We start from the raw sequence: 101115 nt of genomic DNA, 5'->3' as shown, positions 1-101115 counted from the left end.
ACATCCTCCGAGAGCAACTTCTCCCAACCATCCAGGAACAGTTTGGTGACGAACAATGCCCTTTCCAGCATGATGGAGCACATTGCCATAAGGCAAAAGTGATAACTAAGTGGCTCGGGGAACAAAACATCGATATTTTGGGTCCATGGCCAGGAAACTCCCCAGACCTTAATCCAATTGAGAACTTGTGGTCAATCCTCAAGAGGTGGGTGGACAAAGGTGGTATCTGATTTTAAGTACCTCGGCATCATACTTGATTCCAACCTCTCTTTTAAAAAGCATGTGAAAAAGTTCATTCAGATAACCAAATTCAACCGAGCTAATTTCCGATTTATACGAAATTGTTTGACTACAGAGGTAGCAAAAACTGTACTTCAAATCTATGGTACTCCCCCACTTAACATACTGCTTGACTAGTTGGGCCCAAGCTTGCTTTACAACATTAAAACCTATTCAGTCTGTCTACAAACAGGCTCTCAAAGTGCTTGATAGGAAGCCCAATAGCCATCATCACTGTTACATCCTCAGAAAGCATGAACTCCTGAGTTGGGAAAATCTTGTGCAATACACCGAGTCATGTCTTCTATTCAAGATCCTAAATGGCCTGGCTCCCCCTCCACTCAGTATTTTTGTTAAACAGAAAACCCAAACATATGGCAGCAGATCCACAAGGTCCGCCATGAGAGGTGACTTTATAGTTCCCTTAAGGAAAAGCAACTTTAGTAAATCTGCTTTCTCTGTGAGAGCTTCCCATATCTGGAATACACTGCCATCAGACACACATAATTGCATCACCTATCACACTTTCACAAAATGTATGAATACATGGCTAAAGGTCAATCAGATTTGTGATCATAATCCCAAACTGTGTATTGTCACTTTCCATGTTGTCTGTCATCTGTAGCACACTTTGTTACTTTTATGAATTTTGACTTGCTGCTTTTTGTTCTATGTTGCTCTGTCTGTATGCTACGTCTTGCTTGTCCTATGTTGCTTTGCGTGTGCTAACTGCTCAATGATTGTCTATATTGTAATTGTTTTGAATAACCTGCCCAGGGACTGCGGTTGAAAATTAGCCGGCTGGCTAAAACCGGCACTTTTACTGAAACGTTGATTAATGTGCACTGTCCCTGTGAAAATAAAATAAACTCAAACAATTGTTTATTTTTGATTAAATGTACTGATGATGGATGTACTGTTGCTTGTATGCGTTGTATGTGTGGGTTTACGGTGTCTGTCTCCCTGATATTAGCTACTAGGTTGCTATCTTCCCACGACCCTTGCGGGACAGTAGTGCTTGTCAAGTGGGAGCGAAGGACACCGGTGTTGTTGCCGTTCATACCCTCCACATTGAGGTGACGGTATGTATCCAAAGAATAACATTTTAAAAAAGGTGACATCCAAATTGGTTTTCAATATAAGTTATTTATTGTGTAGGCTGCTATCCCACTTGAAATACAATTATGTGATGGAATAAATTGCCACGTTAGCTACTGCCTGTGACACCGTGATACAGCTGCCCAGTGGGAAGCACCTCAGGTTGGCAGGCACCTTGATACAACACCTGTGCACTGGTCAACATGTTAGCTACAGCCGGCGACAGACATCCTGATACAGCTGCCCTGTGGGAAGCATCTCAGGTCAGCAAGCAGCTCTATACAACACTGGTGCACTAGTCATTTGCACTGGCAAATGGTGGCAACACATCTGCTGAATTAACTGATTCGCTTTCCATACACCCACTCCCATCAACACACTGACTCGCACATACTCCGGTCGCCAGATTGGGCTGCAGCTACCCATACTTGCACCACAGATAAAACAGTGCCCTCTGTAATTATTGGGACAGTGAAGCAGTTGTTCTTCTCTTGGCTCTACACTCCACAAGTTTGGATTTGAAATTAAACATTTACTTTGAAGTTAAAGTGCATGTCAGTTTTAAGTTAAGGGTATTTTCATCCACATCGGGTAAACCATATAAAAAGTACAAGCACTTTTTGTACATAGTGTCAACATTACAATAACGGGAGGTTAGCATTTGGGGGGGAATATTTTGAGAGGAAGTCCATTGATGGGAAGTGGGAGAAGATAGAGCTCGATGAAACTTGGCCAACATTGTTCTAATGTTGTTATTGATGTAACATTCGATCTCAAAACAGTTTTCCGTTACCAAAACTGTAAAGTTACGAACAGAGTGCACTAATATTTGTAGACTTTACCCTTTCAAAAGTTTACTTTTTTTATTTTTAGAAGGGCAAGGGCAAACTGTTATTGCACACAAGCGCTTCACAGTAGGCGTTCCTAACGGAAATATGCAAATAAATGCAAGAACGCTAGCTCGTGTTAGCCCTGCCCACCTCCTTACTTTTTCTGCCCACTCTGCTTAATTTGCTCCCATTTGAAATGACACCTTGTGGTCTGTCTTGGGTTAGTTATCAAAATCTTTGCTTGCACTGAGTGGAATTTGATTCGAGTTATTGGACTAGTGGTCCACTAGTATATTCAGACTGGGCTACAAATCCGTAAATCGAGTCAAAATAACCAACTTGATTTGCCACTTACCTTGGCTGTTGATTCACCTAGATCGTTTGGTTACGCTTTATTTGACAATACATTAATAACAAATTCCCTACATAACATAGTCACACACAGTACAACAACCGCCCGTTGATATGTCACTTTGTGATGAGATAATTTGGTGCCACTTTTTTTCTGGGACTCCATACAAACACGCCACTTCATTACAAGTGACTTTTCACTAACCCTAACCTTAACCTATAGCTCCTAACCTGCGACGAAAAAGTCGTAACTGTATGGAAGTGGCTTGTTTTTCGGGAATCTCCTTTTTCCTAGGCTTTTTTTTCCAGCCATGGCTGGAAGGGATCCAGCTTTTGACAAATTACGGTCAAAAGTGTATTATTTTTTAGCACTTTTGCTAACCCAAACTCTTTTCCTAGCCTTAACGTAGCAGGTTATGATAATTAGGTTAAAGCTAGAAAAATGGTTAGCTAAAATGCAAGAACAAAACAACAACTTTTGACCTTAATTTGACTAAAACTGGAATCCTTCCAGCCATCACCCTTTCCCCCCCACTACCAAGTTTGAACAGGGAGAGTGGGGTTCATTGCGTTGCTGATCACGAGTGCGCATGTGCTAACTATCAACAGACTCAAGAGTAGCAGCTCTGTGGTAGCAGCCTATGCTGAGCAATATATTCCATGGGCATTTTTGAATAACATGTGAACATCCCAGTTCAAATATAACCCGTTTTTGGGACCATTGTGGATGTAACTTTTTTCTCAGTGATAAGAAATTGCGTTAATTGATTAGGCCTAAGTACTACCGCACTGCGCAGTGACTGTTGGGGGAAGTTCGCGGTTGGACTTGCTGTATTGTCTGCCCCAGACACCGCCGAGTGTCTTCTACACGCGCTGTCCAAGGCTACTTCAGAGCAGACCATCCACATTGGCGTGTTTTCGCATCATTAAAGACCGCAATAATACATTTCTTAGAGCGGTGAAGTCATTGAAAAGTATAAATATTTGTCTTATTTTTTCAAAAATGGCCGCAGCAGTGGAAATGGACGGAAGTATAATGGAGGGTGTGAGTATTTCACACGATTAAAATACACTTTCTACTACATATTTTATAAAAATGGTTTGACAGTAAACTTAGGATATGTATTTACTGTGTACATTGTCATGTTTTGTCCTCTTTCAGGGCGGGCAAATTTTGAGAGTAACCGCCGCACTGAGTTGCATCAACGGCGCATCCATCAGAATACACAAAATCCGCGCAGGTAGAAGTACACCAGGATTAAGGTAATTAATTTAATAAATATTTGCCATACTATTATAGAGAGTATGTATAACAACAAAAGCCACATGTCATTACTAATAAATGAAAGCTTCACTCTAGTCGCAGTCTATAGCCCTGGGGCGATCCCCGGCGACGCCAGACAGAAGTTTAGTGAATCAGAAAACAAAGCAAAGTTGGTCTAAAGGACCTTTCTTTTCAAAGTAGATGTAGCATTAACGTACGTCTCCGACAAACACTTGATAGCGGTTTTACAGCCTTTATTTGTAACTGTCTAATTTGTTTTATATTGAACGGCAGATGCCCTCGTTACATTTTTCATGTGATCCTTTGTTGGTTAATGCGCAAGCACATGGCTGTTCACTTATTCCTATCAACAACTGAACTAGCCTACTCAACTTTCCCTTCATCGCCTATGTTATTCTGCACAGATAATATGAAAGCCGACTTGTTTTTTTATAGTGAAATAAGACGTTTGTTTCTTTCATTGTTAACCCGCCACCCCCCTTCCCCTTTTCACAAGACCACAACATCTGTCAGGGTTGGAGTTGGTGAGAGACATTTGTTGTGGAAATCTAGAGGGTGGCACAGTGGGATCTACTGAAGTCACACTCACCCCTGGGAAAATAAAGGCTGGGAAGCACACCGCAGACCCCCAAACAGCAGGGTAAATCATGTCAGGCTGCTTCTCCGTTCTTCCAAACTACACATTCAAATAGAGTATGGGACAGACAGTTTGTTGTGTTAAAAACCTTGTAGTTACTATCAACCTGACATATTTTATAGTCGTAGAAACACTATCCAAAATAATATCTAGAAGTGTCTATAGAATTCAATACTTTAATTTCACCAAACAAATAAGAAAAAACATACTACATTAGTCTCCATCGAACTTGTACTTCTGTGTCGCTCTGTGCCAGGAGTGTTGGGCTGCTGCTGCAGGTCTCTCTACCCTGTGCCCTGTATGCTGACGGACCCTCGGAGCTATGTCTGAAGGGGGGCACCAACGCAGACATGGCCCCGCAGATTGACTACACCATAAAGGTATGGTTAACCTAACCTGTGTTTGTAGAGGTGCCAGTGGGTGTAATGGCAGCTTGTGTTCCTGGGAAATCATGAATTGGACTTCTCTCAAGTTATATACCCTGTGTCTATAGATAAGCTCGCAGATGACCACTTGGTATATGACTGTCACTCGACATCCTCTTATTTGCCATTCTCCTATTGTTGTTAAATGCCATTGGAAATACTTTACTACATACAAATGTCTTCCAGGTATTCAAGCCCATCGTGGAGAAGTTTGGAGTACATTTTGACTGTGATTTGAGAATGAGGTTTGTATCCCTTCCCATGTTGGAGAATTGTTGGTGGGATAATACTGCCTGGCCCCCCAAAAAATGACTGTTCTTCTGTCTCGAATAGGGGCTACTACCCCAAAGGTGGAGGTGAGGTGGTGGCCAAGGTAAACCCAGTGAGTGAGTTGAGCCCCGTCACCATGACCGAACGAGGGACCATCACCAAGATATATGGCAGGTCCTTTGTTGCTGGGGTGCTACCCTATAAGGTACAGTACAAAGGAATGGCTTTGGGTTAGAATTGCCTAGGAATTTTACATTAAGTTAATGTTTTACCTGTGTAATAATATACTACTCTAGTAATGGAGTTGATTGGTTTTCATCCTTATTCCACTTGTGTACTTACAAACAATGAATTAGATGTTTCTGGACAGGTGAAATTTATGCCACAGAGCAGTTCTTTCCACCGATACATGTGCTATCTTCTCTGCACGTGGGAGAAAAATATGAACTACATTTTGAGTGAGCTCGTACTTGTTTTCCTCCAGCTCGCCAAGGACATGGCAACGACAGCGACAAGAGTTATCAGGAGAGAGATAAAGGACCTATACATAAACATCCAAACGCTGCAGGAGAAGGACATGGCCTGTGGCAGCGGCAACGGCATCATGTGAGCTTATACCTGACGGTTTACCGTTCCGTGAACCCTCCAACTGTAAACACTGTCAAAAGATGCCAATACCCTTATGACCTCAGTAAACCTGTATCAGTCACTATGCCAATGTTTTTGGAGATGATACTTGTCAAACCACTTGCACTAGTAGAGGGTGTATTGATGGTGTCATCTGAAAAATCATTCATACGTAGACTGGTGGCTTGCATAATGTTGTGTCCCTAGTTTGGTGGATAGGTTTTTTTTTTTTTGCCGTCTTAAATGCTTTGCAGTTCTACCTCATTTTTGACATGCTGTCTATCCTCACCAGAATCATCGCAGAGTCTTCCACGGGCTGTATATTTGCAGGGTCAGCTCTTGGGAAGAAAGGTGAGAAATCCACTGTTCTTGTGCTTGCTTGCAGCAAGCAGTGTACAGTACACGATGTACCACTAGTCGGCAACATCCGATAGAGAATGCCTAGCATGTCTATGCTAGGATGTGAAACTGTAAAATCTGATTGGATGGTGAGTGAAGTAGTGCATCCACATTAACATTACTAAGGCCATACAGGGTAAGTTGTCAACGGTGGAGAAATTGGAAAATATTGAGAAAAGGGAAAATCTTGCTCGTTGTATTTTGTTTGGCAGTAGTGGCTACTATTTTTAAATTGCCATCAGCAGATGCATCCGTAGGTCGTTTTTTTTATTTTTTAGATTGTCTGTTTCTACAACACAGTTTGTTCTCTTGGGAGCAGAGTTAGGAGGTGTATGCAGTGCACCTGTTAAGGGAAACAAATGACTCAAACCTCTCTGGAACACACTGATAACCTCTGGGCCAGTATTCATAAAGCTTAGAGTAAAGGCGTTGGCATGCTTTGAGCTCAGCTAGGCGAACCGAACGAGTGTGCTCACATACTCCCTTAGGCAATATTACTGTTTGTCTGTTTTGAGATGCAGTAGCCAGTATACACTTCCTGAAAATAGTCAGAATGAATCTAAGATAACGGGAACGGTTCATTTTTGACGTTTTTGCAGAGGAGATCTTAGTCGTGCAATTTTACAGTAAACTAAGATGTTTGGTGCAGTATTTCACAATGAAAAAATGTGAATGAAAATTAGTTCTCTCGTTGAATGACATGCTTTATTGAATAATCCCTGCTGTGGACTAATCAGACGGAGGAGGGGGGCGTAGTCATCGGCTTGCCTCGAGGGAGAATGTGTGCCCGAACAGACAAAAAACATTACCGAAGTCCAACGCTAACAAAAATGTCACAAAATGTTGTCATAATATATGCGCAATCTCTTCCGAACTATTTTGTCTGGGAAGCATGCAGACGCCGTAAGAGGCCTGCTGATCTGGGATCAGTTTTGCCGTTTAGATTATAATGTAAAAAATTACAGGGGTGGGGGACCTGATCCTAGATCCCACTTCTGCTCTATTAGGCACCAAAAATACGGACCCAGATCTAAAAAATAATTTAAATAAATTGACAACTAATGCTTTTCTCCTATGCCTCAGGTGTGTATGCAGACAAAGTGGGCTTCGAGGCTGCAGAGATGCTGCTCAGGAATATAAGGCACAACGGCTGTGTGGATGAGTTTCTCCAGGACCAGGTTAGCAATGACACACACACAGGTATTTTACAACGCAATGTTAGGTGTCCTCCTGTAAGTGATCTATACTAATTGTAAGTAACGTGAACGTCCAAGTTGAATAGGTGCTTGACCCCTGTCTTTGCATTACTCTCCATCTAACAGCAGCCGCTTGAACTTACTCTATTTAGAGTCATACTGAACTCTTTGTCTTACACTTTCTGGCAGCTAATCCTCTTCATGGCCTTGGCGAATGGCACCTCCAGAATCCGCACTGGCCCAGTCACCCAACACACACAGACTGCCATCCATGTGGCAGAGCAGCTCACCCAGGTGGGTCCCAAAAATGTTTTCATTTATTTCCGAATTTGTTAATTGTCAATGGTTTTTAAACCTTTTTATAAAACCAGTCAACTTTTTAATAGAAAGTGTTGTCCTTATTCCCAGGCTAAGTTTACAGTGACCAAGGCAGAAGATGAGAATGCCAGCAATGACACCTACATCATCGAATGCCAAGGAGTGGGTGTCACCAACCCTCATTTCTAGCCACGCCCATGTGTTGTCTCCCCACCCCTTTTATGTTGACATCTCCATCTGCAGTCGTGGCTAGAAGAGGCACTGGAGAGACTTGAGGACTCATAGCCGATACACTACTGTGACGTCACTGAATAGTCTGACGCTGCTTCTATTTATATTATGATTTATGGCCCTTGTGGCTCGATATTCAAGCAAATTAATTATTGGTTTAGAAACATACAGCCACATGAGTTGGTCATCGTTGTCCTTTTCCCCCTATTGCATTAACTATCATTACCCTCTTAGCTTGTATAACTCAGGGTATTAATGCCTTACACTGTTATAATAAAAACCTTCGATTTCTGTGTGGAAGTGGTGTATGTTTCAGTAGTTTGTTGAAGCGCCTTATAATGCATACTGGTTTTTATGACAAAAATATTTTCATGTTCTTTGTCCCTAGTTTATCATTTTAGTTCCATGCTGCTGTCCTTAGGTCAATTAATTATGTATTTGTTGATGGTCACTAAGGTAATGCAGACTAGACTGCATAGGTTTGTTGGCTACTGTATTAAATACAAATTTGGAGATTTGCCACTTTTTAAAAAAATAAATAAATTCCTTCCCAGAACAGGATATGATTTTGAGAAAAATATTTTTCACACACCTGGATAAATTGAAATATGTAGCTGGAAGTTAGTCATCAGTGATGACTCATAAAAAAAAAAATACCCCTTTTTCTATAAAATTGTGATATCCAATTGTTATTTTGTCTCATCGCTACAACTCCCCAACGGGCTCAGGAGAGGCGGAGGTCGAGTCATGTATCCTCTGAAAAATGACCCACCAAACCGTGCTTCTTGACACTTGCCCGCTTAACCTGGGAAGCCAACCCCACCAATGTGTCAGGAAACACCCGTTCAACTGATGACTGAAGTCAGGCTGCATGCGCCGGGCCTGCCACAAGGACTCTAGCGCAAGATGAGCCAAGTAAAGTACCCCCCCGGCCAAACTCCCCTAAACTGGACAACACCCTGCCAATTGTGCACCACCCTATGGGACTCCCGGTCACGGCTGGTTGTGACATAGCCTGGGATCCAACCCGGGTCTGTATTGACACCTCAAGCACTGCGATGCCGTGTCTTAGACCACTGTGCCACTCGGGAGGTGCGACTCATCACTCTTAGTCTGCAAAATAATGCAAAATATATTTGTGATTCAAACAAATATTTTAAGGACAAGTTGGCAACAATTTAACTCCAGTTAATAACTTGTTCCAAAAATCTTATTAGATGTGCTTGAGAGTAATTACATAGACATCGCATGGAGTTGCCTGTCTGAGATTAATAACTATCTAGCTGACCCAGCTTTATAGCATGGTCTTGTTATACTTGCCACCTAATGATTTAACAGCAAGAAGAACCCTTTGGCACAACACATGTTGAGGTGCTTAGGCTGCGTTTACGCAGGCAGCCCAATTCTGATCTTTCTTTCTCTATTTGAACTTTTGACCAATCACATCAGATTTCTTTTTTTTTATATATCTGATGTGATTGGTCAAAACACCAGTGGGTCTTAGTGGGTAAAATATCAGAATTGGGCTGCCTGTGTAAACACAGTCATATTGATCTTATTCCAGATAACTAGCAGAAATAGTTGCAGGTTTGTCTGACTGGGAAGCATGCAGTCTACACTTCCAGTGAAGTGTAGACCTGTGGAAAACCTTATGTAACTACTCCTGGCAAAGCAGACATTTTTTTCCCTTCCCAGCTGCTGCAACTTGACAGAACCTTTTCAACAAGCTCTGAGTAACGAGAAGGTAAACTATTGTATGTTTTAGCTTTGCTCATTGGTTATGAAAGTAAGTGGTGAATGTGTGAGGCCTTAAGGGTTTACGGCAAGGTTTGTTGCTCAGCTCCTTTTGTGGCCTGTTCTAACCGCTTTGACTCACCACCCCCAGATGCAGGGACAATAGAGGGGAAAGAATGGGTCTAGCCCATGTGAATGACTATGCAGATCTCATTGGTGAGGAGGTTGCGACTACTGAGCGTTACTCAATCTCTAGTTATTCACAACAGTCATGTGCATCTGTTGCTTATAGAAGTCACCAACTCCCTAATTTTACCCTCGTGTTTTAGATTGAAAACCACGCCGTTGTTATTGTAAGCTCACATACTGAGTTGTATACCGATTTACAGTACATCATAAAACACCCTCTCAAGAAAACTCCCTTGGTCTAATACTCCTATGGCTGGGTCTGTCTTTTAGAATATACTGTACAGATTAGAGGAAACTGCATGTACAACCATTCCCTTTTTTGAATTCCTTGTTGAGTAGTGCAGGTAAGCCTTCTCCCTACAGCCACATGTTCACTTGTCCTGTTGTTCCGTGATGTCAGATGGGCAGAGTATCAGGTCTTCTCCACATGACCCCAAATACAAACAAGACTCCTCAATGCATGGTGTGTGAAATAATACACAGCACAGCACAGCACTGCAATTCAATTAAAAATTACCAGCATTTATATAGCAGATCGATATCTATCTACAGAGAGGAAATAACAAATTAGCAGCTGATAAATCTGAGAGAAACTTGAAATTCACACCGTGGCTGCGTTGTAACAGGAACAGGAGCACCATGTGAGGGCCAATCACGTTGCAGTAACCTGAGGCGGTTACCTGACCCCACCATCCCTAGCATTGCGTTCCTTCGGCACACTCAGAGGTACAGTACTCACAAAGCCCCTCTATCATTTGGTAAACATCGACTTGATCATATTCTGAGGTTGGAAGGGGCACAGTGATCCACAGAGTTGTCGCTGAGGCCCTGGGTGGCCCCCAAACCTTCCCTTTTGCTGTACTCCAATGTAGGCATGTCAGACGTCGTGTCCTGGAGGGCCCAAGAGCACAGTGACTGGAGCCAACCTGCAGCCGCAGCAGCAGCACCTCAGCAGGTCTGGATCTCTCTAATAGCAGGTGAGCTGGATCGATGGAAAACATATATCTCATTGCTGACAGATAAACCTTTACTAGCATCAATTAGTACTATACTTCTGGGATTGGGATTTGTTTAATGTGATATCTCTTCTAAGCTCCAATTGATTGGCAATAACCATATTATCAGATTTTTTTCTGTAAGGGGGAAAAGGTACAGTATTTATTGCAGTCTATGATTGAATGAAGTGAAGCAAACAGCTACTATGACAAATGACATTCTATCACAGATACACGTTTTCATGATTGATGGATGCAAGAGAAAAGAAAAGACGTGTGGTCAACAATCAAATTACTTGATTTTTAATGAGCAGGGCAGGTAAAAACTCTGGACATTACTGAGGTAACCTCTTTAAAGGACGGTTCACTAAAAATACAAATGTATATGATTTTGTGCTTACCTAAATAAAGTAAACAAAAAACCCGGAGTACGCACATAGGGTCAATACGATGAATCAACATTGTTTCTTGGTAATTTTAATGAAATTACGATGAACCAACATGGAATAGACGTTGAATTGGGTGTGCCCAGTGGGTGTGCATGATGGCAATAAAATGGGTTTGCTTTTGTAACAGTATAACTTTAGTCCGTCCCCTCGCCCATACCCGGGCTCGAACCAGGGACCCTCTGCATACATCAACAACTGACACCCACGAAGCATCGTTACCCATCGCTCCACAAAAGTCGCGGGCCTTGCAGAGCAAGGGGAACCACTACTTCAAGGTCTCAAAGCGAGTGACGTCACCGATTGTAACGCTATTAGCGTGCACCACCGCTAACTAGCTAGCCATTTCACATCGGTTACACTGTCAGTCCACTCTCACTCACATCCTCTCATTGAGGGGGACCCACATAAACGCTGGTACGAGAGGATGATACCTAATTCTAGTGTCACAGTTTTACTTACAGTACTTGTGTTTTTAAATAAAGATAAATTACATGTTGAGGGTGAGATTAACCGGAGCTCAAGCTTGGTTGTGTATTCCATTGGGTTTATCAGATAAAACAAACACCATCTCACTTCTGAGACCAAGGGAGCGAATTCGGTTCATAGCCCTGACTTGATGATCCCAAGTCCAGTAGACAACATATTAGCCATTACTCCAAGAGGTGCGAACTTGACGAGATTGCAAAGTAGGTGTTTGGCTAAGGTCGCTACAATATTATCTTAAGTTTCAGTTGCTCAACCTATATATTTATGTATTCCTATTTACTGTAGTCCATTGGCCAGAGGGCCAAATTTAACATAATTGTCCACTTTGGGGTGACAAAGTCTAATGATGATTTTCATTTAGGTCCATGTCTGTGGGTTATATTTTGGTATGATAACCACTTATAGGAGGTAGCTAAATATAGTTTCACTGCATTACATGTTATGACCCCTTTCCGGATATTGAGCATATGAAATGAAATGTTGTATTATAAGGGAACAATCTTCTCATACTAAAGCAATTCATATATCATTTACTTCATTATACACAACACAAATTAAGGTATGAAACAATTGGATTGGTAATGACATCTCTATCCTCCTGAGACCCGTGATGATTATTATTATTAAATGTTTGGGGTGGGAAAAAAACATGTTACCAAGAAAGAAATGAGAACAAATATCGTTATTCATCTTTTATTGCAAGTGCAAAATTGTCCTCTGTAGTGGTCATTGGGATCTAAATATGAAAATAAATATAACATTAAAATCAATGGGGACAGAAGGTGAAAAACAGTTGTGGTATCCGGGTGTCCACTACAGAGGACATTTCTTGATAAGTTCTTATTTAATGTGAAAGAAAGTATGACACAGTCCTGACAACTCCCTGAACTATTCCTGAGATATTCACTTACCAGAAAGAATTTGGATGTCAAAATCACAAAAATTATAATTACACACACTTCTTTTCAAATGTCCACCGCATGTGCTAATTTTGACCGCAGCCATTTTTTAAAGAACCAGGAAGATGAAGCTGTCAAGGTCGCACCCCCACACATGATATCATTGAAAAGCCTAGAATGTCCTCTTAAAGGGACAACAGGACTTTTTAAATGTTTTAATTTCACCTTTATTTAACTAGGTAGGCTAGTTGAGAACAAGTTCTCATTTGCAACTGCGACCTGGCCAAGATAAAGCAAAGCAGTGCAACAGAAACAACACAGAGTTACATGGAATAAACAAAACATAGTCATAATACAGTAGAACAAAACGCCTTAATACAGTGACTGTATGGCCTCAGAATTACGGACCAAGAACTGATGTTCACTAGAGAGGACAAAAATGAATTGCTGGGTCTCAAGAGGCTATGGGCCCTTTAAAAAAAGATAAGCTGCACACTCTAGGAGCAATCATTTATTTCCAATGTTTTGACAGCCAAGCTGTTTTCATCAGGGTATAATCTCTATTGGCCCACCTTGGGGGTTCAAAGGCCATACATGGGGGTACATCAAGATAGAATGGGCTGTAGTGGGTGGCGTTCTATAAACACATGGTACCCCAGCTGATAACTACACCAAATGTCATACAGCTACACTGAACAAAAATATAAACACAACAATTTCAATGATTCTACTGAGTTACAGTTCATATAAGGAAAGCAGTTAATTGAAGTAAATGCATTATGCCCTGATCTATGGATTTCATATGACTGGGAATACAGATATGCATCTTTTGGTCACAGATACCTTGAACAAAAAAAAAGGTATGGGCTTGGACATGAAAATCTGTCAGTATCTGGTGTGACCACCATTTGTGCAACACATCTCCTTCGCATAGTGTTGATCAGGCTTTTGATTGTGGACTGTGGAATGTTGTCCCACTCCTCTTCAATTGCTGTGTGAAGTTGCTGGATATTGGCGGGAACTGGAACACTCTGTCGTACATGTCACTCCAGAGCATCCCAAACATGCTCAATTGGTGACATGTCTGGTGAGTATGCAGGCCATGGAAGAACTGGGACATTTTGAACTTCCAGGAATTGTGGACAGATCCTTGTGACATGGGACCGTGCATGTTCATGCTGCAACACGAGGTGATGGTGGCTGAAGTATGACACGTCAATGGATCTCAGGATCCTGTCACGATATCTCTATGCATTCAAATTTCCATCTGCAAAATGCAATTGTGTTCATTGTTCAAAGCACGCAGATGAACTATTCTGAGACGGCTTTTGACAATTTCATCAGCTGTTTGGATGGCTAGGCTCAGACTATCCCGCAGGTGAATAAGTCGGATGTGGAGGTCCTGGGCTGATGTGGTTACACGTGGTATGCAGTTGTGAGGCCAGTTGGACAGCCAAATTCTCTAAAATGACATTGGAGGCAAAACTAATGTTCAATTTTCTACCATAAGAGAAATTGACATGAAATGATCTGGCAACAGCTTTGGTGGACATTCCTGCAGTCAGTATGCCTATTGCATGCTCCCTCAAAACTGTGGCATTCTGTAGTGTGACAAAACTGCACAACTTAGTGGACTTGTATTGTCCCCAGCACAAGGTGTACCTGTGTAATGATCATGTTGTGGAATCATCTTCTTGATATGTCACACCTGTCACGTGGATGTATTATCTTGGCAAAGGAGAAATGCTCACTAACAGGGATGAAATAAGCTTTTTGTGCATATGGAACATTACTTGGATCTTTTATTTCAGCTCATGAAACATGGGACCAACACTTTACATTTTGAGTTTATATTTTTGTTCAGGGCATATAGATTTAGTCTATATTCAGTCCCAGCGGCCCATTTTCAAAATGCCCAAGCATGTCTGTTATATGTGGGTGATTCCTCACGAAACTAGAACAAAACAGGACCATGATTTTGGGGATTTTCACAATTGTATCCATAGAAGGGTCCTTTGGAGGAAGGATTCTTGACATATATTTGACATTTGAATCTTAAAACATAATTGAGAAAGCATTAATTGACATTGGAACATTTGACATTTTGGGCTTACTCAGGCCTCCTTTAATAAGACACCACATAGTTCCATCTGTCGGTGCCACAGAGCAAATATTGGTGTCATGTGAAGCTTTACCACTTGCTCTAATATGAGTAGTGTTTTGATTTCAATAACAATTTATTATATTAATTTATTATTATTGATCAATATCAACATTAATATTGAAAACATGCTGTTTTTGATATGGTAATAGTTTATATACAGTACCAGTCAACAGTTTGGACACACCTACTCCTTCCAGGGTTTTTCTTAATTTTTTAAAAAAACTTAAAAACTTTTAAAAAAATCGAAATTGTAGAATAATAGTGAAGACATCAAAACTATGAAATAACACATGAATTCACGTAGTATCCAAAAAAGTGTTAAACAAATCAAAATATATTTAATATTTGAGATTCTTCAAAGTCGCCATCCTTTGCCTTGATGACAGCTTTGCACACTTTTGTCATATACACTGCATTCTAACAAACTGCCGGTAATGAGGGCATCAACTCATATAGCTAGTGAAGTATTAAAGCTTCAGCCTTTATAGATGATGTCTAGTTCCACTATTTATGGAGAAATTGTATATTTTAGTTTAGGGCTTCTGCAATATGTAATGGTTAGTGGCTGCTGAGGGTTGTCGAGGGCATCAGTAATAGTCCAATTGCTGAAAGGTTGGCTTTTTTTCTTATCACTAATTGCATAACTTCAATTAAATGTGTATTTGAACCACTGAACTAATGGCTACAAAATGATTAGGTAACATATCTCATTAAATAACATGTAAGGTTGAAGGTTACAGAGCATCGTTTTAAGGTGGTCAGGGACAGAAGAGCTTATGAATTAGCAATGTTCCTTTTGTGTTTACCTAAATCTTTGCATTATCACGCTGAGACAACTCAACAGATGGCAGAGCACACCTTTCCATTTGGAAACTTGGTTATTCACCAGCAGTTTTCCTCTCGTTATATGTCACTCACTGACAAGTCACTCAATTAGCCCATGTCAGTTAACATTTTTTAAATTGGTTACTTAGTCTAGCCAGCGATCTTAACTTGTAGTAATCATGGCCGAATTACCGACCGGGCACGTGCCCAGAGGCCCTGATCTCCAGGGAAACCCCAATGAATTTTGTTAGTCACTCTCATTCAGATATCATATTAACATGGCATAAGTTATGGCAAAATGTGTAGAATTGCAGGAAATTGGCTGTAAAACAACAACAAAAAGTTATGTATATAGCATTTTATAAACTGGGTGGTTCGAGCTCTGAATGCTGATTAGCTGAAAACCATGGTATATCAGACCGTATACCATGGGTATGAGTATGACAAAACATGAATTATGTTGGTAACCAGTGGTCTAAAGTACTTAATTAAGTAAAAATACTTTAAAGCATTACTTAAGTAGTTTTTTTGGGTATCTGTATTTTACTATTTCTATTTTTGAATATTTTTACTTTTACTTCACTTCATTCCTAAAGAAAATTCTGTACTTTTTACTCCATACATTTTCCCTGACACCCAAAAGTACTTGTAACATTTTGCATGCTTAGCAGGACAGAAAATGGTCCGATTCCACACTTATCAAGAGAACATCCCTGGTCATCCCTGCTGACCCTGATATGGCTGACTAACTAAACACAAATGCCATGTTTGTAAATGATGTCTGAGTGTTGGAGTGTGACCCTGGCTATCCGTAAATAAATACAAAACCAGATAATTGTGCTGTCTGGTTTGCTTAATATAAGTATTTGTATTATTATTTGTACTTTTACTTTTGATAATTAAGTATATTTTAGCAACTACATTTACTTTTGATACTTAAGTACATTTAAAACCAAATACTTTTAGACTTTTACTCAAGTTGTATTTTACTGGGTGACTTTTTCTAGTAAGGTATCTTTACTTTTACTCAAGTACGAGAATGTAGTACTTTTTCCACCACTATTGGTAACCAGTTTAAAATAGCAATAAGGCACATCGGGGGTTTGTGATATATGGCCAATATACCACTGCTAAGGGCTGTGTTCTAGCACTCCGTCATGCCTTAGCACAGCCCTTAGCCGTGATATATTGGCCATATACCACACCCCCTCGGGCCATGTTGCTTAATTCATCTCTGTTAACTCAGAAGTAAAATATTGTGTAATTTAGTCAGTTGCACACAGAATTTGCTCACGGGAGATTTAATAGCATCTCATTCTCATGATGTTATTTTGCATTTCCTATCAGATATAACTTTGTCAATAATTCACTGGGCCGTGCTGAACAGGCATACAAAGTGTCTTACTCAAATAGGCCTGTTTACACAGTGTTGCTTACACATACTGTTATAGAGTTTTTATTATACTATTTACTGTGCCCTTAACTCTATTGTTGAGTATCGGCACAAGTGATTTTGATCGCTGATTGGTTGAGGTAGATGTGACCTAGCAACGTGCCTTTGTGTGGTGATTGGATGGATACCATGTGACGCCCTATCCGCAATCATGGCAGGGAAAGATTTGTGCGGTGTGGGAAAGAAGTGAAGAGGACGTCTGTTGTTTGTAATGCATTGATATTTTCCTCAGTTGTTAACGCAGCGCGGAATGAAACCAAGAGGCATGCAAATATTTTTTTGCTGCAGGGCTTCACTTTATCCTTGGGCATGGATTTCGAATCGGAATGTCCAAATGACGTGTAATTTATTCTTTCAGCCGAGACAGAGTAGAGCAAAGTGCGTGGTTAGCAACTAGGATAGCTTCTGTCTATCCAGCTAACTTCATTACTGTACTTTAACAAATACATATAGATAGCTAGATAACGGTATCAGACTAACCTTTTCCCAGTTTAGTTGGTATTTGCAACTTGTCTGTGTCGATGCCTCTCGACAGTCTTAAACATTCTGCTATTCTTTCAACTTTGTTTAAAATGGCAGACGACATAGAATTGATAGGTGCTTCTGAATTTATAAAAGGTAAGTGAAAATTAGGTAGTTGTGTGAACTTGCTAACGTTAACTAACAGTTATCAAGTTAGCCAACTCAATAACGTTAGTATTTCGCCAACCTGGCTACTAACTAGTTAGCGCGAGCGACCAATGTACTGGTCAGGCTCCTCTCTGTCTGTGATTGACACATGCGTTCGAGAACTGCTAACTTGATTACTCATATTTAACTATTTTCAAAGTAAATTAAACTAGTGAATTAATCTGCCATTAAGCTTTGTACGGCAAGTCACGCTACTTATTAATGACCGCTTGCGGGAAGCGAGAGAGACAGTCGCATGAGTAAAACAATGTTGCCATAAACGCATTCTTCCTCTTGTAAAGTGTGTGGTGGATGGCGGTTTTTATGGTCCAGCAATGTTTGTTGTTAAATGTATCCATGTTTTTTTTTTTCAGATCGATTATATTTTGCTACCCTAAGAAGTAAACCAAAAAGCACTGCAAACACACACTACTTCTGCACGGATGACGAATTTATCTATGAAAAGTAAGTTTTTTTTTTTGTGTGTGTGTGTTCTCCCTCCCAGAATCTCTTCTCACTTCGGTTCACTTCAGTGCATTTGATTAGCTACACTTTATTGGACAGCGGCAACAAGTCGCTTGGGCTGTTGAGGGAGCTTTCATTGCAATTATGTAACAGCTTTTCATTATACGTTTTCCAACGCAGATTAATAAAACCATTGTGTTCCACTCTGCTTGTGGTTGACCAATGGTTTACACAAGCTTAACCCTCCCCGCTGTGGTTACAATACACACATATTTAATTGATAATACATATAGCAGATGGGGTTAATTACTGAATAGGATAGCTTAGTCATCTCTGTATTAGACATTTCTATTTAGAATATCAATCATTTAAATAAGTAGTCTGACATTAAATGTTAATTATATTTCAGCTTCTATGCAGATTTTGGACCCCTCCACCTAGCCATGCTGTATAGATATTGTTGTAAACTCAACAAAAAGCTGAAGGTAAGTCATGTGCCTCTATCTCAAGCCTTACCTCCCTCAGTAAGAATGTACAGTATGCTTCTGTGACAACAAAACCACTTGTGTAATTCTACCTCCCACACCCTAATTGACAACAACTGCAAGGTTTGTGACATTTGAGAACATGGCAACTCATACAGTAGTGTGGTTTATGGGGTTAGTTATTAGATAATTACAAAACCCACACATTTCTTTCCTCGCCTAGTGTAGTTACTTGCAAGGACAATAATAAATTCATAGGCCCTACCAAACATTTTTCTGTTTGACAGTGCCTCGCATTGTGAAACTTGAAGGGTAAGAATGGAATGAATGGACAAAACAAAAGTCCTCAGACCGTGTAAATTAGGGCTTTGGTGAAGTTATTGGTGTTCTGTTTTTAGCCACCCTACACCTGTCCCAAAACTGCATTGTCACTTTCCCTCGGGCAGAGAGAGTCATTGGAGATGCCAGGATAAGCTGGCCTTCATTGCTCCCCGTTGCTCAGCAGTTTTATTGGGCTGACACAACACCACAATCTAGTCCAATTTGTAGTATAAGCTACAGCTATATTCTTGTCTATTCTGGAGCCTCCCAAAATAATGATTCGATGATACTGTTTGTCATGTTTGGTGCAAGTGAAATCGGGAGTGTTATTACCACTTTTGGTAACAGGAGAGGCATTTTGTTTATAGATCTACCTTTGTTATTATTTGTTGATGTGCATTAGAATTCGAGTTCAATCAGGGCCTGGCTTTTATCCAGGTGTCATTACATTGTTGCGGTTTACGATTTGTAACTCACTTTTATGCCTTGATTTTACATGAAGTTAGTTTTTTAGGCTAACCTGAGTATTTATGACTTCTTGTTGACATTCAGGGTACATAAATTCTCCAGATATGTTGCTTGTTCAGCCATCTATATTATCTTCAAATCTAAATGGGGTCTAGGTGATGTGAAGTTCTATCTAGGTCTACTCAATTTTAGCTTTCAATTGCCCTTTTAAAAGGCCCACCAGGCCAAAACCTTCACAAGACCCTAGTCAAGGGGAGGTCCCATCGCTTTTGTGTAACTCTGTTATTCTCAACTGGATGGGTGCAGGGTGACTGAGTAAAAAAAAAATATATATATATTTTATTTATTTATTTGAAATACTCCAGTCTGACCTTAAATTACATAAACCAGGTAGAAGTTGTGTAGAAATTCTGAATTAAAATGTTTAAATAATGTTACCTCAAGACTTTAAAATTCATCCTTCATTCACAGTATTTTCAATATTTTTGTTGATTTTGTGGTCTCAAACCAGAGTTTAACATTCTTCATCAAGAATATTAGCATCATTTAGTTATTGAAAGAGGTGGGAATGTTGTTCCGTTGACATATAATTGCTACATTTGCTATCAATATAGCATTAAAAATCGTTTTCAGATTGTATTTTGGTGATTATTTTTCGCCACACGAATATTGCGTTACGACTGAAACAATTTGGGTCGCGAGGCAAAGCCAGTTGAGAACCACTTGTCTTACTCATGTCCTTCTACCACCTTGTGAATGTAACTCTCAGTGTCATTAATAGAGGTTCTGCGTCTGTCTTTTTGTCCTGTCAATTTTCCGTCGATGCAGACAATCTGTAGGTCTGTCATATGTAGATGTTGGTCAATGTTGAAGGTAAAGTCTCAAGCAAGCATGATGTTTTTACCACTGCCCCATTTCTCTCCATGCCCCTGCGCTTCGCCCTCCGGTGTTTGTGTTATGAACAGCTTGTTGCCTTAGGGACGGCATTCCTTTGAACCTCACTGGTTTGAATCTGCTGCATGACAAGCTGAGTATCGTCTGGAGAGAAAAGTGGACAACCCTGATTGAGAAATGCTGAAATGAAACAGTTTGGAGGCTGAAATGTCTGTGAAATGAGTCAGGTTGTCCCTTTGACAATTATGCTTTGACCATCCCACACCTGTTGGACTTGAGTTCATTTGATTTGTGTTTTTGCCCCCACTCATCTACCCTGTTTCCACATCCTCTCACCACTCATGCATGTGTCTGGCCTGGCCTCGGTTTCGTTTAACTTAACCTGTTTAGTGATGCATTTCAACTTTTTTTTTTTTTTTTGCCGTGACCTTTACCCAGAGAGGATCAAGGAAGTGTAAATGTCTGTTGTTCACTGTTCACTACATTTCTGAAGTCGAGCAGATTCAATCCATTTCTAAGATAATTTCAGAAACATCACAAAACCATAAATCAAATCCATCCATGTGTATTGCTTCAATATCGTGGAGGTTTAGGCCTACTATTTTTGGTCTAGACTTACATCATCTGGCAAACCTTGTTAGATAGTCTGAATTATTTTGCATATAAAGTGAAAACATTACAGCAGATTAAGTCTGTTTTCCCCAGAATCCAATATAGGCTATGTTTGTGGTTACATTTCTCTAAGATAAAGCAATTTAATTTCTCTATAAACACTAACATATTGGTGCCATAAATGCAACAAGTAGGTCACTTCCCTCGGGCCTAGATGATGGTATTGATTCATGACCAGGCCCAATGTCTTTTGCTATGGTAAAATATTCCTCCCACACCCGTCCAATGGAAGTTGCTGCCTATGTTTTCCTCTCGGAGGAAAAGACTGAGGTCATCCTTACAACCCTGTACAGTTTAATTTCCATACCACACTTCAATTAGTATAGTGACTTGAGCATGCTGCTCCTCACATTTCTGATTAGGCCTTTGTAGCAGCGACTGGATTTGTGTCTTCTAGCTTGCCTTTGCTGCTTCCAAGTGCTTTGGCCCCCTCTGGCAGTGATTCTGAACGAAAACACGGCACACGCTGTCACACACACCTGCAGCCCAGCTGTCCTGCCAACGGTGACGACATCCTGTCTGCATCTGAACATATCAGGGTTTTTCTGAATCAAAAACGTGCTTAGGTGGTGGGCGCGGCAATGGGCGTGTCGGCCCATCTTTTCGGCCCCCATCTTGGCGGTGTAGAGGATTTAGTGAATTAAGCCAATTTCCTGCAATTCTACAAATTTCTCCATGGCGCTGAGAGATTTGTGCAGTTTTAAAGCAAATATCCTGCAATTCTATGCATTTTGCCATGGCTAATGCTGTTCTTTTGCTGAAACATAATCAATACTGCAAAATTAATTGGTTTTTGATTTTTTTTTCCCAATTCTCTCTGACTGTCTAGCTAGTGGTTGTTAAGTTCTCAAAGATTATATTATAATTTAACTATTTTAGTCATTTTAAGTTTACACTGAATGCCTTTTTCCATCGTCAAAAAATATATATCATTTTTTAATTGTTTTCATAGCTTGTCCTGGGCGTCCCGAAAACAGTTAGGCGGCCCGCCCAAGGATTTCAATGGCAGAAAAAAACTTTAATTTGAGTAATATCATATACAAGCCAGAACTAGATGTGCTCTCAGGTCTATTAATTAGCTCAAACTGCCATGTTCTTGCATCTTTCTCTTGAGTAGAAAATAGGAAGCTGACGAGTTCATCCTGGTTGATTTCTATTTTCTGCCACTAACTTTTATATAGGCCTAGCGTATGTTTATACAACATATAAATACATGATCATGCATAGTACTGTACAACCGATGGTCACCTAACCATCGTTTAGACGAGTTTGACTCATCCAGTGTTTGTGGATATCTTGATCAATTGTTCTAATCTAAATACCTTTAATGTGGTGATGTTTTAATGGTTTTTTTTTTTCCCCTTCCGTGTGTTCTCTCCTTTTGTCTGCAGTCCTTCACACTGACCAGAAAGCGAATCGTACACTACACCAGCTTTGACCAGCGGAAAAGGGCCAACGCTGCTGTTCTAATCGGTGCCTATGCTGTGAGTGTCCTCTCTCTCGCTCACTGCAGGGAAAGGAAGTTATGCAAGGGGAATGGTGTATTTTGGGGCATTATGTCATGCTGCACCTCCCTAAGTAATGCAACTCAACTCATTTGACTTTAGTATCAATATACCCAGATGGGCCGATGCACATTTTCCCTATAGCGTATTGTTTTTATTTGGTTTCACCGGTATTGTTGTCAATCAAGGCCTTTTTGAGTGCTTCTTTCAGCCAGTGCTGACTTCCTTCAAGGTGACAACCCCTGCAGTTTTAGCCATGCCAGCCAGATCTCTCTGACTCCCTTGGAGTCAGAATAGAAACGGATGGGAGCTGCTGATTTTATATATAGTCAGCCCTATTGTCCTCAGAGCCATTTTGGCAGGACATTATCTTCCAGCCCTTTTGAATGCCCAGCAGCTCCTGTTGCACTAGGCCCTATTCATTTGGCCCCTTGCTGCCAGCCATCCATGGTTGAAGGCTGTCCTTTCGCTTCCAATCAGATACCAGCCTTAACTGTAATGTGTGACGGCATCCCCTGCCAGCTGGCTGCTCTGTCACGTGGCAGTAAACGAGGGGATTTATGTAGTGCTTCTGTTGCTGTGCTGTGATGATGACATGGCTTATGACAGATGACATGATGATTATCTCCGGAAATGTGGGTCAGTAGTGTTTCACTTAGTGGACTGTGCCCAGTCTTTACCCCAAGGAAACAGACGGTGGGGTCAGCATCGGTCATGACAACCTTTTGTATATAACTTAAGGCCCTTCTCTGAATATTTCCATTGTGATGCTCAGCATCTAGAGGCTTCAATAAACCTGGACTTGACCCTCCTCTAAGGTAAGCATATGTTATATCGGGCTTCATTCTGGTTTTGGCCCTTAATGTCTAAACGCATGGTTGATAAACCACAGTTGTGTATCTCAACCATGTTTACAGTTTCTTAACTAGCTAGCCTATCTAAATCCCCAAGTAATATTGTATTGCTGGCCTGGGTTCGATTGAATAGGGCCTTTTGTCTGTAGCACTCTTTGTCTTGCTAGCAGGCAAGGCAGGCCACATAGCTCTGGGAGGAGATATTAATAAGCAGCGTTGCAGCAGGGGGCATGCAGGATTATAATCTGGATTTGGGTTCCTATCCTGGATAACAGTGGCAGGAGGATGGTTGCATGCCGTAATACCCCCTGGTCCTCCCCAAACAACAGTCACCCCTGAAGTGAACCATGTATAACATACTGTCCTATGCACAGCTGTACTTAAGGTTCCATGCTAGCTTTGTCCTCTCAGCATGTCTAGAGACTAGCCATATTGATGCACTAGCCATATTGACACATGGTCAGATGCTCTTCAATATTTATCCATGTGCGAAAGAATTTGATGTACTGCACTTTCTAACAACAAATAGGAGTTGATCCACTCACCTTAAAGGATAAGTTTACCCAAAATCCACAAACTCCCAAGTGATTCCGTACATTGAAACTAGTTAAGTGGAGTTTGTCCCCCCTCCCCCTTTCTCCATGTAGTGCTGTACTGAAACCACTGCAAAAAAGGTTCACGTGACTCGTGACGTTGCTGGATGCAGGCCTCGCTGTGCTCCGTTGCCAGTGAATTGATGATTCAGAAATTGTGTATTGAAAGCGTATGTCCAAATTAGCTATTTTTGTCAAAAGTATTAGTGGTTTTGAGTAAGGAAATGTGTACTTTTACACCTGAAACAATTTCCCTAATTTATACAATTGTTTTATGTTGGCGACTGCCACAGTAGCTGAGATGGATAACAGCTGTGCATGTGTGCTCTTGGGGGAATCCCTGCTATGTAGCAACTTCACATTATGACCTTATTCCCAGATGTGTTTTTCTTTTCTGAGAAGTGTAGACCGCGTTTACCTTGTATAAACTAATGTGTAACAACAACCTAGAAATCTGTCTGACGACAAAATACTCGCAAGTTGTGAAGAACTCTGGAAAGTCACCGGTGTCGTCGAACCGTATTTATTTGAGCCTGAGTATTTGGATTAAGAATTGAGGCAAATTGAGCTTCAGTTGGCCGTCGCTGCCGCAGCAGAAGCTGCACCACTGACCCAACTCATGCCCAGGATCAACAGACTGGTGGTGCAGTTTTGGCAATTATGCTCCAATACCTCGAATGAGGAATGGTTGTGCTGCAGAGAATTTGAATACGTTACGAAAATTCTTACAGAAATTGAGGAACGTAATGATAAGAAGTTAGTTTGCTTTTGCAATCACAGGGATTTTGATGCCCATAAACCCTGGTGTGTATACAGTTCATTCGGAAAGTAATCATACCCCCTGACCTTTTCCACTTTTTCTTTTCTTTAACGTTAGACTTATTCTAAAATGGATTTAAAAAAAGATATATGCTTATCAATCTACACACAATACCCAATAATGACAAGGCAAAAACAGGTATTTAGATTTTTTTTTTTGCAAATGTATGTTTTTTTATTTACGGAAGTATTCAAACCCTTTACGCAGAACTTTGAAACAACTTTGGCAGCTATGACAGCCTCGAGTCTTGAGTATGAGGCTACAAGCTTGGCACACCTGTATTTAGGGAGTTTATCCCATTTCTTCTCTGCAGATCCTCTCAAGCTCTGTCCGGTTGGATGGGGAGCATCGCTGCACAGCTATTTTCAGGTCTCTCCAGAGATGTTAGATCGGGTTCAAGTCTGAAGAAACTTCAGAAACTTGTCCTGAAGCCACTCCTGCGTTTTTGGCTTTTTTTTTGCTTTCGGTCATTCTGCTGTTGGAAGGTGAACCTTTACCACAGTCTGAGGTCCTGAGTGCTCTGGAGCAGGTTTTCATCAAGGATTTCTTTGTACTTTGCTTCGTTCATCTTTCCCTCAATCCTGACTAGTCCAGGCCGCTGAAAAACATCCCCACAGCATGATGCTGCTACCACCATGCTTCACCGTAGGGATGGTGCCAGGTTTCCTCCAGATGTGACGCATGGCATTCAGGCCAAATGAGTTCAATCTTGGTTTCATCAAACCAGATAATCTTGTTTCTCAAGGTCTGAGTCCTTTAGGTGGATTTTTGCCAAACTCCAAGTGGGCTCTCATGTACCTTTTTACTGAGGACTGGCTTCCGTCTGGCACTCTAGAGCTCTGTCAGTGTGACCATCAGGTTCTTGGTCACCTCCCTGACCAAGGCCCTTATCCCCTGAGTGCTCAGTTTGGCTGGGCGTCCAGCTCTAAGAAGAATCTTGGTAGTTCCAAACATATTCCATTTAAGAATGATGGAGTCCAGTGTGTTCTTCAATGCTATAAAAAATTGGTACCCTTCCCCAGATCTGTGCCTCAACACAATCCTGTCTCAGAGCTCTACGGACAATACCTTTTGACCTCATTGCTTAGTTTTTGCTCTGACATGTACTGTCAACTGTGGGACCTTATATAGACAGGTGTGTGCTTTTCCAAATCATGTCCAATCAATTGAATTTACCACAAGTGGACTCTAATCAAGTTGTAGAAACATCTCAAGGATGATCAATGGTAACAGGATGCACCTGAGCTCAATTTCAAGTCTCATAGCAGAGGGTCTGAATACTTCTGTAAAAAAAACAAGTTTAAAAAGAGATTTTTCACCTGTTTTTGCTTTGTCATTATGGGGTGTTCTGTGTAGATTGCTGAGGTACTTTTTTTATTGAATCCATTTTAGAATAAGGCTGTAGCGTAACAAAATGTGGAAAAAGTCAAGGGGCCTAACTACTTTCAGTGTGCACTGTATGCTAACCTGTAGAGCACACCTAGGCCTTTATGTTTACATTATATGGTGCAATGGTAATAACACAAGAACACCTGCAACTTCAAGAATTAAACTCCACTGAACTTGTTTCGATGTATGAAATCACTTGGGAGTTTCTGGATTTTGGGTAGACATCTTTTTAAAGTGGATATAGCTATTTAAGGGATTTATGAATTAATGATATGTACCCATTGATTCTTGACGAATATAACTTATAAATGCCTCATGAGCTTAGTTTAAATGTTGTACCTTCAGAAGTCAAACTATATAAGCTGTTTTACTCTGTAAACAACTCCGGGGTTGAAACAAATTATTTTTCAGTAGTTTCGTTCTGAATGGAACAATACATTTGTTTCCCTTCCCTTCCACATTTCCAACAAGCAAAAAGTTCTGAACCAGTTCAAACCATAAAGTAACATTTTATATCGTTCCTTTTCAAACCTGTTTTTATATATAGCTCAACATTAATCAATCAGTGCTTATAGAGCACCAATCAGTGACTCGCATCCTTCAGAGCGTTGGCTTAACGTTGGACCAGAGATGGCTAACAAGCTTTGTGTGTGCAGAGCGGCAGCGGAATACATTTCCTGTATTGGCCAATAGGAGACTGGTAACGTTGTTGGAAGAGTATTGCACTGATGGTGTGTCTAATCTGTCACTCGGTGACCCTCATTTTAAGTTGCTATCACTTATTCCTTCCTAGACCGTCTCTCCAGGGTAGATGCACAAAACGAAGCGCTGAGCTAAATTTTGCCTGAACCTTGACCGATGCCCAAGACGATTCATTGACACTGAAATATCACATTCTCTTTCAAAACCAGGCCATATAGTGTCTCCCAGCTGCATGAGTCATTAGCTCTCAAATGCACACTGAGGACATAGCATTCAGAAATCAATATCGTGCCTGATGAACTGCGATTGAACCAATTTAGATGGGATATGGGATGTTTGTCTGCGTTGTTATAACCTCTGTAGCTACATCATGTGGATTGTGTTGACTTTAATAACGAGAGAATGTACTGGGAACACGGCAGGGAGGTCTGCTACTCCCTGTGTTTTCTTTCCAAGTGGGTCTCCATTGATCCGGTCACGTGATTGTGTGGTCTCTGAGGAGCCCTCCTGGCCCTGCTCTCATTACAGAAGTGTGGTGCTGCTCTTTAATACAAATGACCCGCTTTCAACCTGAGAGGATTATATGTGGGACAAACAGCTGGCCCACATTCTGTAGGATGGATCACGTGGGACAACACACTCCCACACCAGCGGAATAGTTTAATCTGGTGCGTGTTTGATGGATCCAATTGTCTGACTGGTGAATATTTCATGAAGCGGGAGCAGGAATGACAAAGCTCTGTTCTACTTGCTGAGAAGACGCCGGCTTCATGCACTGTTTGGCCTCCGTGTCACCAGACCCACTGACACAAAAGCTACATTCACAAGCCCACTCCCCTAGTTGAGACAAATCATCCAGTCAACCTTTGAATATTGGCACTCTAGGCCAGATTTGCTAATTGTTCAAGCCAGGGTCCTGTTACAGCAGTTGGGTGTAAGAAAGTTGGTCTTAAACGCTAGGTCGGTTGGCGTAGCTACTTCCGACTTTGGGATCAGAATTGACACCTGTTGCACCAAACAAAAATAAGACTAGTCGTAACTAAGTCCGGCTTAAGCAATGGGCCTTCATGAGATTTAATGCTTCATAATGATGGTTGCTAGGCAGCGGCCATTACTAGGCTGTTACCATCCCCGTGGCAGTTCTAAACTTTGCGAGGCAAGTCCCATCGCTTCGCAAAGCCAGCGTTATCGAGCTGCTCTGAGACAACCGTGGGGGACTCCTCTTGATAACAGAAATCTGACATTGATGGATTTTTCACAATCTTCGTTTTGAGTATTTTGGTTCCAATTAGGCTGGGAAAATGTTCATGGTGATAATCTAGTTTGCTCGTCTATCAGTTATCAGAACATTTTGCTAGCATGTAATGTAGCCTACGCTAGCCTAGTATAACAGGTGGATCGTTTTGCTCCTCACTCATGTAGTAGCCTGGGCTATATTCCGAGTAAAATCCCTTGTCTGATAATCAATCGACGTGAATCTGTTAAACTGAATCTCCGTCTGTATATTTGGTTATTGGATCAATTAGTTTCTGATTTCTGATCAGACGCATTTAGCGTGCTGTAATGTAGTGTATTTATCAAGTGTGTTACTTTTGCTATTGACTCGCGTATAGGCAACTCGAAAAGCCCACAGAGGTTGTGATATATGAATACGAAACTCACGTCCTTTTGAAAATATAGATGGCTCATTTCTGTGTGTGTCATGAAAGAATGTCCCAGTTGAACGCCCTATGCCTTCTCTCTACTAGACATAGAATGTACGCCCAGGCGTAGCACGTAGATTGGCTAACGCCCAGGTGGTGCAACAGGTATCATTTTTATGTCTGCCCGTAGAACACCTTTTACGTCGGACGTAGAGTTACGACCAACCGGTCCCGGGGCAGTTTTCACTGGTTGTTCACATTGTCTTTATTTACGCTGTTCAGAGTTTTTTCTTTTTCTTTTTGCAAGCCTTTAAAAAAAAAGATTTATTTTTACATGTAATAATTAGCTAAATCTGGTCCTCTACATCCAAATGTTATGAACACACCTTGTACTCTAGCTGATAAATTAACTTATTCAGTGGAAGTGAAATGGCAGACGTGCTGCTCCACTCTGTCGTTGCTACTCCTTGTATGGATGTGGGACGCTGAGGTGTTGAGTTCAGATGTGCTACCTGCTTTGCTGACACGGTTGGGAGAGCAACACGTTCATGAATGGATGACTTAACTAGCGTGTGCTTTTGATGTTCTCCATTTGGAGAGCCTGTGGTGCTGAAACGTGGCCTACTGGCCTCTACGCTGTTGCCTGTGGAATCTCATCTGTGACACATTCTGTGTCCATGTCTCCCGATCATGCTATATTAGTGCTCTGAGAACCAATCTTTTCAAAACCTGAATCAATCGGGAAGCTGGAGGATTACCAAAATCATGGAACGATTTTAGTAAATTCAGTCATGGTTTATGAACTGCTTCCTCGTCTCTCCCTCTCTCAGGTCATCTACCTGAAGAAGACTCCAGAGGAGGCCTACAGGGCTCTGATCTCAGGCTCCAATTCTTCATATCTTCCCTTCAGGTAAGACCAGCCATGTCCACACTATCACACAGCAGCATGGTTTCTTACCACAGAAACCATCATTGGATATTTGCCTTGGAAGCTTATCTTGGCTAATCCCCTTACCTTTGTATCATGGTTGCGCTTAGAGGTGTTTTTGTTTTACATTGTGTCTCTGCAGTCCATATTGCGGGGCTTTAAGCAGCTCGCATACCTTTTCGTGCTGTGCTTGTGCTAGTGCATAGGACTGGTTCATTGGTTTGTTTCCCTGCCTTGTCTGGTTTCCACCTCCCAGAGGAGGCCGACACCAGAGGCTTCCCCAGTTCCCGTTTTGTGTTTGTGTCACCTGAAACGGTTACGCCCTATCTGTCCCTAGGACATCTGATACTCTGTAATAACACAGACATGGGTCACAGCTCCACAGCACAATTAGTCCCCCGTGACGCCTCCCTTTCTGTCATCCTTGTCGTCATTTTCCCTTAATCCTCTTATACACCCTGTTAATGTCTTACAATAGATTGGGCCTGTGTGTATATGTATGACATGTGAGGCTAAAATAACTTCCGGCGTGTCTCGTGGCTTAACAGAACCAGACGAATTGGTGTGTTCTCGGATTGTAATAATACTTCATAGTAAGGTCTTTTGGTAGTCCCAGGCTTGTGGCATTGACAACAAAAAAAATCTAGATTCTACAAGTTTAGCCTCCAATTGTTTTTAGTCAGTTATTATACCTGCCGTACTCCAAAACAGAAGTTGTTTGTTTTACTCTGCATATTCCACCCACTCCATGAACACACACATCCTCTCTCTCCCCAGCATAACATGGAGTTAATCTGCTTTCTCGTGGCATAAGATATCTATGCCTGTTGTCGATCAGTGCACTCACCCTTTAAAAGGATTTGGCTACATTTTTAGTGGGCATGCCAAAAATTGAACAAACAAATCTTTTCCCATCACTCGCCATTGTTAGATGTGTAAAATGGTTTAATCTTTGTTAGCCTGGTTGCTTTCACTTGTCATATAACACAAACAAACAAGAATCTGGAGGGAGTGTACGGTTTAGAATGGATAGCTGGATTAGATTTTGCCTGGCTACCCAGACTCCTTGCTCAGGCCAAACGCTACACCACACCCATGGACATTAGCTTCTTCTTCGTAATAAGTCTGGATCAGAGTACATCCCCGACCCTTCACCGAATACGAACACATTCGGGGCCGTCTGGTTGGCCCAGAACACATGTGGTTTTGAAAATTCATAATTTGCTTTTATACTTTGATTTGTTAGTCAATCCAATCGCTGATGACTGTTTTGTAAAATGCCCCTCTTCACCTTAGTCAGACAGCCTTAATTGAAGTAATTTGAAGTGTGTAGCGAACCCGCAGAGCAGTGGAAGAATTTAGTGTGAGTCGTCAAGCTAGATTACAGCTGCTTTAATTTGGTATTATTTATTTTATTTACCTTTATTTAACTAGGCAAGTAGGTTAAGAACAAATTCTTATTTTCAAAGGCCTAGGAACAGTGGGTTACCTGCCTTGTTCAGGGACAGAAAGGCGGATTTTTACCTTGTCAGCTCAGGGATTCGATCTTGCAACTTTTCGGTTACTAGTCCAACACTAACCACTAGGCTACCTGCCGCCCCACACTGTGTCAGGTGGGACTTCTGTAATCCTAGCTGGTCATTTGGGGTCAGTCGCGTGGTGTAGATGTTGTCACGGTTTGTTGATGGAATTGTCCATGGTTAGATCGTCTATGCATTGAACAGGCCACAGAACAGGAACAAGGGCTATAGTCCTGTGTGTACGTGCTCCATAGCGAATAGCCTTACCTCATCAGCTCCTTCCTACTGAACTGTGGAGGGAGTCACACCCTCATGATCAGTCCCATCTGCATTCCAACTCAATTTCACATGGAGGTGAGGAATTAGTGATGGTGTTGGGGATATATAGATGTGATGTGTGGGAACAGGACAGAGGGTGGGTAAGTAAAGTGAAGGCATGTCAACAAGAGCTGTTGTATCTGTTCTCTGCCCCTACATTGACCTGTGATTGCGTTCTGTACCTGTCTTGTACATGGGTCAGCAGCCAGGCTCTACGGTCGATTTTTGGCATTGTTGGCCCGAGTTATGATGGTGACAGATATCCACCCTTAGGGCTTGCCTTAACCTGCCAGTGTGTTTGGTGAGTTGAAGCTGGATAATATCATGTAGTCCTATGGACTCTCCCTATGTTGGTAGTAAACAGGTGAGAGATTAGGATATCTCACTGAACCCAGTTGTCCTTGCTCACTTCTCTCTCGTCTGTGCTTGGTTACAATTTAGGCCTATCGTCACTACATTCCTATGTTCTCCGACTACTCTTCCACTCCTTTCTTTATTTAGTCACTAACTTACCACGAAGCATTGTGTCTATCCACCAAAAGAAAATACAGATCTGAATACAATGTGTACGACTTTGGAGTCTTCCTGGTCATAGAATAATCATAGGCGCTGCAGTGTTTGCAGTTAGCCCTGTTGTCTCCTCTCTGTGGCGACGCCTCTTGGCACTCTCTGGTTTAATTGGGTCCTTGTGTGGCCCACAAAGATGGCCTTCTTGCCGTGGACACGGGGCTGTGTGAATGGAGAAGAATGCAGCTTTGTCAGTTTACTTGACCAGCTCTAATGGCCCCTAGCTAAAGGGATGGCACTTATGTAACTTGTTGTGTTGGGTGGAGAATGAACGAGTAGAGATTGGCGAAGAGGGGAGACTGTGTTCTCATTCGATCATTAATGCTCTCTTGTCACGCACTTTAAACTGTGGGAGCATTCTCAACTACGCTAGAGCCCTATTTTTACATACTTGTGTAATGAAGGCTGGACCAATCCTCCTCCCACCACTCTGCGTTGCACAATTTAGTTTCCTTTGAACTTGATTTGATGGATATCGCTGGGCTACTTTTAGAAATTCTATTTCTAACTGGGCCTTTGACCTTATTCTTCCCACCTCTCCCCAGTGGCTCCCTCCAGAGGGTCGCGTTGTGTGTGTGTGTGTGTTTAGAGAACAGTGGGACACAGATGCTTCCCCGATCCTCTCTTCCCGTAGTTAGTAGCTGACTTTATTTTAACTGTGCGGACTGGAGCTTGGTTTTGGATGGGGTTGTTACAATGTTATGAGAGGGAAATGGACAGACCTAGACACACCCACAGTAGTACATAGACACACATTACGTCAGGGGTCTCCAACATTTTCTAGCATGAGCTACTTTAAAAAGAAATTAAACAAGTCGCAAGCTACGAATGTCTTTTTCTAGCTTTTAAATAGGTACGTTCTTCTCTTCTCCCCTGCAACACTTCCTTGGGTTCTTAGTGCACTACTTTCTCTTGTACACTTTTCTGTCAAATAAACCTGGTAAAATAATGGTTAAGGGGTATTTTTTTTCTTCTTCTAAATTGTCTTTTCTCAGTTGTATATTTCCTGGTTTTAGAGTTTTTTTGTTTCTCAATTACAATTGTTCGTAAAGGATGTATGTTCTGAGGCCATGTCAATTGTTAAATCACAATCTTTTTTTCAGTGGGCTCTCTGTGTAATCCCTCTTTTTTTCTTAAAAAAACCCATTGCGAATCTAGTGAGTGAGCAATGTGCCTGTCTAGCGACGGTTCTGTACTGCTGCTGCTCATTTCATGTCAGAGTTTGCAAATAATAGATATAAATGATATACTTACTCATGATATACTTCTGCTAGGTAAGCCTACTTTGCAGTTAACATTTAATTTGAAAGGTTTTAGGGAAAGTATTTCTGTCAACCCACGACAGTTACCATATCAACTGACTTCACACTGAGTGATAGACAAATGCACGCACCGTGTGTAGACAGACAGGGTCAATGTTGCTGGAAATGAATTTGCAGATATTGTGTTAACCACTATTAGCTTAAAAAGCTAAACCTAATCAGGGGTGGGATAAAGCCAATATTGTGTTGATTTACATGGTAGCTTGATAGCTGTGATATTTGTTTGACGGTTTGCGATGGAACACAAAAAAAATGTAGTATACTTTTGGAATTGTTTGGCGAGTTACTCTTAGGTGGGCTGCGAAATACTGGTAGCTTGCAATCAACCTGTTGGGAGAACCTTGCATTACGGTTTGTAGGCACACACATTATGGCAGGGGTCTCCAACCTTTTCTAGCATGAGAGCTACTTCGTTTTTAAACACTTTGAAATAAGCACACTCTTCTCTTCTACCCTGCAAATTTCCCCCATGTCCTTGGTGTACAACAGATGTTTTCTGTCGGTATTCAGTGCCTTAAAGTATTCATACCCCTTGACTTTTTCCACATTTTGTTGTTTCAGCCTGAAATCAAAATGGATTAAATATTTTAATGTCTCACCAATACCCCATAATGACAAAGTTAAAACATATCTAATTAACAGAAGTATTCACACCATTTTGGCAGCGATCACGGCTGTGTCTTTCTGGGTATGTCTCTAAGAGCTTTGCACACCTGAATTGTACAATATTTGCCCATTTTAAATAAATAAAATAAAAAAGGTTTGTTCTTTACGCTCTCAGGTTGGTTGTTGATCATTTCTTGACAGGCGTTTTCAAGTTTTGTCATAGATTTTCAAGTAGATTTAAGTCAACTGTTACCCGGGCCACTCAGGAACATTCACTGTCTTGTTAAGCAACTCCAGTGTTGTATTTGGCCTTGTGTTTAAGGTTATTGTCCTGCTCAAAGGTGAATTTGTCTTCCAGTATTGGTTGGAAAGCAGACTGAACCAGGTTTTCCTCCTAGGTTTTTGTCTGTGCTTAGCTCCATTCCGTTTCTTTTTCTAACCTGAATCTCCCGAGTCCTTGCCGATGACAAGCATATCCATAACATGATGCATCCGCCACCATGCTTGAAAATACAGTTTGAAGAGTGGTACTCAATGATGTGTTGGATTTGCCCCAAACAACATTTCTTTGACACATTTATTACAGTCCTACTTTAGTGCCTTGTTGCAAACAGGATGCATGTTTTGTAATATTTGTGTTCTGTACAGGCTTCCTTTTCACTCTGTCAATCAGGTTAGTATTGTGGAGTAACAACAATGTTGTTGATCCATCCTCAGTTTTCTCCTATCACATCCATTAAACTCTAACTGTTTTTAAGTCACCATTGGCCTCGTGGTGAAATTCCTGAGTGGTTTCCTTCCTCTCCGGCAACTGAGTTAGGAAGGACGCCTGTATGTTAGTAGTGACTGTGTGTGATACACCATCCAAAGTGTAATTAATTACTTCACCATGTTCAAAGGGATATTGAATGTATTCATTTTTATTTTTACCTTTACATATCTACCAATAAGTGCTCTTTGCGAAGCATTGGAAAACCTCTTTCTTTGGTTGAATCTGTTTGAAATTCACTTCTCGACTGCGGGACCTTACAATTGTGTAGGGTACAGAGATGAGGTATTCATTCGAAGGTAATGTTGACTATTATTGCACACAGAGCCAGTCCATGCAACTTATTATGTGACTTAAGCAAATGTATTACTCCTGAACTTATTTAGGCTTGCAGTAATAAAGGGGTTGAATACTTATTGACTAAAGACATTTCAGTTTTCATTTTTTTTGTTTTTTTTGTAGAAATGTCTAAAACAAATTCTACTTTAACATTATGGTCTATTGTGTGTAGGACAGTGACACAATCTAAATGTAATCCATTTAAAAATAATTCTGTAACACAATTGCTGATTTATTTTTTTCCCCAGTTAGCTTTCCTCTGTTATGGGATTTTCTTCTCCCTTTTAAATTTTTTTTTAATTTTTTAAAATTTTTTACTCAAGATTTCAATTCTTCATAGAGAACAACAAATTAATGTTTTTTTTTAGGTCTGTTTTAAATTGTTAATCCCCTTTTATTGCTTATCTAGCGAGAGTGGAATGTGTCAGTCTAGCAATGTTTCTGCTGTTAGGCCTACTGCTGCAGCACATGTTATGGCAGAACAAACATGTTATGCAAACAAATCGCCACCCAATTGATACCAATAATCATGATATACAGTACCAGTCAAACCATTTTTTTTTATTTTGACTATTTTCTACATTGTAGAAAAATAGTGAAGACATAAACTATGAATAATACATATGTTGTAACCAATTTTTTTTATATTTTTTATAAATAAAAATATATTTTAGGTTCTTTAAAGTATCCACCCCTTTGCCTCGATGAAAGCTTTGCAAACTCTTGGCATTCTCCCTCGAATGAGTAGGTGTCCAAACTTTTGACTGAAACTGTACTTCTGTCAGGTAAGCCTACTTTGCAGTTAACACTTTTTAATTGAGGAGGTTTTAGGGAATGTTTTTCAACCAACAAGGCTGTTATCATTAGCATCACAAATTGGCTACACACAGAGTGATAGACAAATGTGTGCACCAAACAGACAGACGGGAGCAATATTGCTGGCAGATATTATGTTTAGGTTTTTAAGCCAGTAGGGGCTAACCAGGATAATGTCAATGTGGCTTTGATTGCGTAGTAGCCAGGATCTTGAGGTGTCTAATACTTGTGAGAATTATTCATGACAGTTTGCAATGGAAACCATGAAAAATGCATGTACTTTCAGAATGATTTGGTGAGCTACTCATAGGAGGGCTGCGAGAAACTGGTAGCTCTCCATCTACCTGTTGGAGACCCCTGCATTACGGCATATAATCACACACGCATACACAGTTTCAGCCTTTTGTGTCTGAAACACCTTGTTTTGTCTTGTGAGTGGTGTCACGGTAACTGAACTCCTCGTGTCTCTGACACACCACTTTGTGTAGGTGGCCTCTTGAAGGCTCTTGGTTGAACTTCTGCCATTCCCTTTGATGCCCCTGTCAGTAACAGAATGCTCCCAGCCTGCAGCAACACTCCGACCTAGAGAGAGGAACGAGAACAAACAGCTGAATTTGACCCAGATTCTTCTGCCAGCTACAATATGCCTATGAAATGAGGAATTAAGTACATTGCGTGCATAATGTGCAATTTGAGATTTTGTGCGTGCCAAATTGTGTGTTTGTGAAACAGGGAAGCTGTGTTTATAGATTAATACTTCTTTTTTTTTTCTTCTTGTCAGCATTGGAGAATACCAAATGAGCTGAGGCTGAAATGCATGTGCTTTGATTTTGTGAAAAGCTGTCTCTAGCAAGATATGTCTTCCCACATTCGCTGGTCTCCTCTCTCAGGGCCAATTTCTCTGCACACAACATCTCCTTAAGGACGTGACGAACGTCTTACGTTTTCAGTTTTCTGCCATGAATATATATATACACTTCGATCTCCCTATTGCCCTGTTTCAAGTGTTCTTTCCAAACGTAATATTTTTTTTGGTTCTCCTTTGTCGTTGGCCTATCTAGTATCCCAATTTTGTTCAAGGTCACTGTCTGTCACCTGAGAAGTGGATGGTGACATCACTTGTCCTGGCTCAAGGACTTATTGAATTGGAGCATTCCTCTTGATGCCCATGTCCCACAAAAGATGAGATGTTTGGATTCTATTTTCGGATATGGACCAGTAGTTTCTGATTTGTGTGTGTGCAATGGGGATGCTTGCTGTGTTTTGATAGGGGTGAGTACATGGAGGGCACCTTGTTCTGTAGCTAAAGTTTGGGGTCACTTAGAAATGTCCTTGTTTTTGAAAATAACCCAAATTTATTGTCCATTTAAAATAACATCAAATTGATCAGAAATAGTGTGAATGACTATTGCAGCTGGAAATGGAAGATTTTTTAAAAGGAATGTCTACGTAGGCGTACAGAGGCCCATTGTCATCACTCCTGTGTTCCAATGGCACGTTGTGTTAGCTAATCCAAGTTGATCATTTTAAAAGGCTAATGGATCATTAGAGAACCATTTTGCAATTATGTTAGCACAGCTGAAAACTGTCCTGATTTAAAGAAGCAATAAAATTGGCCTTTAGACTAGTTGAGTATCTGGAGCATCAGCGTTAGTGGGTTTGATTACAGGCTCAAAATGGCCAGAAACAAGTAACTTTCTACTGAACCTCATCAGTCTATTCTTCTGAGAAATGGAGGCTATTCCATGCGAGAGAGTGCCAAGAAACTGAAGATCTCGTACAACGCTGTGTACTACTCCCGTCATACTGGCTCTAACAAGAATAGAAAGAGTGGGAGGCCCAGGGGCACAACTGAGCAAGAGGACCAGTACATTAGTGTCTAGTTTGAGAAAGACGCCTCAAGTCCTCAAATGGCAGCTTAATTAAATAGTACCTGCAAAACACCGAAATCACATACTGAACAAATGTATAAATGCAACAATTTCAAAGATTTTACTGAGTTACAGTTCATAGGAAGTCGGTCAATTTAAATAAATAAATTAGGTCCTAATCTATCGATTTCTCATGACTGTGAATGGGCACAACCATGGGTAGGCCTGGGAGGGCATAGGCCCACCCACTTGGGAGCCAGCCTCCCTCAGACAGTCCTGCATGTGAAAAAGCCAAATGTTGAGGTCCTGGGCTGGCATGATTACAAGTGGTCTGCAGTTGTATGTCCTGCCAAATTCTAAAGAATAATGTTGGAGGCAGCTATGGTAGAGAAATTAACATTAAATTTTCTGGTAACAGCTCTGTTGGACTTGCAGCCAGCATGCCAATTGTACGCTCCCTTAACTTGAGACGTCTGTTGCATTGTACTGTGTGACCAAAACTGTACATTTGTGGCCTTTTAATGTCCTCGGCACAAGGTGTAATGATCTGCTTAATCAGCTTCTTGATATGCCACACCTGTCAATTGGATGGATTATCTTGGCAAAGGAGAAATGCTCACTAACATGGATATGAACTAAATTTGAGAAAAAACCTTGTGCGTATCGAACATTTCTGGGCTCTTCTAGCTCATGAAAATGGGACCTACACTTTACATGTTGCGTTTATATTTTTGTTCCGTGTAGATCCCATGTTTGGGCTTCAGCATATTGTCTTTCCAATCTCTCCAATGTGGTAATTGCGACACTTAACTGATTTTTCAATGAATCTCTCACTCCCTAATTTCTTTGCTTTTCAGAGACGCCTCATTTGGAAACTGCACATACAACCTGACTATTCTCGACTGCTTGCAAGGAATCCGGAAGGTGAGTTTATTTTATTTATGAACTTAGTGAATTTCCAGTAAATCGTACCATTAAATAGAAAGCCATCTTTTACGTAGCTGATCTTTATTCTTTTCCTCCCTCTTTATCACCATTCTACAGACTTTCTTATCCAAGGCCAAGCCAACACTTACTTGCTGAATACACGTTTTCCTCCGTCATAACCAACTACATTAATTTGTGGGCAGGTCCAAACAGACAAGTAACATTTAGCTGGCTAGTTTGTTCTGGGAGATTAACACTCGGTTATTTTACCTGACATGCATATGGTTCCCTTTTTGTGTTTTAGCTGGTTCTTTGTAGAGTTTTGATCCATAGTCATACAAAGTTGTGTGTTTCTCTACTTTGATTATTTAATCCACAGGTAAAAAGGGAAACTTAGTTAGTATCCAATAAGGAGGGGAATTGTGGCGCATCTCAAATAGATCCAAGTTCTATTTTAGCGCTTGTGCGGGTGACAGGATCGAATAACATGTGTGTACATTTTTTTCTTTTGCGACGCTAGCGCACTCGACAATGGTGGATAAGGTTAGCAGTTGTCTGTCTCTCCGTGGCATCCTGACCTAGCATTTAGACGGCAATCCCAGACAGAGGGCAGAGTTTTTTTTTTTTTTTTTGTAGTCCGACAACGGGGGGGGGTGTTTATGTAACCCTGTAGGTGAGCGGTAGGAAGGTAGCACAGTCTCACGTGGCACTGCAGGTACAGTGACAAAGGCCAACTTCCACAATAACCACTCTTTAGGTTATATCAGCCACGCTGGGGACTTAGTGTGCCAGCAGTGTCATTCCGGAAAGACTGGTCAGACAGCCAATGTCTGCGACTCCTTGGCACATTCCAGTATTTTCTGTCAACTTCCACAAAAGGCCCTAGTACACACACACACACACACACACCCCAAAGACCCTGGGAATTTCCCTTCCCATTGTGAGAGGCAGGGAATAACAACAAGAAACCTGAGACAAGAAACCTTAGACTCCAGTCCCATATATTTGCAATAAGTTGCTGTATTGCTGGTTCTTAAACACTAGAAAAACCTGGCCTCTTTGGACCCCCCTTCAGGCCAATGAGGAGCCATTTTGACTCAACATTCTAACAGCATACATGCAATGTATTTATTAGGCTATCTGAAAAATATTTGGTTTCATTTATGGAGGTCTTGAGTAACATTAGAATACAAAAAAAAACATGATTTCGAAGACACAATAGTATTTTTGTTTGGCTAATTTATGTTACTGTATGCTCTCTGTTGTCATGTGGTCACAAGTGGAGTGCATGGAACAGTGGTTATTCTTGTAAAATATTATTTTGCAGAAAGAAATTGTTGCTATTTGGCAATGGTAAGTGTTTTTGAAAGCTCAGAATCTGCTCTTTCTGATACGATATAGAAATCAAAACTTCTTACCTGCATGTGACTCTCTGTAGGAGGATTTTAAAAAGTAGCCTTTTGTCCTCTTAAGTGTTTTTAACACATTTGAAATTCTAACAACATACGTGTGTGAAATACAGCCATATTTAGGAATAGTCCAGGACAGAGTGGGGCATAACTTTAAAAATGTCAGCGCTATTTAAATTGTATAATCATATTGGGTCAAAATGATCCCCTTGGCCATTCTAGTGGTAAGCAGCCATTTCCCCATCTCTTTATGGCCCTGTAATGCTACTAAGTGAGTGAGTCTCAGTAATGTATGGTGTTGGATCAGGTGGCTGCCTACTGTGTTAATTACAAGCTGTTTCTGTTCTAATCACTGTGATCTGTTCCATGATTCACAGTTTGGCTGTCTGCTCTGCTCTAGTAGAGGGACCCGGTGCCCCCGTTAGCATGTCACTGGGCTAATGAATTAATCACTTGACACACACTTATGTGACCGGTGTGCAGGGCGCGCACACACAAAGGTACATAGTGTATTCAGACCCCTCGACTTCCTCCACATTTTGTTACCTGACAGCTTTATTCTAAAATTGATTCAATTAAATGTTTTCCTCATCAATGCACCATAATGACAAAGCGAAAGCAGGTTTAGACATTTTTGCAAATGTGTTAAAAGTAAACACGTTATTTGCATGAGTATTCAGACCCTTTGCTATGAGACTCGAAATTGAGCTCAGGTACATCCTGTTTCCGTTGATCATCCCTGATGTTTCTACAACTTGATTGGAGTCCACCTGTGGTAAATTCAATTGATTGATTTGGAAAGGCACACACCTGTCTAAGGTCTCACAGCTGACAGTGCATGTCAGAGCAAAAACCAAGCCATGAGGTTGAAGGAATTGTCCATAGAGCTCCGAGACAGAATTGTGTCGAAGCACACGTCTGGGGAAGGGTGCCAAAACATTTCTGTGGAATTGAAGGTCCACAGTGGCCTCAGTGGCCTCCAGCATTATTTTATTTAAAAAAAATAAAAATGTTCAACCTCAATTTTGAGGTATCCAATTGGTATTTAGTCTTGTCCCATCACCACAACTCCCATACGGATTCGGGAGAGGTAAAGGTCGAGAGCCGTGCGTCCACTGAAACACAACCTAACCAAGCTGCACTGCTTCTTTACACGATGCCTACTTAACCCGGAAGCCAGCCGCACCAATGTGTCGGAGGAAGCACCGTACACCTGGCACGCCACAGAGACGCGAGATCCCGATGGGACAAGAAGCATGGTGGTGGTATCATACGGTTGAGGATGTTTTTCAGCAGCAGAAACTGGGAGACTAGTCCGTATCAAGCAGGGGAAAATTAAGAGTAAAGTACAGAGCCTTTATGAAAACCTGTTCCAGAGTGCTCAGGACCTCACTGGGGCGACGGTTCACCTTCCAACAGGACAACGGCCTTAAGCAAACAGCCAAGACAATGCAAGAGTGCAGCGATGCTCCCCATCCAACCTGATAGAGCTTGAGATGATGTGCAGAGAAGAATGGGAGAAACTCCCCAAATACAAGTGTGCCAAGCTTCTGGCATCATACCCAAGAAGACTCGAGGCTGTAATCACTGCCAAAGGTTCTTCAACAAAGTACTGAGTAAAGGGTCTGAATACCTATGTAAATGTGATATTTCAGCAAAATATTATATTAGCACAAATTCAACCTTTTTTTGCTTTGTCATTATGGGGTATTGTGTGTAGATTGAGGGGGGGAAACAATTGAATCCTTTTTAGAATAAGGCTGTAACATAACAAAATGTGGAAAATGTCCGTCTGAATACTTTCCGAATGCACTGTAGGTATGTACCCTCAGACAGGTGGGTCGGATGGTCACCACAGTGTAAACGGTTCAAAGGGATTTCCTTCTTTATAAACCACAGCGTGGTACAGAAAGAGGCCATAGTTAATTAACCCTGGTTTGCTGAGAGGTTTGTCTATTAAACCTGCTGCTCAGGAGAACTGAGAAGAGTTGCATAACACAGACCTGGGTGGAGAGCAGCTCAGACAATTGTCAACACTACAGACCTGACCGAGAAGAGGGGCTGGAAAGAGACTGTCAGCGCAGTGTGCGCGTGCAGTGAACATGCCCACTGCACACTCAAGTGTCCAATGTTTGTGTGCATCTCAGTTTCCCTGTCTCAAATGGATAGTCTCCTACCCTCTGCCTTTCCATGGATTTATTTTACTATATAGTGCTTTTAGATGCAGTAGGATACGTTTCTGAGCCAAGGACAGACCCTGAACTTATCCTTGAAAGAGCGTGTACACAATATATTCTACTTGGACAGTATCGTATTATTGTATGCGTTATGTGAGGGGCGTGGAGGTTTGTTTGACAGTAGCTGTTACCTTGATTTACTGTTAATTCACAGGCTGGAGTGCTGGATCGGGTGGTTTCTTTAGAACTCAACTGGTGACATGAAATGTGATTAGTTTTGATTTAAGAATTAAGGCCTGGACAGTAAAGACCAGATCTCTCCCATCTATCTGACCTTTTGTTGAAGTAAAATAGATCAAATTGTTTTTAATATCCCTTTGGCTATCCTTCTGGCTTTAGAATCTGTGACTGGTCTAGACATGGGAATCCAGAACTATGAACTCAGTGGCTGATCAATTAAACCAATTGAGAATTGATTTCTGGTGGATAAAGAACCAGTCAACTCTTCTGGGACACTACCAGGACTGGAGCTGAATAGCCCTTTGGCTCGCTGCCTTGGAGAAGCAAAACTAAAAAAAAAAAAGAAAAACTTGGCTCAGCCGAATTATATCAAATTCACTAAATAATTTAAACTTAATTTTACAATTCACAACCCCCTAATGCTTACCAATGATAGTTCTACAGTGTATGGCTGGTACGGTGTAGTACCGACTTCACACGCTTAATTAGACACTCCCTATTTGACACAACTGCTGCAAATGTCACAGGCCTTAGACACACACGGGTGTGGGGTAGAATACTAGGAAGGAGCACGGTGGTTCCACGTTCTCTACTCACAATGACCCTCAAGGCTTTGGTTGGTTGCTGACTGTTCACTATGCATCTATCCTCACCAAGGCTATAATTGAGTTGGTGGGTTAAAGTGCCTACATATATTATCCTTAGTAATTTAGCCTTGCACCAAGCAAACGCATCACTTTGTCATGCCAGTAACCCTCTTATGTTATTGTTGCTTTATTATCCCTATCCTTGTACGCCCACATTATCATCAACATGGCTTAGTTTGATGTAGCTGATAATGACTGTCTGGGTCACTTTGCCATCCTCCGCTGTAACAGTATCTGTTCTGAGCGACGCAGATTGTAATCGGTCATCATGACCTTGCAAAGGCTTTTGTGCGTCAGGCTTTCCGATGGACCGCAGGCTTGAGGTGAATCTAGTTCTGGGGCTGCCTAGGTCACTTCAGTTTTGCTTGGTCATGAATGAGCTGAGACCCACACAAACACATACATATATTAAACTGTCTCTGTTCTTTTCTTTCCTCTTCAGGCCCTGCAGCATGGATTCTTTGACTTTGAGTCGTTTGATGTGGACGAATACGAGCACTACGAGGTAATGATGACACGTTGACCTTGGACCTGCTCCAATAGTAAGCGTCCGCCCATCAGTTTGAACGGCAGAGCGTCTGTAAATCGCAAACGGCAGCACCCCTACAATGTTCACAATCTCACTCTGTTACACTGCGCTCAACTGATAAGCTGACGTGCACCTTTTTAGTTTAATGAGAACGTCTTGTGAGTGACATCGGTTAGTTTGACCCGACTAGGCAAAATCGGGCAGAATATTGTTGTCTACTGCTAAAGTGTGTGGCACATAGTCACAAAATTACTTTTTTGATAATGTTGATGTTGCAGTCTAGCCTGGTCCCAGAGCTGTTTGTGCCATGGATTAACAATGACAATAGGAGTTGGCAAGGCGGTACAAACAGATCTGGGACCAGGCTAGTGGGAGCCATCAGTTTAGGTTGATACTGAAGATGGCTACTGACTGTCCAGCCTGGAAAGTCTGAATAAAGCATTTAGTGTTGAAGTAGAATTTTCAGTCAGAGCAAAATGTCCATATCCCTTGTCTTCTGGGCCCCTGTTGGATATGTTGAGTCCTCTTCTCTCTTTCTCTGTTATAGCGAGTTGAAAATGGAGACTTCAACTGGATCGTGCCTGGGAAATTTCTGGCCTTCAGTGGACCCCATCCCAAAAGTAAAATAGAAAATGGTGAGACGAGTTTTGGCTTCTCTCCGTGATCTTTTATGGACCCTTTTTTCTTTAAGAATCAACAGCCGTTCCAGAGTAATTTAATAGTTGTCTCGACCAATGAACCTTGACACGGTTCGGCTTTAGATTGGAGATTTAGGTAGACTTTCCCTATGCATCTGTTTTCCCTCGTCTGTTCTCCTCTGTAACAGCAGAGTCATTGGAGTAGTAATAAGTTTGACAACAAACCAAAGATTGTACTTTTTGTCTTCACTGGCAGGTTTAGAATGAGTTGTCCTTACCTAAGTTTTACACAATTTAACTGTCCTTAACCCCCTAAACCAGGCTACCCTCTTCACGCTCCAGAAGCATACTTCCCCTACTTCCGACAGCACAACGTTACCTCGGTCGTCCGGCTCAACAAGAAGATCTACGATGCCCAGCGCTTCACGGATGCCGGCTTCGACCACTACGACCTGTTCTTTGTGGACGGCAGCACGCCAAGCGACATCATCACCCGCCGCTTCCTGCACATCTGCGAGAGCACCGACGGCGCCGTGGCCGTCCACTGCAAAGGTGCATGCGCGCGCGCACACACTGCAGCATATGTTGAGATAGTGGCTTGCCTGGCATATGGGGTCTGCACTATTTGGACTGTCTCCATTGTGTGGCTGGCAAGCTAAATCAAACGCACCTTACGTATTTTATGTCTGTTAAGAGGGATTTTAAAGAGTTCACTCTTCATTGGAATGTTATTTGGCTGCCAAGTTGGCGGATCCAAGTTGATCAGTAATGCAACACTCAACTGTATTTTTTAAAATTATTTGCCACTGAACGCAGGTCTGCAGGTCTTACATTAGGGGGCAGTGTTGTTCAATGTATGCCCCTTGTCAGGTGTATTACTTACCAGTGTTACCATAGTGCTCTAGTATTGCAGTGATACTGTACCTATCTATGTCTTATGTGGTGAAGCCTATGTTCCTAAAAGTCTTATTTATAGAACAAATCTGACATTATAAGGTCATCTGTCTCTTTCTCTCTAAGCTCATCTCTCCTCTCATCTCTTTTTATGTATCACTTTTATCTCTCTCTCGCTCTCTATCAATCAGCTGGCCTTGGGCGTACAGGCACTCTCATAGGCTGTTACCTGATGAAGCACTACCGCTTTACAGCAGCAGAGACCATTGCCTGGATCAGAGTCTGCCGACCAGGCTCCGTCATCGGCCCTCAGCAGCACTTCCTGGACGAGTACGTATTCCTTATGGCTGGTCCCAGATCATTTTCCTCTAGCTACTTGTCATTCCTATACATTATAAGCCTTTGGAAGAGCAATTGTTTGAATTCGAGGTCAACCGATTATGATTTTTCAACGCCGATACCGATTATTGGAGGAACATAAAAGCTGATACCGATTAATCATGCGTTTTTTTACATTTAGAAAAAAATATATATTTTTTAATAATGACAATTACAACAATACTGAATGAACACTTATTTAAACTTAATATAATACATCAATAAAATCAATTTAGCCTCAAGTAAATAATGAATGTTCAATTTGGATTAAATAATGTAAAAACAAAGTGTTGGAGAAGAAAGTAAAAGTGCTATATGTTCCATGTAAAATATGTGCCATGTAAGAAAGCTAACGTTTCAGTTCCTTGCTCAGAACATCAGAACATATGAAAGCTGGTGGTTCCTTTTAACATGAGTCTTCATTATTCCCGGGTAAGAAGTTTTAGGTTGTAGTTATTGGAATTATAGGACTATTTCCCTCTATACCATTTGTATTTCATTAACCTTTGACTATTGGATGTTCTTATAGGCACTTTAGAATTTCCAGTGTAACAGTATAGCTTCCGTTCCTCTCCTCGCTCCTCCCTGGGCTCGAACCAGGAACACATCGACAATTAGCGCGCGCTAACTAGCTAGCCATTTCACTTCGGTTACACGAGCCTCATCTCGGGAGTTGATAGGCTTGATGTCATAAACAGCGCAATGCATGACGCACAACGAAGAGCTGCTGGCAAAACGCACTAAAGTGCTGTTTGAATGAATGTTTACGCGCCTGCTTCTGCCTACCACCGCTCAGTCAGATACTTGTATGCTCAGTCAGATTATATGCAACGCAGGACCCGCTAGGTAATATCACCAACCATGTGTAGTTAACTAGTGATTATGATTGTTTTTTTATAAGATAAGTTTAATGCTAGCCAGCAACTTACCTTGGCTTACTGCATTCGCGTAACTCCTTGTGGAGTGCAACGAGAGAGAGACAGGTCGTTATTGCTTTGGACTAGTTAAGGTTGCAAGAATGGATGCTCTGAGCTGACGAGGTGAAAATCCAAGGCAGTTAACCCATTGTTTCTAGGCCGTCATTGAAAATAAGAATGTGTTAACTGACTGACTTGCCTAGTTAAATAAATATTAAATAAAGGTGTAAAAAAAAACGGCAAATCTGCGCCCAAAAATACTGATTTCCGATTGTTATGAAAACTTGAAATCGGCCCTAATTAATCGGCCATTCCGATTAATCGGTCAACCTCTAGTTATAATCTGCAGTTTCTCAAGCAAGCAACTGTCTTGATATAGTCTTTGTGCCCTTGATTGGCTATTTGTCTTGTTCATTCAGAGTTTGTGAAAAGTTTGTGCTTCAGGTTATGGCCTGATAACATGCTCTGCTGTAGATTTTGTCGGGGGAGAATTTATTTTTCTTAAGTGTTCTTTAATCTTTATACCAGTTCATCCAAATGTGTTGGCTGACCACTTTTTATTTTTTTTATTTTTTTTACTTGCTGACTAAACCAGAAAGTCTGGCACTCGTGTGTGTTGTGAAGGGGGAAAACATACTCCTCCATGGGGGAGAGTCTAACAGGAAATGCAAGGACAGATGAAAGATCTTACACATACCAGTAGGATGCTTTGGACAGCTTTTCAGGCTTGCTCAACTGCTGTTTTGTGGGAAGTGTGTGTGTTTTAAACAGTGCTCGGGACTTGTTCCCAGTCCATCCATCATCTATGAAGCTGAACAGATTCCTGTCCTGGTTATCCACCGCTTGTTGTTGGTCCTAGTCTCTCCAAAGCTGTTTGCCATGTTCTGGGTGAACAAATGGGTAAAGATTAAATGGGGTAAATTGTTGGATAAATCTGTTCCCCCCCATTCATCCCTTCAACAGCAGTTGTAGTATTATCTCTTAGCATCAATTCCATTGTCCTGGGATATAAACTGTCTGTCTCTGGTCAGGCCACAAGAGACATGGTCTTATAGACTTAACCTGTCTGGGAAGCGGAACCCCTCGCCAACCGCCAATGAAATTGCAGTGCGCCAAATACAAATCAACAAATCTCATAAATCAAATTTCTGAAACAAACAAGTATTAGGCACCATTTTAAAGATACAATTCTCCTTAATCCAGCCACAGTCGGATTTTCAAAAATGCTTTTCAGCGAAAGCTCCACAAACGATTGTTAGGTCACCACCAAGTCACAGAAAAACCCAGACATTTTTCCAGCCAAAGAGAGGAGTCACAAAAAAGGCACAAATGGAGATAAAATTAATCACTAACCTTTGCTCTTCATCAGATGGCACTCATAGGACTTCATGTTACACAATACATGTATATTTTGTTCGGTAAAGTTCATATTTATATCAAAAAATCTAATTTTACATTGGCGTGTTATTTTCAGTATTGTCAAAACATGCAGTGATTTTGCAGAGAGCCACACAGATTTACAGACATACTCATAAATGTTGATGAAAATACATGTTTTATACATGGAAATATAGAAACTTCTCCTTAATGAAACCGCTGTGTCAGATTTCAAAAATACTTTACGGAAAAAGCATAATCTGAGTATGGCGCTCATAGCCCAAACCAGCCAAAAGAAATATCCGGCATGTTGCGCAGTCAACATTAGTCAGAAATAGCATTATAAATATTCACTTACCTTTGATCTTCATCAGAATGCACTCCCAGGAATCCCAGTAAGACAAATGTTTGATTTGTTCCATAAAGTCCATCAATTATGTCCAAATAGCTTCTTTTGTTAGGGCATTTGGTAAACAAATTCAAACGCGCATTCAGGTCCAACCGAAAGGTGGACGAAAAGTTCAATAAGTTATATTACAAGTCGTAGAAACTTGTCAAACTAAGTATAGAATCAATCTTTAGGATGCTGTTATCATAAATGTTCAATAATGTTCCAACCTGAGAATTCCATTGTCTGTAGAAAAGCAATGGAACGAGAGCTACCTCATGTGAAATGCTCGTAACTGAGAACGAGGCTGCTGCCAGACCCCTTAGTCAAACCGCTCTCATCCGGCCCCCCTTCACAGTAGAAGCCTGAAACAACATTCTGAAGATGGTTGACATCTAGTGGAAGCCTTAGGAAGTGCAAAATGACCCATATCCCACTGTATTTTATAGGGGCTGAGTTCAAAAACTACAAACCTCAGGTTTTTGCCTGCCATATGAGTTCTGTTATACTCACAGACATCATTCAAACAGTTTTAGAAACTTCAGAGTTTTCTATCCAATACTACTAATAATATGCATAAATTATCATCTGGGACTGAGTAGGAGGCAGTTTACTCTGGGCACACTATTAATCCAAAAGTGAAAATGCTGCCCCCTATCAAAGAATTGAAGCTCACACGGTCGGTGAGTACGTTCTAATGCAACCTCTCTCCCTCCTCAACCCCCCCACACCTTTCCATATTTCTCTCCCTTTTTGTCTTCCGCTCATCGCTCTCGCCAATCTGTTTCTCTGTCAGGAGGCAAGCAGCCATGTGGATGCAAGGAGACGTGCAGCGTTCGCAGCAGAAGCAGCCGAGGGGCGTGTCTCACCTCACCTCCAGCATGGATGACCTCACCTTCAACCCCACCCACACCACCAGCCCTGGTGGCATCCTCAAGTCCCACAGCATCGACCGCCTCCAAGAGGTCAGTGCCACCCCACAACACTTCCCGGGGTCCTGTTTGTTAGGCACTAAAAGGAATAAAAACAAACTGAAACAGGGAGGGAGTATCTGAACTTGTCCAATAAGAAACTCTTTCACCATAATCAATACAACCCTGTATCCACTTAGGAAATTCTGAATTGTTTCAACCCTGTTTTAATCTGTTATTTTCTGTTTGGCGCCTAATAACCCTGATAATGCCCCATTTCCCCGTGGATGTGAAACATTTGAGGCTACAGCTATTCCCCCCACTTTTGACTTAAAACCATTCTAGTGTTCCTTCTAGAATGTTCAGTTATAGGTGGCCTGCTTCCCTTACCCTCACATACCCTTACCCTCTCTTGTTTGGAGGTGTAGCGTGGGGATGACTAAGTATCGTCTACTCTTGTGGAGGCTGACTCGATTTCCCTAGGGTGTATTATTTCGTACCTAATGTAAACTCTGCAAAAACGTCCCATTTTCAGGACCCTGTCTTTCAAAGATAATTCATAAAATTCCAATTAACTTCACAGATCTCTATTCTAAAGGGTTTAAACACTGTTTCCCATGCTTGTTCAAAGAACCATAAACAATTAATGAACATGCACCTGTGGAACGGTCGTTAAGACACTAACAGCTTACAGACGGTAGGTAATTAAGGTCACAGTTATGAAAACTTAGGACACTATAAAGAGAACTTTCTACTGACTCTGAAAAACACCAAAAGAAAGATGCCCAGGGTCCCTGCTCATCTGTGTGAACGTGCCTTAGGCATGCTGCAAAGAGGCATGAGGACTGCACATGTGGCCAGGGCAATAAATTACAATGTTTGTACTGTGAGACGCCTAAGACAGCGCTACAGGGAGAAAGTACAGACAGCTGATCATCCTCGCAGTGGCAGACCACGTGTAACAACACCTGCACAGGATCGGTACACCCGAACATCACACCTGCGGAACAGGTACAGGATGGCAACAACTGCCCGAGTTACACCAGAAATGCACAATCCCTCCATCAGTGCTCAGACTGTCCGCAATAGGCTGAGAGAGGCTGGACTGAGGGCTTGTAGGCCTGATGTCTGGTGAGGACCTGTCTTACATCACCGGCAACAACATCGTCTATGGGCACAAACCCACCGTCGCTTGACCAGACAGGACTGGCAAAAAGTGCTGTTCATTGATGAGTCACGGTTTTGTCTCACTGGGGGTGATGGTCGGATTCAAGTTTATCGTTGAAGGAATGAGCGTTACACCGAGGTCTGTACTCTCGAGCGGGGTCGATTTAAAGGTGGAGGGTCCGTCATGTTCTGGGGCGGTGTGTCACAGCATCATCGGACTGAGCTTGTCGTCATTGCAGGCAATCTCAGCGCTGTGCATTACAGGGAAGACATCCTCCTCCCTCATGTAGTACCCTTCCTGCAGACTCATCCTGAACCTCCAGCATGACAATGCCACCAGCCATACTCCTCGTTCTGTGTGTGATTTCCTGCAAGACAAGAATGTCAATGTTCTGCCATGGCCAGCGAAGAGCCCGGATCTCAATCCCATTGAGCATGTCTTGGACCTGTTGGATCGGAGGGTGAGGGCTAAGACCGTTACCCCCAGAATTGTCCGGGAACTTGCAGGTGCCTTGGAAGAGTGGGGTAATATCTCACAGCAAGAACTGGCAAATCTGGAGCAGTCTATGAGGAGGAGATGCACTGCAGTACTTAATAATGCAGCTGACTTACTTTTGAACTCCCCCTTTGTTCAGGGACACATTATTCAATTTCTATTATTCAATTTCTATTAGTCACATGTCTGTGGATCTTATTCAGTTTGTCTCATTTGCTGAATCTTATGTTCATACAAATACACAAGTTAAGTTTGCTGGGGAAAAACACAGTTGACAGTCAGAATGTTTCTTTTTTTGCTGAGTTTATTTATCAAACCAGCACTAGACATACTATAGGGGTGGGAGAGCTATTTACGTAGACAGCTGTTCTTACACAAAACACGGCCATGTTCTGCTTTGTTTCATCGTGAACTACTGTACATGCTTCGGCGCATATCTTACGGGTTCATGCGTTCTCTCCACAGAACGACTACATTGGAGAGAACGGGCTCTGCATGACCCAAGGAGATAAACTGCGTGCCTTAAAGGGCCGGCGCCAGCCCAGGTCTGCCACAACGGGAGCCCTAAGGTAAGAATTGCCATGGATTCCTCAAACTTCCCCTTTAAGATCCTCCCATCTTATTAGTTGGCAGCTTTTTGAGATCTCAGGTGAGGAATTCAGCCTTTCCTCTCTTAGCAGTATAGCTTTCCACGTGTTGATGAACTCTGTCCTCTGCACTACGGAAAGTAATGCATATTTAAGGTTATAACCCACAGGAAAAAATTCTGGGCAGCATGAAAACCACCTCGCTGGCGGACAGTTGTAAACTGTGGAATGATTTGAATTTATCTGTCTAGTTCCGTCTTCTAGCTCAGTGGTTCCCAACCGAGGAACTCTCAGGTGTGCCGTGAAACTTTTCCTTATCGTGATGATTTCTTACTTTATACCACAGCCTCTTGCTATAGAAAGAAACCACATGGCTTTGTCTGTGGTTTCACCTTTTATAATGAAGAAAACTGCTTGTCTCTAGCATAAACTGTTAAAACTAAAGACTTTTATTTTACCTGACCTAAAACAAAATAAATTCTGGCGAACATTTCAGGACACTCTTGAAGAGGTACATTAACCATTAAGAGTAAGGAACTATGAAAACTATGAAAATATTTCAAATTAACCGTATTAAATCTATAAAAAAAAACAAAATAAATTAATTGGGACATTTTAGGTGTACTGCAGAATTTTATATCGCGTCAAGGTGGGCCACAGTTAAAAAAAGATGTGGGATCACTGTTCTAGCAAGTAAGACAGTCTGTTGATCTGATTCGGGGCTCAGGTTTCCATGGTTATCTAGCTGAAATAACACAGGCCCTGCCAGGCAGAGCAGAATTTTCAGGATAATGGCTCTGTTTCATGCTAGGGTTTCTGTTGAAAAATACTCAATTTGGTTTTCCTCTAGAAAGTCACTTTTAAGCTTTCATTTTAGTCATGTAGCCTAATGGATGCTCTCTTCCAAAATGACTTAGTAATCACTACTTTCCCCATACCCTGTGCTCTAAGTAAATATATACGTGTGCAAGCATGCTGCCTTTGGACGTGTGAACCCTCCATCTTTGTGTCTTTCTTTTTCAGACTTGAAGACATGAAAATGCACACCAGGTCACCGTCCCAACCTTTTAGGTACCATTACAATAGTGTTGATTTTGCTGTTTGTCTGTTTGCCCAGTTTTCACTCACACAGATTGAACTGCTGTCACAAAACACAATTCAGTCTCATCAATATAAGTGGCATTAACATCTCGCTCTCGAGTCATTCAATTCAGTGCAAAGTAAAGCATAACTCAACTCAAGCTGGAACTAGGCTACATCCAGCACAGTGGTAGTCCTTGATGGTATTTTTGGCCTTCCTGTGACTTTGGGTGCTGTAGGTGTCCTGGAGGGCAGGTAGTTTGCGCCTAGTGATGCGTTGTGTGGACCGCACCACCCTCTGGAGGGCACTGCGGTTGTTGGCTGTGCAGTTGCCTTACCAGTGATACAGCCAGACAGGATGCTCTCAATTGTGCATCTGTAAAAGTTTTTCAGGGTTTTAGGTGACAAGTCATATTTCTGTTGTGCCTTCACCACTCTGTGTGGGTGGATCATTTCAGTTTGTCAGTGATGTGTATGCCGAGTAAATTTTTAAGGTGGTGCTGACAGAGGGGGCTGCCTCGCTTCTGGTTCTTAGGAAACTTTGCAGTATTTATTTATTTTCTGTATTATTTCTTACGTTGTTAGCCCAGAAAATGTTATTACATACAGCTGGTAAGAAATGTTGGATATCAGAGCGGCGGTAACTCACCAGCACAACCAGGGATACGACTTTCCTGAAGCAGATCCTTTGTTCGCACCACCCTGGGCAATTGCACTGATTCCAGAGGCCGACCCAAAACAACGCTGGCGGAAAAGGGGTACTAGGCGTGGTCTTCTGGCACGGTGTGCACACCGCTTCCGAAGTATATTACTCGCTAATGTTCAGTCCCTGGATGACTAAGTTGACAAGATCAGGGCAAGAGGTTCTTTCCAGAGAGACATCAGGGGTTGTAACATACTCTGTTTCATGGAAACATGGCTCTCTCGGGATATACTATTTGAGTCGGTCCAGCCATCTGGATTCTCAGTTCATCGCGCCGACAGGAATAAACATCTCTCCGCGAAGAAGGGCGGGGTTGTGCGTTTCACGATTGGTGTAATTGTGATAACATACAGGAACTCAAGTCCTTTTGTTCACCCAACCTAGAATGCCTCATAATCAAATGCCGACGTATTACCGTCCAAGAGAATTTACTTTGATTATAACGGCCGTGTACACCTTCCCTCATGCCGATACCATGACGGCCCTCAAGGAACTTCACTGGACTTTATGCAAACTGGAAACCATATAGCCTGACACTGCATTTGTTGTAGGTGTGGATTTTAACAAAGCAAATTTGAGGAAAAGGCTGCCTAAATTCTATCAGCATATCAACTGTAGTACTCGCGCTGCTAAAACACTCGACCACTGTTACTCCAACTTCCAGGATGCATACAAGGCCCTCCCCCGCCCTCCTTTTGGCAAATCTGACCACAAACCCATTTTGCTCCTCCCTTCCTATAGGCAGAAACTCAAAAGGAAGTACCCGTGCTAAGAACTATTCAACGCTGGTTTGACCAAACAGAATCCACACTTCAAGATGGTTTTGACTGGGATATGTAGCTTCTGATAATAATGTTGACGAATTCACTGGAACGGTAACTGAGTTTATCAGGAAGTGTATAGGAGATGTTGTACCCACTTGGATTATTAAAACCTACCCTAACCAGATCATCAAGGACAACACCCACCCGAGCCACTGCCTGCGAGGTCTGTAAAGGTGCTTCAAAGCTGGGACCGAGAGACTGAAAAACAGGATCTCAAGGCCATCAGACTGTTAAATTAGCCATCACTAGCTCATCACTAGCACAGAGAGGCTACTGTCTAAATACAGACTTCATTGGCCACTTTAATAATGTCGCTTTAATGTTTACATATCTTATATATCACTCATTTTTATTTAACTAGGCAAGTCAGTTAAGAACAAATTCTTATTTTCAATGGCTGCCTAGGAACACTGCCTTTTCAGGGGCAGAACGACAGATTCTGTACCTTGTCAGCTCGTGGATTTGAACTTGCAACCTTCCGGTTACTAGTCCAACGCTCTAACCACTAGGCTACCCTGCCGCCCCTCACCTACTATGTATATGCTGTATTTTACACTATTCTACTGTATCTTAGTCTATGCCGCTCTGACATTGCTCGTCCATATATTTATTTATTCTTAATACCATTCCTTACTTAGATTTGTGTGTATTGGGTATATGTTGTGCAATTGATAGATATTACTTGTTAGATATTGCTGCACTGTCATCTAGACGCACAAACATTTCACATGGGACCAATTTTTGATTTAGAGGAGAGGCGGCTTGGAGTGTGAAAAGAGGGGATGGAAATTGAACTCCTTCTTTTGTGCTCGAGTACGGCCCTTAATAAGTGTTCCTCAAAGAGGAGCGAGTGAAGAGTGCCCTTAGACAGCTCTCTCCTCCCACTATTTTAGCCATCTTCCTTTCATCTACTCAAAGGTGTGTGTCTCCGTGTGTGTGTCACTGAAAGGCAGAGGCTACTCAGGCAAGCACATCTCTAATTGTTGTACTCTCCTGAAATAAGAGAGTCCTTCAGCCCAGTACAGACTGATAGTTCACGGATGACAACGAGCAGCAAAGACCGACTGCTTTTATGAAGGAGCTGGGAGTGATGCCTCGAACCAGCTTTTTTTTCCTTCTGTCTCCTATTATCTCCTTCATTCCCACTCCCTTCACACTTCAAATATATTATACTAATATCGAAGATTCAACTATGGTGCTGTTGAAGTGCCTTACCTAATATAGTCCTTCAGATACCGTTCCTTAATGTTGTCTAGTGTTACTGGGTACATCTTTCACTGGATGTCGTCATTGAAGTCTTGCCCATACGCTGTTTGTTTCTAAAATTGGGATTTGTACTGTAGGTCCTTAATGTCTTTTAGGGATGTACACTATCCAATTTGTGTACCCGACACGATCATGTATTCTACGTGTGTAGTAGTAGACACTATTGTGTATGTTGGCAAAAGTTGTTACTTTTGTTAACTGCTGTTATGTTTGTTACTCCACCTCACAATATGGACGTCCAAATCATCTTTTTCTTTCTCTCTCCCAGCAGGATGAACCTCGGAGTGGGCACTCAGGGCACCATCTCCCCTCTCAAGTCCTCCAAAGTCCCGTCATCCTCTGCTTCGGCCAGCGCCAAGAGAATCGGCAGCAGCTCCTCTTCGGCGTCCAACCTCAAGAGGTGAGCCTACACCCTCTCCCCCCCTAAACACCCCTACCTGGAAACTTCTTACCCTTTACTCCTCTTTTTTTTAAATATTTTTTTTATCTAAAAACTTCTTTCTTTCTTCCCTTTTCATCCTGTGTAGCCTCCCATCCCTCCATTTATCCACTTACCCTTTCTCTTGCCTCCTGTAGATTGGTTTATTCTATAGCCTTTCTCTCTTCCCCCTCTTTCTTGCTCTTTCCTGTCATATCTTTCTTGGCTGTCTCAGTCCCCTGGTTGTGTTTCTGCCTGTCTGTGACTAACCAATGCCCTGAGAACCAGTGGAAGGATATGCAGGGCAGAACAGTGTGTGTGTGGGGGGCTCGCTAGACCGATTCACATAGAGGGTTGATGTGCTGCAGGCAGTGCGCTTTCCCAACAGACTGAATCTAAATCCCCCGCATTTTGCTGTGCAAGAGACCGGCACAGGCAGATACACACAACCGAGAAAATATGCATCATCAACCTCTTCCCCCTTGAGCACTACCTGATCTACTTTGCTCTGTGGAGGATTTGTGAATGTTTCTTTTTCTATTCTACTGCGTGATATAACTGTGAATGTGTAGGTAGGTAGCCATGGCAATGAGAACTCCAGATTCCCCCCCCGGTGAATCTGGCAAAATGCCTGCAGTGCCGAAGGTGTGTGTTACACTAACATGGGGTAGTCAGGCTCCTGTATCAGACTGCACGTTGACAATATAGATTGTCTATGTCTGACTCAATCCCCTATTCCACTGTTAGCTGATTGTATAAACCGGTTGTGTGTTAAACCGGTTGTGTGTTAATCAGTCTCCTATCAGAGCCAATGTACCCAAAGGCAGCTGCCCTGTCCTTAGCCTATGAAAGCAAAGGCAGTGGCTATCCCCTTGTCATTGTGTTTGTTTGGGGTGTGTCCCTGTGTATTTACATGTTCCCACTCCTGCTACCTTTCCCTCCATATATTTGTCCACCACCCCACACATCTCAGCTCCTCCATCAACTCCAGGCTAGCCAGCTCCCTAGGCAACCTGTATGCAGCCAACGGCGGTGAGGACAATAAGAAGCTGCCTTTCGCTCCCACTTCATCACCACCCTCCTCTCCCCCCTCGTCCATCGTCACCATCACTCCATCGGGCCGGACGGCTCCTGGTCCCTGCTACGTGGCAAACGGCACGCGCGGCACCAATTACTACCACCACGAGGCCAACAACAATCAGTATAATTCCTCCCCCGCCGGGATCTTCAGCCACGGTGGCCTCGCGGGGGCCCCACACCACGCTGCAGGCAGGCTGGGGCCCAGGCCTGAGGATTATGGCCCCTACAGATCCCAAAAAGGGGGCTACTCCGGCCTGAGCGGACCCTCTGGCCGCTACCTCAGTCGCTCAATCCCTGTAAGTGTGTGTGCTCACCACCTGAAAAAACAAAACTCAAACAGTAGCATCTTTTTGGTGTTTCCACTGTGACCCTTTTTTGACCTCTTGTGTTTCCCCTCTGCACTTGTCTGTCAAACACGAGTTTCCTTCCTTTTTGTGTGGATGTTGTCTTGTTATGATTGTAGCCAGTCGTCCTCTTCCTGCTGCTGCTGTAGCTTCTCCGCTGTCTGTGTGTTTAACTCTCTGGCGGCTCCACTGAACTCTATTCCTTGTCTGTTTTCTTCATGGTGCTGAATAAGGACCTACAATGGCCTAGTTCCACCCTAAATGCCTACTTCATACATACCAACTACGGCTATTAGGCCATTTCACACCAGCCACCCATCTAGAGTTGAAAGCATTTACTGGAACATTTGGGCAGAACCCTAATTAGTGTTATGAACAATGAAGTTCCTCTTCCATTGTGTATTGGTGGGGAGACACTTAGTTAATTCACTCTGTTCTTTCCTAACCTGTTAAATGGGGATTTTGGCAATGTGGCCCTTTATCTACTTCCCCAGAATTTGGGGATAAAAATTGTATGTCTCTGCCCGCAGTTGATGGAAGTTGCTAAATAACGCTAGCACAATTGCTAACTAGCATTAGCACACCCAAGTTAGCGCTAGTTAGCATTAACATCTAACTTCCTTCATACTGGACACAGACATAAGAAAGGTGTATATGAGTTCATCAGACTCTGGTGAAGTAGATACCAAATCTCAAACTATCCCTTTCTTATTCACCTCTATTGAGTGGATCCTAGCATCACATACCAATTAAAAATAATAAAGCTCTGCAACAGAAAAAACACTAAACTGGAAATGCGCTTTAACGACGAACCAGGTTGAATCTGTGTAAACAAAGGGCCTTTGTGCACTGGCCTCATTGGCTGTGGCAACAGTCATGTGATTCCTCCTCCTAACTTCTAACACGTGCTGCTGTTCGGTAGATGCAAGGGGAGTGCAATTACACTGTGGATCTGTGTGACTGCAAGCTTAGTGTGGCCAAATGTTTTTGTGTCCCCTCGACAGTGTTCCACAGGGATGCTGGCCCATGTTGACTCCAATGCTTCCCGCAGTTGTCAAGTTGGGTGGTGGACCATTCTTGATACACACGGGAAACTTTTGAGTGTGAAAAACACAGCAGCGCTGCAGTTCTTGACACAAGCCGCTGTGCCTGACAGCTGCTACCATAGCCCGTTCAAAGGCACTTAAATCTTCTTTCTTGCCCATTCACCCTCTGAAAGGCACACACAATCCATGTAGCAATTGGTTAAGGGTTTGTGCGTAAGCATTTCACAGTATGGTCTACACCTGTTGTATTCGGCACATGTGACAAATCAAATTTGATTTGTCTCCAGGCTTAAAAATCCTTCTTTAACCAGTCTCCCCTTCATCTGGTTGAAGTGGATTTTAATGGTTGACATCAATAAGGGATCATAGCTTTCACCTGGTCAGTCTGTCATGGAAAGAGACGGTGTTCCTAATGTTTTGTACAACGTGCAAATTCTAAACGATGTTATCCATTTGTAGAAGCTATTATTGGAGTAAATTGCATTCATCCATCCCTCAGAAGGAAGCATCTCTCTAGGGACATCCTAACCTCCCTTCCAAAAAGCAGTTGCTAGTTGTGGTCGAGTGCCAGACTCAGTCATATTGTAGCGCTCACTCATTTCCTGAGAGGCGAGCCCAGTAATCCACCTCCTTGCTTTACCATGAACTCATGGAGGCCTTTCATAGGCCCTGACCACGAGGGACTGACATCTGAGGCTAGTTCCCGGAACTTCCCACACTTGTGCCTGCAACGCCAGTGGCAGAATTCTCACCCAATGCTTCTCAGCAAACCTAGATTGTTGCACCGTTATCATTAATTTAACAGTTTTGGATTGACTGGCTCAACTTGCTACTCTTGCACAGATATCAAGTTAATTCACGTTCAATCCCCATCACCTTGCCTATGCCTACTAAATAAGTAAAGGATATATGAATTAAATAATAATATCTTCCAGTATACTGCCCTCACCCTTCCTAGGTGATGGTAACACACATACCATACTAGCAGCCACAACCACCAGCCCACAAACGGTGTGAAAAGAAGGTAACAAGTGATGTGACAGACAGTGCTTATGACAGTGGTGGAAAAAGTACCCAATTGTCATGCTTGAGTAAAAGTGAAGATGCCTTAATAGAAAATGACTCAAATAAAACTGAGTCACCCAGTAAAATATTACTTGAGTAAAAGTCAGTATTTGGGTTTTAAATATACTTAAGTACAGTGTATTCAGACCTGGTGACTTTTTCCAAATGTTACGTTACAGCATTATTCTAAAATGTATTAAATAAAATAAAAATTAATCTACACACAATACCCCATAGTGACAAAGCAAAAAGTTTGTTTTCATTTTTTCAAATGTATTAAAAATAAATAAAAAACATACCTTATTTACTTAAGTATTCAGACCCTTTGCTAAAAGATTTGAAATTGAGCTTGTGCATCCTACTGCCATTGATCATCCTCGAGATGTTTCTACATCTTGATTGGAGTCCACCTGTGGTAAATTCAATTAATTTGACATGATTTTGATGGGCACACACCTGCCTATATAAGGTCCCACAGTTGACAGTGCATGTCAGAGCAAAAACCAAGCCATGAGGTCGAGGGAATTGTCTGTAGAGCTCCGAGACAGGATTGTGTCGAGGCACAGATCTGGGGAAGGATACCAAAAGATATCTGCAGCATTGAAGCTCCCCAAGAACACAGTGGCCTCAATCATTCTTAAATGGAAGAAGTTTGGAACCACCAAGACTCTTAGAGCTAGCTGGCTGCCCGGCCAAACTGAGCAATTGGGGGAGAAGGGCCTTGGTCAGGGAGGTGACAATGGTCACTTTAACAGAGCTCCAGAGTTCCTCTGTGGAGTTGGGAGAACCTTCCAGAAGGACAACCATCTCTGCAGCCCTCCACCAATCAGGCCTTAATGGTAGAGTGGGCAGACGATGCCACGCCTCAGTAAAAGGCACATGACAGCTCGATTTGGAGTTTGCCGAAAACCACCTAAAGGACTCTTGCCATGAGTAACAAGATTCTGTTGTGGGGATGTTTTTCAGCGCTAGTGACTGGGAGACTAGTCAGGATCTCTGGAAAGCTGAACGGAGTCAAGTACAGAGCGATCCTTGAAGACCTGCTCCAGAGAACTCAGGACCTCCGACTGGGGTGAAGGTTCATCTTCCAACAGGACAATGATCCTAAGCACGCAGCTAAAAATATACTTGAGTATCTAAAGTAAATTATTATTTATTTTTTATTTTTATGTACAGAGCCAGGGTCACACTCCATCACACACAATTTACAAAGAAGCATGTATGTTTAGTGAGTCCACCAGATCAGAGGCAGTAGGGATGACCAGGGATATTCTCTTGATAAGTGCGTGAATTTGACTATTTTCCTGTCCTGCTAAGCATTCAAAATGTAACCAATACTTTTGGGTGTCAGGGAAATGTATGTAAAAACTACACTTTTCTTCAGGAATGAAGTGAATAGTTCTCAAAAATATAAATGAGTAAAGTACAGACCCCAGAAACTACTTAAGTATTTTTACTTAAATACTTTACATCACTGCAGAGGGAGGGGGTGGTTGAGAATGGAGAATATTGTATTAATGTCTCCTTGTTTTGCCAGTCAGTGGAGTTGTTCCTTTGTCAGAATTCCAATACCCTATCAGAATCCCATGTCCTTCTTGCACAATTCATCTCATCCCCATCTGTTTGCCAGTCCTGCTAATTCCTGCTCTCTACCTCCGCAGCTTCCTACTCTTGCCCACACACAGACACCCTGTCTGTCTTGTCCACCATAAATCTATTCATTCGTCCAGGAAAATACATTTGGCATTTAAATTGTCTATTTTAATGGCTTTTCTATACCTTTGTAACCAACCGTTCAAGTGTAACCTGTTAGGAATAGAATATTTCACACAGGCTTGTTAGATAACAACCTTCACCCTTTTTTTTTTTTGTCGTCAACACTTGAACAATTAGATGCAGTGATTTGCTTTTCTATTTGCATCAGAGCCAGAGGCCATGTTATAATCCACTGTGATTCACTGTCATATTTTGTCTCTGTCTCCCCTCTCCATCTCTTGCAGTCCCTTCAATCTGAATATGTTCAATACTAAATCGGTGGTTCTGCGTTGACCAAGCCCGAACAGACACCTTGACACTGGACCTCTGACCTGGATGGGATGGGTCTCCCACCCCCTTTTTTTCTCTCGCAATATCTCCCCCACTCTCTCCCACATACTGAAAGGAAAATTAATAAACCGTGGCATCTGAATGGGTGTGGTCTTTGGAGACGGGCACATCGACAGCCACAAACTCCCATGGGCTCATGGAACTTTGAGTTTTGGGCTTCTTCTGTCAGCCTCAGACGGCCTCGATCCACCCTAACTGCAGTCACTGTTTGGATAATGCTTACAAAGGGTGATTTGTTTACCCAGCTTTCCCCCCCCTTTTTTTCTGGCGAGCTATGATTAGGCTTGGCCAGGCTGTGACCTATGTGAGTGCTCTTTCTTTAAAGCTGAGATCCGGCCATATAGACTTTCCTGTATCACATATCTCTGTTTTCTTTTATATGTTTATGTGCTAATATGGTGTACACATGACTTGTACTGGGGGGGGGAGAAAGAAATAGTTAAAAATAATCATTTTAGATGAGGTTTTTATACATGAAATATGACCATTTTGTTTCCTGGATAAAGACATTTTTATTTAGAAGTGGTTTAAAGAACATGTTTTGGTTTATGACAATTCTATTTTTGTCTCTTGAGTGTAACTACTTCACTAACAATATATCTAGATGAAAATATGTGAGATTAATGGAGAGACGGCTTACGGTATTTTGCGAGCCGTGTTCCTTATCAACAAAGTATTTACAGGACCAGGCTCAGGGTAAAGTGCTCTCCTATTTACAATTGTGTTTTGTGCGTGGGTTGGGGTGTACGTGCATGTAGTAGCATGTACGTACCATAGACTGAGAATATGTACGTATGTGCCCATGTGAGCGAGTGTTTGCGCGTGTACATGAAAGAGATTGAGTGGTGACCGTGTGTAGGGGGTTGTCTAGAGATCATGTTTGCAGTCCTCTGGTGATGGGCTCTAGAGAAGAGATGTGAATGGAAGAGAATTACATATAGGGAAGAAATGAATGCTGTTTCTTCACTATTCTAAAAATATTTTGTTTGTTTGTTTTTGATTAAGTCAATTCAATCGACTGGTGGGTTTTGGTACCCCATTTTCAATTGGAACTAATAAATAACGTTCTCCTCTGTCGCAAGCCTACAGGAGATTTGCATATCAATGGGACAGCTATAGGATAAATACTAAAGTCATACCTGCAACCAGCGTTGTGTAGGCCTTGTGACTGTACTGTATGTTTAGCATGACAAACCAAAAGGATGATTCAAACCGTGGTCATTACTAGAGGAAATTTGAGTTGTGGTGTTGGACCGACTCCACCCACAACACAAGCCTCAGTCCCTACAGTATACTGTTCATGCCAGGCAGCTCAGCAACCCTCTCCACAGACACAGGATCCCACTGCAATCATGCTCTTTTTAATGGGAAAATGTTTGATTTTAATGAGCAGATTGTCAGTGTTATTCGACACTCATTGACTCGCTGTAGATTACGAAACTTGATTTCGTCGCAGCCTTTTTTAAAACGCGCGCACACACACCCCCTACTGTAGAACCAATTATGTTTGTTTTCTAATTCAAGGTGCAGTGGAAGTTCATCGCTATTACTGAAATATTTCCATGTTGTGTGGCGTGTTTGTGTTGAATGTAAAAACAATTCAGAGACTGTTTTTCCTGGCTTGTGTGTATTATAATTAGTTCAGCTTGTAGATGTAGAGAACTTTTCAGCTTTGCAGGTAGAGGTTCCTGAAGAAAAAAAAACTGAAAAGCACAACAGTCCCCCCAAAAAATGCTTTCTTTAGAATGTAATGCTGGATGTCATTGGGTGCACAATGCAGCGGTCATTATCAAAGCTGTTTTTCTACCAATGAGGATGGCCTACGATGGCCCAACTAAGTACATTTTCTGTTGGACCTTTGTAACAATAGATCCATATATTTGGATGCTTATTTTTTTATTTTATGTAGTTGAATATTGAAGTTGATTTGGGGAGAGAGAAATGGATACAGAAGCATCTGTTTATCACTGATTTGATCATTGTTGTTATTCTTTTAGACCTCTGTACATTCCTGGCAGTGGAATTATTTTGTTTCAAAATGGGAGAATCTTAATGCAGGTGTTCTACCTCCATGAAATGTACAATTTTAATAGCAAAATTCTTACTTGCATATATTTTTTCAAGCAGTATGTAAAGAAAATGTTATAACTGTAGATCAGTATTTTTCATACAGTAAGCATACTAAAATGCAAATGTCTCTACTATATGTACACAGAGCAGAAATATAAACGCAACATTTTAAAAGATTTTACTGAGTTCATTTAAGGAAATCGGTCAATTAAAAGAATTGCATTAGGCCCTAATCTATGGATTTCACATGACTGGGGATACAGATATGCATCTGTTGGCCACAGATACTGTACTTTAAAAAATAGGTAGTGCTGTGGACCAGGGGAAAAAAACAGCCCGTATCTGGTGTGACCACCAGTTCCACTCCTCTTCAATGGCTTGGCTGTGTGAAGTTGCTGGATATTGGCAGGAACTGGAACATGCTGTCGTACATATCGATCCAGTGCATCCCAAAAGTGCTCAATGGGTGACATCTGGTGAGTATGCAGGCCTTGGAAGAATTGGGACATTTTCAGCTTCCGGGAATTGTGTACAGAACCTAGCGACATAGGGCCACGCATTGTCATGCGGAAACATGAGGTGATGGCGGCGAATGAATGGCATAACAATGGGCCTCAGTATCTCGTCACAGTATGTCTATGCATTCAAATTGCCATTGATAAAATGTAATTGTGTTCATTGTCCATAGCTTATGCCTGCCCATACCATAATCGCACAACCATCATGTGGCACTCTGCTCACAATGTTGACATCAGCAAACCGCTCACCCACACGATTCCATACACGGTCTGCCATCTGCCCGGTACAGTTGAAACTGCGATTTCAGCATGCCAGTGGCTATTGAAGGTCACCATTTGCCAACTGAAGTCGGTTAAAATGTACTGCAGTCGGGTCAAGACCCTGGTGAGGACGACAAGCATGCAGATAAGCTTCACTGAGACAGTTTGTGCCAAAATTCTTTGGTTGTGCAAACCCACAGTTTCATTAGACGATCCTGCAGGTGAAAAAGCCGGATGTGTAGGTCCTGGGATGGCGTGGTTACACGTGGTCGGCGGTTGGATATACGGCCATATTCTCTAAAATGGGGTTGGAGGTGGCTTATGGTAGAGAAAATGAACATTCAATTCACTAACTGATGGACATTCCTGCGGTCAGCATGCCAATTGGCATACGTTGTGACACAGCAGCATATTTTAGTGTCCCCAGCACAAGGTGCACCTGTGTAATGACCGTGCTGTTTCATCAGCTTCTTGATATACCCCACCTGTCAGGTGGATGGATTATCTTGGCAAAGGAGAATTGCTCACTGAGCGATGTAAACAAATGTGTGCATAAAAGTTGAGCAAAATACGTTTTTGTGCATATAGCACATTTCTGGTATGTTTTTGTTTCAGCTCATTAAAATGGGACCAATACTTAACATATTGCGTTGTATAATTTTTGTTCAGTGTATATATTTTACATTTACAGTTAATGCAGGTTTCTAAAGTAAGTAACAAAATAAAAACACAATTTAAAGATTCTTGTCTCTAAATTATTTATTCTACTTGATTTTTTTTTCTCGTCAGAACTCGCCATCTTGACAGAGGAATACATTTGTATTTTAAGGAAGGAAGGAACACTAGCTCCGACTGATTCTGGTTGTCTTGGTTTCACAGCTGTATATCCTTTCAGCTGTCAAACAGTTGAATAATTTGTTTGAAAACGCTAACCTAACATAGCATCTTTTTTTTTTTTTTAATAGCGCACTTATTTCAAATGACTACCTAGGCACGTCAACTCAGAGCCTTCTATTGCAATAAAGGGCTCTGCATAATCTTTACTTAGGCAGGGTATTTCACCTGAATTTCTTATCTTGAAAGAGATTGGAAACAGCCAGAGACAATTGTTATCTTTCAATGACCAAATACAAAAGTGTAAAATATTACACGAAGAAACTAAGTTTTTGGAAGAAGTGTTTCTAGTCTAACTATATTTTCCATATGTGTACTTGTGGTAATTTTAATTTGATGACTAAATCAAGAGTCAATTAATTAGTTATGGTTCATAAAGACACATTTCAAGATAAGGAAGCAGTGCTTTTTTTAGGTGAAAGTTCCCTTTCTTCATCAGTGACGTGTTTAAAAATAAATAATAGTTTTTGTTTCTGCCTGTCCTTTTACCAATTGGTACTCCTGTGTGTGTCTGTGAGCACAGTCTATATATAAAGGGACAAGTCAGTAATGAATTCTGCATGTGTTTGAATTGCTAATGACATTTATTTTTTCACAGCTTCATAGCTTGGTGCCAAACAGCCCTGTTTTGATTACATAACAAACAAAAACTGTGAAATGGACTTTTCTTGTTATTTCTTGTTTTCTCTCTACTTTTCTCCCTTTAATAAAGTGGGTGTTTTGTTTGTTTTTGTAAAGAGCTATAGTGAGTATTTGTCACAAACACTGAATACAGTGAAATGCTCACTTACAAGCCCCAACAATGCAGTTAAGGGAGAGAAAAGTGTTAAAGTATTTACTCAAATAAACTGAAGTAACATATTTTTTAATAGAAAAATAATTAAGTTGCAACAAAATAACACTAGGGAGGCTATATACAGGGGGTACCTGAATGAAGTACACATAATAGTTAATAATAATAGTTGGTTTTTATTTGATTATTTTTAGAGAACATAAATCAGCCATTGGAGATTGTGTAAGGTGTAACCTATAATCTACACTACAGTATGATTATTTGTGTTTTTATACAAAGTTTTGTGTAAAGTCCTTTGTGAGCTACTGTATGGTTCGAAACCCTTTTGTTGAATCATTTTAAAACGTATCCAAATGCATGGGGGTCTTTCCATTTCAGTTTGTTCCAATCCAGGCCATGTTGATTCTCTTTCATATAAATGTCTTGTTGCTATTGAAATGCTGCAGTCATGGTGGATAATAAGAGGAATGCCATTGACTGGTATTGGTTTTGGTTTTGTATACACCCACCAATGATCTATTAAAACGGTGGTGTTCACATTTCCTGCCTGTTATATAGGCCGCGATTCAATCTGGCAAATGGTGTATTTCAAATGTTTCGCTTTCAAAAGTGTATTAGATTTGCACAGCAGTTAGTCGAGTATGGAGGGAGAGTTAGGTATTTGGGTCTGTCTGATTTTTGTGCACTGAATGAATTCTCAGCCAGGTTTGCCATCAACTGAACAGGTTATACCCATTTCTGAATAGTGTAAACTCCCCTCAGCCTCCTTCCAGGACATCCTGCTGTATCATAATATAATAATAATAATATATGCCATTTAGCTGACGCTTTTATCCAAAGCGACTTACAGTCATGTGTGCATACATTCTACGTATGGGTGGTCCCGGGAATCGAACCCACTACCCTGGCGTTACAAGCGCCATGCTCTACCAACTGAGCCACAGAAGGACCACTATCAAATCAAACACTCTTCAAAACGCTTTTTGGAAATGGCCAATCTGCAATTGATTGAATGGTGTTGGTGCCTTGGTGTTGGTGGAAAGACATGTTACTACTATTGTAGGCCTATTGACAGTTTTCTGTAATCCCTTTTTTATCAATCTCCGTATTATATTTTTAAGAATATATTATTTTTCAACAAATGGATGTTTTGGCTAAATATTCAAAAGGCTTCTCTGACTCCCATCACATTAAATGTCAGGCAGCCATTCTCTGTGGATGCATTGGTTTTGTGACTCTTAACTCCTATAATCACATATTATGGATTTTCCTTTATTCAAGTTTAGTAGGATAGCCTTTGCTATATTCCTTTAGTGTATGATATAGGCCGATTTGCATTTCCATCATAATTATTGGAAATCATTCAATCTTTATTAACACGCCACATGCAGTAGGCTAGATGTTTAGAGTAGGTGTTATCATGAACCTGCTCTCCTCCAATCTTCTCATACGTCTTTGTTGATCTGGTGTCTGCAGCATCACCACAGGCGCTCAATGCAACTGCCTGCTGCCTCAATATGGAAACTAATTTCCACTGAGGGAGAACAGACTAACATCAACAAGATTGCAAAATTACTCTTTATCGTTTTTTCGTATAAAAAACATTGAATTCTTCCAACATGCAAAACGACACGGCGCAACTGGCAGACTGCGATGTGGGACACGATGCCAAAATCAGTCTTGCGGCACTCTATTCTCTCATGTCCCTGTTTGGGACCATTTTAAACCTTTTGGTTGTCTACCTGGTCGTGACATTTAAGAAACTTCGGACGGCTAGCAATGCGTTTATTGTGAACGGCTGTATAGCCGACCTGTTGGTGTGCGCATTTTGGATGCCGCACGAGGCGGTGGGAATTTATTCTGGAAGCCCTTTCCCGGCTGGGTACCAAGCCTTCAAAGATGCGCTCTTATTCCTCGGCATCACTGTCTCTCTTCTCTCCCATTCCCTGATCGCGGTCAACCGATACGTGTTGATTACCAAATCACCAGTGACCTATCTGTCCATCTACCAAAAAAGACGCACAGAATGGATGATAAGCGCTTCGTGGCTTTCGGCGCTGGGATTTATTTTACCCTGGATCACATCTTTACGGTACCCACAGGAAGGATGCTCATATCTCCCGGCTTCCGCAGCATCACTGCTCAAAGGAGGGAAGCCCATTTTCTCTGACCCATTTGCAGCTGGTACCCTGGCGTTGACTATTATTGGTCAGACAATGGTTGTTCTGTATTGCTATTTAAAAATCTTTCGAAGGGTGCAGATCAGTGTGAAGAGGGTCAGCATATTACATTTTCCTATAGTAAATAACCTTCCATATTCCTTCCCCAGAAAGGACAAACGTTTGGGGTTCTACGTGTTGGCAGTGTGTTTCATATTCATACTCACTACACAGCCCCTTTTCTGGGTGTTATCAATAGCGCTTTTTACCACAGTGCCATTGGCACTAAGGACTTGTTCTTGGATGTTTTTCTGCACTCTCTTTGTTACAAACCCATTTCTCTACACTTGGAAGAACGAGGAGTTTAGAAAATCTTTCAGATCCGTGCTCAAGGGAGAATTTTGGAGAGGGTCTACAGTTGGGGTTGAGCCCATCACAATTAATACAATATCTCACCTTCTGCCGAGACAAAACAGTAGAAGGGCATTTTTGGCTGAGATAAATTGAACAGCATCTGAACTGCAATGACATTGGTCCCCTGTAAGGATACATCCCTATAGTGTTTTAGAAAGCTTACCTGGCAACTCAATTCAAAATGAAGCTATTGGTTGCTCAGCATTGTAAAATGTTAGTGATGCTGTTAAGGTATTATTATTATTATTATGTAGTGCCATTATGCAATAAATTGTAGGTCAACCAGAAGAACACTCAGCAAATTAATACATAGTTTGTAAAACATTGTGTATCAAATTCGTTTTTGTTTATATTCATGTATTTTTCTATATCAATTTTTTATGGACCATGGTTGTAATAAGCCTTTATGCAAATTGTAAATCCGCTTATGTGTTAATTTTAATAAAGCTGAAAATTAAAGTGCAAAAAAACATTTTGTCACGTTTGGCTATTACACTTGACTGGGTGCAGTGTCCTTGTGTGTCCAGATGCACCTGAGGTCACCATCAGTGCTTTTTCATCTATGAGCAGCAGCGATGGCCACCCCCCAATTTACCATCGACGGTGGGTGTGTGGCCAAGAACGTGTTGTCCGAGTCAAGGAAGAGATGACACTGGAGGTACAACGTGACTGTACAACTACTTACTACTTTAATCAGTGCAAACATCCAGGGGTGCAACATCGTTAAGCTTCTGCATGCCTCATCTGATGATGGTATTGGAAATAATATCCCTAACGGTCGTTGTTTACGACTGCATCTTTTGAGTCATTTTACAATTTGCATTTTAAAATGATAGCATTTTGACAGGTATATGCTTCCATATCACTTAAATTGTTTTTCACAGCCTGTTTATGCTCTTTGTAGACGGATCAGCGAACACGAGTATTCAAGGCCTACCCGTTGCAAACCATTTCCCACAGGTTCAGCTGAACCTGACCTGCTTGTCGGACATGCACCCCAAAGCCAAGCAGTACACCTCTGTACCAGGATCCCAGATATGATACTACCCAAAAAGGCCACGATTACAAACAGCCACTTAATCATTGAGAACTTCCCAAAACACCACAAAGGCATCTGAGTGTAGAGTGAGTCCCCATGGTGGGAATTACAGAGGGAGCATTTTTTTAATGCCTCTGTACAAGGTACGAAGTAGCCACCAGTATATTTTCATACTGTATTTGCTGCCTTGTAATAATTTCCTCGATTAAAAAATTGATATAAATTCCTTAAAGCACAGCATTTTATACAAATGTATAAGTATTATGATAGCAAATGGCATCAAGGAAATAAGTGGTCAAAGAGTACTGATTTATGAATTGTTAGTCAATTGTAAAAAGGAAACAGGTTTTAACCTGGAAGACGAACCAGTCAGAGCTTAATGCTGTTAATCTTGCCAGTTGTACATCTGTAAACAGTTTAGCAATACAGGTTTGTGCATGTTTTGCACCACAAACTGTGGTGTTCCTCTTTTGTCCCTGCAGCGTAGCCCGAGTCTAAGGTGTCCACTCAGTTGGCAGCTACAATGACTGGCTGTCTGGTCAGCGGAATCACTGGAGGGTCCGTGGCAAGATTCATGCTAGCTAAATGGCTCAACGGGTGTTCCCTTAAATCACCTCACTGTGTGGGATTTATTCTTGAGCCATTCAGTCTCATCCATAGTGCCTACAGTCAAATCAAACTTTGTCACATGCGCCGAATATTTATTCTATTTTATTTATTCGTTATTTTACCAGGTAAGTTGACTGAGAACATGTTCTCATTTACAGCAACGACCTGGGGAATAGTTACAGGGGAGAGGAGGGGGATGAATGAGCCAATTGTAAACTGGGGATTATTAGGTGACCGTGATGGTTTGAGGGCCGGATTGGGAATTTAGCCAGGACACCGGGGTTAACACCGGTGCCAAGTGCCATGGGATCTTTAATGACCTCAGTGTTAGGACACCCATTTACACAGTTTGCAACTGTTGGACTACTGGTTACACCCTAGATACAGGCAAGAGTGTGCAAGGTGGTATTGAATGTAACACGTTCACCTTCATTACTCAAAATTCTCAACATTTGCACCTACGTTGTAAACTTTCGTTCATTGGCTAAGTTGTAGCAACCTCATGATGGGTACATGTAGCCTAAACCTATCTATGAAACATTGAGCTGGGTGAATGGAATATGAATGGCAGTCATCCGATATGCTGTAATAGAAATATGGCCATGCTCATTAAAAAAAATATAATCCTCACTCATCTTAAAAGGCACCGATCGCCACCGATCAGGAAATAACACTGATCAAAGGTTGCCATTCTTTTACAGTGTTCGATTCATCAGCTGTACGATATGATATAAACAAGACATAAGTCTAATCCTAGTTATTTTACTACACAAAAGTATGTGGACACCCGTTTGTCGAAAATCTCATTCCAAAATCATGGGCATTAATATGAAGTTGGCCCCCCTGCTGCTATAACAGTCTCCACTCTTCTGGGAAGACTTTCCACTAGATGTTGGAACATTGCTGCAGGGACTTGCTTCCGTTCAGCCATGAGCATTGGTGAGGTCGGGCACTGATGTTGGGCGATTAGGCCAATCTCAACAAACAATTTCTGTATGGACCTCGCTTTGTGCACGGGGGCATTGTCATGCTGAAACAGGAAAGGGCCTTTCTCAAACTGTTGCCACAAAGTTGGAAGCACAGAATTGTCTAGAATGTCATTTTATGCTGTAGTGTTAAGATTTCCCTGCACTGGAATTAAGGAGCCGAGCCCGAACCATGAAAAAGACCCAGACCATTATTCCTCCACCATTAAACTTTACAGTTGGCACTTTGCATCCGGCCAGGTAGCTGGCATCTACCAAACCCAGATTCGTCCGTTGGACTGCCAGATAGTGAAGCGTGATTCATCACTCCAGAGAACACGTTTCCACTGCTCCAGAGTCCAATGGCGGAGAGCTTTACACCACTCCAGCCGACGCTTGGCGTTGCGCGTGGTGATCTTAGGCTTGTGTGTGGCTGCATGGCCATGGAAACCCATTTCATGAAGCTCCCGACGAACAGTTCTTGCACTGACTTCGCCTCGAGAGGCAATTTGGAACTCGGTGGAGGGTGTTGCAACCGAAGACAGACAAATTTTACGCACTTCAGCACTCGGCGGTACCGTTCTGTGAGCCTGTGTGGCCTACCACTTCGCGACTGAGCCGTTGTTGCTCCTAGATGTTTCCACTTCATAATAGCAGCACTTACAGTTGAACAGGGCAGCAGAAATTTGATGAGCTGACATGTTTGGAAGGTGGCATCCTGTGACGGTGCCACGTTGAAAGACACTGAGCTCTTCAGTACGGTCCATTCTACTGCCAATGTTTATCTTTGAAGATTGCATGGCTGTGTGCTCGATTTTATACACCTGTCAGCAACTGGTGTGGCTGAAATAGCCGAATCCACTAATTTGAAGGGGTGTTCACATACACTTGGCCGTGTAGTGTATATGGTTACCAACCACTGTGGGTGGAAGAGGGAGCCAGGAAGCAATTTGTTTGTTTAGTTGTTCTAAGAAACAATAGATATTGCAATGGTCTGCACGCATGGCGCTTGTAACGCCAGGGTAGTGGGTTCGATCCCCGGGACCACCCATACGTAGAATGTATGCACACATGACTGACTGTAAGTCGCTTTGGATAAAAGCGTCTGCTAAATGGCATATATTATATTATTATTATAAGTTTTTTTCAGATGACCAGCTTCATTAATTAAAGGAAATGTTTTTTTTTTGTCTGTATGGTATTGTCCATATTGATATTAGTGTCTAGTTTAATGATAACAAGCTGTTATGAAATAAATTACATATTTTTCATGAAATTAATGAACTGACTAAATGTAATGGGTATTGCTGCTTGTTTTCAACAGAAGTAATTAAAACTCAGTCTACGACAACTTGCGCATGGGTTTTACTTTAATGCTCGTTCATATCTTTTGCAAGTATGATAGGCCCCCCCCCCACCCACCCAAACACACACTTCTTATATTTGTATATGTTTCAAAGCAAGACTATTATAGGCACATGGGTGTTTTACTGAGTTACAGTTCATATAAACAAATCAGTCAATTGAAATAATACAGATATGCATCTGTTTGTCACAGATATCTTTTTTTTTTTATCGGAAAACCAGTCAGTATCTGGTGTGACCACCATTTGCCTCATGCAGCGTGACACATCTCCTTCTCATAGAGTTGATCAGGCTGTTGATTTTTGCCTGTGGAATGTTGTCCCACTCCTCTTCAAAGGCTGGATATTGGCGGGAACCAGAACACGCTGTCGTACACGTCGATCCAGAGCATCCTAATACTGTGCAGTATTTCGTTTTTTTATGTATTATTTCTTACATTGCTAGCCCAGAAAATTGTATGTGTTATTACATACAGCCGGGAAGAACTATTGGATATCAGAGCGGCGGTAATTCACCAGCACTACCAGTACTACCAGCATTATGACCAGGAATATGACTTTCCCGAAGCGGATCCTTTGTTCGCACCACTCGGGGCAATTGAACTGATTCCAGAGGCCGACCCAGAACAATGTTGGTGAAGGAGAGGTACTCGGAGCAGTATTTTGGTCCGACTTAGGAGGCGCGCACACCACCCACCGCTTCCGAGTATCAGGGATTGTAACATGCTCTGTTTCATGGAAACACTGCTTTCTCAGGATATACTGTTGGAGTCTGTCCAGCCATCTGGATTCTCAGTTCATCACGCCGACAGGGATAAATATCTCTCCGGGAAGAAGAGCGGGGTTGTGCGTTTCACGATTAACGACTCATGGTGTAGTTGTGATAACATACAGGAACTCAAGTCCTTTTATTCACCCAACCTAGAATACCTCACAATCAAATGCCATCTGTATTATCTCCCAAGATAATTTTATTTGGTTATAGTCTCTGCCGTGTATCCTCCCTTAAGCCGATACCACGACGGCCCTCAAGGAACTTTACTGGACTTTATGCAGACTGGAACCCAGATATCCTGAGGCTGCATTTATTGTAGCTGGGGATTTTAACAAAGCATATTTGAGGAAAAGGCTGCCTAAATTCTATCAGCATATCAACTGTAGTACTCGCGCTGCTAAAACACTCGACCACTGTTACTCCAACTTCCAGGATGCATACAAGGCCCTCCCCCGCCCTCCTTTTGGCAAATCTGACAACTCCATTTTGCTCCTCCCTTCCTATTGTTAGAAACTCAAACAGGAAGTACCCGTGCTAAGAACTATTTAACTCTGGTTTGACCAAACGGAATCCACGCTTCAAGATGGTTTTGATCACGTGGATATGTTCCAGGTAGCTTCTGAAAATAGTATTGATGTAAACACTGAGATGGTGAGGGAGTTTATCTGGAAGTGTATAGGAGATGTTGTACCCACAGTGACTTAAAACCTACCCTAACCAGAAACCGTGGATAGATGGCAGCATTTGCGCAAAACTGAATGCGCAAACCATCGCATTTAACCATGGCAAGGTGACTGGGAATATGGCAGAATACAAAAAGAGTAGTAATTCCCTCCGCAAGGCAAACAAACAGGCAAAACGTCAGTATAGAGACAAAGTGGAGTCGCAATTCCATGGCTCAGACATGAGACATATTTTTATTTTATTTATTTATTTTATTTTATTTCACCTTTATTTAACCAGGTAGGCTAGTTGAGAACAAGTCCTCATTTGCAACTGCGACCTGGCCAAGATAAAGCATAGCAGTGTGAACAGACAACATAGAGTTACACACGGAGTAAACAATAAACAAGTCAATAACATAGTAGGGGGAAAAAATAATCTATATACATTGTGTGCAAAAGGCAGAAGGGTCTACAGACAATCACAGACTGCAAAAGGAAAACCAGCCACGCCACGGACACCGACGTCTTGCTTCCGGACAAGCTAAACACGTTCCTTGCCAGGGCATTTGAGGATAGTTACAGTGCCACCAACGTGGCCCACTACCAAGGACAGTGGGCTCTCCTTTTCCATGGCCGACGTGAGTAAGACATTTAAACGTGTCAACCCACGCAAGGCTGCCAGCCCAGATGGTATCCCTAGCCGCGTCCTCAGAGCATGTACAGACCAGCTGGCTGGTGTGTTTACTGACATATTCAATCTCTCCCTATCCCAGTCTGTTCTCCCCACATGTTTCAAGATGGCCACCATTGTTCCTGTACCCAAGAATTCAAAGGTAACTGAATTAAATGACTATCGCCCCGTAGCACTCACTTCTGTCATCATGAAGTGCTTTGAGAGACTAGTAAAGGATCATATTACCTACACCCTACCTGCCACCCTAGACCCACTTCAATTTGCTTACCGCCTCAACAGGTCCACAGACAATGCAATCGCCAGCACACTGTCCTATCCCATCTAGACAAGAGAAATACCTGTGTAAGAATGCTGTTCATTGACGAAAGCTCAGCATTCAACACCATAGTACCCTCCATGCTCATCATTAAGCTTGAGGCCCTGGATCTGAACCCCCACCCTGTGCAATTGGTATTTGGACTTCCTGACGGGCCGCCATCAGGTGGTCAATGTAGGAAACAACACCTCCACTTAGCTGATCCTCAACACTGGGGCCCCACAAGGGTGCATGCTCAGCCCCTTCCTGTACTCCCTGGTCACGCATGAATGCATGCCTCCAACTCATTCATCAAGTTTGCAGACGACACAACAGTTGTAGGCTTGATTATCAACAACAATGAGAAAGCCTACATGGAGGGGGTGAGGAATCTGGGAGTGTAGTGCCAGGAAAACAACCTCTCACTCAACGTCAGCAAAACAAAGGAGATGATCGTGGAATTTAGGAAACAGCAGAAGGTGGAACGTTTTAAGTTCCTCGGCGTACATATCGCTGACAAACTGAAATGGTCCACCCACACAGATGGTGTGGTGAAGGCACAACAGTGCCTCTTCAATCTCAGGAGGCTGAAGGAATTTGGCTTGTCACCTAAAACCCTCAAACTTTTACAGATGCACAATTGAGAGCATCCTGTCAGGCTGTATCACCGCCTGGTACAGCAACTGCACCGCCCACAACCGCAGGGCTCTCCAGAGGGTGGTGCGGTCTGCACAACGCATCACGGGGGCAAACTTCCTGCCCTCCAGGACACCTACAGCACCTAATGTCACAGGAAGGTCAAAGGATCATCAAGGACAACAACCACCCGAGCCACTGCCTATTCACCCCCATTTTCATCCAGAAGGCGAGGTCAATACAGGTGCATCAAATCTGGGACCGAGAGACTGAAAAATAGATTCTCAAGGTCATCAGACTGTTAAATAGCCATCACTAGCACAGAGAGGCTGCTGTCTATATACACAAACTTGAAATAATTGGCCACTTTAAAAAATGGTAAACTAGTCACTTTCATAATGTTTACATATCTTGCATTACTCGTCTCATACGAATATACTGTATTCTATACTATTCTACTGTATCTTAGTCTATGCCACTCTGACATTGCTCGTCCATATTTATATATTAATATATAATAATAATAATATATGCCATTTAGCAGACGCTTTTATCCAAAGCGATATATTCTTTTTGTGTGTATTGGGTATATGTTGAGAAATTGTTAGATATTGCTGCACTGTCGGAACTAGAAGCACAAGAATTTCGCTACACCCACAATAACATCTGCTAAACACGTGTATGTGACCAATAAGATTTGATCTACAGTTGAAACCGGGATTCATCCATGAAGAGCACTCTTCTCCAGTGTTCCAGTGGCCATTGAAGGTGAGCATTTGCCCACTGAAGTCGGTTACGACGCCGAACTGCAGTCAGGTCAAGACCCTGGTGAGGATTACGAGCATGCGGATAAGCTTCACTGAGACGGTTTCTGACAGTTTGTGACAAAATCGTTTGGTTGTGCAATCCCACAGTCTCATCAGACAATCCCGCAGGTGAAAATGCCGGATGTGGAGGTCCTGAGATGGCGTGGTTAAGCGTGGTCTGCGGCTGTGAGGCATGTTGGATGTACTGCCAAATTCTCTAAAATGAGGTTGGAGGCAGCTGATGGTAGAGAAAATTAACATTAAATTCGCAGACAACTCTGGTGGACATTCCTGCAAGTCAGCATGCCAATTGGCATGTGTTGTGTGACATAACTGCACATTTTAGAGTGGCCTTTTACTGTCCCCAGCACAAGATGCACCTGTGTAATGATCATGCTGTTTAATCAGCTACTTGATACGCTACACCTATCAGGTGGATGGATTCTCTTGGCAAAGGAGAAATGCTCATTAACAGGGATATAAATAAATGTGTGCCCAAAATTTGAGAGAAATACGACTTTTGTGTGAATTGCAAATGTATTGTCAACGATCCCCCCGGTACTGCTGCTCATTCTGTTCACCAGTTGCAGAGGTCGACGTCACTGGCCTTCTAGGCTTCACTGGCCTTCTAGGCTGCACTGGCCTTCTAGGCTTCACTGGCCTTCTAGGCTGCACTGAACTGTGTCATTACGCACACCTGGTTCCAATTCCTTACTGATTGTGTAAATGTCCCCTTTGTTTCCCCATTGGGCTGTGGATTATTGTTCCCAAGTCCGTTGGTGGTGTGAGCACCTATGCGTTGTCTTAGCCTGTGCTGCGTGTTTTGTGCTTTGTGTATTACGGGTCTCGTCCCTTGTCGTTCTACAAGGTTTACCCTTGCTCTTTGTTTGGGTACATCCCAGTGTTTTGTATATGTGTTTGTTTTGGGTGTATTAAAAACCCAGATGATGTATTCCTGCGCCTGTCTCCAAATCCTTTATACCAGCGTGAAATTTCTGGGAACTTTTATTTCTGCTCATGAAACATGGGACCAACACTACATGCTGCATTTATATTTTTGTTCAGTATAGTTTTATATAAACTACCCACTGGGCACAGACGGCAGTTGTGTAGTTTTGATTTACATTTGGTTGAGTTGTCAACAACATGAATTCAACATGAAATCAACAAAACATTTCACCATGTCATTGGATTTTGGTTAATAGTTCGGTGAAAAAAAGACTGCCCTCACATTGATGACTTTTTGCAAATCCAATACATTGTCCATGTTGATTCAATGTCCTCACATAGATATGTTCAGTTGCAATTACATGGAAACAACATTGATTCAACCTGTTTTTTCCCCCAGTTGGGATGGTTCTATAACAGCAAAAATCAAGTATTTCTTCAACTATTTTACCTCAGTAATTTAACAGCATTATTTTCATGAAACCCTCTTACTCATCAAAACAACCATTGGTGTGAAATGAGACAGAATCTTGGCAGTATCAGACACTACTGCATCACATTATGACTGTGAGGACAGCTATTTGTTGATAGAACCACAGGGTTCATGTCGCTTGACCCACGGAACACTAATAGTCATTACTCTGATACAATATGCTTGGACTTTCCTCTGATGCTGTCCCGGTTGCATAACTATGCTTTGTCAAAATGAAAGTGCACTTTAGCCTATATTTAGAAATAGGGGGGTTGAGATGAGGAAGTTTAATCAAGTTGGTGAATGGTTCTGTTTTATATCACGTAGATTAACAGTATTTCCAGAACATTTAACTGAACTATGATGGTGCTTGTGTTAAATAGAGTTCCCTCATAATACATTTTCTTTCAACCTAAGCTCTTTTGAGGATAGTTGTAATTGACTAAATATAATGTTTATGCTACATCAGAGTATGATCTTTGAAAAAAATGTACACTATGTACAGTATAAAGTATTCCTTGTTTTGGTATTGTGTGTGTGTGTTATATTACTGTCGGTAACACGTTTGTCCCATTTTGGCTGGTGTGGGTGAGGACAGAGAGAATTTCAATGATTTACACATGATTCAAACTAAATGTGCTCACCATTTCTGATGTGTCTATGCAAGTCTGGATCTGTCTGGATCTTGAGGTCCAACTCTGTTCTATTGAATTTGAAGGCCTCTGGATATCAAATAATAAAATATCAACCACTAATCTTCCCTAATATGCCTTGTTTTATTTGAAACGCACACATCTAGATGTCCAAGGTTGTCCTATTGATTGCTTGTTTCACTGTGACCACATGACCAGCTTCCTTTCCAGGTCACAGTATTTCAGTGGCAGAGTGAAGTGGATTGATCATATGTCATGTTCTCCTGCCTCCTCACGGGACAAGGACTGACCGGTTTCATGTGGTCTCTTCATCACCATGAATGGGTCTGCAATGGAACCTGTTACATGTTCACAATCGAGGCCATGCATATGTGGGAGAGGACTACAGTCTGGAGAGCATGCTGCTCTTATCACATGGGTGTCTTTGTCCTCAAATGCATTGGTTTGGTCATAGAAATACATTCCATTTATATAACTATGGGTGTGGTATACTTTGATGTGTTTAGGCTAATGGAGATTGACTTTAGCAACATTTCTATATACTATATTTAAATTGTTTTTAAATAATGTTTAAATTTATATATTGAAAGGTTTCTAGTTTGCTCAGTTAATTTATTCCATTTGTTTATTGCTCTAAATCGAAATGTTCTTTTGCCCATTTCTTTTTTCTGTCTGGATAACACATAGATGGTGGACAATCTATTCCTAGTATTTACGGAATGTCTGTCTCTTACCAACTGAATACAGTTGTGAATAGAACTTGGCCGTTTTAAATTATGTATATTATAAAATAAGATAAGTGTGTTTTTTTTCAATTATCTTGTCGATTGAGGACCAACCAAGAACACTGTGCATGACTGCAACAGAAGAACCATATCTCCACCTTAAAACAATCCTTACTGCTTTATTCTGTGCATTCTTCAGCCTCCTAACTTCACTAGATGATGCATTTCCCCAGACCACCGACCAATAGTTCACTTGACTCTCAACCAATGCCTGTGTTATTTGCTGAAGGATTTGAAGAGATGAACATACTTTGGTGTGAAAAGTGCAAATCAATCCCAGAACAACAGCAAAGGACGAAAAAGCCAGACTACGGTTTGCAACTGCACATGGCGACAAAGATGGTACTTTTTGGAGAAATGTCCTCTGGTCTGATGAAACAAGAACAGAACTGTTTGGCCATAATGACCATCGTTATGTTTGGAGGAAAAAGTGGGAGGTTTGCAAGCTGAAGAACACCATCCCAACCGTGAAGCATGGGAGTGGCAGCATCATGCTGTGGTGGTGCTTTGCTGCAGGAGGGACTGGTGCACTGGTGCAAAATAGATGGCTTCAGGAGGAAGTAAAATTATGTGGATATATTGAAGCAACATCTCAAGACATCAGTCAGGAAGTTAAAGCTTGGTCACAAATGGGTCTTCCAAATGGACAATGACCACAAGCATACTTCCAAAGTTGTGGCAATGGAGTGGCCATCACAAAGCCCTGACTTCAATCCTATGGAAGATTTGTGGTCAGAACTGAAAAAGCATGTGCGAGCAAGGAGGTCTACAATCCTGACTCAGTTACACCAGCTCTGTCAGGAGGAATGGGCCAAAATTCACCCAACTTATTGTGGGAAGCTTGTGGAAGGCTACCTGAAACATTTGACCCAAGTTAAACAATTTGAAGACAATGCTACCAAATACTAATTGAGTGTATGTAAACTTCTGACCCAATGTGACCTAAGACAGGGAATTTTTACTAGGATTAAATGTCAGGAATTGTGAAAAACCGAGTTTAAATGTATTTGGCTAAGGTGTATGTAAACTTCCGACTTCAACTGTATATATTTCCACATTATGAGGTTGGAATAGCACTAGTAAATTCAGAAAAGGATGATAATGCCCCTTTAAGTGTAAGAGCTGTTTGAAAAGGCAGTCTGAAATTTCAGCCTGTTGTGGTAGAATAGAGGTTTGTCCTTTCACGGTGACGTCACCATGTGGTAAAAAGGTTAACAGACCAATATGAACTAATTAACTAATTAACAAACCTCTCTGCCAATAACAGCTACTTTTCAGTTTTCCCCGCCCACTCAGAACACTCCCAGACAGTCCTAGAATTTGTTTTGAGAAATTGCTCTTTTATAAGAAGCAATATTTGTTTCTATTTGACCATTTTTTTAAAAACTAATCACAGTAAGGCACTTAATTGTTACCCAGAAATGATTCAGATATTGAGATTACAACTGCTGCATTGGACTTTTAAGGAAACCATCTTGAGTTTGATTTAAACCAGCAGAGGGGGTTGTTATTCACACCCACAGGAGAGAGAGACTGACTAAAGGCCATGCAATGAGAGGCCAGGAGTGGGGTACTTCCTCTGTGACATACTTGGAATTGTAAGGGGGTGTGTTACATTTTTTTTTTACCCTGTTGGTATCCCTCCCTATTCCAAATGATAAATCCACAGACTCTGGATTCTGGGCTGACCAGACCCATCATCCCCACACAGCATAGCAGGACTAAGGGAAGTTACAGTCTAGCTCAAATCAGTTCCTTACTTTTTTTTTTTATTCAGCCTATCACAAAAATGTATCTCATTCTGTTATGGGTATTGATACTACCAGTAACAGGTAAGCAGTGATTCTATTTTTATCATTAACACTTCACAATCAATGTGACATGCCTTCAAACTATGTACTGTAGGTAGCCTACTGTGTGGCAGTGTATGGCATTTTAATAGGATTGTGGGTAGCCTTGGGATGGAAACTCATCTGAAAATGTCAGTATTCTACTTAACGATATGTACATATTTAAATGCAGCCGTAGTTGGCGAAATATGATAGTTTACTAATAGGCTTATAACCTAGAATTCAAATTGAATTTAAAAAATAAATAAATGATCATGAAGTTTCCTTACCCTACTTTATAGTTTTGAAATATGTCAGTAATCATGAATATGAATTCTAATTCATTGTTATTTTTTGCATTTCAGCATTTGCATTTCATATGGAGCTGAAACCAAAGAATGCACTTTTGAAAGTCGGTGATAGGCATGAGCTGCAATGCTCGGTGAAGGATTGCAATGAAAAGGTTACCATCTCCTGGGCTTTGCTGGAGGACAAGCCAGTGTTTGCGAAAATACACACCTCCGGGTCGGAATCAGTGGCGGTCTTTGACCCTGTGGCGACAGCACACGATGACACACTTCTCTGCAAAGGCAGTTGCGGAGAATCGACCAAACAACAGCGTGCGGTTGTCAAAGTATACTGTACGTCCAATCAACTTAATTCAGAATAAGTCATCATCAACCATTGTTATAAGCCAATAGAAATGTATAATACATGCTTTTAGGTTCTTTATTCATTGTTATAAATATTCTGAATGCTTATGAATTGTAATGCTTATCATGCTTAAATGCTTATACATGAAATTCTAATTTATTCATAAATCGTTTATTAATGCTTTAATAATCATGCAATGTATTGTAAAGTATTTACTGAATTAAATCAGTCCAATTGAATCAGTTTTAAATGTACATGCTTAAAGTAGGCCTTTGAATTTGAATTTCAAACACGTGCAGCTGCATGCAATAAGATCGCAATTTGATATTCCAGCATTTCCAGAGGCCCCTGTCATATCAGGCCATGACCGACTTCTCTTGGGCCAGACCAACACTCTGACATGTGAGGTGACAGACGCTTATCCTGCAGAGCACCTGAGGCTTGAGTGGCTGCGAGGAGACAGCATGCTCCAGACAGATGCGGAGTCTGTTGTGTCCACCTACACGTTCACGCCCACCCCCGAGGACAAACAGGCGAGCATCACATGCAGAGCCACTCACGATCAGGAGGGTGTGCCTGATGATGAGAAGACCAAGGAAACCTCTGTTTCTCTCACAGTGCTTTGTAAGTTACTACTGCAGCGTAACTGTTAGGCAAAGGGAAGTTGCTAGTGATAGATTGAAGCATGGTTGACGTTATATGATTAATATCAAATTACCCATATAAGCACTAGATCTTAAAGTCAGTGTTGTTTAGGCAGTTATTCTGCAACGACCAAATGTCATCCATAGTTCACAATTGAGGCCTACAACAACAACAACAACATCATTCATATATATTTTTTTTCAGATGCACCACAGATTAAGTCAATATCTGAGCTGACTGTTGTGAGAGTTGGCTCCAGTCCCACATTGACGTGCCATGCTGAAGGGAACCCCAGACCAGAGATACAGTGGAAGGCCATTGGTCCGCACGGACAGGCTGTCATAGTAGGGCAGAGCGAGGAGCTTGTCCTTACAGAGATGACACTGGTGGATTCTGGTCAATATGAGTGTGTGGCAAGCAACACCATTGGAAACAGCACAGCCAGCGTGAATGTCATTGTTGAAGGTAGTATAATAGCTACCTGAATTTCTAAAAATGAAAATGAATTTCTCCTTGGTCTTGTATTTTGGATAAGTTCTGTTTGGTGTCACTCTATGATAGTGTAATAGTAAGGAATCATCTTTATAGCTTTGTCTAAAAAGTCTGTTGGGGGGGGGGGCAATCTCATTAAAACAACCTCTTAATTAGCGAGCTAAACTTCTGTCTTATGTTATGTATCCTTGATGACCTTCCCCTCTGGTAGCTCCCCCAACAAACACCTCCATCAAAGTAAGCCCAGCCAGTAAGGTGAAAGAAGGGGAGAACGTGACGGTGTCCTGCCTGTCAGACGGAGCTCCGGTGGGACGGATGGTGCTGAGGAGACTCTCTGAGGACCAGGATGTAGCTCTTCAGTCCAGCAACGGCTCCTCCACCTCCTTCACCCTCTCCTCTGCCCTGCTAGCAGACTCTGCTCTCTACCAGTGCGAGGCCTTCAATGAGCACGGCAGCCAGAAAGTCAGCACCTTGCTCTCCGTTGAAGGTGAGATTTAAAAGAAAATGTATATTTGGGTAACAGGGTGGATTCTGGCGAAATCATAAGTTGACCTTAGGCTTTGTGCGGTAGTTATTGTAACGACTTTGGTAACCAAATTATAATTACATAATTGTAGCATTGTACATGAAACAATGGCTGGATTCTAATCATGTAAACTGGAAAAATTATGTTTCAAAATAGTTGCCAGTATAGTTAGAGTTTATTACATGTAGGTCTAATTACACCCATGTAGCCGCATAATACATTTAAATGTAAAGTGTAACCTGAAGCTGTACTGTTGTGCTGCAAAAATACTCCTTCAGTTGAACTACAACAATGTTCAGGTAAATCATGTAAGAGACATGTCCTGAAGAAAAGGTGGAAATTTGTCTTAGTTAACGCACTGAAACCCAATTTCCCTGGGGAGAGCAAACTGAGTGTTGAGTCACCAAGCCATTGAGTCACCAAGCCTCTTCTGTGTACAAGAGCCCTATAAAAGTGACACCCCAGATAACAGAAATAGTCAATGTTCTGTTCACATGCATACAGACGTTCGAGGGACTCCAATGTGGATTGCTGTTATTTTTACTCCGTGCATGTGTTTTCCACCTCCGGGTTCAATGACATGAGTGGGTTTGAATACAGGAGATACTCAGAGTAATAATTAAAACCATTACCGGTATGAAGTAGTCGATGATAAAGATTATAATAATGCTCATGATCATGTGGAGTAGAGGGCTCTGGCTAAATGTTCATTGTTTTACCGATTTCTATAATGTTTACCTGCCTTTGTGATGTAGCTTGACTCTTTTTAATATACTCTTATGTTTGCTTTGTTTTTTTCTGTTGTGGATTAAGTTGTGGCTAGATTTGATTTCGCTAAGAAATTTTCTTGCCGGATAGTGAATTGGTTTTAATTGAATTGAATTAACTGAACTTAATTGAACTGAAATGGCGCAGAATCCAATTGAACTTGATTTCTGTGGTGGTTCTTTTCTCTCAGCGTATCCCCTGGAGGTGGAGATGGTATCGGGGGTGATGGCTGAGATGGGATCCAAACTGGTGCTCTCCTGCCTGGCTTCAGGCTGTCCCCAGCCAGCCTTCTCCTGGAGGAGCATGCTGGACATGCCCGTCCACAGCCGCGCACGCAACCAGGACTCCCTCTCCCAGCTCCACCTGGGCCCACTTGGGCTGGCCCACGAGCAAGCCTACACCTGTGAGGCCAAGTGTGGCTCTGTCATCAAGTCCAAGCAAGCAGAGGTCAAGGTCTTCTGTGGGTATACTATACATCTTGAGAAAGATGACTTAGCTTTGTTTAGTTCAATGTATTTACTTTGAGTTTGTATGTTATGAGACGGAAGAAAGAAATGGGCTTAGAAATAAATCAAATAAATGTGCTTGTCATTGGCCACTTTTTACAGAAGTCCAATGCCAGTTTGATATAATTTATTACATTTTGTTTGGAAATGTCCAGATGAAAATAAAGTTAATTGGGATTGTTTTGTAATTTGCCTGACACTTGTTCAGTGGTACCAAGGTGTGGCACAATACATTCTAAAGGTTTATGTAGATATAGCAACTGTTTTGCTCGGTGTGGGGTAATGCATAGGTTCACTTCACTGACTTGGAAAGAGTACAGTGACCCTTTGTAGGAGGTTGGAAGAATAAGCATCCTCTTATGAAACCAAACTTAAGACTTAAAGCCTGAATGATCACTCGAAACCATGCTGCTCTCCCACACAACATGGGCAGAAGTCCAGTTAGTTTTTTTTGCCGGAATGCACTGGTATCAGTAGTCTGGTTCAATGTGGGAGAGAGATTACATAAAGTGAATAATGATAAAAGTACTCCAGGGTCACTGAAGACTTCTCAAATTTCCCGTTGGTGAAATGTCGAGTTTCGCGGAAGTGTTGTCATTGTATTAAAGTGGGGATAAGCGTTAGTGCGTTCTAAGCCCCTGACATGATTCTATGGAAAGGGCTCTTCCACAAATTGTGCTAATTAATGCCTTCCTTACTCGCAGTCTTTTTAAAAATCTGCTATCCAATGGAAATGTGTCAGTTCCCCATATCGGCACGTCACAATCTGAAACACCCTTAATAGCCTCTTTAAACCTCCAAAGTGAAGAGTCTACTCTTTAACATGGCTGACTAACTCGCTCACAGCGCTATCTGGTCTCATGTGCTTTTAGCCCCGTGTTGATATTTTCATCTACCCATTTCTCTCTCCTCCCCCAGCTTTCCCCTTGGACCCTATCATCGAGAACCCGGGACCCTTTCTGGAAGACGGGAAGGCCACCTTATATTGTTCTGTAGCCGATGTCTACCCAGCCAGTCACGTGCAGATTCAATGGCTCGATGGGGAAACGGAGCTGCACTCCGGCGTGGGTCGGTACTCCAGTGAGCTCCAGAATGTGACGTCGACGTTATCTTTTTCGGTGGAACCGGAGGACCAGGGGAGACGGATCACCTGCAGAGTCGGTCTTCAGATGGACGTGGTCCATCAAAGTCGGAGAGAGAGGAAAGCGGTGACTGTACTGGAGCTCCACTGTAAGTGGTTGTACAGAGTCTAGCTCAAATCATGAATTGTTGATGCCCTTGGCCATTGGGTGGATACGTTTCTTGATGGTCCTCGATAGCCACAGGGTGGTGCAGGCCTTTGTTCCACCCCAGCATCATAACACACCTGATCCACTCATTGTTTTCTGAATGGAGGACCATGAACAGTTGATTGCTTAAATCACTTGTATTTACCTTGGGGTGTCCACACACTGCCCTTGGAGCTTTCAATTTAGGGAATCTGTCATGCCGAACTTCAGTCCTTGAGGTGTTAATGGCGGTTGTGTCGTGCGGGTTTCGGAAGCCTTATAACCTATGTGTTTTTATAAACCTAAACTGAGTCTGATGTTTGCTATGCAGATGCCCCCAGGGGAACCACCATCACAGTGAGCCCAGCCAGTGAGGTGAAGGAAGGGGAGAGTGTGACGGTGTCCTGCCTGTCGGACGGCGCTCCAGTGGGATGGATGGTGCTGAGGAGACTCTCTGAGGACCAGGATGTAAAGCTCCAGTCCCACAACGGCTCCTCCACCTCCTTCACCCTCTCCTCTGCCCTGCTAGCAGACTCTGCTCTCTACCAATGTGAGGCCTTCAATGAGCACGGCAGCCAGAAAGCTAGCACACACGTTACAGTTAAAGGTGGGTGCCTGGCTTCCGGCACGCACACACCACATTCTTCTTTTATTTCACTACCATGCATTTGTACTGGCAACAACAAGAAACTTTCCCAAACCCCAGTTTTTTTTTTTTTGTTCTTTAATTAAGGTACTGTTCTCTACGCCGACAGACCTTTTTGTTTTCACTTCCTGTTTAGTATTGTTTGCTCTCGTGGGTTGGAGCGTGGCCTTTTCCTTGTCATGTCACAGCTGTCGGTATCTAAGAACATGATGTTTAAGTTAGCCATCGGCTGTAGTGTTGTCACACCATGCCACAAGACACTCATATGACACTTAACACTGCACAGGAACTCAACAACATGAAATGACATAACGTAATTCTAGATAATGGTTCTATAGAGCTTGTCTCATTGACATTTCACACATTGCTGTCAGTAATTTCACACATTTTGCTCAGCTATCTACTTTATAGCGGACGGTAATGTTATGTTGTGTTGCAAACTGCCAAAAGACTGGATGTCTTACAGTATTTTGCACTATAACTGCACTGCACCATATTCATGTTTGTTTTAAATTTGTTTTCTCAAGGCATTGTCTTCCCTCAGTGTTCAGGTGTGTTCTATTTGACTTTTGTCCAGCACCTCCTAGGAATACAACAGTCTTGGTCTATCCGTCCACTGAGGTTCAGGAGGGCCAAAATGTCACCGTATGCTGTCGCTCTGTTAGCTTCCCCCCACCTGTGGTGGTTTTGAGAAAACTGGACAATGGCACAGAGCTCTACTCCCCGGATGGGAACTTCCTGCTGGTGAACCTTACGCCCAAAGATACAGGCCTATACCAGGTGAATGTGACCAATGACCTGGGCTACGAGACTAAGATCTTCAGCATTAACGTCATGGGTGAGTGAAATGGTTTAGTGTAGAGAGCTCTTTATTTCCCTTCACAGCCCACGTTCAACTGAGAAATTGGAAACAGGGAGAACGGAGATATCGATTTCTCCCCAAAACAAACAACAGTGGAATTTGAGAACAGTGAAGCTTTAAAAAGTCAAGAAAATTCCATCCACCCATAACAAACACCGGTGTCATCTGAGAGGACTCGAAAGCTGTGAAAACATAAAATGCCATTTTTGGCCAATATGCCTCGTCCTCACTATCTCCCTGTTCTTCCCATCTTCCCTTTGCCTACAGAGAAGCATTCCAGTCCTTCACCTGACTGGAACCAGATAGTCATTCCTGCTGTCTGCGTGGGAATGATGGTGACCACCACAGTCCTAGTCCTGGACAATCTTAGGAGAGCCAGGAGGAAGGGCTCCTATGAGCTGGCCAAGTGTAAGCCCGGCACTGCATAGACTAGAGGAGTCTAAAACCTGTGGCCCGGGAGCCAGATTGCAGCCCCCACTTGTGCTACCAACATGAACATGTACTGTCTAAAAATGGTTCTTCAGGCAAAATGACTTTAACACTCCTGATGTAAAGACATACCAAGGGACAGACTCACCTGGAGTGAACTCCTGGCCTGAGAGGGTACAGACGAGAAGCTTGCCCATTGTCCCGTGTCCAGGCCTTTGGTCGTGTCTAGTCTTGACAGTTCATGCAGCTTTAGTATTCTAATCATAGAGTTCTGACCATGGAATTCCGAACGTGTCATGCGTCTGCACCTACATTTAAATGTGTCTACTGTGTCCCCATTGTGTCCACAGATACCCTTTTCCCGCGCTATATTCAAATTCAAGTATGCATTCTACAAACGGTGGAATAGGCTAAATATGACAATACACAATAAGTGATGGCAGTAGCTAACTACTCTAGCTAACTAGCCAGCTAACATCTGTAGCTAGACAGCAAGCTAACAAGCAATGCTAAAGGGATTGCAAATGGGTTACCATATCTCTAGTCAAACAAAAAATAATTTGTCTAAATATTAGGCAGTTGGCTAGGATTTTTGAGGCCAGCAAATATGTTCCTCACACGCTAGGAATGTATTTCATACAACTTTATAATGAAAAGGTGCCTCTCGATCTGAACACAATCAGACCACAAAGCAACTTTTGTGCACCTAGACCCGTCTTTTCAATGCGATCTTTGTATTCTGATAGCAGAAGTCGCATGTAAGTGTCCAGTGTAGACACGGCCTCAGTCAAAGGACAGGGGACAAGGCCTTATGACCTTTGGAAGTTACTAGAACAGGGTAAGAAATAGAGGCGCACCTTTGTGGTTGGATGTTGAGTCTTCTGGATATGTGTGTATGTGTCAACCATTGACTTAGTGTGTATGTTTGTGTTTTACGGTGTATATCCGCTGGGCCTTAGGTTCCCATTTCTATAGAAACCTACGCAAAAAAAATGTCATTGGTGTAATAATCTAACTGCATCTCACTGTAATTTGCTCCTTTATAATTTCTTGGCAGCGTCCATTTAAACCCATTGTTGTCTAAGTGTTTCACAACAGTAGGATGAATGCAATATGTTACGTTTCTTCAAACTAAATCAATACAATGAAATTAGCAGTGATAAGAAATTGAACTTTAAAAAAAGTTAATACAATGTATTGACATTGCATATATGAACTTTGAACTATATCAGTATGATGTGTGTCAGAAACGACACTATGGTTTCCCAAGGAAAGGAATAGACAGTGTTGTGGTAATGTAATACAATATGAAAGCAACACATATTTGCCTCGTTGTTTTGACTGTTATTTAGGTCTCTAATGTGGGCTACCCTTATTAGAAGTGTTTGTGTGGAGAGTGGAGAGATTGCAATGTGTGTGGGGTATTTTTGTTCCCCACCATTTACTTAACTTTTATGGGATATGAGAGCCGGTTTGGTACGTGTTTAAAAAGCTGTTTTAAAAAAAATCAAAGCCTGTATATAACTCAATTTGTTTTGTTTATGACTGTTCGTAATCACTATTGAAGAGGTGAAAAGTTTTTCCCTATTTTCTGTGAATTGTGTTCGAATGTAAGTTTGTTTCATTATTAATAAATATTTATTTCCATAACTAAAAGCTGTTAATTGAAATAGTAGCTTTGGCTTTTGGGATCTCCTGTTGCAGTGGAAAAAGGCAGAATTAATGGGGGCTTTTGTGTGAGTCAGCATGTTCAGCATGAAGTTCACTTTCAGTTCCTGTAAGTAGTACTATGGGTGCTGTGACTTAGTTAGAGCGAAACTCTCTTTCCTCACTTGTGTGATTGTCTCCCCACTTGCAATCCAAGGTGAGGATGGAGAAGGGCAAGTGGATATGAAACATTGAAATTCAAGTTAAAGTTAAATACATCTATAGAAAAAAAATGAAAGAAAAATGTGTAGAATTTTAAACAAAAAAAATGATATCAAAAGCAAACAATTATTTTAACGCGAGAGAAAAACTGATTTGAAAACTAATGGAAAAAAATATTTCTGGAAACTTTCATCATGGGATTAAAATCACAGTGGCCTATTTGGGTGTGACAAGCACTTGGTTTACTAAAAACATGTGGACAAACCGTTAGCTACAACTGGCATTGGCTAGCTACAGGCTTGCAGCCTTGTGATTCATTCCATTTGTCTAGCTAGTCAGACAACAAGATAACCTACTTAAAAATTGTCACGGGTCAATAATGAACGGACATTAGAAGTGTACAGTCTGAAATTATTGACACCCTTGATAAAGCTAAGCATTAATGACTGTATACAATAAATAATAAAAACCTTAGCTATATTGTATGTTCCAAAAATGTTTGAAATTATATTATTATATACTAGTACAATTACTCAGAGATAGAGATTTGGTTTAACAAATAATATTTTGTTTTCTGAAAAAGTCAGGAGTCAAAATGATTGACACCCCTGTTTTCAATATCTTTTATTGGAGGATAACAGCACTGAGACGTTTATGAGTTTAGACCATTCCTCCATACAGAATCCTTCCAGATCCTTGATATCCTTAGTCTGTGCTCATGTACTGCCCTCTTCAATTCAAACCACAGGTGTTCAATGGGGTTCAAGTCCAAAGGCTGAGATGGCCATTGTAAAATGTTGATTTTGCGGCCAATTAACCATTTATTTTGATTTTTGTTTGGGTTTATTATGTTGCTGGAAGATCCACTTGCAGCCAAGTTTCAGCCTCCTGGCAGAGGCAACCAGGTTTTTGACTGAAATGTTCTTGTATTTGGTAAAGTTAATGATTCCGTTGACCTCTACAAGGGCCCCAGGACTAGTGGAAGCAAAATAACCCCATAACATCAAAGATCAACCACCATATTTTACAGTAGGTATGGGGTTGCTGTCAGTGCATTCTCATTTAGACTCTACACCCACCACTGGCGTGTGTGGCCAAAGAGCTCTATTTTCCTGAAATGTACCTGATACCTAGGGCTCTATTCAATCCATATCACGGCAGTTCAGCTTTACAGCACGATTGAAATGTGCTGAAAACGTAAAGGCAATGTTCCCGCGTTATAGCGGAGACTGCATTCAGGGTAAATGCTGCACATGTTGGCTGAATTGGAAATGACATTTACATTTACATTTCTATCACGCAATCTGTAACACTTTAGTGATACAGATTGAATAGAGCCCCTAGTAGGCTGGGGATGTGTCACACAAAACTAAACTGGTGAATCATTGAGTTCCAACATCATTAGTGTCCATGAGCTTCCATGTTCTGTCCTTAAAGATGACCATTGACGTCTTGAATCAAGCGCATATTGAGCCCCCATAGACACTGATAGTCGTTCTCAATGCGCTTAATAGGGCAAACAAACGAGGGCGGATTAATGAGGGCCAAGCGTTACTGCTATAACAAGCCTGTATCATGTTCCCAGCTTCTTTCTTCAGCACATTGTCTATTGATTCTCTTTTCCCTTTCCTCCATAATGGCTAGTCACCATGGAAACAGTCCCAAAGCCTGGCTCCAGAAGGAAAGAGGGGTGTCAGGGTTGTTAATACCCAGAGGACAAAGATGTGTGAGAGAGTAGGGGAGGTGCAAATGGAACATTGAGGTCTGTCTTAGAGAGGTGGCAAAGTAAGAGACAAGATTTCTCCAGGCCACTGCTGTATTCCAAATGTAGAGAGACCCATTGGAGCGGAGCACCATTTTAGGTGTGAAGAGGAGCTCCTTGGCTGTAGGCCTATTTTGGGATCCAAAGAGTATGGGATAGTAATGCAGTGCTGTTGCTGAATGTGAAAATAACCAGCAAAGTCCTTCTGTGGAAGGAGTTCGCGTTTGCAAGCGGCTCCATTGAGATACATTTTCTGTTGACATTCATGGGGTAGAAAACACTGCTCTTGATTTATACTGTACAAACATATACATGTATCATGTAAAGTGTTCCCATGTTTCATGAGCTGAAATAAAAGATCCCAAAATGTTTTCCATACGCACAAAAAGCTTATTTCTCTCAAATGTGCACACATTTGTTTGCATCCCTGTTAGTGAGCATTTCTCCTTTGCTGAGACAATCCATCCACCTGACAGGTGTGGCATATCAAGAAGCTGATTAAACAGCATGGTCATTACACAGGTGCACCTTGGGCTGGGGACAATAAAAGGCCACTCTAAAATGTGCAGCTTTGTCACACAACACAATGCCACGGATGTCTCAGGTTTTGACGTACCATGCAATTGGCATGCTGACTGTAGGAATGCCCGCCAGAGCTGTTGCTAGAGAACTGAATGTTCATTTATTTTTGCAAATGTAGTAAAAATAAAAACAGAAATACCTTATTTCCATACGTATTCAGATCCTTTGCTATGAGACTTGAAATTGAGCTCAGGAGCATCCTGTTTCCTTTGATCTTCCTTGAGATGTTTATACAACTTGATTGGAGTCCAACTGTGGTAAATTCAATTATTGGACATGATTTGGAAAGGCATACACCTGTCTATATAAGGCCCCACAGTTAGCAGTGCATGTCAGAGCAAAAACCAAGCCATGAGGTCGAAGGAATTGTCGAGGCACAGATCTTGGCACGGGTACCAAAAAATGTCTGCAGCATTGAAGATTCCCAATAACACAGTGACCTCCATCATTCTTAAATGGAAGAAGTTTGGAACCACCAAGACTCTTCCTAGAGCTGTCTGCCCAGCCAAACTGAGCAATCGGGGGAGAAGGGCCTTGGTCAGAGAGGTTACCAAGAACCTGATGATGACTCTGACAGAGCTCCAGATGTCCTCTGTGGAGATGGGAGAATCCTCCAGAAGGACAACCATCTCTGCAGCCCTCCACCAATCAGGTCATAATGGAATAGTGGCCAGACGGAAGTCACTCATCAGTAATAGGCACATGACAAATCTTGTATTAAATAATGTGGAGATTGAGCAAATTGAGATTACTAAACTGCTTGGAGTAACTCTAGATTGTAAACTGGCAAAACATATTGATGCAGTAGTAGCTAAGATGGGGAGAAGTCTGTATATAATAAAGTGATGCTCTGCCTTCTTAACAACAATATCAACAAGGCAGGTCCTACAGGCCCTAGTTTTGTCGCACCTTGACTACTGTTCATTCGTGTGGTCAGGTGCCACAAGAAAGGACTCAGGAAAATTGCAATTGGCTCAGAACAGGGCAGCACGGCTGGCTCATGGATGTACACAGAGAGCTAATATTAATAATATGCATGTCAATCTCTCCTGGCTGAAAGTGGAGGAGAGATTGACTTCATCGCTACTTTTTTTTATGAGAGGTTGAATGCACCGAGCTGTCTGTCTAAACTACTGGCACACAGCTCGGACACCTTATGCATAACCCACAAGACATGCCACAAGAGGTCTCTTCACAGTCCAGAACAGAAACAGATTATGGGAGGCACTCAGTACTACATAGAGCCATGACTACATGGAACTCTATTCCACATCAAGTAACTGATGCAAGCAGTAAAATTAGATTTAAAAAACAGATAAAAAAAACACCTTATGGAACAGCGGGGACTGTGAAGCAACACAAACATTGGTGCACACACACACACACACACACACACACACACACACACACACACACACACACACACACACACACATACATGATAACATACGCACTATACATACACATGGACTTACTACTGTAGATATGTGGTAGTGGTGGAGTAGGGGCCCGAGGGCACACAGTCTGTTGTGAATGTATTGTATTGTTTTTAAAATTGTATAAACTGCCTTCATTTTGCTGGACTCCAGGAAGAGCAGCTGCTGCTTTGGGGATCCATAATGGGGATCCATAATAAATACAAATACAGCCCGCTTGGTGTTCGTCAAAAGGCACCTAACGGACTCAGACCATGAGAAACAAGATTCTCTGGTCTGATGAAATCAAGATTGAACTCTTTGGCTTGAATTCCAAGTGTCAAGTTTGGAGGAAACCTGGCACCATACCTACGGTGAAGTATGGTGGGGGAAGCATCATGCTTTGGGCATGTTTTTCAGTGACAGGGACTGGGAGACTAATCAGGATCGAGGGAAAGATGAACAGAGCAAAGTACAGAGAGATCCGTTATAAAAACCTCAGACTGGGGCGAAGGTTCACCTTCCAACAGGACAACGACCCTAAGCACACAGCCAAAACATTGCAGGAGTGGCTTCGGGACAAGACTTTGAATGTTCTAGAGTGTCCCAGCCAGAGCCTGGACTTGAACCTGATCTAACATCTCTGGAGAGACCTGAAAACAGCTGTGCAGCAACCCTCTCCATCCAACCTGACAGGGCTTGAGAGGATTTGCAGAAAAGAATGCGAGAATACCCAAGAAGACTCAAGGCTGTAATCGCTGCCAAAGGTGCTTCAGCAAAATACTGAGTAAAGGGTCTGAATGCTTATGTAAATGTGACATTTACGTTTCTTTTGGTGGGGGGGTTATAATTATGGGTTAATGTGTGTAGATTGATCAGGGAAAAAACTATTGAATCCATTTTAGAGTAAGGCTGAAAGGTAACAAAATATGAAAAAAGTAAATGAGTCTGATTACTTTCCAAATGCACTGTATAAAGACTCTTTAAATTATACCTCTTGATTATATCTGGAGTACTTCTCCTATCCTATCCGGTGTCCTGTGTGAATTTAAGTATGCTCTCTCTAATTCTCTCTTTCTCTCTTTCTTTCTCTCGGAGGAGGACCTGAGCCCGAGGACCATGCCTCAGGACTACCTGACATGATGACTCCTTGCTGTCCCCAGTCCACCTGGCCGTGCTGCTGCTCCAGTTTCAACTGTTCTGCCTGTGATTATTATTATTTGACCATGCTGGTCATTTATGAACATTTGAACATCTTGGCCATGTTCTGTTATAATCTCCACCCGGCACAGCCAGAAGAGGACTGGCCACCCCACATAGCCTGGTTCCTCTCTAGGTTTCTTCCTAGGTTTTGGCCTTTTCTAGGGAGTTTTTCCTAGCCACCGTGCTTCTACACCTGCATTGCTTGCTGTTTGGGGTTTTAGGCTGGGTTTCTGTACAGCACTTTGAGATATCAGCTGATGTACGAAGGGCTATATAAATAAATTTGATTTGATTTGAGTGTACTTTTATTGGTTTCCGATGTAATCAGCCCTGTACTTATTCCTGAATAAGGATTTAAAACGCACATAGAACGATTTTGGAAATAAATATAATTGATTTGTCAGAGATTGTTCTCCTCATAGTACCTAGCTGTATTTGTATTAGGTTCTCACTACAGCACAACATAAAATGGGTGAAATCAAATCAAAGTTTATTTGTCACGTGCGCCTAATACAACAGGTGTAGACCTTGCAGTGAAATGCTTACTTACAGTCTCTAACCAATAGTGCAAAAAAAGGTATTCGGTGAACAATAGGTAAGTAAAGAAATAAAAACAGCTGTAAAAACACAGTGAAAAATAACAGTAGCGAGGCTATAAAAGTAACAAGGCTACATGCAGACATCGGTTAGTCGGGCTGATTGAGGTAGTATGTACAGTACATGTAGATATGGTTAAAGTGACTATGCTTATATGTCACGGCCGTCGAAAGAACTCGACCAAAGCGCAGCGTAGTGAGCGTACATATTCCTTTTATTTAGGATGAATGTCGCCAACAAAACCAGAAAACGACCGTGAAGCTCAACAGGGCTAAGTGCCACAAACAAAGTTAACTACCCACAATCACAGGTGGAAAAAAGGGCCGCCTAAGTATGGTTCCCAATCAGAGACAAAGATAGACAGCTGTTTCTGATTGAGAACCATTCCCGGCCAAAACAAAGAAATACAAATCATAGAAAATAGAACATAGAATGCCCACCCCACATCACACCCTGATCTAACCAAATAGAGAAATAAAACGGCTCTCTAAGGTCAGGGTGTGACAGTATATGATGAACAGAGAGTAGCAGTAGCGTAAAAGAGGGGTTGGCGGGTGGTGGGTGATAGCCCGGTTAGCCAATGTGCGGGAGCACTGGTTGGTCGGGCCAATTGAGGTAGTATGTACATGAATGTATAGTTAAAGTGACTATGCATATATGATAAACAGTGAGTAGCAGCAGCGTAAAAGAGGGGTTGGGGGTCACAGAGTTCAAATAGTTCGGTTAACCATTTGATTACTTGTTCAGGAGTCTTATGGCTCGGGGGTAAAAACTATTGAGAAGCCTTTTTGTCCTGGCTATGGACTTGAGTGCTACGGGTCTGTAGTCATTTAGGCAGGTTGCCTTCGTGTTCTTGGGCACAGGGACTGTGGTGGTCTGCTTGAAACATGTTGGTATTACAGACTCAATCAGGGATATGTTGAAAATGTCAGTGAAGACACCTGCCAGTTGGTCAGCACACGTCCTGGCAATCCATCTGGCCCCGCAGCCTTGTGAATGTTATAGGTCTTACTCACGTCAGCTACGGAGAGCGTGATCAGACAGTCGTCTGGAACAGCTGATGCTCTTATGCATGCCTCAGTGTTGCTTGCCTCGAAGCGAGCATAGAAGTGATTTAGCTCGTCTGGTAGGCTCGTGTTACTGGGCAGCTCGCGGCTGTGCTTCCCTTTGTTGTCTGTAATAGTTTGCAAGCCCTGCCACATAAGATGAGCGTCGGAGGGGTGTAGTATGATTCAATCTTAGCCCTGTATTGACGCTTTGCCTGTTTGATGGCTCGTTGCAGGGCATAGCAGGATTTTTTATAAGCTTATAAGTCCCGCACCTTGAAAGCGGCAGCTCTACCATTTAGCTCAGTACGAATGTTGCCTGTAATCCATGGCTTCTGGTTGGGGTATGTACGTACAGTCATTGTGGGGACGACGTCCTCGATGCACTTATTGATAAAGCCAGTGACTGATGTGGTGTACTCCTCAATGCCATCGGAAGAATTCCGGAACATGTTCCAGTCTGTGATAGCAAAACAGTCCTGTAGTTTAGCATCTGCTTCATCTGACCACTTTTTTATAGACGAGTCACTGGTGCTTCTTGCTTTAATTTTTGCTTGTAATCAGGTGGATAGAGTTGTGGTCGGATTTACCAAATGGAGGGTGAGGGAGAGCTCTGTACGCATCTTGGTTCGTGGAGTACAGGTGATGTAGATTTTTTTCCCCTCTGGTTGCACATTTAACATGTTGATAGAAATTAGGTAGAACTGATTTAAGCTTCCCTGCATTAAAGTCTCCGGCCACTAGGAGCGCCGCCTCTGGGTGAGTGGTTTCCTGTTTGCTTATTTCCTTTTACAGCTGACTGAGTGCGGTCTTAGTGCCAGCATCTGTCTGTGGTGGTAAATAAACAGCCACGAAAAGGTTGGGCATGTGGGGCGGGCATTGATAGTGGTGTTGAAGTACAACAATGTCCATCCAGAGTATCACTACAGCCCAATTAAAAACGTGTAAAAAGGCTGGGATTTAGGGCTATGACACAGCAGTTGATTTACTCATGGAGTGGTGGCCAATGTTTGTCCTACTCTTTCCGAGCAGGGTTCATTTGTTCGACCCTACCCAAGCAGGGTTTGTTCGTTTGGCTCTACCTGAGCAGGAATCGGCTGTTCCTCCCAAGCAGCGGTCGTTAGTTGATGACTAGTCGATGGCTGGTTCGGTCATCAATGGCAGGTTCGGTTGTCGGTGGCTGCTTGCTGGGCAGTCTCTCGCTCCACGCCAGGCCTGCTGGGTTGTAGTGTTGGGTGTTGCCTCTCGCAGGTGCGTCAGGCCTAGCCCCCCGTGTCTGTAGTCGTGGGGGACACAAAACATACAATTAAAGCATGTACTGGTCAACAATTGGAGTCACACTCACACGTTTGAAACAAGTTCTTTCCTTTAGTAGTGCTAAAGCTACCGGTAGATTTGTATATTTTTACCAGAGTAGGCATGCAGCAGCAACGAGGTGGACGTCTGTCGGTCGAGAGGTTCCCCCATGCAATCAAACAAATAGTTCATGTAATTCAATTTCACAGGTGAGAATGTCATGAACTAAGTTAAAGCCAAGTAAAACCAACACACAGCACATGTGATTAAATGGGCACTCATAAATAGGCATGATAAAACAATATAAAAACAATGGCAGATTCTAGTTGAATAAGAGTCAATGTCACTTGTGACACACACTCAAAACCTTAATGGGAGTACATTACACTTCTGTACATGGTGAAGCACATGAGCTGCTCCTCTTGCTTCACTGTCCTGTGACATGGTGGATAGTGGTATTAAAGGGGAATGAACTGGACAACTTATGCTGCTTCAGACTATTCATCTACCGAGGCAATTAAAGGAGATAAATCTCTTGCGGCTAACACTTGAAGTGCTTTTCCGTTTTAAAGAGCTTTCCTGTGGGGAGCCTTGAGTTGTGTTGAAGTCTCATACTGGATCCCAATGACCGTTAACCTTGTCGTGAAGAAATTGTGTAAATTATGTAAGACCAAAGAAGGATGTTCTGCAGATGTTCGCCCATCTTTGACATGGGGACAATGATTTGTGCTGGGGGTATTTCCTGGCCTCTGGAACGGGAGGAACAAGTCTTTGCTGTTTTGCTTAGACGAATTGAAGCTGCTGTCTAGAGTTTTTTGTTGTTGTTGATTATCACTTCAATAATTTTATGGGGGGGGGGGCCCATGATTCAGCAGATGTTGGTTGACCCAGGGTCGTTTCATACAGCCTGATCCCAGATCTTATTTTGCTGTCTTGCCAATGACTATAGGAGTTGATAGGAGTTGGCAAGATAACACAACAATATCTAGGACCAGGCTATGTTTCATGTGGAGGGCTAATTTAACTGTTGGGCTCCAACACAATGATTATCTGAACAACATATCTGTAGTGCCAGCACATTTCCCCCCGTGTATTATGTTCTGTTGATGAAAACAAAACACCGGCTTTTGACTATCTTCTCCCCCCTTCTTTGTAAATGGGATCTGGTTTTCTGACCTCCTTTCATATTTGTATTAATTTTGTCAGACAGGAGAGAATTGAGAAACAGATAGAATGGCCGAGACAGAGCTTGAACCCCTGTTGCCAGGGGGGAATGTCGTCCGGGTTTGGGTTGTCGCTCTCCACTCCAGCACACCTGATTTGGATTCTTGTTTGTGTTGTTTGCACGACAAGACTGGATGAGAATTCCTCATAGTTTATACTTACAGCATACATTACAACAGAGCAAGCAGCCTTTTGGGGGCTCTAAGCGAGGTTTGGCAGTGGAGAGAAAAATGTGCAGCTTTTAAAGTTCATCAACTGCGATCCAACACATTCTACCATGGGGACAGAGAGAAGATATTATAGTTCAAATCAAATCAAATTTGATTGGTCTCATACACATATTTAGTAGATATTATTGCGGGTGTAGCGAAATGCTTTTGTTCCTAGCTCCAACAGTGCAGTAGTGTCTAACAATTCAATACAATACACACAAGTCTAAAAATTAAAGGAAAATACGTTTTAAAGTTAATTTGCTGTAATTCTAAACATTTTGCCAAGGGGTGCAGAGAAATGCTCCCGTTTAAAACCTCTTAAGGATCGTACCCTTTTTCCAGTTTCTGCATAAAATGACATACTAAAATCTAACTGCCTGTAGCTCAGGACCTGAAGCAAGAATATCCATATTCTTGATACCATTTGAAATGAAATACTTTGAAGTTTGTGGAAATGTGAAATTAATGTAGGAGAATATAACACATTAGATCTGGTAAAAGATGCGTTTTATTGTATTTTTTGTTCCATTATCTTTGAAATGCAAGAGAAAGGCCATACTTTCACATAGGAGTCTAGGTGTAATTTAGAGTTTGGCCACCAGATTGCAGCAGTGTGTGTGCAAAGTTTCAGACTGATCCAGTGAAGAATTACATTACTGCACAATATTTTGTATCAAGTCTGCCAGGATTTTGCCCAAATGTGCCGAATTGGTCAATTGATACATTTTCAAGTACAATAGCTTTAGAGAACATACAATAATGCTATGGTAATGAAAAATGTAAGTTTACACACTCCCAGGAATGTCATACATGATGGATCATTAGCTTATACACTAACTTTCTGTAGACCCCAGTTCCTACATTGAACATAAAAATAGATTTTATCAAACAAAACTATGCTACATTTTATCTCTGGGGCCCTCAGGATGACAAATCAGAGCAACATTATTGAATGTAAGTACATTATTTACCTTCAGAGGTGAATGTATCAGACCAGTTGCTGTGCTAAACGTTTTTGTTGTTGTTGTGCACTCTCCTCTAACAATAGCATGTATTTTTTCACTGTAATAGCTACTGTTAATTGGACACTGCAGTTAGATTAACAAGAATGTAAGCTTTCTTCCCATATAAGACATGTCTATGTCCCGGAAAGTTGGCTGTTGTATACAACATCAATCTAGTCACATTAGCGCACGTTAGCAACAATTGTCCCCGTTTCGGGATTTTGCCATGGGGTGCAGAGAAAATGTTGCAGTTTTAAAGCTAATTTCCTGATATTCTACAAATTTTCCCATGACTTTTTCCATGTTCATATGATCTCTGAGTGACTAACAAAATCAATGGTGGCCCCATGGAGGTCAGAGCCATTGGGCAGGTGCCCTTTGTGCCCGGTCAGTAAATTGGCCATGATTACTACAAACTTTAAATAGCTGGTTAGACTAATTTACCTAGCAATCAAAACATTTTTGGCTGACATGGGATATTTGACTGACTGTCAGTGACTGACATTACAAAAGGAGAACTACTGATGCACTACCAAATTTCAAAATTGCATCTTTTGCGGATTCTATTATTCTAATTCCTCTACAGTAAGTTGAGACCCCTACTGAGTTCCCAAAAAGAATAATAACTGCTTATGTCGCCTATTGGCTGAGCCGGCACTGCCTTACAATTGACTTGTAATATTTCATGACAATGCTCGCCAGTTTGCTCTTTGTGTGGGTGCACTTCTAAAACCACCATTATTATTCATGAGTAAATGTCTGAACATGTGTCAAGGGAGACAAATGTAAGGGAGTAAAAGGGAGGAAGAGTGTTAATTTTTTCCAATTACCAGTGTGCTCATGTTCCCTCTTGCATGTTCCCCCTGCCCTCCCCCAGATCACTGAGGCCATAACCAAAGCTTGCTGACCCATGCAGGAACCCCATGTTTGAAGTTCCAAGTAAGTTCCTCATGAAAATCAATGAGGAAAGCGAGCACTTTATGTCTCTAAATAACACGGCCAGGATACAGAGGTCACATGAGTATTCAAAGTGACACCGAAGTTCTGCTTGCTTTCCTGTTGCCTGCTGCAGATGGGTTGATTAAGGAGCTATCTCCGGTGGAACCGAGCCTTTTAGGCGGAAGTACCAGCTTGACCCATTGAATGGAAACTTTGCTTTGCCATGTTCCTGCCGT

The 101115-nt window shown here is 41.9% G+C and overlaps 4 protein-coding genes across 8 annotated transcripts; all 4 read left to right on the top strand.

The window, feature by feature from the left end:
• The first annotated feature begins 2702 nt into the window (after nt 1-2702).
• On the top strand, nt 2703-8246 carry LOC118387810 (RNA 3'-terminal phosphate cyclase-like). Its single transcript, XM_035776543.2, has 11 exons — nt 2703-3603; nt 3721-3821; nt 4340-4483; nt 4737-4860; nt 5092-5150; nt 5239-5380; nt 5660-5781; nt 6095-6153; nt 7285-7379; nt 7587-7691; nt 7806-8246. Exons 1-11 carry the CDS (start codon nt 3562-3564, stop codon nt 7902-7904), a joined length of 1092 nt encoding a protein of 363 aa, XP_035632436.1. The 5' UTR covers nt 2703-3561; the 3' UTR covers nt 7905-8246.
• Nucleotides 8247-17249: 9003 nt separating this feature from the next.
• LOC118387767 (dual specificity protein phosphatase CDC14AB-like) lies at nt 17250-64881 on the top strand. Of its 5 annotated transcripts, none has more exons than XM_035776471.2 (16): nt 17250-17758; nt 18184-18274; nt 18684-18759; nt 22506-22598; nt 29451-29530; nt 38534-38600; nt 43519-43581; nt 44153-44240; nt 44565-44795; nt 45329-45467; nt 48994-49162; nt 51237-51340; nt 52382-52429; nt 55503-55631; nt 56623-57025; nt 61185-64881. In XM_035776471.2, exons 1-16 carry the CDS (start codon nt 17662-17664, stop codon nt 61212-61214), a joined length of 1908 nt encoding a protein of 635 aa, XP_035632364.2. In that variant the 5' UTR covers nt 17250-17661; the 3' UTR covers nt 61215-64881. The 5 variants fall into 5 exon arrangements, with proteins under 5 accessions (XP_035632364.2, XP_035632372.2, XP_035632356.2 ...); XM_035776479.2 differs by having other exon boundaries at nt 17251-17518; nt 55500-55631; XM_035776463.2 differs by having other exon boundaries at nt 17251-17758; nt 55500-55631.
• A 1902-nt stretch (nt 64882-66783) lies between these two features.
• Nucleotides 66784-70879, top strand: LOC118387793 (probable G-protein coupled receptor 88). Its single transcript, XM_035776510.2, has one exon. It carries the CDS (start codon nt 67446-67448, stop codon nt 68490-68492), a length of 1047 nt encoding a protein of 348 aa, XP_035632403.1. The 5' UTR covers nt 66784-67445; the 3' UTR covers nt 68493-70879.
• Nucleotides 70880-80763: 9884 nt separating this feature from the next.
• Nucleotides 80764-87718, top strand: LOC118387761 (vascular cell adhesion protein 1-like). Its single transcript, XM_052527756.1, is given in 11 exon segments — nt 80764-80937; nt 81300-81575; nt 81922-82212; nt 82438-82698; nt 82937-83212; nt 84210-84479; nt 85444-85755; nt 86125-86400; nt 87017-87115; nt 87118-87277; nt 87569-87718. Coding segments are annotated over 10 exon segments (2223 nt in total). The 5' UTR covers nt 80764-80894; the 3' UTR covers nt 87237-87277; nt 87569-87718.
• Nucleotides 87719-101115: the final 13397 nt, after the last annotated feature.

The sequence above is a fragment of the Oncorhynchus keta genome, chromosome 1, assembly GCF_023373465.1.
Source record: "Oncorhynchus keta strain PuntledgeMale-10-30-2019 chromosome 1, Oket_V2, whole genome shotgun sequence".
NCBI lineage: Eukaryota > Metazoa > Chordata > Actinopteri > Salmoniformes > Salmonidae > Oncorhynchus > Oncorhynchus keta.
This window is presented reverse-complemented; position numbering and strand designations above follow the sequence as displayed.

Bases quoted from the DNA above. Each gene is read 5' to 3' on its own strand.
- LOC118387810 (XM_035776543.2), top strand. From the start codon at position 3,562: ATGGCCGCAGCAGTGGAAATGGACGGAAGTATAATGGAGGGT. The intron at 5,782-6,094 runs GTGAGCTTATAC...TATCCTCACCAG, and splicing joins GGCAGCGGCAACGGCATCAT to AATCATCGCAGAGTCTTCCA. The intron at 7,692-7,805 runs GTGGGTCCCAAA...CCTTATTCCCAG, and splicing joins TGGCAGAGCAGCTCACCCAG to GCTAAGTTTACAGTGACCAA.
- LOC118387767 (XM_035776463.2), top strand. From the start codon at position 17,662: ATGCCTCTCGACAGTCTTAAACATTCTGCTATTCTTTCAACTTTGTTT. The intron at 45,468-48,993 runs GTACGTATTCCT...TTTCTCTGTCAG, and splicing joins CAGCAGCACTTCCTGGACGA to GAGGCAAGCAGCCATGTGGA. The intron at 51,341-52,381 runs GTAAGAATTGCC...TTTCTTTTTCAG, and splicing joins GCCACAACGGGAGCCCTAAG to ACTTGAAGACATGAAAATGC.
- LOC118387793 (XM_035776510.2), top strand. From the start codon at position 67,446: ATGCAAAACGACACGGCGCAACTGGCAGACTGCGATGTGGGACACGAT.